Source organism: Hyperolius riggenbachi, chromosome 9 (assembly GCF_040937935.1).
Source record: "Hyperolius riggenbachi isolate aHypRig1 chromosome 9, aHypRig1.pri, whole genome shotgun sequence".
Lineage (NCBI taxonomy): Eukaryota > Metazoa > Chordata > Amphibia > Anura > Hyperoliidae > Hyperolius > Hyperolius riggenbachi.
Genome location: NC_090654.1, coordinates 135,730,155 through 135,874,333, shown reverse-complemented (window position 1 = coordinate 135,874,333; position 144,179 = coordinate 135,730,155). Strand labels below are relative to the sequence as shown.

General features: G+C 45.6%; 1 protein-coding gene across 2 annotated transcripts; it reads left to right on the top strand.

The window, feature by feature from the left end:
- Nucleotides 1-27,324: 27,324 nt before the first annotated feature.
- Nucleotides 27,325-136,236, top strand: LOC137531747 (NACHT, LRR and PYD domains-containing protein 12-like). 2 transcript variants are annotated; one of them, XM_068251713.1, is made up of 13 exons: nucleotides 27,340-27,406; nucleotides 52,329-52,447; nucleotides 53,990-54,057; nucleotides 66,607-66,767; nucleotides 75,869-76,046; nucleotides 81,015-81,080; nucleotides 86,208-87,918; nucleotides 96,348-96,434; nucleotides 101,175-101,345; nucleotides 103,536-103,706; nucleotides 105,840-106,010; nucleotides 110,308-110,472; nucleotides 135,982-136,236. In XM_068251713.1, exons 3-13 carry the CDS (start codon nucleotides 54,024-54,026, stop codon nucleotides 136,073-136,075), a joined length of 3,009 nt encoding a protein of 1,002 aa, XP_068107814.1. In that variant the 5' UTR covers nucleotides 27,340-27,406; nucleotides 52,329-52,447; nucleotides 53,990-54,023; the 3' UTR covers nucleotides 136,076-136,236. The 2 variants fall into 2 exon arrangements, with proteins under 2 accessions (XP_068107813.1, XP_068107814.1); XM_068251712.1 differs by lacking the exon at nucleotides 52,329-52,447 and having other exon boundaries at nucleotides 27,325-27,406.
- The last annotated feature ends 7,943 nt before the right edge of the window (nucleotides 136,237-144,179 follow it).

Below are 144,179 nucleotides of genomic sequence, written 5' to 3'. Positions count from 1 at the left end.
GCTTCCCTCATTTGGCTTTCTCATAAAAAGGGAGAAGCCTTCAATCCAAAGAACACCATACCCACTGTCAAACATGGTGGTGGGAACCTAATGCTTTGGCAGTGTTTTTCAGCCAATGGACCAGGGAACCCAATCACAGTAAATGGCATCATGAAAAAAGAGCAATACATGAGGATTGTCAATGACAACATCATGCTGTCTGCAGAGAAACTTGGCCTTGGACACCAGTGGATATTTCAGCATGACAATGAACCAAAATGCAGCAAAAGTGGTGAAGAAATGATTAGCAGACAACATTAACGTTTTGGAGTGGCTCAGCCAGAGTCCTCACTTGAATCTAATTGAGAATCTGTGCAGGGAGCTAAAGATTAGGGTGATGGCAAGAAGACCCTCCAACCTGAAATATTTGGAGCTCATTGCTAAAGATAAATGGGCAACAATACCTGTGAAGACATGCAAAAAGCTGGTCTGCAATTATAGGAAGAGTTTGATTCCTATAATAAACTGAACACACAACACCACGGGATATCAACCTGTATACCTACAATATGTATGTAGTGCTCATCTCACCTTTCTAAAGATATATCAAGCAATTTGGAGGACCAAAGGCTGCTCATAGCAAAAAAATATAAATTTATTAATACACATAGCAATGAATAACAGCAGGTGCAAACCTGCCAACAATATAAAAACACCCTCCCTAAAACCAAAGCCAGATCAATGGGGTAAATAGCATGTGTCCCTGATAGGAGTGCACTTCCTATGTATTAGAGATTCCAGCATGCATAATATCTTCAGGCCCAATTTGAACTGTAAAGTGATGGTGTGCAGCTGATCAGCCTCCTAACAGTGGAAGATCTTCAGATTCCCCCCGTGTGCAAGCAGGCACGCCTCTGTGTTAAACACTTACGCAGCCATTACTGACACAGACAGTGTCAAACCTCCCCAGCGTCAAAGCAGTTTCAAGCCAGCTGTATGCAAAAATGTTGGTCCACTCACGTGTGCAGCCTCGGGGCCCCGGCTGCCGTATAATTCCTCACTTCCCAAACGGGACCCGTGGTGTGGCAGCTCTCTCCTCCGTAAGCTGCGGGGTGCGGCAAGTGTAGCCGTATGCGACCTGACCCTGGACCTTGGAAGCTAACGCTGTTGGGAGGAAGGTTGCGGAGGCACGGGGGGAAGCCACGCCTACCGGCTGAGGAGCGTCACCACCACGTAGCACGTGACGCGTTTCATCCAATCAGGATTTCATCAGACGTGTGACATCAGGGCAAGACGCTTGCTTTTATGCCCGACTTGGGCTTCCCAATTTTGCAATAAATTTAAAACGACAGTTCAGCACATACCATATATGAACCATGCAAGAGGCAGACCAGGCATAGTAAAGCCAAACAAAAAGATATACAAAAAAAGAAAAAGGGAATGTATACCTGTGCAGGTTGTGATATGTGTAGGTTCATAAAGAAAGACACTGGCCTCAATTCACTAAGATTAACTCCTGTCTTTAATAACTCTTCTGAGCTGTTTTACAGTTATCACTATTATATCACCATGGTGATAACTGTAAAACAGCTCAGAAGAGTTATTAAAGACAGGAGTTAAGCTTAGTGAATTGAGGCCATTATGTATTATAATTGGGACCGATCTGAATCGTTTTATGTCAATGATAGAATTGATTGCAATACCGAAAGGGTTATCTACCAGATCCGCTGTCCATGCGATCGTATATACATTGGTAAAACGTACAGAGCCCTCAATGTACGCCTAAGAGAACATGTGGCTAATATAAGGAACCCTAATGTTGATAAAAAGAAATTGAACCCAATGGTGTCACATTTTAAATCCGACCATGACGCAAACCCAAAAGGACTGATGGCCATGGGAATATACAAACTGAACATTAGCCCCAGACGGGGCGATTTTGATTGTGAACTTAGAAAGAAGGAATCGGAGTTAATCTACAGATGTGGAAGCCTTATGCCAACTGGTTTAAATAAAGATCTGAACATTAAGGTGTTCCTATGAATAGAAGTATTACTTGTTTTTGTTTGGCTTTACTATGCCTGGTCTGCCTCTTGCATGGTTCATATATGGTATGTGCTGAACTGTCGTTTTAAATTTATAGCAAAATTGGGAAGCCCAAGTCGGGCATAAAAGCAAGCGTCTTGCCCTGACGTCACACGTCTGATGAAATCCTGATTGGATGAAACGCGTCACGCGCTACGTGGTGGTGACGCTCCTCAGCCGGTAGGCGTGACTTCCCCCCGTGCCTCCGCAACCTTCCTCCCAACAGCGTTAGCTTCCAAGGTCCAGGGTCGGGTCGCATACGGCTACACTTGCCGCACCCCGCAGCTTACGGAGGAGAGAGCTGCCACACCACGGGTCCCATTTGGGAAGTGAGGAATTATACGGCAGCTGGGGCCCCGAGGCTGCACACGTGAGTGGACCAACATTTTTGCATACAGCTGGCTTGAAACTGCTTTGACGCTGGGGAGGTTTGACACTGTCTGTGTCAGTAATGGCTGCGTAAGTGTTTAACACAGAGGCGTGCCTGCTTGCACACGGGGGGAATCTGAAGATCTTCCACTCTTAGGAGGCTGATCAGCTGCACACCATCACTTTACAGTTCAAATTGGGCCTGAAGATATTATGCATGCTGGAATCTCTAATACATAGGAAGTGCACTCCTATCAGGGACACATGCTATTTACCCCATTGATCTGGCTTTGGTTTTAGGGAGGGTGTTTTTATATTGTTGGCAGGTTTGCACCTGCTGTTATTCATTGCTATGTGTATTAATAAATTTATATTTTTTTTGCTATGAGCTCCCTTTGGTCCTCCAAATTGCTTGATTCCTATAATAGCCAATAAAGACTTTTCTCATGATTATTGTGAAGGGTATGGATAATTTTGGACTGGACACTTTTTGCTCAAATGTAAATAAAAGCTGAGAAATGTTTTTTCTCCACAATAATGTCTCTTGTACATAGGCTTATTATCTTTTGAGACACCTATGTAATTTCCCTTCAAAAAATTACTTGCTGGTAGTATAAAAGTAACGTTAAGTAAAAATTTGACAGGGGTATGAATAATTATGGGCAGCACTGTATGTCAGGTGATTGGTCTGAGCACGCATCCCTTTTTCTTCTGTGAGTATGCAGTTTTATGTGTTTTCTTTTCCTGGGGGTTGTGGTGGTGGTGGGGGATGTGGTTCCCTCAGCAGTGGCAGCGCTTGGGAGCTTGTCTGCCCCTCGCCCCACCATTGGTGAGTTCGCTCCAGGACATGCATTTTGCATTTGCCGCTGGGCACAATTCGCAAAGGTAGGGAATCTATCCTTTGGGGGGCAGCATGGATGGTCCCCACTGGATGCCGGCCACGTCTGGTGGGGGGGGGGGGACGCTAACTGTGTTCTCCTGCTACCTTCCTCTGAGGGGCAGTTGCAGTGCTCCAGGGCACTGAGGTGCTCTGTGGGGGTGTCTGTGATGCTCCTCATTTCTTGGGGGTACAAGGAGGCCTACACGCGGCACCCCTGTTGAGATGCAAAGTATTTTGCGTGGACCAGCTCCTGCAGGAACGGCAGGGAGGTAGCTTTAGATCCTGCATATTCTGGTAAACGGATGCAATATGCAAATGCTGTGCCATTTTAATTAGTCAATAGACTAGAGACAGCCAGTATATTTGTCAGGTGATAACTGGTCTGAGCACACATCTCTTTTTCTTCTGTATTATGCAAGTATACTTACCCCGACCATTCTCGTGGTGCTCATTGACTTTAGGGTCCCTCAGTCAGTCCCAGACAGCTTCCCCCCACTGCCTCCCAGCTGTTCACCTGAGTGATGATCAAGTGATTCTGAACTGCATGTGTGCAATCCGATCCACACATGCACACTGAAATCACGCACAGTTAGAACAGTTCTGATGTGCTCTTCCACTGGACTATTTGACTGAGGGAGCCAGTTCAATATGAAAAGAATGGCTGGAGGAACCCTGAAGACAATGATCAGCATGAAGAGGGTTACAAGAATGTAATCTAGTCCACCATGGTCTTAACACAAGCTTTTTTTTCCACTGGAGGGGTACTTTAAAGCTAGATTATTGATATTACGCCACTGGGAAAAAACATGCTAGAAACAAAATCTGTGAAGAATTAATGTTTTTTGCAAACGCTAAAGCTCACAATCTAGTGTACTTTATATAGTCTTATGCCCCTGTAGCACTTTTGTTGGCACAGACAATAAATATATCAGAATGTGGGGGGATGTGGGGGGAAACAGATTGCCTAAAGAAGACCCACACAAACACAGGGAGAACATACGGACTACATGCAGTTAGTGTCCTGTCTGTGTATTGAACTTGGGATTTTAGCACTGCAAGGAAGGAGGTTTAGCCACTTTGCCATGATATTATTTATAAAATCAAAACTTTTCTGTCTCATTTCATACTGTAATGGCTGACCAGTGATTTTGTGATGTGTGCTATTGAGTCCTGTTATGTTATGCAATCTACCTATCTCTGAAGAGAAATTACTCTTTTGAGGATACCAATATGAAGACAAGAAAAAAACAACACACTCTATAATTAAGAGTAGGAAAAACTTTAGCAAATGCCCTAAATAGAAAGGTCTCACCTAAAATACTGCCAACTACTGTGCATGTGTCCCACTCAGGCCACGGCTCTAGGGCGCTGGTGAGGTGGTTTCTGTTGTCCTCTGCAGCCAGTGGTAGGTGTTTCAGTGCTGTTGGAAACTGGTCAGCTCAGGGCACTTGATACTGTATGTGCCAATAAGGGGTGCTCGGCCAGTACAAGCATGTCCAGTTAGCTATGTGTGAGGTAAGTGGGTAATAAGACTAGCGGTGGTAAGTCACAGGAGCTAGTCAGGTAAGTAGATTATCCTTTATGAGGATAGCAAGGTGCACATACTAGACAACAAAGAAAACTTTCTTACATGAGAGATGAAAGAAGCCATCTGTGTCACACTGAAACAACCACCTCTAAAATTAAAGGGGGGGGGGGGGGCGTTAAAACAATATGTCCTCCAACATACAAATCTTTGTTGTTTTTTTTACCATGTGTGTTGAGCTATTTTGGAGTCAGTACATATTTTTCGCTAGACAATTAAGAAACTAAATATCTGCATACAGTGTCAGTTAAAATATTAAAATAGTACATGTCAAAGAAATGAACAGCGTTACTTAAAAACAGATAAGTGCCTACCTGCAAGAGAGTGCAAGCCCCACTTGTGGGATATAATACACACCTAGCACACACATATTCCAAGTAAAATCGAAAATTGCGCAAAAGGTGGATCAGCGTATCACCAGGCAGCTTCCGAATGGCCTACAATCAGAGGTGCGCTGAGCCCCCCCAGAAACTGCAAACGCACCTTGAACCCAAACAGAAGCTCTGCATATACACCAAAAGCAAGGCTGCAAAGTGGGAGCAGCTGACCAAAAATGAATTAAATTAGTACATGGCAAGGAAATTAACAGCGCTACTTAAAACCAGATAAGTGCCTACGTGCAAGAGAGTGCAAGCCCCACTTGTGGGATATAATACACACCGAGCATACACATAACCTGTCTACCACTGGAGGATGTTGGTTTCCTGTAACAGCTTGCATGCAACTTGTTAAGTACTCATAACTCCCACTGCGGAGAAGTCATATTCATATGGGAGGGGACCTAACACTAACTAAATCCTAACCTATGCATATGCATACCCTGGGTGCGCTACCAAGTAAAATTGAAAATTGCGAAAAAGGTGGATCAGCGCATCACCAGGCCACTTCCGAATGGCCTACAATCAGAGGTGCGCTGAGCCCCCCCAGAAACTGCAAACACACCTTGAACCCAAACAGAAGCTCTGCATATACACCAAAAGCAAGGCTGCTAAGTGGGAGCAGCTGACCAAAAATGAATTAAATTAGTACATGGCAAAGAAATGAACAGCGCTCAAAATATTGCTAACTGTGTGCTTTGGAATAAAATCATCCATATTTATGAAAAGAAAACTATCTATGGTGGTAACTTAGTGAGAGGGGAATATGCATAGAAGAAATTGTAGTAAAGCATACTGTTTAATCCTGACCAGACAAGTAATTGAAATAGGGGTTGCTCTACAGCACATATACATGTGTGATCATTCTCTACACAAACAGCTGGAGAGCAAGTAAAATCTGCCATATTTATTGCAGTCTTATGTCCATTGTGTATCATTAGTAGAAATGAGTGCATAAAAGCAATTATAGTTTCAGTTGTAAAGCCAAAGTGCCATAAACAAGATCTCGATCTCAGCTCCTATTGTTTGCCCAGTGACCCCGCCTTAAAAGTTTTGGCTTCGTGAAAGAGTTGTGTTTGCTGCAAAAAGGAGCCTTCCGGTTACATATTTAGGTTGAAAAAAGACATTCGGCCATAGAGTTCAATCAGGAGGTATGGTACAAACATAACACTAGCCTGCACCCTTACATATCCCATTTGATCCAGAAAAAGGCAAAAAAAAAACCATTGCAGAGATGTCGCGAACAACAGATTTTGGGTTCACGAACATCGAATCCAAACATCTCGGAAAAGGTTGGATTCGTGTGAACCGGGCGAACTTCCATAGACTTCAATGGGCAAGCAAATTTCACAAACTACAAAGACTGTTTCTAGCCACAAAAGTGATGGAAAACTAGTTTCAAAGGCTCTAACACCTGGACAGGGGCATTTGAGGAAAAGGGCTGCTTTAACCACTTCAGGATTCTGCGTACGCTTAAGTACGCCCCTGAATCCTGAAGTGGATACCATGGAAACGTTCCATGTCAGTTCACGGAGGGTGTCTCCGTGAACACCCTGCTAGCCGCCGATCGCGGCTCGCAGGGTAAATGTAAACACACGGGAAGATCTTCCCCGCTGTTTACATGTATACGGCGCTGCTGCGCAGCAGCGCCGTAGCAGAGATCGGCGATCCCCGGCCTCTGATTGGCCGGGGATCGCCGGCACCTGATAGGCTGAAGTCTGTCCTATCCGGCGCAGGACGGAATTCCGTCCTGCGCCCCTCACAGGGGGAGGGTGGGAAGGGGAAGGAGGCTAGGAAGCGCTGCGGAGGGGGGCTTTGAAGAGCCCCCGCAAGCGCAAACAGCCGGCAGCGATCAGACCCCCCCCCCAGCAGGACATCCCCCTAGTGGGGAAAAAAGGGGGGTAGTCTGATCGCCCTGGCTGCTATCTGATCGGTGCTGCGGGCTGGAGAGTCCACGCAGCACCGATCAGGCAAACCACCCCCTGGCACAGAAGTGGTTAAAATATCCAGAGTGGTAATGTAAGGGTTATGCCCGCTTCACAGTGACAGACCAAACTCTGACAGACCAAACTCTGCGTTTAACGCACCGCAAAGAGTTGTTTATAGTTGAGACTCTCAGGACTTAAACGTTAGTCCTCTTGGCCGCAATCTTTGTGTAGTGGTCGCTGTGCTAATGTGCACACGTTGGCGAGCGTGCAGGCCATGGCGGTTTTCCAGCCCCTTGGTCGGGCTGAGGTAGCTCAATGACAGTAAAGGGACCCAGAAAACAATGGCTCTGCAGTGTGGGCCCAGTGTTGGCCTAGTAGGCTTTATTGAATGATGACCTAAGGTGACCAAAGGTTTTTCAAAAACATATGCATCTGATCGATCAAATTTGGTCTGTCCACAATGGAGCAACGACCTTCTCCTCTTGTGCGCCCAACACACTCATATAGGTCATTGCTTCATTGTAACACGCAAGCCCCCTCACCACGACAAGGTAACGATCACAAAGGGGAATTGACATCATGCACATGCCTTTTTTCTTTTGTTTTTTTTGCAGCCACAGTTCAGCACCATTTTCTAGTGACCGCTGCTATAGCAGCGGCCTTAAAAATTAAGGATCCACCTGTGTAGTGGAGTCCTGGAGTCCCGTCAGACACTGTTGGTGGTGGCGGTTGTCAGAGAAGTCAGTCAGACAGTCTGTCATGCGGCATGCAAAGATGCCTGGTGGGGTCTGACTTAGAAGTCTTCAGGCAGGCAGTAGCCTTCCAGGATCCATGCCTCATTCATTTTTATAAAGGTGAGGTAATTTACACTTTTCTGACCTAATCCACTGCGCTTCTCAGTGACAATCCCTACTGCTGCGCTGAAGGTCCTCTCTGACAGGACACTTGAGGCGGGGAAAGAGAGAAGTTCGATGGCAAATTGTGAGCTCAGGCCACTGGTCAAGCCTACGCACCCAATAAGCCAGGGGTTCATCACTCCTCAGAGTGTCGATATCGGTAGTTAAGGCAAGGTAGTCTGCTACCTGTCGGTCGAGGCATTCTCGAAGGGTGGATCCCAAAGGGCTGTGGCCATGCGTTGGATAAAAAAAAAATTGCATGTCCAACATCACCATAACATCCAAATACTGTGCTATCCTTGCCGGCGTGGCCGTGGGAGGAGGATTCTGTGCACCTCTTTGCCGTCGTGCTGTGACATCACGCTTGAACGCAGTGTACAGCATACTTCGAAACCTGTTGTGGAAACTGTGCATCCTATCCTACTGAGTTGAATTTGGTAAACGTTCCGCAACTTTGTGCTTATACTGAGGGTCCAGTAGCGTTGCCACCCAGTACAAGTCCTTCTCCTTCAGCTTTTTTTATACGGGGGTACTTTAACAAGCAGGACAGCATAAAAGACCCCATGTTGACAAGGTTGGATGCCGAGCTAGCCAGCCCCTCTTCCTCTTCATCATTGAGGTCACACAAGGTCTCCTCCTACCCCAGCCACGAACAAGACCACGGGTACCCGAAGGGTGACCGAAAGCCCCCTGGGATGCCTGCTGCGGTTGGTCTTCCACCTCCTCCTCAAAGCCTCCTTCCTCCTCTGACTCCTCTTCCTCAGACGACTCCTTCCTCTGTGTTGCCGAAGGTACAGCAGGTATCGACGAAAAGCCTGGTTGTGGTGGTGTTGATGCTCCCCACAGCTCTTCCTCTTCCTGGTCACGCTGTTCTACGGCCTGATCCAGCACTCTTCGCAGGGCACGCTCCAGGAAGAACACGTATGGGTCGCTGATGGTGCCTTCACTGCGACTCACCAGTATTGTCACCTCCTCAAACGGATGCATGAGCCTGCAGGCATTGCACATGAGGCTCCAATGGCATGGCAAAATAAATCCCCAGATCCCCACAGCCTGTCCTACCACCGTACTTGGTAATCTATATTGTGGGTACTGTCCTTTAAAACTTAGGCAAAAAAGTACAGTCCATGTAGCGGGTGTTCCACTATACCCATATAATCTATGTTGCAATAAGTACTGGACTTTATGTGATATATCAAAAAAAATGCGCAAAGATGCAGTGTCTCAAAGATAGTACAAAAACTTTATTGATAGAAAACACACAACTTGACATGAAAAAAATCAGTGTAACTTGAATAAAGAGGCTCAATAAAGGCTTATTCAAATTGATTGGCTGGCAGAAAAAAAGCACCATATTAGTAAAAATGGCATAACGGTTAAATTGGCAATGACACTAGTCCGTTACGGGCTGAATATGCCCTTTGTCAGGCCAAATAAGCGAATTTACAATTTCTGCGAGGCATCAGCCAGCGTAAGGAGCCAAGAGAGCAAAGCACGGAGAAAGGCACCTGAGCCTAGCAGGCACACAATGTGCAAATCCACTGGCACTACATAGAGGAGGCAGCTAGGTTTGGAGCACTTACTTGTACAGATAATGGTTGACGGCTTTTTCTTGTTGGAGCAGGAGGTCAAACGTAAGGAGCGTTGAATTCCAGCGAATCGGGCTGTCGCAAATCAAGCACCTCATTGGCAGGTTGTTTTCCCGCTGAATTTCTGAAAAGCACGCCATGGCCGTGTAGGAACGCCTGGAATGGCCGCATGCCTTCCTGGACTGCTGGAGGACGTCCTGTAAGCCTGGGTACTTACACACAAATCTATGTATAATGAGATTCAACACGTGCCATGCAGGGCACATGTGTTAACTTTCCCAACCTAAACGCCACCAACAGATCCGTTGTCACACACAACTTTTCCGATCTCCGGTTGGTGCGGTGACCGGAGCGGTCGCTCAGGGTGCCAGCTTCCAGGGTGGCGCACACGTACATTCAACTGGTCCTAGCCGCATATCTACCTGGCTGCGGGCTCCTGCCGGATCCTTCTATTGCTGCTTTGTGTGGTAGCTCCGCCACCTGGTGCCGCTGGGGGTGATGGGGGACCTGCAAAAAAGTAAGGGAGGTGGTATAGGCTGTGGGGACCTGGGGAGGTGCAGTAGTAGTTGTAGACTCAGCCGAGGAGGATAGCAAAGAGGATGGAGGAGGAGAAGAGAATGTGGCAGCAAGTCGTGGTGGTGTCACCAACTCCGCCGCACAACCACGTATTCCATGCTTGGCAGGCGTCAACAGTTTGACCCAATGCGCAGTGTAAGTAATATACCTACACACTAAGAGGTTTGGCGCTTCACAGTGTAAAAAAAGACTGAACGAGTTTTTCCCAAAAAAGCATAAATACATATATATGCTTCACTGTCGATGCTTCACTCTTTATAAAACTGAACAAATGTCCACTAAAAACATATGACAGGAACACACATGCTTCACTGATATTACTTCACTCTTGCTAGTCTCAGGAAAACAATTTTTTTGCCAAAAAAAACCCTTTTAAATACGTGATCACCCCCTCTCGTTATCAATTCACATACACACTGAGAGGTTTGGCGCTTCACAGTGTAAAAAAGACTGAACTGAAGTTTTTCCCAAAAAAGCATGAATACATATATATGCTTCACATTTAATTCACACTTAACCTCCCTGCCGGTTATCCCGAGCTCGGGGTAACCTGCCGCGGAGGATTCCTCAGGCCCTACTGGGTCGATTTGCATAATTTTTTTTTTGTTACACGCAGCTAGCACTTTGCTAGCTGCGTGTAACTTACGATCGCCGCCGCTCCGCGCCGATTCGCCGTAACCCGCCGCATCAGAGGGTGCCCCCCCCCCCCCGAGACCCGTGCGCTGCCTGGCCAATCAGTGCCAGGCAGCGTCGAGGGGTGATTCGGGACTCCCTCTGACGTCACGACGTCGATGACGTCATCGCGCCCGTCGCCATGGCGACGGGGGAAGCCCTCCTGGAAATCCCGTTCAGAACGGGATTTCCGGATGGGTAAATGCGCCGGCGGCGATCGGCACATTCGGGGGGGCGCCGCAGGGAGGGGGGAAGCATGTAGCTAGCGCTAGGCTAGCTACATGCTAAAAAAAAAAAAAAAAATGCCAAAAAACACCCTCCCTGCCGTGCGCAGCAATTTTTTATAACGGCAGGGAGGTTAATAAAACTAAACAAATGTCCACTAAAAACATATAACGAGAATGCATGTGCCTCACTGATATTGCTTCACTCTTGCTAGTCTCAGGGACCTCCACCACACCCTCTGTGTGCGACTCACCAGATAAAAGCGCCTTGGCACCGTTATGCAGGTCGTGCCTCACCTCTCTGGCATCCACAACCTCCACAATCTCCTTAATACAGCGGGAGAACTTCCAATAAAAAGATCTTGTCCCAAGAACCCCAGATAAAAAGGCTCCCCATAGCGTAATACTGTTTAAAATTTATTACAAATAAAAATGTATTGCATTGTCGTGATTCGGCTGCTTACCATAGCCAACTCCCTTGGCCTGGTACAACACCAACACCCCCACCCACACTGCAGGTCACACTCTCGACCTTATATTCACTAAATCCACCCCCATTACAGACCTTGACATCGCACCCTTCCCACCCTCAGACCATCACCTTCTCACCTTCAACCTCCTCACAGAAGGCACCTCCAAACTACTCGCCCACCCACCTGGTTGATGGCAGCAAGACCTACGCAAGCTCAACCCTAGTGTCCTTGCTGACTCCCTCCATGCCTTTTCCTCCACTCTCCCCACCCTAACCTGTCCTAATCTTGCTGCAGCTCAGTATTGCCAAACTCTCTCTTCAGCCCTAGCGGAAGCTGCTCCCCAATATTCCGCTGCAACTGCCCGCCTAACTCCCAGCCTTGGCGCACTACCCATACTCGCAACCTCCAGAGGGTAACTCTCCACTGAATGGAAATGGAGGAAAACTCGACTTAACTAGGATTTCCTACAGTACAAGACTGCGTACGAGAGGAATTGGTGCAGGAGACTTGGGCGCAGGATACAGCCTGTATGGCTTATCCTGCTCCTGCACAAATTCCCGTTGATTTTAAATACTATTCCCCCTCCAGGCCGCCATGGATGGTGGGGGATGAAATAATTTGGCTTCCAGCAATTGCTGGAGGACAAATTATAGTGTTTTATAAGTAACTTCAGCTCCGTCTTCTGACGGTGCTGAAGTTACTCGCTGCTGCGCCCAAGTCTCCTGCGCTGGAATGGCAGTGTTCGACAAGACTAACCTGCTGCAGTTCCACACTGCCCTTGCTCATGCGAAGCAGGAATACTTTAACAAGCTCATCGGAGCACAAGCTTTCAAACCCCGGCGTCTTTTTGCCACTTTCAACCCCCTGCTTAAATCCTCCCCCCCCCCCCTTACTCCCTCTCTGTTTCCTCCCTCTCTGCCATGGATTTAGCCACCCACTTCACCAACAAAATTGTCGCCATCTGTCAGGAAATATCCAATCTTCAATCTTCACCTCCCACCCCCTCCCATTCTCCTCCTCCTTGACCTTTCAGCAGCTTTTGACACAGTAAACTATCCCCTACTCCCAGGGCTGGGCCAAGGCAGAGGCGAGAGAGGCTCCAGCCTCAGGGCGCAGTGTAGGAAGGGGCGCACAACTCACTCAGCTATCATTCCCCTATTGTGTTTGAAGCAGAGATAAATAAGAAAAGGCGATACAGGGCAGTGATTGAAAGCCAGATAACTAGAGATTAAGGTGTTAGGGGCCTTGGGGTGCCTCTTAGTCTAATAGCAATCAGTGTGTGTTGGCTGGGGTGGGAGGGATGGGCTGGCACTTTGGTGTCTCAGCCTTGGGTGCTGGAAAACCTTGTCCCGGCTCTGCCTACTCCTCCAGTCTATGGGCATTCACGACCTCGCCCTGACCTGGCTTTCATCCTACCTCTCCAACCGCTTCTTCTCGACCTCCTTCAATGAGTCCTCATCCACCTTTAACCACCTCTCGGTGGGAGTCCCTCAAGGCTCGGTCCTTGGCCCCCTATTGTTCTCCCTATACACATCCTCCATTGACAAGGGTATCTCCTCCATGGGTTTTAACTATCATCTGTATGCAGATGACACCCAGATCTACCTCCACACCCCTGACATAACCACCACTACAAGGTCTCCTCCTGCCTATCAGCCATGTATAGTATCTCTTAGTAACCCCTCAAATAGTCAACCTTTCTTTTTTTAGAGTTGAGGTACTTGTAAAACTTTTTTTTGGGTTGGATTTGATGTCCCTAGCGATTTAATTTTCAGCTTCAATCTTTGCCAGCCTAATATCTTTTTTGCAATTTTTATTGCACTCCTTATATATATTCCTTTATATATTCCTTTTTTTTGTATATCGCCTTTCTCCTGTAGGACTCAAAGCGCTTGCGAGGCAGCCACTAGAGCGCACTCAGTAGGCAGTAGCAGTGTTAGGGAGTCTTGCCCAATAAACTCCTTACTGAATAGGTGCTGGCTTACTGAGTAGAAAGAGCCAGGATTTGAACCCAGGACGCCTACATCAGAGGCAGAGCCCTTAACCATTACACTTTCCAGCCACTGCTTATAAATTTCAATAAAGAATGCTGCGCCACCACAATAAAAAGTTGCTATATCGTTAAAACAACTGTATGATTATCACCAAACACAATGAACATAAATGTCCTTGAGTCCAAAGCAATAGTTGGAGTGCGCTGTGTTGAATCCTCGAGAAGTTTCTTTAACCTCCTTAGCGGTAACCCCGTGTGTGACACGGGGTAAGCCGCCGGAGTGTGCCGCTCAGGCCCTGCTGGGCCGATTTAAATAATTTTTTTTTGCTGGACGCAGCCTGCACTTTGCTAGCTGCGCTAGCACCCCGATCGCCGCCGCCGCGCGCCCGATCGCTGCTATCCGGTGCGGCGCGCCCCCCCCCCCCCCCAGACCCCGTGCGCTGCCTGGCCAATCAGTGCCAGGCAGCGCCGAGGGGTGGATCGGGTCTCCCAATGACGTCCCGACGTCGCTGACGTCGGTGACGTCATCCCGCCCCGTCGCCATGGCGACGGGGGAAGCCCTCCAGGAAATCCCGTTGTTTGAACGGGATTTCCTGATCAGAGAAGCGGGTGGGGGGATGCCGCTGAGCAGCGGCTATCATGTAGCGAGCCCTGGGCTCGCTACATGATTTTAAAAAAAAAAAAAACCTGCTGCGCTTCCCCCTGGCGGTATTTTTCATACCGCCAAGGGGGTTAAGTCAGTTACATCCACTGCGCGCTACCATATCTGTAAAACAATCTGACATAGCATAACCTGCTTTCTTTGCAAAAACACTGCACCCACATCAAACGTGTCAGCGGTGAAACGAGTGCCCATGCATGACTCCCTCCACCTCTAATAACAGAGCAGCTCACCAGATGATGACCACCAATCTACAGGTGGGATTCAGGCTCAATATGTGGTACTCAAGGGCTCATCAGTAATCCACATCCATGATGTCATAAAAAAGGTCTTTATTCCTCAATAAAAAACATAAAAACTTCATTGCGTAGCATACTATCTCCATATAAAACACACTGCGCCTCTCGCGCCCTCTATGCACTTACAAGCTACAGAAGAAATATAGACATATCACAACGGCAGGGCTGTCCGGCTTCCACTGTGTTACTGCAAGGTCCGTTCGCGGCGTCCCGCTCGTTTCCCCACAACCAGCACCTCTCCCGGACTTCGGTGTTGTGCGTCAGGCGACACTGCTTATAAATGTTTAACGCCGCCTCGGTCCCCTCCTGTTTTAGGACCTTATAGGCATTCTTTTTCTTCTTCACTTTATCTCTAACCTTTCTATTCATCCATAGAGGCCTTTTTTTATTCCTAGATAATTTGTTTCCATATGGGATATACATACTATCTCCTCCTGAATGTCCACTAGGTTCCTGAAACTAAATCTAGACAAAACAGAAATTATAATCTTCACACCCTGACCATGTCTAAACCTCCCAGATGTGCATGTCACTTAACTACACTACCATTCGCCCTACCTCACAAGCCCGGTGTCTGGGTGTCACCCTGGACTCTGCACTCTCCTTCACTCCCCACATCCAAAACCTCACAAAGTACCGCAACTTCCACCTCTGTAACATCTGCAAGATCCGCCCTTTACTGACCTCTGCCACCACCAAACTCCTCATCCATGCCCTCATAATTTCCCGCCTTGACTACTGCAATGCCCTTCTGTCTGGTCTCCCTATGACCCGAACTGCCCTGCTGCAGTCCATCATGAATGCAGCAGCCAGAATTATCCACTCCTCCCATTGCTACACCACGGCGGCCCCCCTCTGTGAATCCCTCCACTGGCTTCCTATCCAATCCAGAATCAGATTCAAGATGTTGTGTCTGATTTACAAATCTGTCCACAAAACCTGTCCAACCTACATCTCTATATATATGCGAGTTCGACCCGCCCCCTATACTACATCATTAGGGTCAAGTTTGACCCTCTACATCACAGTCAGCAGACACAGGGTAGCCAATCAGGCTACACTCCCTCTTGGAGCCCCCCCCCCCCTTATAAAAGGTAGGCAGCGCCAGCCTTTTCATTCACTCGTGTGGCTGCAGTAATTAGAGAAGGGAGAGAACCTGCTGTATAGACATAGGGAAAGCTTAGTTAGGCTTGTTAACTTGCTCCTTGCTGATACTTATTGCTAAAAAGCACTCCTCATCCTCAACCGCTCTTTTGAGAGCTAATGTTGTTCTTGTGATCTATTTTTTTTGTGTGTTTGCGTGTGTGGGTCCCACTGACACTTGTGTTGCATATACAGTCCTGTCAGTCAGTCGCAGCTGCTGGACCTTGGCCCCTTGGTAATTCCTACTGTGTCACTGCTAGGCCCAGCACATTCAGTGACTACCTGTGTGTGTGACAGCTGCACATTTGTACCACCAATCCCTACATACCTACCTGTTCAGTGCACCTACCTACGTGAGCGCATGCAGTGTTATATACCACCAGTCACTGCACTTGTTCATGGTACCTGTGTGTGACAGCTGCACATTTGTAATACCAATCACTGCATACCTACCTGTTCAGTGCACCTACCTACGTGACCGCACGCAGTGTTACATTATAACCAGTCAGTCGCTGCACCTGTTCATGGTACCTGTGTGTGGGACAGCTGCACATTTGTAATACCAATCACTGCACACCTACCTGTTCAGTGCACCTACCTATGTGAGCGCATGCAGTGTTATATACCACCAGTCACTGCACCTGTTCATGGTACTTGTGTGTGTGACAGCTGCACATTTGTAATACCAATCACTGCATACCTACCTTTTCAGTGCGGTGTGGACATTTTTTTGTGTGTCTGCCTCAGATGAGACCAATGCCATCTGTACTCTCTGCCACCAAAAATTGAGCCATGGAAAGATCAAGACCCGCGTAGGGACAACTTCCCTACGAAGGCACGTGATGACAAAGCACAAACTGCAATGGGATGACCACCTGAGGAAAAGCAGCACACAAAAGCAAAGCCACACACCGCAGTGGAAGATACCAGGCCGCAATTATTTCTCAAAAAAAGGTGATACCCAAACTGTACCGTGATGTTGAAAGGCAAGTGGTGTCATCTCTGGCACACAGCGTTGGGTCAAGGGTCCATCTGACCACGTGGTCTGCAAAGCACGGTCAGGCCTGCCCGAAGACTAAGTCAGTCCTCACACACAGCATCTCTGCCTGCACGCCGTGTGACTGCCTGCTCCAAGACTACAGGGAGTGCAGAATTATTCGGCAAGTTGTATTTTTGAGGAATAATTTTATTATTGAACAACAACCATTCTCAATGAACCCAAAAAACTCATTAATATCAAAGCTGAATATTTTTGAAAGTAGTTTTTAGTTTATTTTTAGTTTTAGCTATTTTAGGGGGATATCTGTGTGTGCAGGTGACTATTACTGTGCATAATTATTAGGCAACTTAACAAAAAACAAATATATACCCATTTCAATTATTTATTTTTACCAGTGAAACCAATATAACATCTCAACATTCACAAATATACATTTCTGACATTCAAAAACAAAACAAAAACAAATCCGTGACCAATATAGCCACCTTTCTTTGCAAGGACACTCAAAAGCCTGCCATCCATGGATTCTGTCAGTGTTTTGATCTGTTCACCATCAACATTGAGTGCAGCAGCAACCACAGCCTCCCAGACACTGTTCAGAGAGGTGTACTGTTTTCCCTCCTTGTAAATCTCACATTTTATGATGGACCACAGGTTCTCAATGGGGTTCAGATCAGATGAACAAGGAGGCCATGTCATTAGTTTTTCTTCTTTTATACCCTTTCTTGTCAGCCACGCTGCGGAGTAGAGATGGGCCGAACCTCCGATTTTAGGTTCGCGAACTTCCGCGAAAGGTTCGGTTCGCGAAAAAGTTCGCGAACCGCAATAGACTTCAATGGGGAGGCGAATTTTCAAAGTTTTAAAAAATTCTATCAACTGGAAAAATGATAGAAAACATGTTTCAAAAGCTCTAATACCTGGAGCCCCACCTAATTGAGTGAAATACACATCACTGCTGGAGGACCCACCCACCCTCCTCCAAGCAAGGTCCTTTATACCATTTGCCTACCTACACTAATTAGTTATGGGACAGCTGCTACACACTCTGCTAGAGAAATTTTAATTTCCCCCCTCCCTCCTCCTCCCCCCCTCCTCCTCCTCCCCCCCCCTCCTCCTCCCTCCTCCCCCCCCCCTCCTCCCTCCTCCCCCCCTCCTCCCCCCCTCCCTCCCCCCCCCTGCCTCCCCCCCCCTCCCTCCCTCCCTCCCCCCCCTCCTCCCCCCCCTCCTCCCCCCCCTCCTCCTCCCCCCCCTCCTCCTCCTTCCCCCCCTCCTCCTCCCCCCCCTCCTCCTCCCTCCTCCCCCCTCCTCCGCCCCCCCTCCCGAATTGCCTGCTGATCCTGTGTCTCTAATACTTTTAGCCACAGCCCTTGAACAAGCATGCAGATCAGGTGCTCTGACTGAAGTCAGACTGGATTAGCTGCATGCTTGTTTCAGGGTGTGATTCAGCCACTATTGCAGTCACAAAGATCAGCTGGACTGCCAGGCAACTGGTATTGTTTACAGGAAACATCCATATCATTCTCAGTTAAGGTTCCCTTTAAAGGAGAACTGTAGTGAAAGGTATATGGAGGCTACCATATTGATTTCCTTTTAAGCAATACCAGTTACCTGGCTATCCTGCAGATCCTCTGCCTCCAATACTTTTAGCCCTAGACCCTGAACAAGCATGCAGCAGATCTGGTGTTTGACATTTTTGTAAGATCTGACAAGATTAGCTGCATGCTTGTTTCTGGTGTGATTCACACTACAGTGGCTGGATAGTGTACTGGTTAAGGGCTCTGCCTTTGACATGGGAGACCAGGGTTTGAATCCTGGCTAGGTCAAGTACCTATTCAGTAAGGAGTTCAAGGCAAGACTCCCTAACACTGCAGGGTGGCCTCTTGAGCGCGTCCCTGTGGCTTGCAGCTCTTGAGCGCTTTGAGTCCGACAGGAGAAAAGCACTATACAAATGTTTTGATTATTATTATTACTGCAGCCAAATAGATCAGCAGGGCTGCCAGGCAACTGGTATAGCTTAAAAGGAAATCAATATGGCAGCCTCCATATACCTCTCACTACAGTTCTCCTTTAAGCAACCTAATGGTTCTATTGCATTGAGCATAAATGTTAAATTTTAGGCTAGCTTCACTTACCGTATATACTCGCATACAAGCCGAATTTTTGACCCCCAAAAAGGGGGCCAAAAGTTGGGGGTTCGGCTTGTATGCGAGTCATGGTGGTCCGCGGGTCCCCCCCTCCGCTTGTCCGCGGGTCCCCCGCTCCCCCCATGGCCGCCGCCGCCGCTATTACCTGGCTGCATCTTCTATTTCAATCTCCGTTCTTGTAAACATTCAGAGCAGCGCGCCCGGCGCTGCTACTGTGACGAGGCAGGAAAGAGCGTCCTGTTACTATGGGAACCGCTCTTTCCTGGCTCGCCGCTCGTCACAGTAGCAGCGCCGGGCGCGCTGCTCTGAATGTTTACAAGAACGGAGATTGAAATAGAAGATGCAGCCAGGTAATAGCGGCGGCGGCCATGGGGAGCGGGGACTGTACTGGCTAAACTGGGGCACGTAACTAGCTTTACTGAGCGCTATACTAGCTAAACTGGGGCGCTATACTAGCTATACTGAGCGCTAAACTGGGGCACTATACTAGCTAAACTGGGGCACTATACTAGCTATACTGAGCACTATACTAGCTAAACTGGGGCACTATACTAGCTATACTGAGCACTATACTAGCTAAACTGGGGCGCTATACTGAGCACTATACTAGCTATACTGAGCACTATACTAGCTATACTGAGCACTATACTAGCTATACTGAGCACTATACTAGCTATACTGGGGCACTATACTAGCTATACTGAGCACTATACTAGCTATACGGGGCACTATACTAGCTATACTGAGCACTATACTAGCTATACTGAGCACTATACTAGCTAAACTGGGGCACTATACTAGCTATACTGAGCACTATACTAGCTATACTGAGCACTATACTGAGCACTATACTAGCTAAACTGGGGCACTTTACTAGCTATACTGAGCACTATACTAGCTATACTGAGCACTATACTAGCTAAACTGGGGCACTTTACTAGCTATACTGAGCACTATACTAGCTGTACTGGGCAGTATACTAGCTAAACTGGGGCACTTTACTAGCTATACTGAGCACTATACTAGCTATACTGAGCACTATACTAGCTATACTGGGCACTATACTAGCTATACTGGGGCACTACCTACCCATACTGGACACTTTACTAGCTATACTAAGACACACTCGGGGAATAAGGCGGCCAGCATTTCCTACCCCCGGCTTATATGGGGGTCAATCATTTTCCCCTGGTTTTTCAGGGAAAAGTTGGGGGGTCGGCTTATATGCGGGTCGGCTTATATGCGAGTATATACGGTACTTCTGTAGTGGTACAGTGCTTAGGGTGACGTGCCCACCACACAGTGAGATCTGGGTTTGATTCCCAGCTATGGTATGATGTATACTCATGTATGTATCCCCAGCTATGGTATGATGTATACTCATGTATGTATTCCCAGCTATGGTATGATGTACCAGCTATGGTATGATGTATACTGGTTTTTAAAATAGTATAATTCCCTGGCAGAAGAGACCCTCCTCCCTCTGGGAGGAGGGAGGAGGGAATAGGTAGAAGAGTAGAAGGGGAGGAGGGAGGCCAATTAAAATCTCCCTAGCAGAGTGTGTAGCAGCTGTCCCATAACTAATTAGTGTAGGCAGACAACTGAGTCAAATGGTATAAAGGACCTAGCTTGAAGGGAGGGTGGGTTCTCTAGCACTGAAAGCAGTGTGTTTGACAATAACATGTCTGCTGACAGTGAAATGGAGGGTAAAAATTTTGCTCAATACAGCATTATGGGGCGAATCGAACTTCCGCAAAAGTTCGCCTGATGCAGGCGAACGCGAACCCCCAAAGTTCGCCTGGAACCCTTTCGCAGGCGAACCGTTCGGCCCATCTCTACTGCGGAGTACTTGTACGCGTGTGATGGAGCATTGTCCTGCATGAAAATCATGTTTTTCTTGAAGGATGCAGACTTCTTCCTGTACCACTGCTTGAAGAAGGTGTCTTCCAGAAACTGGCAATAGGACTGGGAGTTGAGCTTGACTCCATCCTCAACCCGAAAAGGCCCCACAAGCTCATCTTTGATGATACCAGCCCAAACCAGTACTCCACCTCCACCTTGCTGGCGTCTGAGTCATACTGGAGCTCTCTGCCCTTTACCAATCCAGCCGCAGGCCCATCCATCTGGCCCATCAAGACTCACTCTCATTTCATCAGTCCATAAAACCTTAGAAAAATCAGTCTTGAGATATTTCTTGGCCCAGTCTTGACGTTTCAACTTGTGTGTCTTGTTCAGTGGTGGTCGTCTTTCAGCCTTTCTTACCTTGGCCATGTCTCTGAGTATTGCACACCTTGTGCTTTTGGGCACTCCAGTGATGTTGCAGCTCTGAAATATGGCCAAACGGTTGGCAAGTGGCATCTTGGCAGCTGCACGCTTGACTTTTCTCAGTTCATGGGCAGTAATTTTGCGCCTTGGTTTTTCCACACGCTTCTTGCAACCCTGTTGACTATTTTGAATGAAACGCTTGATTGTTCGATGATCACGCTTCAGCAGCTTTGCAATTTTAAGAGTGCTGCATCCCTCTGCAAGATATCTCACTATTTTTGACTTTTCTGAGCCTGTCAAGTCCTTCTTTTGACCCATTTTGCCAAAGGAAAGGAAGTTGCCTAATAATTATGCACACCTGATATAGGGTGTTGATGTCATTAGACCACACCTCTTCTCATTACAGAGATGCACATCACCTAATATGCTTAATTGGTAGTAGGCTTTCGAGCCTATACAGCTTGGAGTAAGACAACATGCATAAAGAGGATGATGTGGTCAAAATACTCATTTGCCTAATAATTCTGCACTCCCTGTAAGTCGCTCCCCACACAGCATCTCTGCCTGCAGGCCGCTTGACTGCCTTCTCTGCCACCACCAACAGGGTCCAGGACTCCAGGCAGATTCTTGAATTTTTAAGTTATAATAATTTTTGTGGTGCGTGTACATGCCGGCCTAATTTTTCTGGCTGGATGATATCAAATTATATTGCACTCTAAGCACTTTTACTAAGAACATTTTTCAGATAAGATTTTTGATTTGGTTTATTTGATTCAATTGTATACTGATAATGGTACATACAATGATAGATGTTCAAGAGTAAATATAGAACACACAGGATGTATTCTATGTGTTTTTATATATACTTTTCTTATATATATGCTAGTTTTTATATATACTATTTTTATATATACTATAGTTTATACAATCTATTTCTCCTGCACATTGATTATTCTATCCATTATTTATTTTAATTAATTATCTATATATAAACAGCTGTAACAAAAATCAAACTCATTATACTAGGGTACTTAGCTTTTATCGTTTCTTCTGTCCCACAGTTTGAGATACTCCTGTTTTATAGCCTGAAGAAGTGGGGTGTGGCCACGAAACGCGTTGCATGTATTTGGAGTATGTGAATAAATTCTTTTTTGTTTAAAAAAACCAATGGTGTCTTGTGTTAACATCGGGGAGGTAAGTCCACCACTAACCTCCCTCATTTTTAAACTTTTTATCAATATTTTATACTACTGGCGCCTCTGTCTGTGGATTATCAGACAGACACTGAGAATATGTGAGGTCAAACACCATACAGTGATAATAACATATGCCCTGGAGCACAATAGTGGAAAAAATGTTCTTGATCTTTTATGTGGCACACAATTCAATCAATATCACTGTAAGTGGGTATGTATGTGGCTCTATGCCAGTGTGCTCTGTCTGTGCTGTGCACTATCACACAGACAATGAGAAATGCACCAAGGCCCATATGCAATTCACTTTTTCTCCTGAGTTTTCTCCTAGGTGATAATTTTAAACTTGTCAATAAAATGACTTTTAAGCCACCAGAAAGCAAGAAAATACTCAAAATAATTTTGATAGTACTTTTTCATCTACTTTTTGGTTCTTTTGTAGTTGAAAAGTGCTGGAACGTTATTTTAAATCGAAGGTGAAAAATTATCTCCTAGGAGAAAACTCAGGTGAAAAAGTGAATTGCATATGGGCCCAAGACTCAGTGGCGTAGCTAAGGAGCTGTGGGCCCCGATGCAAGTTTTACATGGGGCCCCCCAAGCACTCTATACATAACAATTGATACGGCATGCCAAAACCTGCCAATGGCAACTACAGTGTTAGAGGTGCAAGAAGAGGCTGGGAAACAGTTTGTTAGTGATTACTACTATTCACAGCATCTATAGAAATGATTATTATGAGCACAGGACCAATAGAGAGGTAATAATGTAGATGAGGGAGAGCCCTTCGGGGCCCCTCTGGCCCAAGGGCCCCGATGCGGTCGCTACCTCTGCACCCCCTATTGCTACGCCCCTGCCAAGACTTCAAACACAATTTAGTGATAATAACAGGGGCCCGGCAGCAGTTATGGAAAAAAGGTGCTTTTATATGGCACACAATTCGATATCACTGTAAGTGGGCACGTGTGGCTCTGTGCCATTATGAAGATCAAAATAAACAAGCCTAGCTAACACTTTCCCTATCTCCAGCAAGCTCTGTCCCTTCCTCTCACTACAGCAGCCGAGCAATATGATCAACATGGCCGGCGCTGCTGCTTTTTATAGAGGGCAGGGGGGTCTGTGAGGGAGTGCAGGCTGATTGGCCAGGCTGATTACCATGTGCCTGCTGACTGTGATGTAAGTTGTCAAAGTTTAGCCCAATGATGATGTATGGGCGCAAGTCGAATAGCACCATGTGCTCGCAGCGAGGACGAATACCTGATCTTCACTGAATAGTGCTCGCCAGTAAACTATTCGCGCCATCTCTACTTACAAAGCTTGGAACAATTAACCCTAAAAGGGAAAGAAATTCCTTCCCGACGCCAGATGGTAATCAGATAAAATCACTGGATCAACAATGCCAGGAATTAAAAAAGGGGAAAGATTTTGCGCTACTCTGTTACTTTTCAAAAAAACTAATTCCACAGATACAGTCTCAGATATCGGTTCGCAACACCAAAAGTCACCTCAGGTTGTCAATTCACATAGTTGTCTGCGTGTATTCCAGGTTACTGTTCACATAACAAGTTCCACAGATACACCAATAGGAATTATTCACAATGTTCTGCAGGGGATCGGTTGAAAAGGGCGCCCGAGCTGCCTGTATGAAAAGGGCGCCGCCATAGACATCAATGTTATTTCTGGAAATATGGGCTACAAGGTGTAGAAAAGGGCGCCCGAGTTTTGATATAGGCTACAAGTGGGCTCCCCTTTGTAGCCCATATTTTTTCGGCTACAAGGTTTTCAGCTACAAGCGGGCTCCCCTTTGTAGCCCATATTTTTTTCGGCTACAGTAAGGTGCCCCTCTGTAGCCCATATTATTGACTTTTTTTTTTGTAGCCGAAGTTTTTATATGGGCTACAAGCGCTGGAAGCCGAATTATTTCATTCCCCCACTCAGAGCTGGGACAAGGTACTCCAGCACCCAAGGCTGAGACCCCAAAGTGCGCCCCTCCACCCCCCCCCCCCCCCCCCCGCCATCACACACTGATTGCTATTAGAGTAAGAGGCACCCCAGGACCCCCAAAGCCTTAATCTCTAGTTATATGGCTTGCAGTTACTGCCATGTATCCCCTTTTCTTATTTCTCTCTGCTTCAAACACAATAGGTGAATGATAGCTGAGTGAGTTGTGCGCCCCCATCTACACTGCGCCCAGAGGCTGGAGCCTCTCTCGCCTCTGCCTCGGCCCGGCCCTGCCCCCACTATCCATGGCGGCCTGGAGGGGGAATAGTAATTAACACATCCCGGAGTTTTTTTCTAGCCGAAGTTTGTATATGGGCTACAAGCGCTGGAAGCCGAATAATTTCATTCCCCCACTATCCATGGCGGCCTGGAGGGGGAATAGTAATTAGCACATCCCGGAGTTTTTTTGTAGCCGAAGTTTTTATATGGGCTACACCAAGCGTCTTTTTTGTAGCCGAAGTTTATATGGGCTACACCAGGCGCCTTTTTTGTAGCCGAAGTTGGTATATATATGGGCTCCACCAGGCGCCCTTTTTTACCGGCGCCCTTTTCATGTAGACCCGTTCTGCAGTCATATGCCCTCAGATGAGATGTATATAGGAGAAAAAAAAAACATATAGTAGTGTAATCTTTCTTAATAGCTTTTGCACCTCAACTTCACCGTGGTACCAACTCCTACAGTGAAGCACACTCAAACGTATATACAAATGTGCTCACCAGATATAATGGCTGTTGAATCACAGACAGCAATAAAAGCGTCTAGTGGTCCTCTGGACAATCAATTAATAGTCCAAAGGTGCTCCTCTCCACTGCGTCACTGCATGACACTTTAACTCAAAACAACGGGGTGGAATAACAGACCATAGTGTGATATTGTATACACCAGCATCAGGTAAACATTAGTGATTTCTAACCACCATTTGACCACCACCGATGTCAAACATGTACTCTCTCACGATTTTAATGCCGTTCAATCAACAGCTTCAGTGCTTTACACTCTGTGTCCACAATGACTTCCTCTCACTCCATAGCATTGCATAAGTTTAACCCTTTAAAAAATTTCCATCAGTATAAAAAGTGTTTATATAAAAGTCCAGTGTCCTGGATCATCTGTGCCTGCCGTCTCCATCTGCCGCCCTGAAGCTCCGCCCTGTGCGTTTCATCACAAGGACTTATCAGGGTCACATGATGAGTCCTTGTGACGAAACGCGTGGTAACTGAGACCATTCATCCCTTTGATCAATTTTGTTGCTGGTCTCTGCACCTGCTCCAAAACTGCAATGTCCATCCTATAATGCAGTGCCCAGAACTGTATTCCAGATGCGGCCTCACGAGAGCAAAACAAAGGCAGTATTATGCCAATATCCCAAGTTTTTATTTTCCTTTTAATATATCCCCAAATGTTGTTTGCTTTAGCTGCAGCTGCTTGGCATTGACTACAATTATTTAACTTGTTGTCAACAAGTACTCTTAAATCCCTCTCTCAAGTTTGATGCCCTCATCTCTATCCCGTTTGTTTAGTATGGTGCTACACCACCAAGATGCATGACTTTACACTATTCGAAATTGAATTTAATTTGCCATTTACTTGCCCAAAAAGCCATCCTATCCAGAACCTCCTACAACATGTCACTAGCTTCCTGTGTATTAACTTCCTTGGCGGTATGATTGTTTTCTGAATTTAGGGTCTAAAAGTGGTACAAATTTTTCCATGTGCTTTTAGTCCTTAAAAGCCGAAAAAAAATCAATACGCAGATAGATCAGCAGCCCCCCTGCACTTTACTCACCTCCCGGGATCCAACGAACGCTGCAATTCTCCATCCTATCCTCCAGATAGCGCTCTATCCCTATGATGAGATCATCACCTGTCATCATGTGACAAACAGCGATCCCACCTGAGGGATCAAGAGCCTCTGAGGACTGGAAGAAAACTGGCTCCAGCATTTGGATTCTAGAGTTTACTGGTACATATATTGTGGTAAGGAAGTCAGGAGAATCTGTGTACATGGCGGGGCTGTGAGAGTCGTGAGTGACCCGTCTGAGACATTTGTGTTTTTATTAAAGAGACTCTGTAACAAATTTTTCAGCCTTAGTTCTTCTATCCTATAAGTTCCTATGCCTGTTCTAATGTGCTCTGGCTTACTGCAGCCTTTCTAATTGCACTGTCTCTGTAATAAATCTTATCTCCTTTCCTCTGTCGTGTCTGTCGGGCTAAGGCTTGAATGTGTGGAATGTGCAGGGCTGCTTGTGATTGGATAGAAGCGATACACACCCTCTGCAGGCCCCCTGCACACTCTGTATGACTCACACACTCTGTTTATGTGAGCCTATCACAAGCTGGTTAGTTTGTTTGTAAACACTGCCTAAAACTGTTAATTACAAGCCAGAATTGCAGCAGAGAGTGGCAGAAACAGCACAGAGGGGCACAGGAGAAAATAAGAAATAGAATGGTATGCTTTTTAGTGTAAGAATATTAGAGTACAGATTCTCTTTAAGTAATATTTCCTCTCAGTGCTGCAATCAATCAAGGTCTGTATGCTGAGTATGTCATATCACTTACTGATTAAAGTGGAATTTCCCTGTAGCAGAACACAAGATGCACAGAAGTCATTCACAGTCAGGTATTGTGACTTCATGGAAAGTTTGAAAGATGGCTGACCGTAAGGATGGGACTTTCCTAAAATAGAACCAGATGCAACAGGTACATTTACCTTTTAGGCAGAGCACATATGAACTTATTTACTCCTGACCAAAGCAAAGTAATACTTGTTAATATTGCACCATAGAGAGTTATGTAACACCTTGGTGTGTTGATATAAAATATTGTATCATGTAGCAAAAACCAAAATACTTCCTTGGATAGGTGAAACCAGAAGATGAAACAGCTAAGAGGAAACTCAAGAGAAGGGAGGAGACCAGTCAAACACAAACAGGAAAGATCACATTTTAACATGAAAGTAAATATGTAAAGTGCTGTACAGGAGCCAGAGTGCTCAGATCACTTCCGACTCAATAATTCTGGAGTTTACTGAAGACATGCATTATTCAGCTTGCCTTTCTTGAGAGCCCACTAAAAGGTAAATACAATTTTTTTTTTCAACTTTGTGTAGTATTGTGAAGAATCTGGAAATTCTTGTTTCTCTTGTATTAACGGACACCTGAACCAAGAGGAATATTTAGGAATTTGTTGCTTACTGACATATTTTCTGCAAATGACACTTGGGGGCTGTTATGTTAATCTTCTGCCTTAACAAAAATATATATGTATATTAAATGCGACAGCAGCAGTGGCATAGGCACACATTCACAGTGCCTCAGGGCATGCTTTGGATCTGTCCCCACACAATTACATGCTGATCTTTTGTCCCTTAACACAGGGCTTCCCAACCCTGTCCTCAAGTACCATCAACAGTGCATGTGGCAATCCACAGAGGTAGTTAATGAGCTCTTCTAGGACACTATTTACGCCACCTGTGAATGGCTGTGGTTTTCTGCAAGACTTGCCTGTAATGTTCAGTGCATGAGAGAAGCTGGGGACAGAAGGTAAACACACACAAGTGATCTCTTGAGATTCAGAAGTAAGGCTGTATACAGCCTGCTTGTGTATGGATGTATTTTCTATGTGTGGACATACTGTACATCAACCTACTTCCTGTTTTGGTGGCCATTTTGTTTGTTTATAAACAAACTTTTTAAAACTTTTGACTACTACTGAGTTTTTGACTACTTTTAATGCGGCGAGGAGCGGTGAAATTGTGACAGAGGTTAATAGGAGATGTCCCCTAACGCACTGGTATGTTTACTTTTGTGCGATTTTAACAGTACAGATTCTCTTTAAGGACAGGGTTGGGAAGCCCTGCTTAAGATACACACTAAAACTGTCCATATTTGTGTGGCATTCATCATCTGGTAAATATGATGCAAAACAAATGGAGCTACCAAACTACTGAATGCACTGTTGCTGTCTGTCCCATTGATGTTCTTTTACTGGAAAATCACTGGGAAACAAACACCAATACACTCTTTCATTCTTGACTGAAATTCCCTGCTTGCAGAGAACTGTCAGAGCAATACTCACACTTTCTGCTGTCACTGCCTGCAGGTGAATGGCACTGTGTTGGCACTTTGTTTACTGTTAAAATAGAGCTCTCCATTACTGCCTTTGTTATTATAGTGCCCTATGTTATTTCCCCCATTACAATAGTGCTCTCTTATTGCCCCTGTTAGTTCATTTGTTATTTCCTCCACAATAATGTGTCCCAGTTGTGCCTTTTGGTTATAACAGTGTGTGGTACTCTACATTATCTCCTGTTAGTGCCCTCAATTGCTGTGTAGTACCCTCTGTTGTCAACTGTAGTTCCATCTGTTGCTGCTTGCTGTAGTAGTGCCATTTGCTGCTCCATATACAGACCTCCATTGCCCCCTGATGTCACTTAGCCCACCAGGTACAGTCCAGAGAACCCTCCAATTCCAATGCAGGTCAATAGCAATGAATGGATGTGTCACAATGTTTGGTTTTCTCTCCTGTCCTGCTGGTTAGCCTCCTTGTATCCAATCAAGTGGCCAGACCTTCATGTGGCTTCTCGCCACATTATGTCACTCACTGGTCCCGCTAATAAATTACACTGTTCTTACATCACTGGACAGCAGACTGACTACACACAAGCACATATTCACAACTGTTCAGGTTCTGTACAAAACAAATAGTTATGTATTTTGATGGTTACTTGCTATTAACAGAAATCCGCAAGACAGATTTATAAGTTCCAGTTTTGTTGAAAAAAAGCTGCATTCTATACATTTCATATCAGTTGAGTTCTTTACATATCAAGGATTAACCTTCCTGGAGCTATATTTCCCCAGGATTACTGTGCAAGAAATGGTTCAATTAATGTCAAATAATTGTCAAGCAATAACCTGAATTGAATTTAATAGTGAATTAAATACAGGTTATTGTATTGAATTCGATACAAAACAAAAATAGTTTGGCGCCAGAGGTTGATGACGCTGTGTGACCCTGGCATTATCAACACCAATCGCCGGGAAACCTTTCATTGCCGAGGGAGCAAATCCACCGAGGGACATGAAAGAAGACACTGGGGAAGCTATCAGAGATACACAACGAGGGATCAGCACACCAATGGTGAGTATAAACCCGCCACGAAGTCTTCCCCATGTGCATGATGCAGGGTGTGCATTGAAGGCTAAGCTTAAAGTTAGGGCAGTTTCTAGGCTAAATTTCTCCCAGGGGAGGGTGTAAAATTGCACCCTCAAACCTGTGGGCTTGAGAACATTATTTGCAATCCAGTATAGATAGTCAGGTATAGGTGCCCCCCAGTATTGGTTAGCCAGGCATAGTTACCCCAGTATAGTTTAGCCAGGTATAGTTGCTTGCCGCAGTATAGGTAGCCAGGTATAGGTGTCGCAGTATAGGTTAGCCAGGCATAGTTGCCGCAGTATAGGTTAGCCAGCTATAGTTGCCGCAGTATAGGTAGCCAGGTATAGGTGTCGCAGTATAGGTTAGCCAAGCAGAGTTGCCCCAGTATAGGTTAGCCAGCTATTGTTGCTCCAGTGTAGGTTAGCCAGCTATTGTTGCCCTAGTGTAGGTTAGCCAGGTATAGGTGCTGCAGTACAAGTAGCCAGGTATAGGTGTCACAGTATAGGTTAGCCAGCTATAGTTGCCCCAGTATAGGTTAGCCAGGTATAGGTGCTGCAGAATGGGTTAGCCAGCTATAGTTGCCCCAGTATAGTTTATCCAGGTATAGGTGCTGCAGTATAGGTAGCCAGGTATAGGTGCCGCAGTATGTTACCCAGGTATAGGTAGCCAGGTATAGGTACCACAGTATAGGTTACTCAGGTATAGGTGCCGCAGTATAGCTAGGTATAGGTGCCACAGATTAGATAGCCAGGTATAGGTGCCACAGTATAGGCTACCAAGGTATAGGTGCCGCAGTATAGGTTAGCCAGCTATAGTTGCCCCAGTACAGGTTCGCCAGGTATAGGTGCCGCAGAATAGGTTAGCCAGGCATAGTTGCCCCAGTATAGGTAGCCAGGTATAGGTTTTGCAGTATAGGTTAGCCAGGCATCGTTGCCCCAGTATAGGTTAGCCAGGTATAGTTGCCCCAGGTATAGGTGTTGCAGTATAGGTTAGCCAAGTATAGATGCCACAGTATAGTTGCCACAGCATAGGTGCTTCCCCCCCCCCCCTCCCCAGTGATCCCCCATTCTGTGCAGTAAGTGAGGATTACTCATCGTAGCCCCTGTCCGGGGCAATCGCACAACCTCCTCCGTCACACAGCTCCATTAACTGTCCACAGTACCAGGGTGCAACTTGATGATGACTGCTGCTGGATAGAGGCACAGTGAGTGATCCAAACTTTCAGCAAGCACCGGGGATCTAAGTGGGGAGGAGAGGGGGATCACATCGCGCGGGGAGAAGGTTGTTGCGGGCAGGGGGGATTGCTGCAGAGAAGCTGCAGTAACATCTCTGCTCTGCCAGGTCCGTTTGTGGGCTTACCTAGGATGGCTGTATGCAGTGGCGTAGCTAAAGAGCTGTGGGCCCCGGTGCAAGTTTTACATGGGCCCCCCCCCCCAAGCACTCTATACATAACAATTGATACGGTGCACCAAAACCTGCCAAGGACAACCCCAGTGTCAGAGGTGCAAGTAGGGGTTGGGGAACAGTGTGTTAAGGATTACTACGATTCAAAGCATCTATAGAAGTGATTTTTACCAGCACAGGACCAATAAAGAGCTAATACTGTGATAGAGGGTGGACCCTTCTGGGCCCCTCTGGCCCAAGGGCCCCGATGCGGTTGCTACCTCTGCACCCCCTATTGCTACGCCCCTGGCTGTATGTATGTTTGCACACAGTGGGTAGCACAGATCGCTATCCACAGTGTAGTGACAGGCATCCAGCCATCATAGGGAAGGCCTTTGAAGTGAAAACGGAGTTGGCGGAGCAGAGAAGTTTTAAATCTCCCTCGCAGCATGAACAAACCTGACTTGTCCTTACCGCTTTCTGCATCTTTTAGCTGCACAAGTCATGCTTGTCCTTACCACTAAGGAGGTTAATAGCACACATTATTCTACCTTGCTTACTTTTGTTTTTAAGTGCATACAAAAATTAGGGTGACCAGACACCTGTCCATCTGCCACCAGGTCAACCATCAGGTAGATCCCTGTAGATAGATCTAATCTGATCAGAGAGAAATCTATTTCCTACCCACACACATTTCAAACAGATTTCCAATAGATTTCAGCATGAAATCTATTGGAAATCATCTTAGCGTTGCCCAGCCCCTGTGCCCAGTGACCACTGTCACATGGTTGAGGTGCTCGCGGGGACTATTCAGAAAATAACCAGACACCAAAGGAGGTGACTGGGGAAGAAGATTCATGAGGCCAGAGTGATAGGTGTCCATGCAACACTAACTATGGGCCCAGGGGGAGGGGGGGGGGGCATTCACTTGGGGGCACACAAGCCAAGGGTCCATCGGTTGAGCCCTTGTGACTAAGATTTTCCAGCATGCCTAATCAACCCTATCGGAAATCAATCGGCATGATCGATAATGTGACCATGTTGTGGCATTGATATCTGACAAATCTGATCATTATGATTGAATCAGCCAAGCCAAGTATCGATGTCAAAAATCGAATCATGTATGGGCACTCTTAATGTTTGAGGGACCACAGACAGATGCACACACACATTTTTATTTTCTTTATCATTATTCCTAGATTTTCCTACATTTAACAAACACAAGTTCTTGCTGTGAGTACATGCATGCATTTTCAATAGAACAAGCCCTAATTTGTTAACTTCTGCTAACCGTGCTATCTTCTAAAATAACCAAGGGGAGTGTTGAAAACATTTGCCATCCGATAATGGCACACCTTTATATAATACAGAACAGGTCTTCTAATCATTATAAGATCTTCATTGTTCTCATACAGTTGAAAAAGGCTGTTCCTTGGCAGAATGTGTAGGGTGTGTGTGTGTGTGTTAACCCTACGTGGACTGATAGGCACTGGTCAAGTAAAATGAAATAGTGCAGGGTGATCGATAGCACCCTATAATGAAAACATACAGAGACAACAGGAGCTCAAATGGTACAGTAGGTCACAAAGAAGTGGTAGGAATAAATAAAATGTGGTACTCACAAAGGAAGGTTGCAGAAGGGCAACCAACCACTGTAGGTGGGTGGAGATCTATGAACCCTACTCCACTTGGTGTCCAGGCAAGCTGGATATGGTCTCGCTCTTGTTAAAAAAACAACCAAATGGTCCTGAAAGTGGCTAGGCCACTAGGAGCCAGAAGTATAGCCCTCCCAAAAGAGGGTAGAAAGCACAAAAGGAGAAAAAGACGCACCCAGTAGTGTAAAAAAACTGTGTTAAAAAATATAATAGAAAAATATGAGGTGGCTTACCTTTAGTGTTGGGCGAACAGTGTTCGCCACTGTTCGGGTTCTGCAGAACATCACCCTGTTCGGGTGATGTTCGAGTTCGGCCGAACACCTGATGGTGCTCGGCCAAACCGTTCGGCCGCATGGCCGAACTAAGAGCGCATGGCCGAACGTTCCCCGAACGTTCGGCTAGCGCTGTGATTGGCCGAACGAGTCACGTGGTTCGGACCCGAACGCGCTCTGATTGGCCGAACGGTCACGTGGTTCGGGTAAATAAATACCCGAACCACGTCATATCTCCGCCATTTCTCTGTGGCTTTAGCTTTGGGTAGGCAGGCAGGGTAGTTCGCTCTCCAGCCACGCTAGCCAGGGTCCCCCCCAGTCATTGTGTGTCGCTGCTGGGAACAGTAGTACACCGCTTGCTCAGTCACACTATATATAGCATTGTTTACTGCCACTGTGTACCTCGCTCAGCCACACTATATATAGCATTGTTTACTGCCACTCTGTGTACACCGCTCAGCCAGACTATATAGCATTGTGTGTACTGCCACTGTGTACCTCGCTCAGCCACGCTATATATAGCATTGTGTGTACTGCCACTCTGTGTACACCGCTCAGCCAGACTATATAGCATTGTGTTTACTGCCACTCTGTGTACACCGCTCAGCCACACTATATATAGCATTGTGTGTACTGCCACTCTGTGTACACCGCTCAGCCAGACTATATAGCATTGTGTGTACTGCCACTCTGTGTACACGGCTCAGCCAGACTATATAGCATTGTTTGTACTGCCACTCTGTGTACACCGCTCAGCCAGACTATATAGCATTGTGTGTACTGCCACTCTGTGTACACCGCTCAGCCAGACTATATAGCATTGTGTGTACTGCCACTCTGTGTACACCGCTCAGCCAGACTATATAGCATTGTGTTTACTGCCACTCTGTGTACACCGCTCAGCCAGACTATATAGCATTGTTTACTGCCACTCTGTGTACACCGCTCAGCCACACTCTATAGCATTGTTTACTGCCACTCTGTGTACACCGCTCAGCCACACTATATAGCATTGTGTGTACTGCCACTCTGTGTACACGGCTCAGCCAGACTATATAGCATTGTTTACTGCCACTCTGTGTACACGGCTCAGCCAGACTATATAGCATTGTTTGTACTGCCACTCTGTGTACACCGCTCAGCCAGACTATATAGCATTGTGTTTACTGCCACTCTGTGTACACCGCTCAGCCAGACTATATAGCATTGTTTACTGCCACTCTGTGTACACCGCTCAGCCACACTCTATAGCATTGTTTACTGCCACTCTGTGTACACCGCTCAGCCACACTATATAGCATTGTGTGTACTGCCACTCTGTGTACACGGCTCAGCCAGACTATATAGCATTGTTTACTGCCACTCTGTGTACCTCGCTCAGCCACACTATATAGCATTGTTTACTGCCACTCTGTGTACACCGCTCAGCCACACTCTATAGCATTGTTTACTGCCACTCTGTGTACACCGCTCAGCCACACTATATAGCATTGTGTGTACTGCCACTCTGTGTACACGGCTCAGCCAGACTATATAGCATTGTTTACTGCTACTCTGTGTACACGGCTCAGCCACACTATATAGCATTGTTTACTGCCACTCTGTGTACACCGCTCAGCCAGACTATATAGCATTGTGTGTACTGCCACTCTGTGTACACCGCTCAGCCAGACTATATAGCATTGTTTACTGCCACTCTGTGTACACGGCTCAGCCAGACTATATAGCATTGTTTATTGCCACTCTGTGTACACCGCTCAGCCAGACTATATAGCATTGTTTACTGCCACTCTGTGTACACGGCTCAGCCAGACTATATAGCATTGTTTACTGCCACTCTGTGTACACCGCTCAGCCAGACTATATAGCATTGTGTGTACTGCCACTCTGTGTACACCGCTCAGCCAGACTATATAGCATTGTGTTTACTGCCACTCTGTGTACACCGCTCAGCCACACTATATAGCATTGTTTACTGCCACTCTGTGTACACCGCTCAGCCAGACTATATAGCATTTTTACCGGCCGCGCTCCTTCTTGCCCCAGACCTATCTTAAAACCACATATAAGCTTATTAGATGGAGACAAATTACCTGGAAAATTCTTTTCCCTGTCCCCTGTGCTCACTCTCACTTCAGTTTGCAACCTATTCCTTTGTTTATAAATCAACTTATCTCCATGATCTCCCCCCCCTCCCCTCAGTCCCTTTCACTTACTGTTAGGGACGACCTGTAGTGCAGCTCTGTGGTGGGACGCTATGAGGAGGCGCACTTGCACTATATCGTGTTAATGCACTTTTGTCTGCTCGTGCCCAGGTTCTAAGTTCAATATTTCTGTTGTGCAAATGTAACATTAATCGGCACTACAATCTGTGCTCTGCATGATTCCTGCCAAGCCCAACCCATTCAATGGGCAGGACAGGAACGTTTAGAATATAAGTGCGACATACCGTCATGCTATAGCCACACCCTGAGGAAGCGCACATGCGCGAAACCGGTCGGTGGGAGGAGCTAGAGGACCCGATACCAGCGTGTGATTTTCTTCACAAGCCGGCGCGCTGGAGTGTCCGCGCGGAAGGATCCCTGGATCTAGATCCCTGACTCTGTGCTGAGGCTTTGCCAGTCTTCAGCGGGCCGGCGTTCTGCAGTTAGCCATCACGACTGCACTTCACCAGCCGTCACTGCCACGGACATTGGGCACAACATGGGAGCACAACCGACCAAGAGAGATTAAGGATGCTAAAGCAATATCTGATCGAGCTGCGGAACTGACACGGCAGGTATTTTGTGTCCATGCGGACTGTCATTGACATTTCATGGAATAGATGCAGCCCCAGCTTTGCTTGCTCCTTGCTTCTTGCTCTTTGTGAACTGCTGGCTCTCTTCTCTGCTCTAAACATGCCTGCTATTCTTTGAGTCTGCGAGTGGGACTCTCTTCATGCTTGGATTGCATTTTTGAACTGTTTGCAGAGAAAACTCATGTGATTTGATCCGTGGTGTGTACACGTGCTGCTTAGGAGATGGACTGCACATGGTAGCCTGCATAGCAGGTACCCGTACACACGCTGGTACTCATTTTCATCCAAAGGGTCCTCGCTCCTAGGTTTTGGGTTTTATTAGGTGGGTGGGAGGGTGTTGTATTTTGTGTATCTTGTTTGACATCCAATTACATGTTTTTATTCCAGACTGATCAAGCAATAAAGTGAAGATTATTTTGTACCCACTTAATACTTGTCCAGTCGTGGTCAAATCTCACTTCATAAGCACTACCTTTTATTTTCTACACTATATAGCATTGCGTACTCTGCCAGTCAGTGTGTATATTGCTGGGATCAGTAATACTCCACTCACCGCCAACCACTATATGAGCTCACCATGAGTTCCTCAGAGACCTCCGCTGTGAGCAGCACTCCCAACAACAGCAACAGCCAACGCCCCACGCAAGCTATAACATCCACCCCAGCAGCCAGTGGTCAGCAGCAGCCCTCCCCGGAGGAGAACGTTGTGTCCATCGGTCCGTCGCCAGAGCGATTAATGAGGGCTGCCATTGAGGAGATGATGGGGCCTGATGTGGAGGAGGAGGTCTGGCTCAGGCCAGCATCCCAAGTTAATGTTGAGGACGATGAGGGGTCTGTGTCTGGGGATGTTGGGGTGGCACGCAGCGTGACCAAGCGTCCTGTTGGACGCGAAACGGCCGTCGCCGATCCCTTCACACCCTAGGCACCCACCAGACCACTGCCACCAGCACCAGTATGTATATGCAACTATACTAATGTATGCACTGATGTTTACCCCGTTTGTATGGAACTAATCTGGAGGATTAAAAGGCGAAATTTATTAGAGGACATTGGTGCACGCTTCTGCTTCTTTCTACACATTGTTGTCATACTCTTCCTTCTACGAATATTGGCGGAGCACATGTCTCAGCATCCCCCGGATTCTTTTAAAGGGGTATTGGTGGCTACGAGTGGTCAATAGTTTCATTTGATCTCTCCTGCATACTGGTCATTTCATTCAGGGAGTGCCACACTGGCCTGCTTCTTTGATTCAAAGAGGTGGTGGGTGGGTCAGACTCAGGAGAAGAGTTGTATGATGAGGATGATGATCGGGACCATCTGTATGTGCCTCAGAGTCCGACCCCGGAAAACATGTTGTATCGTGTGTTTAGGTACTAAAATCTGCGTTCCCAGCAGTGTTGGGCGAACAGTGTTCGCCACTGTTCGGGTTCTGCAGAACATCACCCCGTTCCGGGTGACTATATAGCAGACTATATAGCATTGTGTTTACTGCCACTCTGTGTACACGGCTCAGCCACACTATATAGCATTGTGTTTACTGCCACTCTGTGTCTGCTGGGAACAGTAGTACACCGCTCACCCGCCACTGTATAGCATTGTGCTCTGTGTCGCTGCTGGCAATAGTGGTACACCGCTCACCCACCACTGTATAGCATTTCTGTACTGCCACTGTACTGCTGCCAGTCAGCGTGTACTTTAAGGATAAGTGAAATGAGGAAGAAATCCGGTGAAAGAGGGAGGGGCAAGGGAAGAGGTGTTTCCCCTGACGGTTCACGTACAGGCCACAGGGGAGCACCCAAGAAAACCCACTCAATACCGCCCATGTTGTCCAGGACAACCACCCTCACAGATCCAAAAGAACAGGACCAGATAATTACTTGGATGACCTCTCAAGCGTCCAGCAGTGGGTTAAGCAGCACCAGACCCTTTGGTGAGGCCTAGAGTCCACTGGCAGCATGTGGTGCGTAAACTGCTGACCACATCCGGATAATAGTCCGTAGGCTTTTTCTGCCAGGACCTGAACTTTTTACGATAGGCCTCTGGCATCAGCTAATATTTGGCAATAATAGCGTCTTTTATAGCGGTATAGTCGTTATCCATTTCCAGAGGTAACTCCGCAAAAGCATCAAGCGCTTTGCAGCGCAGCAAGGGTGTCAGATATCTGTCCCACTGGTCTTGAGACAGATGATACTGACGGCATGCTTTTTCAAAAGATTGCAAAAACAAGTCAGGTGATGCGGCTCCTTCAGCAGGGAGGCTGGGCGATGAACTCCGGCTGGCCTGTTGTACTTTGGCCAGGTTCAGTTCATGCTGACGCTGGCGCTTCCGCTCGGTGGCATCCCTCTCCGCTTGTCGTTCTGCAGCAGCGGCTTTGCCCTTCTCACGCGCTTCTGCAGCTTGGAGCTCTGTAGCTTATCGCTCCTCTCGCGCTTCCAAGTACTGCAGGTACTTCTCTGGGTCAGTGTCCATTAGTTTTTGTAATGCCTGCTGCATTAGAGGATCAGCACAAATGGACAGTCCAGTACTGGCCGGTTCCAGGCGAGTACTCGGAGAAGCTCTGAGATCGGGGTCCATACTGACAGTCTCCTGCATAGCCGTTGCAGCAGGGCCCTCAGGATGCTCAACCTCTGTATGCATAGGATCTTCAGTCTCTTATTCCCCTCGACTTCAGATGTCAGATGGGCTCAGTCAGAGTCAGATGGGCTCAGTGGACACGTCCCGCTCCCGCAGTTGCTGGGTATCCCATTGAAACAAGTCTCTTATCATTTCCTGTTTTGGCTTGCGGAGGATGTCAATGCCCCTCGCTTCACAAAGATTTTCCAGATCTGATTGGCACATGTTCTTGTAGTTCTCGGACATTTTCATGCCAAATAAAAAACAATTTTGGGGAGGGGTACTGGGCTACACAGTCTCTCTGTATATATAACAATATATTGCATTCAGCTACAACACTAACAAATTAGTTCGTTTCTTGACAGACTATCTGAGATACGTTCAGCACAACACAGATCCCAAACGCTGCCAAACACTGTCACACGCCCCCTAGTGGCCGGACCGCACAATGGATTCCAATCGGTTTCAGCACACGGACCATGCAATCTGTGGTCGCAATCGGTGTGCAGAAACCGCTGGAATTTTGGCAGCAGACAGACTAGAAGGGAGATTGTGAGTTACAGTAATACAAATTACACACTATTTCAGGGTATAACTGCCACCACTCCTACAGATAGGTAGGAGACCTCACTACACTGATACTAATACCTGCAAATAAAACGGTTAAACACACTCTATTTTATCTAGCTATCAACAGTAGTAGCTACTTCAGACGCTAGAATTCGGTTTGTGCGGCTGGATAGCAGGGGTAGCTGAACAAATAAATGACTTTTTAGAAGTCTTTTATTATAAATGAAATATAAATAATTAATCTATACAGAAAATCATTAAAATCAACAATTATAGAGGCAATAATAGCGCAGTATGAAAATAAAAATAACGGAAGGAATAAACGGGTACTTAAAGAGAACCAGAGACGTTGGAAAAAAGCTTTTATACATACCTGGGGCTTCCTCCAGCCCCATAAGCCTGGATCGCTCCCACGCCGCAGTCCTCCGCTGCCTCTATCCGCCGGTACCGGGTCCCGCACTTTTGGCCAGTCGACGCAAGCGCAGTGCGTCCCTTGTGACGGACGCGGCCAATTGTACGCAAGAGCAGGGACTCGACTCCTCCATATCCTTACGCATGTGCCTCCATACTATGCAGGCGTATGCGTAAGGATATGGAGGGAGTCCCTGCTCTTGCATACAATTGGCCGCGTCCGCCGGAAGTGACGGGACCCAGTAGTAGCGATAGAGGCAGCGGAGGACGGCGGCATGGGAGCAATTCAGGCTTATGGGGCTGGAGGAAGCCCTAGGTATGTGCGCTCCTCACGGCTATTCCATGACACTACCTATCTAACCTACGCTGAGGTTATCTACCTATCTATCCTATACTGGAGGCACCTACATATCAAACCTATACTTGAGGCACCTACCTATCTAACCTGTACTGGAGGCACCTACCTATCTAACCTATACTGGGGGAACATACCAATCTAACCTATACTGTAGGCACCTACCTATCTACAGCCAAGCAAAGTCCCAGGGCCCCAGCCCAGTAAAGCAGAGTCCTCAGCAAAGCAAACCCCCCCAGCCTAGCAAAGCCTCCTGGTCCCAGCCCAGCAAAGCATACAGCCAAGCAAAGCCTAGTAAAACCTCCAGCCCAGCAAAGCCCCCCAAAATGCCCCCAGCAAATTGTCCAGCCCAGCAAAGCCCCCAGCAAGTCACCTAGCAAAGCCAGGCCGGCTCAACATCACCGCTAGCCAAGCTGGCACAGCATCACCGTCAACCAGGCCAGCACAGCATCACCACCAGCCAGGCCAGCACAGCACAGCATAACCACTAGCCGAGTACAGCGCACAGGCCAGCCAGCCGAAGACAAGACAGAAGCCAGGTGAGGGGCTTATATATGTGAAATACTGCCTATTGAATATATTTAAGTTATGTCACTGCTATGTTCATCTACATTTGGCCTCGCCTATGACCACACCCACTTTACGCAGCATGACCACTCCCAATTTTCGCCCACTCATTCCCTCTTGGTGCCCCGGATCTCCCAGGAACCTAGAAACTCCCCTGTTTACCGATAAGTTTAAGATCTGCCTATACCTGGTGGTAAAGTCAATTTGTGTGCATTTTGCAGTTTTTAGGGGAGTTCCTATTCAGGCTGTGCAATAGAAAATAGTAGAAGTAAAATTCAAAATTTTTACTGTATTTTATTTATAGGGGTTGTCTATAAATATAGTTTTCATAGGTTTCTACATAATCAAATACACCTTACAGCCTCAAAAAAAAAAAAATCTTCTAAAGACTATTCTAACTTATGGAAGACAATTAAAGACTACTATTATTTTTATTTACCGCATGCTTAACACTGAAATACCACACTTTTTACTGGACTTTATGCACTTACCGCATGTTTTTTACTACAAATCTACCACGTTGGTGAAAAGCCAGTTTAGGCGTGATAAGTTTAGGCGTGATAAGTTTAGATAAGTTTAGATCGCGTGCAAAGTCCCGCACGCAAAGCAGCACCATTAAACTCTATGCAAAGTGCACCAGACTTTGCTAGCGCAAAACTTTTGATCAGCTGTGCTCTGCGGTGCTGACCCAGTTGGTGCTTAAACTTATCACGCCAAAACTTATCACGCCTAAACTTATCATGCCTAAACTTATCATGCCTAAACTTATCACGCCTAAACTCAGTTTAGGCGTGATAAGGGGCTTTTCACCAGGGTGCTAACTGTTAGCACCGCTTTGTGAATCAAGCCTATGGTGTCCAAATAATAAATCTGTCCAAAGAGCATTATTCCAGAAGTCCTGGTCTTTGTCTATGTTCTCTCTAGCAAACCCCAGTATGGCCTTGATATTTCTCTTAGGCTACACTCACAGTGGTGTCTTGTTATGAGGCATCAGTGATGCTCATCAGAGCTAGGATATCCGAGATACTCGGATATCCTAGCTCTTTTTTCACTATTCGAGCTCGAATACCGAGCTCGAATAGTATTAGCTATCCGGGCTGTGCTATCCGAGCGCATTCAGATAGCAATCAGCTATCCGGAGATATCCGAGCTATCCGAGCTCGAATACGGAGCTCGGATAGCGTCATCAGCGGGTGACGTCACCTCGAGTCCTCCCACGCGAATCAGAGGGCTCCCAGCCCTCTGACTGCAGCCAATCACAGAGGGGGAGCCTGGCCAAGCCCCCCTCTATAAATAGCGGGCGCCATGTTGCCTCACTCGTCCTGCTTGTGACTTACTGACTGACTGTACTGAGAGACTGCTCCAGTGCTTTTTGTCTGTGCAAGTAGTGCATTTATTGTTCAATACACCAAGCGTTTTTACACTCCAACACTTGATATTCACCTGTATTGCTTTGTATTGTAGATAGATTGTATTTTAGGCAGTTTAGTTTGTGTGATTAGGGACTAGGGAGGGAGACTGTCACTGGTGCTGCTGCAGCTGCAGCAGCTAGGCCCTGTGCCTAGGCAAGGCAGCCTGCCCTGCTCTGTGCTCTAGTCTCTAGTTACCTGTGCTCTCACCTGTCCTACTCTACTGTACTACTTCTGTGTTAGATAGATTATTGTACTATTTTGTAGTTAGCAAGGCCCAGCTTTACTGCTATACCTGTCCTGTATCTGCTCTCTGTAATCTAGTCACACCTGTTCTATTGTTTAGCTAGATTCTTCTATTGTTTAGTTAGTACTGTAGTGTACTCTAGTCTGTGTATAGGGACCGTCCGTCACCGCGTTACCTAGGGTCTTTGTGTGCGCAGTGCACGTCTGCGCTGTCCGCACCCTCTTGTTAGTGCTACACCCGTCCTATTGTTTATATTACTTGTATTGTGTATTCGCTGAATTGTACTGTACTCTAGTCTGTGTATAGGGACACCGTCAGTCAGCGTCAGCTAGGGTCTTTGTGTGCGCACTGCGCACTCTCTCGTTAGCGCTGCACCGATCTCTGCTGTAGAGTTCACCTGTCCGTCACCTCACACACCCACCACCACCAGTCCCACCCCATTAAAGTACCTCACTTGTCTCACCCGCCTTTACATACATAACTTTTTTTTTTCATTTGTATAATCTTAAGAATATACGATGTCTGGCACTGGCAGCCGCGGTTTGGGCAGGGGCAGCAAGGGCAGCAAGGGCATCAGCAAGAGAGGAGGTCGTGGCAGCTGCGCCACCACCACCATGCGCAGTTCTGCGTCTGCACCAGTGGCTATTACGCCATTAACCACTGGCCGTGGACGCCTTGGCCGCCCAACAGCTGGGAGTCACGCTGTAGAGACGCAGCAGCGTGTGGCACAGATGTTCCTCCCACCACCAGGTCGTAGCCGTCCTATTGAGGAGAAGTACACAGACTCTGTGGTGGAACTGATGGTGGATGAGCAGGCTACCATTAGCTCTGGAACCGAGTCCTCCACCCCCGCCACCACTCCTGTTCGCAAGAGCAGCAGCAGCCACCCAGCACTGCCTGGGAAGGAGCAGGAGGAGTGCAGTTCTCCAGCCCCAGCGGGCAACACCAGCACCCTGTCACTCAGCACCTTCTTATCCCCAAGCACAGCGAGGCTATGGAGTGCTGTTGCGGCAGAATTGGAGGAGGAAGAAATGCTGATGGGCTCTTTGGGGGATGATGTTTTGGACAGTCAGACAGTGGTGAGTGTCCATCAGCCCATGTATGCAGAAGGGGAGTTTGTGGGGTCATCCCAACAGGACATGTTTGTGGAGGGGGAGGATGATGATGACAGGGTGAAGGACAGAGACTGGGTGGCAGATCCTGGGGATGTCATCAGCTCTGAGGAGGAGGATGTTGCGGGCCTTGCTAGAAGGATCAGCATCGCAGACATAGGCAGGATCAGAAGTGGGCGTGGTATGCAGGCCACACAGCGTGCTAATCCGGAGAGTTCTGCCAGTGCCACCAGCCGCACCAAGAACCCCCCCCCAACCACCACAGGGAGACCAGCGGCAGCAGCACCTTTAAGCCGAAGGGGCAACTTCACCTCCCCAATTTGTAATTTTTTCACCCTGCCATATGTGGATTGCAAGTATTCCACCTGAAACCAGTGCCGCCAGCAGCTCAGCAGAGGGAAGGAGCCCTCTGCGTACGGCACCACCTCTCTGGTGAACCATCTGGCAGGGAAACACTTTCATGAGCATGAGGAGTTCATGAAGTTGAAGGAAGCTGGTAGTGGCAGACCCACCACCACTGCGAAGCCGTCGGCAGCAGCCACCCGCCCTCCTCCACCTCCTCCAGCAGCACCAGCAGGAGTGCGTCAGAAACGCACTGCTCCTCCTCCCTCTGCAACTCCTGCCGCCGACACTGAGGCCTGTTCTGGCAGCCAGTCCTCAGTGGCCTCCTCTGCTCCCTCTAGTGATTTCCGTGCCAGCAAAAGGCGTCGCCAGACCCTGCTCAGCGACACCTTCCAGGGGGTGGTCAGGGTTCTGCCTCCCAGCAGCCGTTGCGTGCGTCAGCTGAACGGCTTGCTAGCATGGGCCATGTGCTCCCAACTCCTGCCTTATTCCCTTGTGCAGGAGGGGAGCGACATGCGTGCGCTTCTGATGTGTGCAGCCCCCGATTGGCCAATCCCCAGCCGACATTTTTTTGCACGCACGGCCATCCCTGCACTTCACCGCTCTGTGATGGACAATGTCGGGAAAGGGCTGGATCACGCAGTGGGTCAACGGGTCCACTTCACCATGGACTCGTGGAGCAGCCGGTTTGGGACAGGCCGCTATCTGTCCTTCACCGTGCATTGGGTCAGCTTGGTGGAAGGGGATGAGGAGGGGGGAGCAGCATCGGGCACTGTCAGAGCAGCAGCAGCAACAACGCAGTGGGTGGTGCCACCATGCAGGGTCAGCGGAATTGCAGCAGGTTCCTCTGATCCGCTTCCATCCTCCGGCACACCAGCCCAAACCCCCCACCTCAGCAGCAGCGTGAAGCCCCGCCACTGCCAAGCGCTGCTGGAATTGGTCAGCCTGGGGAAGACCAAACTGATGGCGAACCATGTCCTGGCCAAACTCCGAGAGCAGGAGAGAAATTGGCTGACCCCCAGAGGCCTCAGAGTCGGAGAGGTGGTGTCCGACAATGGGGCAAACCTGGTTGCTGCAATCAGCAGGGGAGACCTGACCCACATCCCCTGCCTGGCGCACGTCCTGAACCTGGTAGTCCAAAAGTTCCTGCGGACCTACCAGGGGATGGACCGACTCCTTGAGGAAGGTTGTGCGTCATTTCCGGCACTCGGCTGCAGCCGTAGCGAGCCTGGAAGAGGTGCAGAAGGAGCTGCACCTGCCACAGCACCGGCTCATGATCGATGTTCCAACTCGCTGGAACTCCACCCTGGCGATGTTGGAGCGTCTGGTTGAACAGAGGCAGGCTGTCAGCCAGTACGTTGCACGAGCAACAGTTGCCGCCATAACTGCAACTGGGCGTGCCGCCACCAACCTCCCGTCCATCATCTCCACGGAGGACTGGGGGCACATGCAGCAGGTGTGCTCAGTGCTGGCACCCTTCCTGCAGGCCACCAACATGGTAAGCAGGGACCATGCAATGGTGTGCGAGTGGGTCCCCATGGTGTGTGTGCTGGACAGGGCCCTGTATGCACTGCTGGAAGAGGGAGCGGCAGCCTTGGACCAGCAGGAGCTGCAGGCAGCTTCACAGGCCACCTCTGAGGAGGAGGGCTTGGAGTTGGTGGAGGTCCCTGACCTTGCTGCTGATGAGGGGGAGCAGCAGAGCGCAGCTGGAGTGGTGCGGGGGTGGAGAGAGGATGAGGTGGAGGAGGCAGAGGATGAGGAGGACAGCACTGTCGGCTCTGGGGCTGCCGATTATGTGCCAGCAGACATGGCCAGACTCTTCCCAATGGCAGCGCACGTGCTGAGGTGCCTGTGCAAGCACCCAAGGGTCATCCAGATGAAGCAGAGGGAGGACATCTGGATCTGCATGATGCTGGACCCACGTCTGAAGGGGAAGCTCAGCCAGTTCCTGCCTGAAGGATTTGCAGCTGTCCCTTGTTGAGCGCTTGGAGGAAGCCTTCCCTCAGCCATCCACCCCCACTGCCCAGCCAGCACAGAGGCAGCAGCAGGTGCCTGCATCCACCAGCAGCAAGCGCACGCGCACCACAGACCTGCTGTCTCTGACCAACGAGCTCTACATGAGTGTAGAGCTGCCAGGGACTAGAGAGGAGGTGCCTGCACAGGGGAGGACTGGGACCTTTTGGCCTGGGGGGACAACACAAACTAGAGGCCCGTTTCACGGCATCCCCAGCCCAAAGCCATATCTTTCTTGTGTGCAAATCTTCAAATTGTGATGACTAACAGCCCTAGCCCCAGCCACACACACAAACAGACACACAGACACACACACAGACACACACACAGACACACACACACAGACACACAGACACACACACACACACGCACGCACGCACACACACACACACACACACTATGTACCTGATGCCTAACCCCATTTCTCCGCACAATCTACCTGTCTGTGTCTGATGCCTAACCTTAAAGGAGTTATCAGGCTTTTTTTCTTTTATGAAAATAAGTGCTACTTACCCAGGGCTCGTCCAGCACCTGTGCGAGTGGCGCTGTCAATCACCGCCACATGGACCAGAGCGTACTGTGCAGACGCAGAACTACTGTACCTGCGCAGTACACTCTGGTCCACGTGGCGGTGATTGACAGTGCCTCTCGCACAGGCGCAGTACAGGCTGACATCCAGGTCGGACTGGTGCCATCGCCGGGGACTACGAGGCAACAGCAGCGAATGGCCATGCTGGGAGCTGGGGCCAAGGGACATGCTGGGAGCGTAGGGCTGGAGGAAGCACCGGGTAAGTAGCACTTTATTTCGTTAAAAATGCCTGATAACTCCTTTAAACAACCCCCCCCCCCCCCCCCCCCCCACACACACACACACACACACACAAACCTACCTACCTGGTGATGCCTAACCCCACTCCTGCCCACCCACCATACAAACTACTTGTCTGACACCTACACCCCCCCCCCCTCCAACTACCTGTTTGACAGTGCCACAGTGCCTAACTGCCTCCCTCCCCTCTCCCCTGCCGCCAATCACACCACAAGAAGAAAAAACGTTCCCCCTCAGGCCAGGGTCAGAATGGGGATGATTATCACACAAGAAAAAACTCAGAGGGCACTGGCCTGGGCAGAGAATTGAATTTGACAGCAGTAGCAGGCAGGCAGCAAAGCAGTGGCGTAGCTAAGGAGCTGTGGGCCCCGATGCAAGTTTTACAATGGGGCCCCCCAGGCACTCTATACATAACAATTGATACGGCGCACCAAAATCTGACAATGGCAACTACAGTGAAGAAACAATCGATTGAGGTCCGCACAATCCTGAAGTCGTTTTCAAGTCTTTATTTAAACAAGGTTAAAACATGATGCTATAAGCAGCAACAGTCAGCTGTTTCGGGCTCCTGCCCTTTGTCAAGCCGCCCAGCATTAACCACACATAGCAAAACAAGCACTATATATACAAGTTGTCAGCCAATCATTATACAGATAGTCAGAAACGGACCTGATGGGGAACTTCTCATTATCATGCACAAAGCCCATCACATGACCAATATCAAACACTCCATTGGTTATCACATATTTAGCAAGCTTGCAATTGTAAATAAGCAGAAAATAAGCGGATCAAAGTTCCGCATTAACTCACAACACAGTTCCTTCAATAGGTGTGTTTATCTGCATGGTACCACCTCGGTCCGTTCACCCGTAGCCAACACCGATGTTGGCTACGGGTGAACGGACCGAGGTGGTACCATGTGGTGGTAGGCTTTGTGCATGATAATGAGAAGTTCCCCATCAGGTCCGTTTCTGACTATCTGTATAATGATTGGCTGACAACTTGTATATATAGTGCTTGTTTTGCTATGTGTGGTTAATGCTGGGCGGCTTGACAAAGGGCAGGAGCCCGAAACAGCTGACTGTTGCTGCTTATAGCATCATGTTTTAACCTTGTTTAAATAAAGACTTGAAAACGACTTCAGGATTGTGCGGACCTCAATCGATTGTTTCTTGGCATGTACTCTGGTGGTACCCAGAGGGAAGGTCCAGCACATCTAGTTCCTGGTTTAAAGGACGTGGTCTTATGAGTGCGGTTCCACTACAAACAAAATGGCAACTACAGTGTCAGAGGTGCAAGAAGGGGATGGGGAAGAGCTTGTTAATGTTTACCACTACTCAATGTATATATAGAAGTGATTATTATGAGCACAGGACCAATAGAGAGCTAATACTGTAGTTGAGGGAGGGCCCTTCGGGGCCCCTCTGGCCCAAGGGCCCCGATGCGGTCGCTACCGCTGCACCCCCTATTGCTACGCCCCTGCAGCAAAGTGTGAGTAACTCAGTGACAAGAAGGGAGAAGAAGTACAGAAACAAAATTTATAAAAACCACCTTCTCCTCTGGCGACCTGGACCCGACCTCCTCTATCCTCCTGTCTCCTCAGTCCTACACCTCCTCCTCCTCCACAGCAGCAAGCAGCTATAGGTGGCATCTCCGACTCCCAACCCCCCCCCCCCCCCCCCGAGCGTCCGACTCCTCCAGCCAGGACAGCCAGCCAGCCACTCGTAGCCGCAGCTCCAGGCCCCCAGCCCCCCAGCACAGAAAGCTAAAGAGTGATACAGCTCACTCCGACGACACCTTAGGCACAGCAGCACAGGGGAGGACTGTGTCCGACTCCTCCAGCCAGGCCAGCCACACGTAGCCGCAGCTCCAGGCCCCCAGCCCCCCCAGCACAGAAAGCTGAAGAGTGAGACACCTCACTCCGATGACACCGCAGGCACAGCAGCACGTTGCGGGCGGCAATGGCTCCAGGCGGGGGGCAGAGTCAAGCAGGGTCAACCCACCGTGCCGGAGAGGACCTAAGCTATTTGTGTCCTTGTGCCGCTCATATACACCGCAGGCGCAGCCACGCACAAGGGCACACCACGGCCGGCCGCCTCAGCCCCTTCTCTGATTGGATACTTCAACTTTCCGGGAAATATCGCGTGAGGTTGCAATCCCCACTGCGAACCTGTCACCTGTGGTATGTCTGCGGCCGTTGCGTATAGTAGCGGCTGGCCCCAATTACTTAAGATGCAGGCGGCCCGGGGGGGCAATTGCCCCCCCTCCCCCTGGGCCAGTCCTCCCCTGTGCCTGCAGCAGCATCCTTCTCCAGTCACAGACAGCGCTGGACCCGCATGGTGGCTGACTACATGGGGTCCTTCAGCGGGCTTGACAGCGTTGCCCCTGTTGATCCCATGTTGTATTGGGTCAAGCACCTGCCGATCTGGAGCGAGCTTGCGCAGTACGCCCTGGAAGTGCTCTCCTGCCCCCCTTCCAGCGTACTGTCAGAGCGTTGCTTCAGTGCAGCCGGTGGAGTCGTCACTGAGAAGCGATCTCGTCTGTCTCACAAGCCTGTGGACAGACTGACGTTTCTCAAAATGAACCAGGCTTGGGTGGAAGGCGAATTCCTGGCCCCTGTTGTCGGCGAGAGGGGGACATGAAGTGGCACACACACATTACACCTGCTGCTGCTGTATTTCTTCCAGCTGTCTGTGTCTCCACTGCCAGGGAACACATTAAAAGGTGCTGCTGCCCATGCGCCACCAGCTATTTACACTCAAAAATAGCTGCATTATTTTGAAAAAAAAATGTTTAAATTATTTTAGAGGTGTCCGGGTTGAAAACTGTGCTGTCCCAATTGTGTATTGGACACAATGTGGGCTTCACGACCGCTGTCTGGAACCGCATGGTGTTCATTTACGGCCCTCGTACCACCGCTAGGAACCAGGGCCTATTATGTCTCGCTGCCTGCCCTCCTGCTGCCTGCTGCCAGTCTGCCCCACACTCATCCTCCTCACGCTGCCTGCTGTTGCATTTCCTCCTGCTGTCTGTGTCTCCACTGCCAGGGAACACATTACAAGGTGCTGCTGCCCATGCACCACCAGCTATTTACGCTCACAAATAGCTGCATTATTTTGAAAAAAAAATTAAATTATTTTAGAGGTGTCCGGATTAAAAACTGTGCTGTCCCAATTGTGTATTGGACACAATGTGGGCTTCACGACCGCTGTCTGGAACCTCATGGTGTTTATGTACGACCCTGGAACCACCGCTAGGACCCAGGGCCTATTATGTCTCGCTGCCTGCCCTCCTGCCTGCTGCCTGCTGCCAGTCTGCCACACACTCAACCTCCTCACGCTGCCTGCTGCTGTATTTCCTCCTGCTGTCTGTATGTTTCCACTGCCAGGGAACACACTACAAGGTGCTGCTGCCCATGCGCCACCAGCTATTTACGCTCACAAATAGCTGCATTATTTAAAAAAAAAAATTAAATTATTTTAGAGGTGTCCGGATTAAAAACTGTGCTGTCCCAATTGTGTATTGGACACAATGTGGGCTTCACGACCGCTGTCTGGAACCTCATGATGTTCATTTACGGCCCTGGTACCACCGCTAGGAACCAGGGCCTATTATGTCAGTCACATCACACTGCCTGACACACACTACTCCTCCTCCTGTAGCTGCATTGAGCTTCTGCTGTCTGTGTGCTGCTACCACTGCCAGGGAGAACAGAAGAAGAACTATTTTCTGCTGCCACCCACTCTCCTACCAGCTATTACCACACTACAATAGCTGCAACTACTTCCTCCTCCTGCTGATGTCTGTGTTTTACCACCGCCAGGGTACACAGAAAAAGGCGCTGTGGCTTGCAATGTGCCACTAGTACCTATTATGCCATCAACACAAGTATAACTATGGTGTTATTAAAATAAAATCTTTCCACAAATGAAGTAAAAAAAAATATTACAAAAGAAAGGAAAACCAAGACACATAATATAATGATAGAGAAGAAGAGGAAGAAGAAGAAGAAGCTATAGAAGAAGAAGAAGGTATAGAAGAAGAAGAAGAAGATATAGAAGAAGAAGAAGAAGATATAGAAGAAGAAGACGAAGAAGAAGAAGATATAGAAGAAGAAGAAGAAGAAGATATAGAAGAAGAAGAAGAAGAAGATATAGAAGAAGAAGATATAGAAGAAGAAGAAGAAGAAGATATAGAAGAAGAAGAAGAAGATACAGAAGAAGAAGATATAGAAGAAGAAGAAGAAATAGAAGAAGAAGATATAGAAGAAGAAGAAGAAATAGAAGAAGATATAGAAGAAGTAGAAGAAGATATAGAAGAAGAAGACGAAAAAGAAGAAGAAGATATTGAAGAAGAAGAAGATATAGAAGAAGAAGAAGAAGATATAGAAGAAGAAAAAGATAATTGAAGAAGATACAAGAAGTAGAAGGTGAAGAAGATTCGAGAATAAGAAGATATAGAAGAAGAAGATGAAGACGACGTAAATGAAGACTTCCAACTTACAACCATTTTGGACACACCTTCTCATGCAAACACTTTTCATGAAGTTAATTTACTATTTTTGATACCTTTTTTATAACTACTACATCACCACATAATCACTTGATGTTTTTCTTCATAAAAAAGGTGGTTTCATGCATCATTGACCTCCAATACAAGTTTTAAAAGCTATTTAAAGCCAGCTCGAATATTTTACTCGAATACAGACTCGGATAGTGACGTCGGATATCCGAGTTCGAATCGGATATTTGATTAACTCGAATATCGAACTTCGAGTGAATTCGGATAGTTTACTATCCGAATTCGACCAAACTCGAATAGGATAATGGAGGTATCCGAACAACACTGTGAGGCATAACGGCAGCTTTATAACAGCTTACCACACAGCAATGCACCACTTATAGCAGTGTTCACAGTGTGCATTGCGGAATAACGGTGTGTGGCATCATAACGCACTGCGCAAACATGCACATTAACAGTAAAAGTAAAGCATACTTTTCACTGACTGTATGGTTCACTGCATCTGAAACAACGCACAAGTGACGTGCCACACCATTTCCCGCATTGCTGCATTTACAAGGAATGGAATGCAACGCAATGGCCACTGTGAACCTAGCTTTAGAAAGTTAAGATTTCTTCCTTGCACAACTCCTATGCAAATTAAAGTTGTGAACTCTCTTTCTGATATTTCTTTCATATTTCTTTCATATCAACTGTAGTCTCATGATGATATTTTACAGTTTTTGGAGACCTCTTTTAGCATCTTGCGGACTGCTCTCTGTGTGAACTTGTTTGGAACTGCCACACCTGGGCATGTTTGACGTTGTTTTGAAAGTGCTCCAATTGGATAGTGGAATGGCTGATTTCAAATTCTTTTCAGATAATTTTAAATCCATTACCAGACTTGTAAGCAGCTACAATTTTCTTTGTGAAGGCAGTTCTTTTGATTAGTAGTACGCAGGCAGTGGCCCGTATCCTTGAGTGCTCTGCGCAAGTCGTAAAGTCAACACGTAAAGTCATGCCCAGAGTGCCTATGAACTACTGACAGTCCTCGCTGACACGTAAGTAGTTAAAAGAAGCCAAAGCCGTGGAAGCAAGTAGGTATTAACTTCTGGTGGACAAACTGAATCCAGTGCTTGTTGCAGCAAATATCAGCATGGACTATATATGAGAGACCCCCAGCAGCAGGTCTAATAAGTTATAACAATCACAGTTTGCATCATCGTGTAGCAATAGCAATTGAAGTCATGCAGCACATAAAGAAACAAGCCATGCAGATTCTAGCAGATAGTATCGCAAGGAAAGAATACGTCAGTAAGCAGAGTGAAATCCCAGGATCAATTCTGCATCCTGTTTGATTAGTTGGAGTGCAGATGCACAGTCCTGCTGAGTCCTGTATTACGATCCAGGCTCAGCAATAGCTTAGATGCAAGGAGTGCACAATAAGTGTGTTGAGCCAGGGACACGGGGAAAATGCAGTGGCAGCCCCAGGTGAGAACCATGGGCGGCATTCAGGCAGGTGGATAGAGCCCTCTTACATCTGTGTGCCACATTGGTATAGCAGAGCAGTGTGGCATCCCATAAGAGAGCAGCTTCCAACAGTTTGCAGGCATCCGGCTTCTTTAGGTATAAACTGGACTACTATCAGGTGCCCAGTGATAGTGGTTTAGTTAAAAGAAAATTTAATGAGAAAAATGAATGATGTGGCTAACCTCAATGAAGACAAATTTATATAACAAATGAATTTTATTATGCACTTGCAACAGGTTTCGTGGGTCTGTATCCACTTCCTCAGGATGAATAAAGTGCTGAAGGGTGCTTTAAGCCTAGAAATGAGCACCACTTAAATGTAGGAGCATCACTAATGAAGAGGATCCCAGTGGTGGTGAGACTTATGTGGGGCGTTAACCCATATAAAAATGTCCTGACAAATATAAAACATTTTATTTTTATTAATATTATTTCATTAAAAGAAATCCTCAAATCATTACTACTTCGCTCTACTACTTAGCTCTAAAAGATTCCTTACAGCTTTAAAGCTACTATCGCAGAAAAAATTCTAGCAGAACATCACTGAAATGGTTAAACAAAGCACTTTGTCCTGCTATTCAGCTTCAAATCCGCATCCAAACCGGAGTTAACAGTATCTTTTTTAGTTGTTGCACACAAATGTATCAACACTGGAATGTAAACAAACACTCTCTGAGAAACTGTCTCTGCTTCAGGCACACATGCAGTTCAGAATAGCTCATTAGAAGATTTTAATACAGTATATAATAAAAAGCAGTTTAATAGAAAAATAATAAAATGCAATGGCAGCTTTCAGGGCAAGATAAACTACACTTTGGAAACTTGTAATTTGTACACAGACAATATCACTTAATATGCACAAAAGCAAATATGATAACTGTATGAGTAATAAAAAGTAGGAAAACACATTTTTATTGAATGTTATGTCAGAGTTTCAGACCACTTTAAGGGCTTGATTCACAAAAGCGTGATAACTGATAGCACGGTCGTGCTATGCAGTTACCACGCGGTGTGACGCGCGCAAAGGTTTGTGCGCATAAAGGCTTACGCCCGCGTGCTAAACGAAGGTTCACTCGCAAAGGCGTGCGTGATCACGTGCAAACCTTTGTTAGCATGCAGGCTTAAAGGGGTTCTTTTGCGAAAAAAGTAGGCAGTTAAAAAATGTGACAGATTACAGGTTTTGGGCCAGTCCATCTTTTTAAGGGGGATTCTCAGGGCTTTCTTTGTTTTCAACAGCATTTCCTGAACAGCAGTTAAACTACCAACATAGTAAGATACCAGCCGGCCTCCCTACTCACTTGCACACTATTTTGTCAGTTAGACTTTGCAACTGCTGTTCAGGAAATGCTTTTGAAAACAAAGAAAACCCTGAGAATCCCCCTTAAAAAGATGGACTGGCCCAAAACCTGTCATCTGTCACATTTTTTAACTGCCTACTTTTTTCGCGAAAGAACCCCTTTAAGCCATTATGCGTGCAAACCTTTGCACGCGTCACATTGTGTGGTAACTGCATAGCACGGCTGTGCTATCAGTTATCCCGCTTTTGTGAATCAAGCCCTAAGTGAGGTATTCCTCAATACATTTAATGAAAAAAGTGCATAATCCTGTTTTAACTTGGAAATATTTGCATTGGATTGACTATCTCTAGTCCCTAAAAGTACAAAACTAACTATATCATACTAATTATAACATAATTTACACTACTTATTACAACTGCTTTAAGACTTAGTCCTGTTGCGTGTTTATATGCAGTGACATCGGGGGTCTTTACTGTAGCTTGATGAGAAGAGAACAGAGGTGTGTGTACAGTATGACTGGCATGTATTGTGTTGTGTTGGGAAATGTTCATTATCTACACTGTCCTACATCCATTAATTTTGATCTTTTTGCTTTAAAGGTTATGTTAGATTTTCCTCCTGAATGAAGGTACAATGGATCACTCACGAGAAGGAATTAGGGATGAAGGTATGTGTTCTGACACACATTGTCCAGTAGCAGCCTTGTTCACTAGCTGTAAACAAATCAATAAATGTTCACATGATTAGAATTAATCACATTCATTCTAACATACCTGGATTTAGATGGATACAGAAGCCACTTTGAAGCATATCAACTTGGGCCTGAACATTTGGGGAGAAATATTGAGACCGTTCATCCGATTAAACACTTACTGCTAGTATCAGGGTTTGACAATATCTTGGAGGGTTTAACATCAGGGTCAGAAAAGGGATGAGGCTGTGACATACTGATCATTTTGATCTAATACACCTAGAAAAAAATTACTAACTTTTGATCAGTTTTCAGGATAAACTATACCAAAAATATGACTTTTAGATGTAAATGATGAATGAATTACTAGAAATTGGCAGTATATTCTGGAGCAGGACCAAATATTGCAAAACAAAAGGTTTCCATGCTGGTCCTAAATAGAAATTGTATACACTTTGTAGAGATGGCACGAACCTCCGATTTTAGGTTCGTAAACCTCGAACGCGAACTTCCGCAAAAGTTTGGTTCATGCAAACTTTTGCGAACCGCTATAGACGTCAATGGGAAAGCGAACTTTAACCACTTCCCGACCGCCCACTACACAGGGGCGGCGGGGAAGTGGAGCCCTGCAGGACGGCCTCACCCACAGAGGCGGCGGTCCATTTAAGGGCATGGGCGGAGCGATCGCGTCATCCGTGACGCGATCCTCCGCCGGCGCCTGTCACCGCTCGCTCGCCGCAACATCCCGCCGGCTATACGGAAGCGCCGGCGGGATGTTAACCCCGCGATCGCCGCATACAAAGTGTATAATACACTTTGTAATGTTTACAAAGTGTATTATACAGGCTGCCTCCTGCCCTTGTGGTCCCAGTGTCCGAGGGACCACCAGGGCAGGCTGCAGCCACCCTAGTCTGCACCCAAGCACACTGATTTCTCCCCCCCCTGCCCCAGATCGCCCACAGCACCCATCAGACCCCCCCCCTGCCCACCCCCCAGACCCCTGTTTGCACCCAATCACCCCCCTAATCACCCATCAATCACTCCCTGTCACTATCTGTCAACGCTATTTTTTTTTTATCCCCCCCCCTGCTCCCTGCCCCCTCCTGATCACCCCCCACCCCTCAGATTCTCCCCAGACCCCCCCCCCAGACCACCACCCCCTGTTTACTGTATGCATCTATCCCCCTGATCACCTGTCAATCACCTGTCAATCACCCGTCAATCACCCATCAATCACCCATCAATCACCCCCTGTCACTGCCACCCATCAATCAGCCCCTAACCTGCCCCTTGCGGGCAATCTGATCACCCCCCCACACCAATAGATCGCCCACAGATCCGACATCAGATCACCTCCCAAATCCATTGTTTACATCTATTCTCTCCTCTAAACACCCACTAATTACCCATCAATCACCCATCAATCACCCCCTATCACCACTTGTCACTTTTACCTATCAGATCAGACCCTAATCTGCCCCTTGCGGGCACCCAATCACCCGCCCACACGCTCAGATTGCCCTCTGACCCCCCCTTATCAATTCACCAGTGCATTAATTACATCTGTTCTTCCCTGTAATAACCCACTGATCACCTGTCAATCACCTGCCAATCACCTATCACCCATCAATCACCCCCTGTCACTGCCACCCATCAATCAGCCCCTAACCTGCCCCTTGCGGGCAATCTGATCACCCACCCACACCATTAGATCGCCCGCAAACCCGCCGTCAGATTACCTCCCAAATGTATCGTTTACATCTTTTATCTTCTCTAAACACCCACTAATTACCCATCAATCACCCCCTATCACCACCTGTCACTGTTACCTATCAGATCAGACCCTAATCTGCCCCTTGCGGGCACCCAATCACCCGCCCACACGCTCAGATTGCCCTCTGACCCCCCCTTATCAATTCACCAGTGCATTAATTACATCTGTTCTTCCCTGTAATAACCCACTGATCACCTGTCAATCACCTGCCAATCACCTATCACCCATCAATCACCCCCTGTCACCCCCTGTCACTGCCACCCATCAATCAGCCCCTAACCTGCCCCTTGCGGGCAATCTGATCACCCACCCACACCATTAGATCGCCCGCAAACCCGCCGTCAGATTACCTCCCAAATGTATCGTTTACATCTGTTATCTTCTCTAAACACCCACTAATTACCCATCAATCACCCCCTATCACCACCTGTCACTGTTACCTATCAGATCAGACCCTAATCTGCCCCTTGCGGGCACCCAATCACCCGCCCACACGCTCAGATTGCCCTCAGACCCCCCCCCCCCCTTATCAATTCGCCAGTGCATTAATTACATCTGTCCTTCCCTGTAATAACCCACTGATCACCTGTCAATCACCTGCCAATCACCTATCACCCATCAATCACCCCCTGTCACTGCCACCCAACAATCAGCCCCTAACCTGCCCCTTGCGGGCAATCTGATCACCCACCCACACCAATAGATCGCCCGCAGATCCGACTTCAGATCACCACCCAAGCGCAGTGTTTCCATCTATTCTCTCCTCTAAACACCCACTAATTACCCATCAATCACCCATCAATCACTCCCTATCACCACCTGTCACTGTTACCTATCAGATCAGACCCTAATCTGCCCCTTGCGGGCACCCAATCGACCGCCTACACGCTCAGATTGCCCTCAGACCCCCCCTTATCAATTCGCCAGTGCAATATTTACATCTGTTCTCCCCTGTAATAACCCACTGATTACCTGTCAATCACCTATCAATCACCCATCAATCACCCCCTGTCACTGCCACCCATCAATCACCCCCTGTCACTGCCACCCATCAATCACCCGCTGTCACTGCCACCCATCAATCAGCCCCTAACCTGCCCCTTGCGGGCAAACTGATCACCCACCCACACCAATAGATCGCCCGCAGATCCGACATCAGATCACCACCCAAGCGCAGGGTTTCCATCTATTCTCTACCCTAAACACCCACTAATTACCCATCAATCACCCCCTGTCACTGCTACCTATCAGATTAGACCCCTATCTGCCCCTAGGGCACTCAATCACCCGCCCACACCCTCAGAATGCCCTCAGACCCCAGCCCTGATCACCTCGCCAGTGCATTGCTTGCATCCATTCCCCCCTCTAATCACACCTTGAGACACCCATCAATCACCTCCTGTCACCCCCTAGCACACCTACCCATCAGATCAGGCCCCAATTTGCCCCGTGTGGGCTCCTGATCACTCGGCCAAACCCTCAGACCCCCTTCCGATCACCTCCCCAGTGCATGGATTGCATCTATTTTCCCCTCTAACCACCCCCTGAGACACCCATCAATCACCTCCTGTCACCCCCCTAGCACTCCTATCCATCAGATCAGGCCCAATACAACCTGTCATCTAAAAGGCCACCCTGCTTATGACCGGTTCCACAAAATTCGCCCCCTCATAGACCACCTGTCATCAAAATTTGCAGATGCTTATTCCCCTGAACAGTCATTTTGAGACATTTGGTTTCCAGACTACTCACGGTTTTGGGCCTGTAAAATGCCAGGGCGGTATAGGAACCCCACAAGTGACCCCATTTTAGAAAAAAAAGACACCCCAAGGTATTATGTTAGGTGTATGACGAGTTCATAGAAGATTTAATTTTTTGTCAAAAGTTAGCGGAAATTAATTTTTATTGGTTTTTTTTCACAAAGTGTCATTTTTCACTAACTTGTGACAAAAAATAAAATCTTCTATGAACTCGCCATACACCTAACGGAATACCTTGGGGTGTCTTCTTTCTAAAATGGGGTCACTTGTGGGGTTCCTATACTGCCCTGGCATTTTAGGGGCCCTAAACCGCGAAGAGTAGTCTAGAAAACAAATGCTTCAAAATGACCTGTGAATAGGACGTTGGGCCCCTTAGCGCACCTAGGCTGCAAAAAAGTGTCACACATGTGGTACCGCCGTACTCAGGAAAAGTAGTATAATGTGTTTTGGGGTGTATTTTTACACATACCCATGCTGGGTGGGAGAAATTTCTATGTAAATGGACAATTGTGTGTAAAAAAATCAAACAATTGTCATTTACAGAGATATTTCTCCCACTTAGCATGGGTATGTGTAAAAATACACCCCAAAACGCATTATACTACTTCTCCTGAGTACAGCGGTACCACATGTGTGGCACTTTTTTACACCCTAAGTACGCTAAGGGGCCCAAAGTCCAATGAGTACCTTTAGGATTTCACAGGTCATTTTGCGACATTTGGTTTCAAGACTACTCCTCACGGTTTAGGGCCCCTAAAATGCCAGGGCAGTATAGGAACCCCACAAATGACCCCATTCTAGAAAGAAGACACCCAAAGGTATTCCGTACGGAGTATGGTGAGTTCATAGAAGATTTTATTTTTTGTCACAAGTTAGCGGAAAATGACACTTTGTGAAAAAAAACTATTAAAATCAATTTCCGCTAACTTGTGACAAAAAAATAAAAACTTCTATGAACTCACCATACTCCTAACGGAATACCTTGGGGTGTCTTCTTTCTAAAATGGGGTCATTAGTGGGGTTCCTATACTGCCCTGGCATTTTAGGGGCCCTAAACCGTGAGGAGTAGTCTTGAAACAAAAATGACCTGTGAAATCCTAAAGGTACTCATTGGACTTTGGGCCCCTTAGTGCAGTTAGGGTGCAAAAAAGTGCCACACATGTGGTATCGCCGTACTCGGGAGAAGTAGTACAATGTGTTTTGGGGTGTATTTTTACACATACCCATGCTGGGTGGGAGAAATACCTCTGTAAATGACAATCTTTTGATTTTTTTTACACACAATTGTCCATTTACAGAGGTATTTCTCCCACCCAGCATGGGTATGTGTAAAAATACACCCCAAAACACATTGTACTACTTCTCCCGAGTATGGCGATACCACATGTGTGGCACTTTTTTGCACCCTAACTGCGCTAAAGGGCCCAAAGTCCAATGAGTACCTTTAGGATTTCACAGGTCATTTTGAGAAATTTCGTTTCAAGACTACTCCTCACGGTTTAGGGCCCCTAAAATGCCAGGGCAGTATAGGAACCCCACAAATGACCCCATTTTAGAAAGAAGACACCCCAAGGTATTCCGTTAGGAGTATGGTGAGTTCATAGAAGATTTTATTTTTTGTCAAAAGTTAGCGGAAATTGATTTTAATTGTGTTTTTTCACAAAGTGTCATTTTCCGCTAACTTGTGACAAAAAATAAAATCTTCTATGAACTCGCCATACTACTAACGGAATACCTTGGGGTGTCTTCTTTCTAAAATGGGGTCATTTGTGGGGTTCCTATACTGCCCTGGCATTTTAGGGGCCCTAAACCGTGAGGAGTAGTCTTGAAACGAAATTTCTCAAAATGACCTGTGAAATCCTAAAGGTACTCATTGGACTTTGGGCCCTTTAGCGCAGTTAGGGTGCAAAAAAGTGCCACACATGTGGTATCGCCGTACTCAGGAGAAGTAGTATAATGTGTTTTGTGGTGTATTTTTACACATACCCATGCTGAGTGGGAGAAATATCTCTGTAAATGGACAATTGTGTGTAAAAAAAATTAACAAATTGTCATTTACAGAGATATTTCTCCCACCCAGCATGGGTATGTGTAAAAATACACCCCAAAACACATTATACTACTTCTCCTGAGTACGGCAATACCACATGTGTGGCACTTTTTTGCAGCCTAACTGCGCTAAGGGGTCCAAAGTCCAATGAGCACCTTTAGGCTTTACAGGGGTGCTTACAATTTAGCACCCCCCAAAATGTCAGGACAGTAAACACACCCCACAAATGATCCCATTTTGGAAAGTAGACCCTTCAAGGTATTCAGAGAGGGGCATGGTGAGTCCGTGGCAGATTTCATTTTTTTTTGTCGCAATTTAGGAGAAATGGAAACTTTTTTTTTTTTTTCTCACAAAGTGTCATTTTCCGCTTACTTGTGACAAAAAATAATATCTTCTATGAACTCACTATGCCTCTCAGTGAATACTTTGGGATGTCTTCTTTCCAAAATGGGGTCATTTGGGGGGTATTTATACTATCCTGGAATTCTAGCCCCTCATGAAACATGACAGGGGGTCAGAAAAGTCAGAGATGCTTGAAAATGGGAAAATTCACTTTTGGCACCATAGTTTGTAAACGCTATAACTTTTACCCAAACCAATAAATATACACTGAATGGGGGTTTTTTTATCAAAAACATGTTTGTCCACATTTTTCGCGCTGCATGTATACAGAAATTTTACTTTATTTGAAAAATGTCAGCACAGAAAGTTAAAAAAATCATTTTTTTGCCAAAATTCATGTCTTTTTTGATGAATATAATAAAAAGTAAAAATCGCAGGAGCAATCAAATAGCATCAAAAGAAAGCTTTATTAGTGACAAGAAAAGGAGCCAAAATTCATTTAGGTGGTAGGTTGTATGAGCGAGCAATAAACCGTGAAAGCTGCAGTGGTCTGAATGGAAAAAAAGTGGCCGGTCCTTAAGGGGTAGAAAGCCCTAGGTCCTCAAGTGGTTAAAAACTAGAAACATTTATGCTGGCCACAAAAGTGATGAGAAAGATGTTTCAAGGGGTCTAACACCTGGCATGGCGGAGTGGGATACACGCCAAAAGTCCCGGGGAAAAATCAGGATTTGACGCACAGCAGCGTTTTAAGGGCAGAAATCACATTGCATGCTAAATTGGAGGCCTAAAATGCTTTAAAACATCTTGCATGTGTAAACATCAATCAGGTAGTGTAATTAGTGTACTGCTTCACACTGACAAACCAAAATCACTGTGTAATGCAACACAAACAGCTGTTTGTGTAGTGATGGCCATGCTGGACTGGTGCGCACCATGGCCAGAGTGCAGGCGTTAGCGGTTTTCCAGCCCATGTGGTCGCCGGGCTGAGGTAGCTCAATGACAGAACAACAGTGACTGTCCAGCTAATCGAATTTGTCTGTCCACAATGAAGCAACGACCTTATTATCTTGGGTGTGCCCCCCCCTTCCCCCAAGACACTCACATAGCCGGCGGTCATTGCTTCATTGTGATACGCAAGCCCCTTCACTGCAGCAAGGTAACGATCATGAAGGGGAATTGACACGTGTATATGCCTTTTGTTTTGTTGTTGCAGCTGCAGTACAGCCAGAAAAATTAGGCAGGCCGCTGCTAGCCTTAAAAATTCAGGAATCCGCCTGGAGTCCTGGACCCTGTTGGTGGTGGCGTAGAAGGCAGTCAAGCAGGCAGAGATGCTGTGTGGGGAGCGACTTAGTCTTGGGGCAGGCAGTCACACGGCATGCAGGCAGAGATGCTGTGTGTGGTGATTGACTTAGTCTTCGGGCGGGCAGTAGCCCTCCGGGATCCATGCCTCAATCATTTTGATAAAGGTGTGGTACCGAACACTTTTGTGACCTAGGTGACGTCTCTTCTCAGTGACCATGCCTCCAGCTGCGCTGAAGGTCCTTTCTGACAGGACGCTTGAGGCAGGGCAAGACAGAAGTTGGACGGCAAATTGGGACAGCTCTGGCCACAGGTCAAGCCTGCACACCCAGTAGTCCAGGGTTTCATCGCTGCTCATACTGTCTACATCCAGACTTAAGGCCAGGTAGTCGGCTACCTGACGGTCGAGGCGTTGGTGGAGGCTAGATCCGGAAGGGCTAAGGTGAGGCATTGGACTAAAGAATGTCCGCATGTCCGACATCACCATGAGATCGCTGGAGCGTCACGTCCTTGCCTGCATGGGAGAAGGATTACTGGTAGTGGCACCTTTATTCCGCTGTGCTGTGACATCACCCTTAAACGCACTGTAAAGCATAGTTGCCAGCGTGGTCTGCAAGTGCTGCATCCTTTCTGCCTTCAGGTGAGTTGGTAACATCTCCGCCACTTTGTGCTTATACCGAGGGTCTAGTAGCGTGGCCACCCAGTACAGGTCATTCCCCTTGAGTCTTTTTATACAGGGGTCCCTCAACAGGCTGGACAACATTAAAGACGCCATCTGCACAAAATTTGGATGCAGACGTACTATCCATCTCCTCTTGCTCTTCCTTAGTGATGTCAGGTAAGTTCTCCTCCTCCCCCCAGCCACGAAGAATACCACGGGAACGTTGAGCAGCACAAGCCCCCTGCGACGCCTGCTGCGGTTGTTCTTCCTCCTCCTCCACAAAAAAAACACCTTCCTCATCATCTGACTCCTCTTCCCCACACGACTCTTCCTTCTCTCTCCCCCCCCCCTCCCCCGTGCTGCCGCAGGTGTTGAGGAAACATCTGGTTCTGCTGAGAATTGATCCCATGACTCTTCCTCCTGTACCTGTAACTGTTCCTGTTTACGCTCCTCCACAGCTTGATCCGCCACTCTACGCACGGCACGCTCCAGGAAGAAAGCATATGGGAACAAGTCGCTGATGGCGCCTTCACTGCAACTCACCATGTTTGTCACCTCCTCAAACGGCCGCATGAGCCTGCAGGCATTTCCCATGAGTGTCCAGTACTTCAGCCAGAACATCCCCATCTCCTCAGAGCATGTCCTTTCACTGTAGTTGCAAAGACACTGGTTGACGGCTTTCTCCTGTTGTAGCAGGCGGTTACACATCAGGAGTGTTGAATTCCAGCGAGTCCGGCTATCGCAAATCAAGCGCCTCACCGGAAAGTTTTTTCTCCGCTGAATATCGGCCAAGCGTGCCATGGCCGTGTAAGACCGCCTGAAATGCCCACACATCTTCCTAGACTGCTTCAAGGACATCCTGTAAGCCTGGGTACTTACACACAAATCTCTGAATTATTACATTCAGCACATGTGTCATGCAGGGTACATGTGTCAACTTTCCCAAATTCAAAGTCGAAATGAGATTGCTGCCATTGCCACACACCACGTTGCCGATCTCCAGTTGGCGCGGGGTCAGCCACTGATCCACCTGTTTGTTAAGAGCAGCCAGGAGAACTGCTCCAGTGTGACTCTCTGCTTTAAGGCAAGACATGTCTAAGATGGCGTGACACCGTCGTACCTGGCATGCAGCATAGGCCCTGGGGAGCTGTGTAGCTGGAGAGGAGATCGCAACACCAGTAGAGTTGTACTGCCACTCAGCCAAAGAGGAGGACGAAAGCAAAGAGGATGTAGCAGGAGGAGAAGGAGAGGAGGTGGCAGGAGGCCTGCCTGCAAGCCGTGGAGGTGTAACAACTAGGTCCGCTGCACAGCCACGTACTCCCTGCTTGCCAGCGGTCACCAGGTTCACCCAATGGGCTGTGTAAGTAATGTACCTGCCCTGACTGTGCTTGGCAGACCAGGCATTCGTGGTCAGATGGACCCTTGACCCAATGCTGTGTGCCAGAGATGACACCACTTGCCTTTCAACTTCACGGTACAGTTTGGGTATCACTTTTTGTGAGAAATAATTGCGGCCTGGTATCTTCTACTGCGGTGTCCCAATAGCCACAAATTTCTGGAAGGCAAGACATTGGCTTCTTCCGCTCAAAGATTTCCCTCACAGACACCTGGCTGCTGCTGTGGGCAGAGGAGCAGGAACCGCTCAAGGTGAGAGGTGGAGTGGAGGAGGGTGGCTGTGATTGTGAAGGTGCAAGGGAGAAAGTGGCTGAAGAGGATGCACCTGAAGGAGAAAGAGGAGAAGGAGGGTGGCTTTTCTTTTGTGTGCTGCTTTTCCTCAGGTGGTCTTCCTATTGCAGTTTGTGCCTTTTCTCCATGTGCCTTCGTAAGGCAGTTGTCCCTAAGCTGGTGTTGGCCTTTCCGCGGCTCAGTTTTTGGTGGCAGAGACAACAGATGGCATTGCTCTCATCTGAGGCAGACACACACAAAAATGTTCACACCACTGAGCCCTGGGGAGATGGCACTATGGTAGCGTCAGCAGCTGACATTGAAGGCCAACATGTTGGCTGGCTGTCCATGGGTGGTGATACATGGCGCTAGACACTGCCACCAGCTGTTTCTGACAATGAGCTCCCCCTGCTTCTTTCAGAAACTCGTCTCCTCCTACTCCTCTCTGACTTCCCCTCTGAACTATCCCCCTGTTCATCTCCTCTATTGGGAACCCATGTGACATCAGTATCATCATAATCATCATAATCATCCTCCCCAGCTTTGCTTGTATCAGACACCTCCAAAACTGCACCAACAGCAGGTACTTCATCATCCTCCTCCTCACACCTTACGTCCATAGTGTTGCCTAACTCAGACATATGAGGTGGTGTAACTTGCTTAGCACCTTCATCTTGTAACAATAATGGCTGTGAATCAGTGAATTCCCCACCAAATAACTCCTGCGAAGTGTCAAATGTAGCGGATGTGGTGCTTGGAGTAGCGCTGGTGGCTGCGGAAGATGAGGTGTTCTGTGTTAAATAGTCAACCACGTCCTGACAATCATGGGAGTTGATGGGACGTGCCTTCTTCTGAGCACTATACTTTGGTCCAGACCCGCACGAAATCACGTCAGAACGACCTCGAACAGACCTGCCGGGTGGCCTGCCTCTGGGTCTGCCTCTGGCTCTGCCTGTTGTTTTGTCCATATCGGGGGGGGGGGGGGGGGGGGGGGATGAAGGTGAAAGGTATGCACTGACTTGACTAATACAAGGTGCAGTCACACAGGTGCAGTGAAAGGTATGCAGTGACTGGTATTACAATACAATGGGCAGCTGTCACACAGGTGCAGTTAACAGGTATGCACAGACTGGTATATAAAACAGAGTGCGGTCACACAGGTGCAGTGAAAAGTTATGCACGGACTGGTATTACAAATGTGCAGCTATCACACACACACAGGTACCCTGAACAGGGATGCAGTGACTAGTATTACAAATGTGCAGCTGTCACAGGTACCGTGAACAGGTATGCAGTGACTGGTATATAATATAACACTGCATGCGATCACATAGGTGCACTGAACAGGTATGCAGTGACTGGTATCAATACAATGTGCAGCTGTCACACACACAGGTACCGTGAACAGGTGCAGTGACTGGTATATAACACTGCATGCTTCTGTCACGCAGGTGCAGTAAACATGAACAGGTATGCAGTGATTGGTATTACAAATGTGCAGCTGTCACACATGCAGGTACCGTGAACAGGTGCAGTGACTGGTATATAATATAACACTGCGTGCGGTCACGTAGTTGCACTGAACAGGTATGCAGTGACTGGTATCAATACAATGTGCAGTTGTCACACACACAGGTACCGTGAACAGGTGCGGTGACTGGTATTTATCACTGTGTGCTTCTGTCACGCAGGTGCAGAAAAAATGAACAGGTATGCAGTGATTGGTATTACAAATGTGCAGCTGTCACACGCACAGGTACCGTGAACAGGTGCAGTGACTGGTATATAACACTACGGCCTTCTGTCACGCAGGTGCAGTAAACATGAACAGGTATGCAGTGATTGGTATTACAAATGTGCAGCTGCCTGTCACACACGTGCAGTGAAAAAGGTAGGCACTGAATGTGCTGGGCCTGGCAGTGGCACAGTAGGAATTAACAAGGGGCCAAGGGCCAGCTGTGACTGACTGACAGGGCTGTATATGTAAGTGTCAGTGGGACACAAAAAAATAAAATAAAATTGATCACAAGAACAACATTAGCTCTCAAAAGAGCTGTTGAGGGGTGCTTTTTAGCAATAAGTATCAGCAGGAGCAAGCTAACAAGAGCCTAACTAAGCTTTCCCTATGTCTCTGCAGCAACTCTCCCTTCTCTAATTACTGCAGCCACATGAGTGAGGGAAATGGCCGAAGCGAAGCTGCCTTTTATAAGGGGGAGGGGTGCTCCAGGAGGGAGTGTAGCCTGATTGGCTACCATGTGTCTTCTGACTGTAATGTAGAGGGTCAAAGTTGAGCCTAATGGTGTAGTATAGCGGACGGGTCGAACTCGCATATAGTTCGCGGTTCACCGCGAATGCGAACCTCAAAGTTTGCGCAAATCGGTTCACCGGCGAACCGTTCGGGCCAACTCTATTTGTGGTATCATTCTGACCTCAAATGATTGACTAAATTATCATTTCTATTTATCACTGTAAATCACTAAGGGTTTTAAAAGTATATAGACAGCTTTTTCCTGGGGTTAATGATCAGAGTTAGGTGAATACTTATGTTCAAATTGTATCTGAAGCTGAAAAAAATGAATTGAATACTTACCTAAGTAGTGGGAAGCCTCAGGATAGTCCAGAGGCTTCCCAGATGCTCCTGGTGCCCACCAATCCAGCACCAGGACCTTCTGAAAATATTCAATAATGACTTTTCGAATTTGTTCTCACTGCCACACTCCTGTCCGTGTACAAGCCCAGCCTCACTGCACAGGCACAAGTATGGCCCACAGTTGCGCATCTCCATGGACATCAGGATTTACATTGAATGCTTGATATCAAACATCACCTCACATACTGCAAATATATACAGAATTTAATAAATTATGAAGAAGAAAGTATGTGAAGTACATTTTTATCAGATTGATTCTCCATTTCTGGGAACTCATCCACAGTATCATGAAACACATTCTGAATCTTCTCTTCTGTTGTACAGGTGACTTTCAGAAGTTGCATCAGTTGCTGTCCAATTATAAAGACTGTGAGATCTCGCTTATATTCAACTATATCAAAGATGACTTGATCTACATTGTAGAATCACTGAACACGCAGAGCCTACTGAGTGAACTGAAGTCCTGTAATATTCCTAATGTGGAGGTAATGAGATTGCAGTGCTACTAGTTATTTCTTCAAAGCCCAGTTCCAGGCATGAATGTTTCCCTAGTCTGTACAGCACGCAGTGGCAGACCTTGTTTTTATAGGTGTAAACGTTTCTTGCTTAGGTGATCTTAAATGTCTTTAAAGTACCTGGCTTGGAAACCTTTCACCAGACATTTTCTACAGCACAGTCTTCCAGAGCTTTAAGGTGTGTACACACCTTCAGTAAGTATCATCATAGTTACATAGTTATTTTGGTTGAAAAAAGACATACGTCCATCGAGTTCAACCAGTATAAAGTACAACACCAGCCTGTTCCCTCACATATCCCTGTTGATCCAGAGGAAGACGAAAAAACCCTTACAAGGCATGGTCCAATTAGCCCCTAAAGGGAAAAATTCCTTCCCGACTCCAGATGGCAATCAGATAAAATCCCTGGATCAACATCAATAGGCATTACCTAGTAATTGTAGCCATGGATGTCTTTCAACGCAAGGAAAGCATCTAAGCCCCCTTTAAATGCAGGTATAGAGTTTGCCATAACAACTTCCTGTGGCAATGCATTCCACATCTTAATCACTCTAACTGTAAAGAACCCTTTCCTAAATAAATGGCTAAAACGTTTTTCCTCCATGCGCAGATCATGTCCTCTAGTCCTTTGAGAAGGCCTAGGGACAAAAAGCTCATCCGCCAAGCTATTATATTGCCCTCTGATGTATTTATGCATGTTAATTAGATCCCTTTTCTCTAGACTAAATAAACCCAGTTTATCTAACCTTTCTTGGTAAGCGAGACCTTCCATCCCACGTATCAATTTTGTTGCTCGTCTCTGCACCTGCTCTAAAACTGCAATATCTTTTTTGTAATGTGGTGCCCAGAACTGAATTCCATATTCCAGATGTGGCCTTACTAGAGAGTTAAACAGGGGCAATATTATGCTAGCATCTCGAGTTTTTATTTCCCTTTTAATGCATCCCAAAATTTTGTTAGCTGCAGCTGCTTGGCATTGAGTACGATTATTTAACTTGTTGTCAATGAGTACTCCTAAGTCCTTCTCCAAGTTTGATGTCCCCAACTGTATCCCATTTATCCCATCAATCCATCAAGCTCCACTCCACTGCTGCAGAAGGGGATGTGTGGACACTGATACATCTCTGCTGGGGGCCTGAAACAATATAGCGACACCCCTGCTTACCTGCTTATACAGGTATCTTTAGTAACAGCTCTTGACTGACAAAACTGGTAAAACTCACCTCACGCTAATGTACGTTCATATTATACAGTATTCAGATTCACTTACTGGGTAGAAAGGAGAATTGAGGAGAACTATATTATAAAAATTCTTCCTTTTCTTTTCTCCTTGGTAAGCTAGTTTGTATGCAGAAGCATAATTATGGATCACAGGGCTCCCCTGCAAAACTTTCATGGTACACAACTCCTATATTGCCCTCAGCAACGAAAAGCAACCCCCCCCCCCCCCCCCCCGCCCCCCTGCAACAGTTAATCACTGGATCCTTAAAACGGATCCAAGATGAAAAACTAACTATATCAAGTAACTTGTATATTTTATCTAAAGTTTCGATAGTTTACACAGCAAATCTAGCTGCAATCAGCTTCAACAGTTTATTATTATTTATTCATGTCATACAATGATAGTGGCCATGCTCTGTTTGTCACATTACACAAAGGCAAGCTGATCTGTATCTCCAGCCCTCAGCCTGTGAAATCTTCACTCCCTCTGCCTCTGAAATCTCTGGCTAGTAACCTCCTCCTCCTGCCCAGACTGAGCTCCCATAAGCCCTTGCTACTAAGGCTGAGAGTGCCAAGGCTCTCTGCAGAAGCTGTGGGTGAGGCTTGTTTAGTTTATAGGGAATTGGAGTATTAAAACAAAAAAAAATATTTGGCTTGAGGAATGCCCTATAAACTAAGTTTATCTCAAATCCACTTTTACTAGGTGGGGCTGGACTCCTTTCTTCCCTCCACAAGAATGGCCCACTTCCTGTGCTCATTTGGCTATCACCATTCATCCTCCTTCTAACAGACCCACAGATCAGCACAAAACTAAAGCTTGGGTTTACTTCCTCCAACATTGGGTCCCCACTGCACTCCACTGGTTCTTCATTTGATCTGAAAAGAAGGCACAGGAGAACTAGTGACTGAAGTGGGAGTCTAAAGGTACTAAAATAAAAGTAGGTAAGAAAAGTAGCATCACATTTTCCTCTAAAATTGTTGAGTGCTTTATTCAGTTTCAGGGTGAACTACCACTTCACCCCACTCAAGTGCACAACTTACCATATTCTCTATTTGCATTCAGATCCCTGCACTCCAATTGAATATAGATAGAAAAATGTCAGGGGATCGCAGTAATATGAGGGCCACTTCACCCTGAAACCAGAAGATAGCAGAGAACCACTGCGCTTCTTTACTCCACTCTAAGCACAAACAGTGGATACCCTGAAAAGCAAATTAAAAAGTGCACATAGTGCTGAGGGTAGTGCCACCACCCACGGAAGGCAGTGGCGTAGCTAAGGTGCTGTGGGCCCTGATGCAAGTTTTACAATGGGGCCCCCCAAGCACTCTATACATAACAATTGCCACTGCGCACCAAAACCTGCCAATGGCAACTACAGTGTCAGAGGTGCAAGAAGGGGATGGGGAGCAGTTTGTTAGTGATTACCACTATTCAAAGTATCTATAGAAGTAATAATTATTTATGAGCACAGGACCAATAGAGAGCTAATACTGTAGTTGAGGGAGGGCCCAAGGGCCCCGATGCGGTCGCTACCTCTGCACCCCCTATTGCTACGCCCCTGACGGAAGGGATATTCAAGTACTCCCCTTTTTGTGAATACACTCACCGAAGGTGCCTCTTGTGTCACTGCATCTCACAAGCTTGGTCAGCCAAGGATCAGCTTACTCTGGCAATGCAGCCTTTAAACGTTCATTGTAAACCATACAGGGAGCGGTTTATGTACGTATACACTCTGGCCATGGACCACAGAGCAGCACGTAACCATCGATTCACCCTGCTTCCTTGTCTGACGTCAATGTGCTCTGACTCTTCCCTATGCATTTCTTCATGTTTGTGACTCATTTAGGGGCTATATGCAGCTTAAAAGATGTGCACGAACAGCAAAGGTGCTATTATTTCCAGGTCCCACTCCTTGCAGTCTGAAGAGCATAATGACGTTGAGCATAAGCCCCAATAATATAATTTCTATCTGAGCTGAGGTTCCATGAACAAATGTTTAAAATGCTGTATATGTTTCAGAGAGAAAAGAGGAGTAATGTACCCTTCCTGTGAGATCAATTTACAAAATTAAATCTGTTTTAAAGAATTGATACAGCGGGGAACACCGCCTTGCTGGATTTATCCAGGTGATTCAGATTAATTGTTAATCTGTTTCTATGCATATGCATTTAGAAACCTTGAATCAGAGAGACACGGAGACCATATCTATAAGATTCATAACTAACAATTGTGTTTATTGGGTCGCAGTCCTTAATTTTATAGATTACATGACGTAACAATTAACCACTTAAGGACCGGGGCTGCTTTTCTAAGTCTGTGCTGCGTGGGCTCTCCAGCCCGCAGCACAGATCGTCATTGCTGCAGGGCGATCAGACTTCCCCCCCATTTTTTCCCCACTAGGGGGATGTCCTGCTGGGGGGGTCTGATCGCCGCCGCTCCTCAAAGCCCCCCACCGCAGTGCGATTCCTCCCTCCCTCTCCTTCAGTCCTCTTCGCTCCATGGGCGGCACAGGACGGCGATGCGTCCTGCGCCGCCTCTGATAGGCTTCAGCCGATCACACGGCAGCGATCCCCGGCCAATCAGAGGCCGGGGATCGCCGATCTCCTTTACGGCGCTGCTGCGCCGTATAGATGTAAACACAGGGGATTTCTTCCCGGCGTGTTTACATTTAGCCTGCGAGCCACGATCGGAGGCTCGCAGGCTGTTCACGGAGACACCCTCCGTGAACTGACATGGAACGTTTCCATGTAAAACCACAAACGACCAGCCGCCGCCTATCGTTTGAGGGACGGTTTATGGTTAGTAGAGGGTGTACATAATTATTAAGAGGTGTGTTAGGGGTGTACATAATTAAATATGATGCAATCTGATGAGCTCAGTGTCCTGTGATGTCTAGGTCAGGCCAGCATTGCTAACTTCCTTGGCATTTTACAGCGTCTTGCAATTGACCTTCAATGCTGATGTTGTTTTGCCTTTTGTCTCAGAGCTGGGACAGAGCTGACATAAGCTAAATTAATTGCAGCACATTACAAGAGAGCATAAGCAGTATAAAACAATATATAAATTGAGAGATAGGAGCAGTGACTGTTTGGGGTGTCTAATTAATCAATTCCGGATTTAATTAATAACCTATGAGGTAAAGAATGTTATTCAATACCTAGTCAATAATATGTCCATGACACCAGAACCCAAAGGCTCTGGTAAAATGAAACCTACAATGGGTAGGGAGAGAAAATTAAATACTTTCCCCACAGTCAGCCGTCGGTCTTTTCCTATTCCTCCCGGTGTCCTGGTGACTCGGCTGACCTTTAACCTGGATAATCTTCGCTTCTGCCCTGCGCATATTGACGGGCAGAAGTACGCACATTCCCCCGCCTCCTCCGTCCTAGCATCTGCGCTCCACTGAAAAGCAATGGTCAGATGCTAATCACTTAGCGTCTGACCCTTGCTCTTCAGTGGAGCGCAGACGCTAAGACGGAGGAGGCAGAAGAGTGTGCGTACTTCTGCCCGTCATTATGCGCCGGGCAGAAGCGAAGATTATCCAAGTTAAAGATCAGCCAAGTCGCCAGGACAACACAAGGAATAGTAGAAGACCGACGGCTGACTGCGTGGAACCACAGAAGCGGTAAGTATCTAATTTTCTCTCCCTACCCATTTTAGGTTTCATTTTACCAGAGCCTTTGGGTTCTGGTATCCTTTAATATTAAGTTCTGTGTCAGAACAGCAGCTGTTGTGTGAGTCTGAAAAATGATGTTGGTCATGATTAGGCTACCTTCTTAGATTATTTTTAATTGGTTAGATGTTTTATTTGATGAAGACATACAATCCAACATCTTAAAAAATTAGAGCTTTCCATGTTGATTGTTTTATTGATCAAACATTGTTCAAGAAAGATTTTTCTTGTCTGAATGGAGCATGGAAGGGGCATGGGCGTAAGCAGCGGGTACATTGTTGTGTACTGTATAAGGCAATACAAAGCTAGCAGCAGCAGTGTTCCAACCAATGTTTGATCAGATTTCCATTTAAATCCAATCAAATATCTAGTGATGCAAGTTAGTAAACCAGGTGAATTATCAATTTCAGGGAGACTGCAATCCTAGTTACATAGTTATTTGGGTTGAAAAAAAGACATATGTCCATTGAGTTCAAACAGAAAATAAGGTACAACACCAGCCTGCACCCTCACGTATCCCTGTTGATCCAGAGGAAGGCAAAAAAAACCTTACAAGGCATGGTTCAATTAACCCAAAAAGGGAAAAAAATATTTCCCCAGTCCAGATGGCAATCATATAAAATCCCTGGGTCAACACCACTGGGCATTACCTAGTAATTGTAGCCATGGATGTCTTTTAACGCAAGGAAAACATCTAAACCCCCCTTAAAATGCAGAATTTGCCATAACTACTTCCTATGGTAATACATTCCACATTTTAATCACTCTTTCTGTAAAGAACCCCTTCCTAACCATTTCATAAATAAATGGCTAAAACTTTTTTTCCTCCAAGCACAGAACATGTCACAGGACAACACAGGATGTTAACAATATGTTTGCTTCCATGAATGCAGGAAGTAGACACAATGCAGATTTATTGCAGGATTTGTATCAGCTGTAACAAATGGATGTATTTTTTAAAGGTTATTATGCCATTGCTTATCTATTTGAGCTTTGAGTTCAGGTCCGCTTTAACTTGTCGATTAATACTCCTTTTTTGTATGGTGCTAGACCATTGGTATAACTACACTGCATGACTTTACTTTTTTTTTTTTTAAGATTGAATTTCTTCTGCCATTTTTGTGCCCATATAGCCATTCCATGCAGATCCTTCTACAATATGTCACTATCTTCCTGAGAGTTGATAGTTACATAGTTACATAGTTACTTTGGTTGAAAAAAGACATACGTCCATCGAGTTCAACCAGTACAAAGTACAACTCCAGCCTGCTCCCTCACATATCCCTGTTGATCATAAAATCCCTGGATTAACATCATTGGCATTACCTAGTAATTGTAGCCATGGATGTCATTCAACGCAAGGAAAGCATCTAAGCCCCCTTTAAATGCAGGTATAGAGTTTGCCATAACGACTTCCTGTGGCAATGCATTCCACATCTTAATCACTCTTACTGTAAAGAACCCTTTCCTAAATAAATGGCTAAAACGTTTTTCCTCCATGCGCAGATCATGTCCTCTAGTCCTTTGAGAAGGCCTAGGGACAAAAAGCTCATCCGCCAAGCTATTATATTGCCCTCTGATGTATTTATACATGTTAATTAGATCTCCTCTAAGGCGTCTTTTCTCTAGACTAAATAAACCCAGTTTATCTAACCTTTCTTGGTAAGTGAGACCTTCCATCCCACGTATCAATTTTGTTGCTCGTCTCTGCACCTGCTCTAAAACTGCAATATCTTTTTTGTAATGTGGTGCCCAGAACTGAATTCCATATTCCAGATGTGGCCTTACTAGAGAGTTAAACAGGGGCAATATTATGCTAGCATCTCGAGTTTTTATTTCCCTTTTAATGCATCCCAAAATTTTGTTAGCTTTAGCTGCAGCGGCTTGGCATTGAGTACGATTATTTAACTTGTTGTCGATGAGTACTCCTAAGTCCTTCTCCAAGTTTGATGTCCCCAACTGTATACCATTTATTTTGTATGGTGTTAGACCATTGGTACGACCAAAATGCATGACTTTACATTTGTCAACATTGAATTTCATCTGCCATGTATGTGCCCATATAGCCATCCTATCCAGATCCTGTTGCAATATAACACTATCTTCCTTAGAGTTGATGATTCTGCACAATTTTGTATCATCTGCAAAAATAGCAACATTGCTCACTACTGTATCCACTAGGTCATTAATAAATAAATTGAAGAGCACTGGACCCAGTACAGACCCCTGTGGGACCCCACTGCTAACAGTCTCCCATTTTGAGTATGATCCATTGACCACAACTCTTTGTTTTCTGTCCATTAGCCAGTTCCCTATCCAAGCACACAGACTCTTCCCCAGTCCTTGCATCCTCATCTTTTGCACCAGACTTTTGTGGGGAACAGTGTCGAATGCCTTAGCAAAGTCTAAGTATATCACATCTACAGCATTCCCAATATCCATATTAGCATTCACTACCTCATAAAAGCTGAGCATGTTAGTCAAACAGGACCTGTCTTTAGTAAACCCATGTTGATGCTGAGAAATAAGATTATTTTCTACTATGAAATCATGTATAGTATCTCTTAGTAACCCCTCAAATAGTTTGCATACAACTGGTGTTAAGCTTACAGGTCTATAATTTCCTGGATCTGATTTTTTGCCCTTCTTAAATAATGGGAAAACGTGGGCTGTACGCCAATCCACTGGGACTCTGCCAGTTGCAAGAGAGTCACAAAAGATAAGATAAAGGGGTTTATCTATAACTGAACTTAATTCCCTTAGGACCCGAGGATGCATGCCATCCGGGCCAGGTGCCTTGTCTATTTTTAATTTATTTAGTCTTGCCTTTACTTCTTCCTGCGTTAAGTATTTAATATTACAGTTAGAAGATTGAGACTCTTCCGCCTCTGTAATTTGCAACAGTGCTGTTTCCTTTGTAAAGACAGAATTCTGCACAATTTTGTATCATCTGCAAAACAGCACAATTACTTTCTACTTCATCTTCTAGATCTTTAATATACGAACTGGACTCATTACTGACCCCTGTGGAACAGTCACCTATTTTGTATATGATCCATTGACCACAACTCTTTGCTATAGTATCTTAGGCCTTTGCAAAGTCTAAGTATAGTCAAATAAGACCTGCCATTAGTAAACCCATGATGTTGCTGAGAAATAATATACTAAACATGGTCTGTCCATGGTGTAGGGGCATCTTGTGGATCTTCTCCCCCCAATTATTATGCCCCCTTGTACCTCATGTCCCCCTAGCACCTTTTGTGTCCCCCCTGTGTCTACCTAGATCCCCATGTTTCCTCCTTTGTCCCCCTCCTGTGTCGTCTTCTGTTCCCGAGTGTTCTTCTCTGTTCCCCTGTGTCCTCCTCTGTCCCGGTGTCCTCTTCTGTCCCTCTGTGTCCTCTTCTGTCGCTTGGTGCCCTCTTCTGTCCCTTTGTGTCCTCCATCCTTTTGTGATCTGCTCTGTCCCTTTGTGTTCTCCACCTGTGTCCCCAGACAGAAGCGCATATCGGCAGAGGTCTGCTGACACCAGTCACTGCTATTGTGACTTGGCAGCTGATCAGGCTGAAGGAGGCATCGGGCAGGCTGCGGATTGGCAAGAGCAGATCCCACAGAGAGACTGAGGAGAGAGGCTCCCGGCATAGCTGCGTGGTATGTAACCCTGTAAATCACGGTTGCCTGCTTAGTTACTGGCGTCAATGGTCTCGCAGGTGGGACCTTGGCACCATCACTGGGCCAATCACTGAACTCGCTGATGCCGCGCACCTCTTCTGCTGCCAAGTCACAATAGCAGTGACTGGTGGCAGCAGACTTCTGCAGGAATGTGCTTCTACATGTCTGGGGACACAGGAGGAGCAGGTATGTGCAGTTTGCAATTGCAGTATGTGCATTCGAGATGTGGGGGACAGTGGTCTGAATTGTTGTATTTGGACCATAAGATGCACTAACCTTTAGCCCCCACTTTTGGGGGAGAAAAAGTGCATCTTATGGTCCAAAAAAAATATTAATTCCCTTAGCACCCAATGATGTATGCCATGCGGCATGGTGTCTTATCCGCTTTGATTTTATTTAGTCTTGCCTTCACTCTTTCCTGTGTTAAGTATTTAATATTAATATTTTAAAAATGTTTCTACACTAAAACACCACATTAGTAATAATAACATCTTTTCAATATTTCAGAAGTATCAATCAATGAGAAAAAATTGTGGCACTTCCATCTTTGCACAGAATTTGGTAGCAGACATTTTGGCAGCAGGAAGAGAAGCTTTTACAGGATTCTTGGAAGGTCTCTATGTCCTAGGGCGATGCCACCGCCATCCTAACTTAGTAGCTGTTATGAATGAAATCATTAACACAGGTATCACTGACTATTCTAATGTCATTTCCTATCAATAGAGAACTTTATTGCTACTATCTTTTGTTAGAGAACTGACATTGATAACAATATGATATGCTGTATTTAATAAGGGGACATGCTGCAAATGAAACCAATGGGCTTGTGTTGTATGAAGGCCGAGCTCTACCACCAACCCCTCACTATTCTACCACTTAAACTGCTGTCAGCTCTAATAGCTGTGTTGATAACAAGCATTTCTTATTCTGATTCAGTATTTTAAGTGAATTACACTATTTACTGATCCCTATGTTTTCATTGTTGAGAAAAGGATTTTCTAGTGCTAGGGAACTAAGCATGCAATTAATCAATGGAAACGCTGGGTACGTACATTTAGAAGTCCCGTAGCAGTGATTGTTCAGCACTTAGTGACTGCATTATAGGCTGAGCCTCAGGGAGGTAACACCTTCTAAAGGGTGGCCATGATGCATACAGTATATGAGTGCTCCTTAAATGCTGAACTTGCTACTAAAACACATACATGTGGAAAAAAAATGAATGTGGCAATTAACTATACAATCCCATGGACTACTGATAATTTCTGAGCAGTGTTATGATCGATTGTAAATGATTAGTCGTGATCACTAAGTCGGCTAAAAAACCAGCTGACCAACTTGTTCAAATTAATGGTATCCTTCCGTTTTTCAAATCTATCCCATCAATCTAATCGGATTGGTTTGCGCATATGACCGATTGTCTCTGATTGATCATATCAATGATGGGAAATAATCCAATGTCCATGGGATTGTATCATTAATGGCCACCTGTAGGGCTAGTTCACCATCCTCAGTTTAATGACAATAGGTCTGCTGAAAATGAATGCAGCAGCATATTGTGTACTACTACAGATGCATTACCACTCATTAATTGTCTTGGCACCACATCTGGAAGGAAACCGATGGCCTTAATAACAGGGACAGAAGTTCAAACCATCCAGATGAAGAGTGAAAGGGATTTTTTGCAAACCTTTTACTTATTCACACAATGAGATACACACCAAAACACACGGAGGCACACACATGAAGTGTGGCTCCAAGTTGCATCAAGTTATATGGTCATCTGGCAATGAAACGGGCAATTTGGATGCATAACACACCTGGAAACGTTGGCACCGCCATAGCCAGCAATGTAAATTGTGGCAATGGCGGTGCATAGTGGACAATTAATGTGCTGGAGCTCAACTATAATATAGCCAACCTCTCTAGCTATCATTGAAGGGGAGCTGGTAGCGGTGCACAGAGTTCAGGTACAATGCGTCCAAACTCCAAATAGCGGCAGTGGTTTTAAATAGCGGTGGAAGACACACAGATTTTGTCTACAGGTAGGAGAGGTTGAGCGTAGCCAAGGAAGGTTAGTGTTAGGTGTACATAGCGGTAAGCTATTGTGAGAGTAAAGGTTATGGGAGGCGATAGTAGAATATCGGTAAAATTATCAATATTCTACTATCCGTAATATTACCGATATTCTACAACTGGTATTACCCCTAGCCTAAATATCAGTGTGCCCCTTTTGTATGTTTGCGTCTGGCAAAATGGTTGAATTTATGTGACCCAGAAGTTAAAGGGGCACTATGGCTAAAAATTGTAAAATGTAAAATATGTGCAAACATATACAAATAAGAAGTTTGTTTTTTCCAGAGTAAAATGAGCCATAAATTACTTTTGTCTTATGTTGCTGTCACTTACAGTAGATAGCAGAAATCTGACAGAAGTGACAGGTTTTGGATTAGTCCATCTCTTCATAGGGGATTCTCAGGGATTTATTTATTTTCAAAAGCACTTAGTGAATGGCAGTTGCTCTGTCCAACTACCAAAAAAAATGTGTAGTGAGCAGAGAAGCTGGCCAGCATCACTGTTTAAATCCTTTTTAGGGAATATCTTTATAAAGAATAAAAGCCTTGCTGAGAATCCCCTATGAAGAGATGGACTAGTCCAAAACCTGTCGTTTCTGTCAGATTTCTACTACCTACTGTAAGTGACAGCAACATAGGAGAAAAGTAATTTATGGCTCACTTTACTCTGGGAAAAAATGTACTTCTTATTTGTCTATGTTTGCACATATTTTAAATTTTACAATTTTTCGCCATAGTGCCCCTTTAAGGACGTAGGTGAGTATAAAGGAAAACAAGACCTAGGATAAAGAATTTGCACTCTCCTGTGGCAACAAATGATGAATTATTACTGCATATGCATCTACTTTCTCCCACATAACATTGCAGGGTTTGCTTTTTAAAGGAAAGCTTAGCATGGCATAAAATAGGCTTTGCAGCCTTGATGTAGATAAAAGTATTGCTTGAAAAAAGATGCAATGTAGCACCTTTGATGTGCTAAATTGTATCTTTTTTGAAAGGATGACACATTTTTTGTATTCTCACTTTTCATGCACTTTTATGAAGAGGCCTCATACGGTACAGTCCTTCCTTTTCTCATCGATAGCTATTGAGCTGCCATTCCAAGCAAGCTTCGGAGCAACATTCAAATATGTACCCAGATCCCTCTGTTCTCTGACTCTCACCATCCAAGGCTACTCAGTCTCTGCCACCACACTGGTTGGGCCATATTCCTGCAGAGGAGTGCTGCTGCCAAACATCCTGATTTATTAAAGAGAACCAGAGATGAAGCACCCTCTTGTATTTTACCTTATAAATCAGTGGGAACATGACAGTAAACACCTAATCTGCCCTTTGTTTCATTGTTCTCTGTGTAATCTGACTGTTACCACCTCTGATAAGAACCCCCGACTGAGAAGTCAGGCTGCTCCGTCTAGCTTTGCTACAGAAAGATTATAGCTAAGTCTGTCTTCTGTGGTGTTATTTCAAGCCCAAGCCTGCCCCCTTGTGGCTTTGCTATAATGACTCAGCAATAATCATTCCCAGCAAAGCCAGATTTAATTGCTCAGTCTGGGATTCTTGTGACTGCTGATAACAGACACTTTTAGCAGTGAGGACGAAACAGACAGCATGGTAAGTGTTTTCTCTAATGTTCTTACTGATATACATGGTAAAATACACAAGGGTGCTTCCTCTCTGGTTCCCTTTAAGGTCCCTCTGGACAGAAGTACATTAAAAACCTGAGGTGTCCTTTCAAACATTTCTTGTTCTCAGCGGAGGTGTGTTTTTACAAACAATCTTTGCGTTCCCTGTTGTAGTCTTTCATAACCTAGGCAAGGGTTGTAAATATTATTCACCTAAAAGCCTACAATCCGGATCCAGACTTGTGGGATCATATATTATTTAATTTCCTCTGAAGCCAGGAGAATTCTAGTAAACCAAGTCCACTGCAAAAAAAACAGTACTGGCATAGTACGTTGACTGCAAGTACTTATGGAGACAGGGTGGGGGTGGTAAAAAAGAATATCAGGGTCAGCAGAAGGGCTTAGGCCCATCAGATGATGACCAAGCTGAAGATGGTGGCAACTTTTGCTTTCATGTTGGTTTATCAGCACTGCCAAGCCAGATTTGCTTAGTCAAGTGGCTGGCCACCAATTGGACAGCGCTGATATAAAATATTGTATTAATTTAGTATTTAAATAGGTACATCTACTTAAAATACTACTTAAAGAGACACTGAAGCGAAAAAAAAATGATGATGATATGATTTGTATGTGTAGCACAGCTAAGAAATAAAACATTAAGATCAGATACATCAGTGTAATTGTTTCCAGTACAGGAAGAGTTGAGAAACTCCAGTTGTTATCTCTATGCAAACAAGCCATTAAGCTCTCTGACTAAGTTAGTGGTGGAGAGGGCTGTTATCTGACTTTTATTATCTCAACTGTTCCTGGACTATTTACTTTTCCTCTGCCAGAGGAGATGTCATTACTTCACAGACTGCTCTGAAATACTCATTTTGAATGCTGAGTGTTGTGTAATGTGCACATATTATAGAATGATGCAATGTTAGAAAAAACACTATATACCTGAAAATAAAAGTATGAGAATATTTTCTTTGCTGCTAATCTTCTAGTAATTATTCATAGTACACAACCAATTCACTATATCATATTTTTTTTTCGCTTCAGTGTCTCTTTAAAGTGCACTTGTGATTGATCCACAAGAGCAGTCATTGCTAATATCCTAAAAATGGTGGTTGCTCTGCAGAGATACAATAGATCATAGACCACCTCTATTCATTAAGATTTATCCAATATGTTGCAAGTGACAGATAATAACCACATCAGCAAAACTTTAATTACCATAGTATAGACCAGGTTTGAAGGAAACTGGTGTTTTCCATCCACCTCTAACCTGGCAAAGGTTTAGAATAACAAGTCCTTTTTTCACCCTTATCAATCGACCTGAATCCCAGCATTTGCTGAACCAATCGGAGTCTCACATTTGGCTTTGTTATGATTGTTGCCTGATTCCAGAATAAAATGTGTTTGGCTTGTGGTGAAGCACATGACCACACACCAGGAGACCAATCCAGTCATAGGTGAAAATAATCACATCAGTAGAGTCAGAAATGAGTAGACAATTTTAGCTGAGCATTTAAAGAGAAACTCCAACCTAGAATTGAACTTTATCCCAATCAGTAGCTGATACCCCCTTTTGCATGAGAAATATAATGCTTTTCACAAACAGACCATCAGGGGGCGCTGTATGACTTTGTGCTGAAACCCCTCCCACAAGAAGCTCTGAGTACCGCAGTACTCTGGGCAAACTGCCACAATGTAACAATGTTCACAGACAGGAAATAGCTGCTTACAGCTGTCTCTAACTGCCAAAACAGCTAGGAGCAGCTATATAACCTGCCCACAGTAAGAATGTCACCATGTAATAAATGTCAGAATGTAAATCGGGGAGAGGAAAGATTTTACAATGAGCAAACACTGACTAAATCATTTATACATAATTATGGTAAAAATTAAGCACTTTTTTTACTACATTATTTTCACTGGAGTTCCTCTTTAAAAGGTAACTTTTGTTTTCAGGTGAAACTCTTGTGAACAGTATTCTACTGGATGAACATGGACATTCATTAATTCCAGACCTTAAAAGTAAGTTAATAATGTATTTTATTATTAGATAATGTACCTCCCACTTTTTTTGTAAGGGTATTAAGATATGTTGGGGAGTTCCATAACTGCAAAAGTTAGTGAGAACACTGGATAATTGCACTTGTAAAGCTAAATACACTAACCATCCACTGGGAAGAGAAAAGGAATACAGTAAACATCTTAAAGGACAACTGAAGTAAGAGGTATATGGAGGCTGCCATATTTATTTCCTTTTAATAAATGGCAGTTGCCTGGCTATCCTACTGATCCTCTGCCTCTAATACTTTTAGCTATAGACCCCGAACAAGCATGCAGCATATAAGGTGTTTCTGACATTATTGTCAGATCTAACAAGATTAGCTGCATGCTTGTTTCTGGTGGTGTTCAGACACTACTGCAGCCAAATAGAACAGAAGGGCTGCCAGGTAACTTGTATTGTTTAAGAGGAAATAAATATGGCAGCCTCCATATTCTTCACACTACAGTTGTCCTTTAAGATTTTTTCAGTCATATTGTATAGATTGAATCATCTACAAACAAATGAATGTAAATTATAAAGCAATCAGAAAAAATGCTTAGTGTGGTTTGCCTTCTTAAATCAGAAAGTACTTGTGATGATTCAGCTTTAAGCAAACATCTGTGGTTACCCAGAATGCACCGCTAGTGAATGTGCAAATTATCTCTTTATGCCCCTGAAGCCAGGCTTACATCCAGCCTGTTTCATAGGCGGTCTGCATGTGGGGTTGGTGTGGCTCTCTAAAAAGTAAAGCTATGTGCTTGCTAGACACCAGTGGTTCTGGATGTAAGCCTGGCTTCAGGGGCATAAAGAGTTAATTTGCATATTCAGCAGCAGTGCATTGTGGGTGACCACAGATGTTCACTTAAAGCTGAATTATCGCAAATACCTTCTGTTTTAAGAAGGCCAACCATAGTAAGCATTGCTTTTCAGTAGGAGGGCTTTTCGGTCTCTTTTAGTCCCCTATGCTTTCCTTGTGGTTTTTGGGTCACCCCGAGCTGCTTGATTACTCAGAAAAAAAACTATAGAGATAGCAATGTAGCTGCTATGAGGCCCATTACGAACTTCCATTGGTGGAGCATTGTATGCAAATATATGCAGCAAAACAACTTGATCAATTTCAGCCCTGAACTTTCAAAAACACCTTGCAGAAGTGACATCGGACATCACAAGACAGATGACACAGGTAACTGGGTTCCAGTACTAGGTGAGGCTGTGGAGCTGATATGTTACACAGCAGTGTATGGGCTAGGTCATGGTATGTAAACCTGCTATCATTGTCTTTTAGTCTGAGTAACAGGGCCCTGTAGTTCATCTGCATAACATAGTACTTTTGCCACTCATTCTGTGCAATGTGGGCAAAAGTCAATCAGTTTATTTAACATTAACAATAAACTGTGTTAGGTACATGTTTCTAAATCACAATGAGAGGGTTTGACCTTGCTGAAAATTATCTCATTAACTTTCCTATAATTGTGTTTGTTATAGTTATATTTTCGCCCCAGTCAAACAACAAACTTTTATTTAAAAAAACAAAAGCTAGACCTCATGTGTAGGGGGATGCTATCTACATTATACTTTACCTTTAATTCTAACCCAACCCAAACCAAATTATAATTTCAAATTGCATGGGAAAGGGATTGCAGAGCTGGATTGGATGAGGAGCAATGGTCTCAATGTTTGGACACACTGTCCAAACGTAGCTTGCAAGCAGGTTCGGACTGGGACACTAAGGGCCCACCGAGGAAGTTTCTGCCTGAGTAACACCCCACGCCCCCCCCCCCCCCCCCCCCATTTTGGGCTCACATACACATGTACTCCCGAAACTTTGCACGATTTTATGGTAGGGAATAGATTGTAAGCACTTCTGAGGACAGTCTCCAATAGGGATATGTCCACATGCGGCGTCACCACGCACTGGAACATCGGCGTGGTCATGATTAGTCATGGGCAGACTTTAAAAAAAAAAAACACAAAATAAGTAGCTGTGTTATTCACAGAGATTAGGTCTGACCAGATACATTTTAGATACAATAATTAAGTAGTTACATGCCTCATGATAACTTATCAAGTAGTCAAATGCCACAGATTTTCCGACAAAATGCAATCAGATTGGTGGCAGATTTCCCACGAAATGCAATCAAATTGGCAGCAGATATCCCCACAAAATGCAAATAGATTGGCAGCAGATATCCCCACAAAATGCAAATAGATTGGTGGCAGATATCCCCACAAAATGCAATCAAATTGGCGGCAGATTTCCCAACAAAATACAATCAGATTGGTGGCAGATATCCCCACAACGCAATTAGATTGGCGGCAGATATCCCCACAAAATGCAATTAGATTGTCGGCAGATATCCCCACAAAATGCAATCAAATTGGCGGCAGATTTCTCAACAAAATACAATCAGATTGGTGGCAGGTATCCCCACAAAATGCAATTAGATTGGCGGCAGATATCCCCACAAAATGCAATTAGATTGGCAGCAGATATCCCCACAAAATGCAAATAGATTGGCGGCAGATATTCCCACAAAATGCAATCAAATTGGCGGCATTTTTCCAAACAAAATACAATCAGATTGGTGGCAGATATCCCCACAAAATGCAGTTAGATTGGTAGCAGATATCCCCACAAAATACAATCTGTTCGGCAGCAGATATCCCCACAAAATACAATTAGATTGGCGGCAGATATCCCCACAAAGGCAGGTCCCCAGTTAGTGGGGGCCCCCATGCTGAAAGGGGGTGCAGTGGGCACAGAGGGACCCCCCTCCCTCACCTGGAGCCCCTCCACCCCCCCCCCCCCGTTTAGGTAGGCTGGTCACAGGTGTCCCCAGTTAGGTAGGCAGCAGCCAGGTCTAAGTCCCCCCCCCCCAGCTTGGACGGGGGGGGCAGTGGGCACAGAGCGGCGGGGAGGGGGGAAGATTCCCCCCTCCCTCACCTAGGGGCCCCCCTTCCGCGCTCCCCCTTCCGCACTCCCCCTCCCTCCAAAATTGCAGCCAGCGGCAGCAAGCAGGGAATAGCTTTCCCGGCATGATGAAATGAGAAGATCCATCGCTCTGCGTGCCGCTGGCTGGTCTGGTCTCCTGCAATGCACTGTGTCCAATCACGCTCTCACAGGAAGTACTGCGAGAGCGTGATTGGACACAGTGCATTGCAGGAGACCAGACCAGCCAGCGGCACGCAGAGCGATGGATCTCATCTCATCATGCCGATAAAGCTATTCCTCGCTCGCTGCCGCTGGCTGCAATTTTGGAGGGAGGGGGGGTGCGGAAGGGGGAGCGCCGAAGGGGGGGCCCCCAGGTGAGGGGGGGAAGCTTCCCCCATCTCCACCGCTCTGTGTGCCCAATTTCCCCCCTTCCTACTCTGTGCCCACTGTGGGCCCACCGATCTTTTCATCGGCAGTTCGGTGGGTCAGTACGAGCCTGCTTGCAAGTCTGAAATAAGAAGGTCTCCCTCAGGGTTCTCCACAGAAGCTATCTGGTTCCAGCAAGGCTTTACACAATTTCCCTGGACAATCCTACTGTCTGTTTCCAGGGATACCAGTGCACAAGAACTATGTACCATATTTGGTGGACCTGTCCCAGAGTAGCTTGAATATGGTCCAAAGTGGCTAAAACCCTTAATAACTTTTACTATTCACATACGCACTTTTTATTAGGTCTGAACCCTGAAGATATACCTCATGCCAAACATAAATTAGTACAATTCTTAGCCAATACAACAAAAACCTATATTGCCTCCCAATGGCGGCATGCTAACCTTTTGTTTGGCTGCGTTATGGAAAAGATGCATGAAACCATGCTTAAAGAAAAAATAAAAGCTAACTTAGCGGACAGAGCCCACCATTTTGAGAAGGTCTGGCAACCCTGGCTTCAGAATGTCTAGGAATATACCTCAGCTTTTGTTTTTTAGTTTCCAAAATACTTTATTGTTTTTTTCCAAGTACAAACAAAAGCTTTGGCAAGTTGGCAAATCATCTTACAGCGCTCATCAAAATTTTAAATGCAATCAAAACATCTAAAATGAATAACAGAACATAAACTAAGAAAACATTCAAATAGTATCAGCAGGAACAGGCTTGTGTGGTACAAGAGCTAAGAACATTATGGTTGAGTAAAACAAGAAAGGCATAGTGATACAGCATATATCAAAGTATCACACATTAAATCAAACAATGGCTTAGAAGCGGTCCAAGGCCCGCCTAATATTCTGTGAAGTAGCATTCCACTCACCTGCTTTCCATCCACTTGGCTGAGAGATGGGATGTAACATAATTGACTAGATTTTATTCCTCCTCTCTGTTCTCCTCCTCCTCCTTTACTCTGCCATTGTTGCATCTGATGAACTTGAAATATTCTTTATTTTCATAAGTTTGTTAACATATTCCTGTTTTCACCTGCCATATATCACCTCTTCAATGTAATCCTGTTCTAAGCATAGGAAGGGTTAATGTTTAAGATCACATAGTTAGGAGTGTAGGAGGGTTCTAACTTGTATTTATGGGATTTTATCCATGTGTAACTTAACTACGACTTTGGACCCATGGAGTCCAAAACATGTTACCTGTATGTGACCCTGCTTGTATTTGTTCAGTAAAGAGGATTTTTTTAGCGCCAGTTGTGGAGCAGGCCTTGCAATTTGTGGTTCTGTGTCCTGGAGTAGCATCCTGTCCAGCTCCAACAGGTGCTCTGCTTGTCTGGAATACAGATTGTGGGGTTGAGCTGCATTTGTCAATGGTGGGCAGAGTTGCTTGTCTCTTGTATTCATTACCCCATGCAGATTAGCTCCAGAAGCAGAGACAATCTGCAGGGGAACTAATATTTAGTTCAGAAGAATACTTTTTAGTGGTATAAGTCTGCAGTAAAATAATGGTCAAAGCCAGGGTTTCCATAGGGTCAAACTGGGAAATTGCCCAGGGCTTTAAGCTTCTTAGGTGTTCAACAAGTCAGGGATTGTAGAGGTTAAACGTTTACTATCAGTACAGTATGAAAATGTAAGGGGCCCCACATTAATTTTTGACCATGCCTCACTGTACCTAAAACTGTCCCTGATGATGATGCAAATCTCTTTTTAATTCACTTTATTCTAATGTTTCTTTTTAGAGATCCAAAAACATCATAAACAGTATCTGCTGAAGAAAACTCAGACTCTAGTCGAGAACAAACCACCAGCTTCTACACTGGAGCAAAAACATTTCTATATTTCTGAACGCTATGTGAATTTGGTTGTTGTCTGCACACAATATTTTAGACAGCGTTCTCAGGATGAGATAACCCAGGCTGGAGAAAAGCTTGACAGTTGTTTGCAAAAAACAAAGAGGTGTCTTCAAAATATTGTCCCTAAGCGTTTGTTCCATTGGTGCCATCAGTTGAAATGCGTGCCACGAATAGTGATGGTGAGCGGAGTGCCAGGAGTAGGGAAATCTACACTGCTGCAAAAGTTTACCAATGAATGGGTTAATGGAAATCTTTATCAGAGGTTTTCCTTTGTCTTTTTCTTTAAATTTCGGGAACTCAACAGGCTTATTAAAGAGAGCTCTTTAGAGGACATGATCCTCAACCAATATCCATATTTGCAGAGTCAGATAGAAAACATTTTACAACATCCAGAAAAGCTACTCTTTATATTTGATGGATTAGATGAAAGTACTCACCAACTGAATTTTATCACTAGCAAATTGTGCACAGATACTAAACAAAAGGAACGTGTTAATATAATTGTAGTTAATTTGCTCCAGCAGTTGCTTCTTACTGGTTGTTCTGTGCTGATGACCAGCCGTCCAACCAGATTGTCATTATTGCCTACAGACATTTTCCAGCGGATGGTCGAGATCATGGGGTTTTTCCCTAAGGAAAGACAGATGTACTTTGAACACTTCTACAGTGATAAGAATTTGTCTGAAAGGGCTTTCCGGTTTGTGAAGGAGAATGACACTCTGTATACGTTCTGTTATATCCCATCATACTGCTGGATCATCTGTACAGTGTTATCAATGTGCTTCAAAGTCACACCAACAAACAATGTGCAACTGCCAACATTACCTAAAACAGTGACACAACTATTTGTGATCTATGTGGCCAACATCCTGAAAAATCACTCCCAGAACCTAGAAAATGCTCGGGAAGTGCTGAAATCTCTTGGCCGGATGGCAGAGTATGGAATCCTTAATCGCATACTTGTGTTTGATAAGCATGATATGGCATCATTTGATGAGAAAATATGTTCCTCATGTCTCCTATCAAGTTTTATGACTGAATCAGATTCAGCATCCAATGTGACTTTTTCTTTTTTACACTTAATTATGCAGGAGTTTTTTGCTGCTTTAATTAATTATATTCAGTTTTCTCCTGATAGCCTAGCTAAATCCTTGTCTGAAGCACAGTCCTACCAAGATGGTCGTGGTATTGTTTTTCTTAAATTCATTTGTGGTCTGTCGGACAAATCGACAAGATCTCTTTTAACACCGTATTTAGGGGAACTGTCCACTGAAGCCTCAAAACATGTTATCCAATGGCTTAAGTCCATTCTTGCTGACGAGAAGCTACAAGGGAACATTAGAGACAATAGAAAGCTTATGAATATCTTCTTTTACCTCTTTGAGACTAGAAATAATGAACTAGTGTCTGCATCCCTTAAATCGTTCAAGACTCTTGACTTCTTTCGGATCCATCTCATGCCTTTGAGTTGTGATGTGTTGGCATTTATTATTAGGTGTTGTAATGAAATAGAAAAACTTCACCTAAATGAATGTTATATCCGGAGCGAAGGACTGAACAGACTTAAGCCAGCTATACATAACATTAAAGACTTAAGGTAATGTACCTAAATTTTGATTTCATTCATTGATCATTAAAAGCTTCCCTCGAGGCTCAGGTGATTTTCTACTTCTGCAGGTGAAAGAGCTTGTTTTTATATGTTAACTGATGTTATACATGTTTTTGCCATCCATTAGAAAAGGATTCTTCACAGTAAGAGTGGTTGACATGTGGAATACCGTATCTTATTTTCAATACATTTTATTAAAGTGCAAAATAGTCAAACATAGCATGCACAGCCAGGGGCGCCTCTAGCCATTTTGTCACTCCAGGCAAGAAAACCTGTGGCACCCCCCCCCTCCCGTGGTGGCCCCCCCATGACAATCTTAAAGTACCCCTGACCCAGACCTTGGTCCTGATATTTTTACTATCGATTACGTTATTGGTGCGGTGCGACTAGCACACAGCACCATCCGCCCCCTGTAGACCCAATTCTTCTCAGTCGTAATCTTCGACTGAGCAGAACGTCGAATATGGACGGGGAGGAAGTGGCAGTTCCTCGTCCCCTCTGCCCATCCATAATGCAGCCCCTCCACCTGACTCTCTAGTTCCGCTCATGAACCACTGCAAACAGCGGGCCACAGAGCTGCGCTGTGTGCGGACTTGTGATTATTGAGGTCGGATATCCTTCCAACCTCAATCACCACAAGACCGCACACAGCACAGCTCCCCTGCGCGCTGTGTACAGCAGTTCATAACAGGAATTGAAGCGGCAGGTGGAAGGGGCTGAGTTAAGGACGGGCACAGGGAGGAAGAACTGCCACTTCCTCCCTGCCCATATGTGATGTCAGAACGGGGGCCGCAGGGAGTGCTGGAGGTGGGAGGATGACGCTGTTTTAGTCACACAGCACCAGGGAGGAAAACATTAAAAATACTGGCGTCAGGGGTACATTAATGCAGCAAAGTTTCACCATAAAATAATCATAATGCTGCAATGTTTCATCAGAAAATAATCTTAATGCAGCAATCTTTCACCAGAAAATAATCGTAACGTGCAGTATACGTTACCTGTCTGTGTCCGCCAATGGCTTCGTCTCCGCACTGCCTCACATACACATGCCCCGCGTGGTTACCAGCGTATATGTGCGTGCCTGTGTGATGTCACATACACACCCACATATACACCGGCAACCACGTAGGGCACATGTATGTGAGGCAGAGCAGAGATGGACACTGCCAGGTAACCTCTACTGCACAGGGAACCTGGGGACACAATTTACATTAGGGTATAGCGTCGGGCGGTCAGATGCGGCGTCACAAGACCAATTCATGATCAGTTTCAGCATGAAATTGATCGGGAATCAGCCTGTAGTGTATGAGCAGCTGACAGATCTCTCTCTGATCAGATTCGTTCAGAGAGAAATCTGTCTCTTGGTTGATCTACCTATCATGGCTAGATGTATGTGCACCCGGAGCAAAGTCCTAGATAGTTGCTCTAAGGGGCATAGCAATAGGGGGTGCAGAGGTAGCGACCGCATCGGGGCCCTGAAGGGTCCACTCGCTATCACAGTATTAGCTCGCTGTTGGTCCTGTGCTGGTAATAATCACTTCTATAGATACTATGAATAGTGATAATCATTAACAAACTGCTCCCCATTTCCTTCTTGCACCTCTGACACTGTAGTTGCCATTGGCAGGTTTGGTGCGCCATATCAATTGTTATGTATAGAGTGCTTGGGGGGGCCCATGTAAAACTTGCACCTAGGCCCACAGCTCCTTAGCTACTTCACTGCTCTAATGTTGTGTGATGTTTAACTTCCCCACTGTTAGCATGTATGCTGCTTTTTATTGCTTCCCCCCCCCCCCCCCCAGCAGGTGACGGTCAGTGAGGGTTTTTATCAGGAGTGACGATCTCCTGACAGCACACTGATTAGAGCAGGGGATGTGTGAGTCTACGGACAGGCAGCTGTGCACTGTGAGCTGCTCAGAGCTGTGTATATCAGCATCGGACAGCTCACATGCTACATGCCGATATACAGGGCCGGATTTCTGGCAAGGCCACATAGGCCATGGCCTAGGGCACCCGAAATTTAGGGGCGGCTCAGTGAGGGGCAGTAAAGCTGTTCTATGCAGCCATCCCTATCTACAAGGACAGATTTACCCTTTGAACCCTCTGTCCTTTACTTGTGTCGTCCCTGCAAGACCTGTTAGCTCTATCCTGCAGGTATACATCAGTCTAACTCTCATGGTGACACAATGGGTCCATAATTAACGAGATAGCAAACATAACATAAAAGTTCTTAAGGAAAACATAACATAGTCTATACGCATATTACTAAAATAGTTATTGTCTGTGACATCCAATGATGAAAAGTAAGTAGAATTCTCATTGGGGCACACAGATATAAAAAACAAATAGACAGTATAGTTGGCCTTGGGCGGCAAAAAGTACAAATCCGGCCCTGCCGATATACACAGCTCTGGGCTCACACAGTGCACAGCTGCCTTGACCTCCTGTCTCTTCTGCACTGATCAGCATTGCTGCGCTGATCCCAGTCTCCCCCCTGCAGCTCACCTGACCTCTGCCTGCTCGTCACACAGGGGGCACAGGAGAAGCATAGTGGATTGGTCAGATAGCGGCAAGCCTAGGGGACCCGAACTTCTGGCTGGTGGGGGGCGGAGTTGGAGGCAGCGCCGCACGCAGCAGTAAACAAATCGTGCGGCTGCTGCTAGGGAGAGGGGCGGGACAGGGGATTAGGAGGAGGTGGAGTGCGTGGGACTCTAGTGAGAGGATCCTGGCAAAAAGTCTATTGGCTGGGCCTGGGCGGGGGGCGTGCATACAGGCGGCAGAGTCATGATCGGACACAAGCGCAGCTGCAGCTGATTGCAAAAGCGGCGATTAGCCGCAGTTTCCCCCCGCAGCAGCGCACCCCCCCTCCCTCATGCCGCTCCAAGCAGCTTCCCTTAGTGCCAGTGGCTTTAGGCGCCCCTGTGCACAGCCAACACATTGATAGTTCCAACACCGTGCATCTCAACTTCAATAATAATAAGCTCCTTAAAATTTCTGGCATTGAAATATGTCAATCTAAACCAACTTTGACTGATATGCATCATAAATCAGCATTTAGTAATTGTTTTGTTCAAACAAAGAAAAAATACTACTGTCTTATGTTACCTAAATGTCAACTATATCCATTGGAGAAGTTACTGTTAGAGAAGTGTAGCTAAGCTATGTAATAATGCACAACCACCTGCCAGATTTAGAGTGATGTTTCCTACAACCAGTACCTCAAGCCATTATGCCCCTGTACTCCTCAGTGCTCTGGAACTCGTACCATGTAACATGTCCAAGTTTTGGACATCCTGTCTATATGATCATGTGCTATAAGAACCAGCTCCTCCAAATCATTGGCCTTGTTAGTATGATTTTCTTATAAGCTACAGCAGAGATAGTGGAGTTGTGCAATTAGAACGTATACAGGGAATACACCCATGAAAGTCCTGATACCTGTTCCTTTATCCTTTGTACCTCCTTCCAAAAGGTCTGTATCAAGGGACATCCCCAAGCTATATGCAATAAGTCCCCAGGCTCCCCCTGACATCAACAGCATTCAGGAATAGCAGGGCAAAACTTATGTAGGCGATCTGGTGTTCTAGAACACCGTGTCTAATATGTGAAGTTTTGCTGTTTAGAGCTTGTGCATCAGACATTTATGGGTATTAGTGAACACATGTTCCATTGCTCCTCAGAAAGTGGTGATAGCAAGAGCTTATTCAAATGTTGCTGGTATGGAGGGAGGGGGGAGGGGGCTGCATTCAGAAGGAATGAGTAAATCCAAGACAGCATATGATACCTTTGGGACTTTTCCTCACATTTTTGATCAAACATCGTCTGTGGCTTCATGGCTCCTTACCTAACTTGGGGAGCCACCCAAGTGTCTAATTTGAAAATAAAGCCATCTTGGTATTTCGTTACTACCATATAGATGATTGATATCTGATAGGTCCCATATCCTTCCATTACCCACAAAATACATTATTCTTGGTGTTTCCAATTTAGCCCAACTAGCAAAATAAATGGGCAGAGTCCCCAGGCACAAAATCCGGGTTGCCCACCAGGAGAGACAGTGACCGGTACGTTGCAGATTTGGTCTTTAGATCGACCATTTTGAAATGCTTTGTGCGTAGCCAATATTAATGGGTGAGGCTGGTATTCAATCAATCTATGCAAAGTCTCTCTGACTTCTTCTTAGTTTCTTAAAACCAGTCTATGTAGTGCACAATACATCCCGCTTTCAGGGTATCACTCACCAGATCTTCTGGTCTAACCAAACAAATCATGCCTCCAGGGTGTATGGCCCCCTGTCACCTCTCTGGCAAGTTGGCTCCTTCTTCCATCTTCTCTGGGACCACTGGCTCCTATGCCTTGGTTCACACTCATACGTTATTCCACATGTCAGGGGGAAAAAAATCTAGAAAAGCGCTTCGAATTGTGCAGCGTTTTATTTAAAAGATAAAAAAGTAAAAAAAAACTTACCCAGTGGTCCCAGGGAAGATGGAAGGAGGAGCCAACTTGCCAGAGAGGCGATGGGGGGCCATACACTCCAAAGGCACGATTTGGTCAGTTAGACCAGAAGATCTGGTGAGTGATATCCCTGAAAGGGGGATGTATTGTGCACTACATAGACTGGTTTTAAGAAGCTAATAAGAAGTCAAAGAGCGCAGACTTTGCATAGATTGATTAAATACCAGCCTCTCCCTGGATTTTGTCTGCTGAACTCGGACTGCTCTACTAATAGTATATATACATATAACAACTTGTTTGGACTCTCGTTGGGGGCAACCAAATAGTTGTTTGAGACTTGTTTTGACAGTCACTGGTTGTGATAATTGGCGAGCGCTTTTATTTTCATATTGAATATTAATGGGTGTTCTGTGAAAAAAAGGAGTAAGATGAAATAGGGACCTAGGCAAGATAACAGTTTTTGCAAAAAGCTGATAGTCACCTGGCTTTTTTTTAGTAAGATGTGGTGGAGGCTAGCATCCACCAGGCCCCTAGATTCTCTCCAAGCCCTAGGCAACTGCCTGGGATTGCCTTGTGGATGATCTGGCCCCGGTTCTATGTTCAATACTGTAAGAGACTTGCTTGTCACCCAGGCCAGACCTTGGAGACATAAGGCACTTAGAGCCTGTTCTATGTTGGTCCTTACGTGGAGGGAAGGCTGTCCAGTCTGTGATTCTGAGAAACTGTGTAGCTAAATAGTACAATTCAAGGTTTGAAAATCTGTGCTCCCATCTTCTCACTGGGGGACACCTGGCTGCCTATTCTGGGGACTACTATACTCCTGGCTACACATACTGGGGACTGTGAGGGATCAGCTGCAAATGGTGAGTACTCAGCGGGAGATAGCAGCACAGACAAGTGTAGTTTCCAAAACAAATAATAGTTTATTGGACAGCAGGCTTCTTAAACAGCAGTCTCTTGGCAGTTTGTAAAGTACAGTTCAAATGAAAAACAAAAGGCCAGTCCAGGCCAGCAGCTTACATTCAGCTTTCACTTTTAGGAACACACCAAACTCCAAGTGCAGCCTGCACTTTCTCTCCAGAGCAAAACCAACCTCCTGAAATCAAATGTGAAGTCTTTTTACTCAGCAGACTATCAGACCTTGCTGGTCACACCCACTCTCTCTCCTTCTACTCCAGCCTTTCAAAGCTGCTCTGTTAACCCTGTGTGAGCCTGACTCCAGCAGAAGCCCACATACACAGAGCAATAGATCCACCCAGGATCTGGCGACCAGATGCGCCCGCCCACTCTGCATCTGGTCAGCTCCGGACCCAAGTAAGGTTTTTAACCTCTGTCCATGTGACAGATAGCCAAAACCTTTTATTCCGGAGCTGCTACTGGATGTAGCGTCTGATCCCAGGTGGAATGTACCTCTCATCCAACACAACCTGGGACAAATCGATTACCTCCTGGGTATCGACTTTGTCACAGGACATATACCCCTGGCTACATATACTGGGGAGGGACAGCTACACACCTGGCTACATATACTGGGGACATATACCCCTGGCTACATATACAGGGGACATATACCCATGGATACATATACTGGGGACAGCTATACACCTGGCTACATATACTGGGGACATATACACCTGGCTACATATACTGGGGACACCTATACACCTGGCTACATATACTGGGGACAGCCATACACCTGGCTACATATACTGGGGACTTATATACACCTGGCTACTTATACTGGGGACACATATACACCTGGCTACTTATACTGGGGACACATATACATCTGGCTACTTATACTGGGGACACATATAAACCTGGCTACTTATACTGGGGACACATATACACCTGGCTATTTATACTGGGGACACATATACACCTGGCTACTTATACTGGGGACACATATACACCTGGCTACTTATAATGGGGACACATATACACCTGGCTACATATACTGGGGACAGCTATACCCCTGGCTACATATACTAGGGACAGCTATATACACCTGGCTACATATTCTGTGGACACCTACACCCTGGCTACATATACTGGGGACAACTATACACCTGGCTAAATATACTGGGCACATATTCCCATGGCTACATATACTGGGCACATATTCCCCTGGCTACATATACTGGGGACCTCTGCCAAATTACGTATATTTTTGATAAAGTGCTGTCAGGTTACGTGTATTTTGGGGGAAAATACTATGGCAGAGCTCAAACTTCCCTGGCAGACCTTTTACACCACTGCTAAGGTCATGTATATTTGGCCCCACCTATTACCACGCCCACATTCTGTTGCCCCTTTTTTGGCACACACGCGCCGCAGCTCCTTCCTTATAGGGCGCATTAATAGTCTTTGTCCCTGGGCGCTGAAAGCCCTAGCTACGCCTCTGCCCTGCGGGTTCGTAGCGCTCGCTGTGCTACTCTGATAAAGCGTGTTAACTTTGATAAGGTGTACTACCTCTTATAAGGCATGCTATTTGTCTTAGTGAATCAAGCCCTTAGAGTTGCAGGCTGTGATCTTCTCAAGAAATGTCACGTTTGCCTTACGTTTGAACTGCAAGGTGATGCAGGGATGCCATCCATAGGATCCTCTATGGGCAGCTTCAGGACACATATAACCAAATAGGATTTTTATCTTAACGATTCTAAACTCTCAGATGATATATTAAGATCTCTTTATTTAGCCCTGATTTTACTTTTTGGGCAACATGGAAAAGGATTATACACTCCCTCAGGTTTAAATTGCTTTCTCTTTGTCAGATAGAAATAATATTTCCCATTCTCACTATCCGTGAGTCAGAAATTGAAGGAATGGAAAACAAACTTATGCAAGAAACAAAACCCGTATCAGGTTTTAATTGCTGTCCGTTACTTTTTGGCCCCTCAAGTAAGAGTATTGCCATAGTTTCTGGTGTCAACATGTCAGGAAATGGCAGAAGAAATCCTTCCAAATGGGACACACAGGTGGCAATTATAGCACCGCAGAGAATCTGGCCCTTCTTCACTATGGGGTAGAAGCACAAAATCGTTGGTAGTATTGCAGTACACAGACTGCGCACAGAAATATTACACTTATTTCCGCCAGCAGTACCACGGGTTACATTATTAGCACTTGAGTGGCACAGCAGACGTTACTAACAAGTATTACCGCTGGTAGTGCACGTTCCCGTAGCAAAAGGTCACACTACTCGAGTACTGCAGGTCACGCTAATAGCGTAACTCATGGCACTGCTAACAGGTAATATTGCCTTTCGCTGTCTTGCACGGCAATATTACCAAAATTTTGTGCATTAAACTTATATATGTACAACTAAAAACGGCACATTTGGAAGGGCTTAAAATAAAAAATAAATTACAGTACTGAATATGGTGAATAATGAATGCAAGTCAGCAAAGGATCATTCTGCATGTTTGCCTTTTTTTCTACCCTCCACAGGCCTAATTCAATTTACTACTTCTCATAAGCTTTCTCCTAGGAAATAATTTTTCATCTTCTATTTAAAATAACTTTTTCATCCCTCCACAATTGAAAAAGTACCAATAAGTATGTGAGAAGGTACTGCCAAAATTATTCTAAGTATTTTCTTGCTTGCTGGTGACTTAAAATGCATTCATTGATGAGTTGTAAAAATATCATCTATTGAGAAAAAGTGCGTTTAATAAGGACCTACATGTCAACCATTCTTTATGTGTCCTTGCATTTACATCCAGACATAATTTTAGTGGAACCATGTCTTAGCTATAAACATGTAATTTGTGCATTAGTAAAGGTAGCTTAGAATGGACATGAACAAGTTGGGTTTTAGACTAGAAGATGACTGTGTAGAGTTTAGATCTTACATGTATTTTTTTTTTGGGGGGGGGGGGGGGTGAGTGATTTGTCAAAAAGTAGAGAAACTGACTTTGTAGCATGTTATTAAAAGTTATATTGTTTTCTGTTCTTTTCAGTCTTTTTACCAATGACTTGAAAGATAGTGCTATGACAACCATTTGTTCTGCATTAGCTGATCCTCTGTGCAAAATCCAGAAATTAAAGTAAGTATTGTTTAAACCCTACACTTCTTAAAATACCAGATAGCAATATAAAAAGAATGAGGGAGGAGGGGGGATAAACAACAGTCGAGTCTGGCTGGTTATGCAGATGAGCTGTACAGTACGAGGTATAAGAGTGCCACATGATTAGTCATGCATTATACAGTATATGCTTTGGGGAAAGGAAAACATGATGACCCTGTGTCTCCCAGGGGTTATGTACAACACCATTCAGAATAAGTAGGCAGATGAAACAAAATAGCTTAAATAAATATATTATTGAACGGAGGTGACTTACCTCCTACTGAAAAGCATTGGAATGCGACAAGCATACTGTATAAGTTATTAACCATGGTGTGTGTTTTATCTGGTCAAACCCACTTCATCAAGTGAGAAAGTCTGTTGTTGCACTAATACCTTTTCCTATGTCAATAAAATCCTTTATCACCTATGCAGTGACAATAACCCAATGAAATTTCTAAACATTTATCAAAATTTATACTTGCCCCATACCACTGTTTTCCATTAGGCTTTCTTTCAATTTGTTTAAATAATTTTTTTTCTTGTCACACCTCTTCTAAGTTGTATATTGGAATCAAACTTTCTCATAGTTAACTCAACCCTCCACTATCACTGCCTTCTGCAATGGAGCATGTTGTAATCAATTATTTATTTAGGAGATGACCCTAAGCGTACCTGAAGCGAAGGGGAAAAAAAGTAGTCCAGAAGCATTTCCAATCTTCCTATGCTTCGCCATTCCTGTGCTGGAACTGTTTCCCTAAAGATTTTTTTTCGATTAGATAATTTAGTTTGATTATTCCGTTAGATCGAATATAAAGATTTTTGCAGCATGTCTGATCAGATTTTTCTCGAAAAAACGGGCTAATCGTTCGAATTTCGATTATCGTTCGATATTTAGATCGAATAAATGGGAAAATCGAACATTTTTGTGGGCACCATAACCCTAAAACTCCTTTTGTGACGCTTAACTCTAAATCCCCCTTCCTGATGACTAACCCTAAAACCCCCTTTCTCTGATGCAAATAACATAAATACAAAAAGCAACAAATGTCTAAGACAATACATTTCAAAACAATAATTTATGAACTGGTAATTCTCAAAAGGAATTTCAGTGATGAAAAAAATTAAAGTGATTATTTAAAAAAATGATAATTGTCAAAATGAATTTTAAAATGATATTTTTCAAAACACTAATTCTCAAAATGAAAAATTTTGCCTGGACATGCCCGGCGCCCAAAAGCCAATATTTTGCATTAGCGCCTATCGGGCGCCAAAATGATCCCTTAGCTGCAGGCACCCAAATTTCCTGATTCCGGTCACAAGACCAGATGCAGCTCTGCATGTGTGCACATCCAGGAAGGAATAAGGAACAGTACACTTGTCAAATATGTTACATCTTGCTTATAGTACACATTGGATAATTTAGTTTCTGTTGAGTTGGAGATCTGTCATGACTGAGTGCCAACAAGATAATGTCACCAAGGACGCTATGATGTAGGACCCCATACCTACCTACCTATACTGAGGACCCCATACCTACCTACCTATACCGAGGCCCCGTACCTACCTACCTATACTGAAAGCCCCATACCTATCTACCTATACTGAGGACCCCATACCTACCTACCTATATTGAGGACCCCATACCTACCTACCTATATTGAAGGTCCCATACCTACCTACCTACCTATACTGAGGACCCCATACCTACCTACTTATACTGAAAGCCGCATACCTAACTACCTATACTGAAAGCCCCATACCTACCGACCTATACTGAAAGCCCAAAGCCCAGCCTAGCAAAGCCCCTAGAAACACAAAGCCCCTGGGCCTCAGCCCAGCAAAGCAAAGCCTCCAGCCCAGAAAAGCAAAGCCCCAGGGCCCTAGCCCAGCAAAACAAAGCCCCCAGACCAGCAAAGTAAAGCCCAGGGGCCCTAGCCCAGCAAAGCACAGCCCCCAGCAAAGCAAACCCTTCAGTCTAGCAAAGCCCCCAGCAAAGCAAAGCCTCCGGGCTCCAGCCCAGCAAAGCGTACTGCCAAGCAAAGCTCCCAGCTCTGCAAAGCCTAATAAAGCCCACAGCCCAGCAAAGCACCCAAAAATGCCCTCACCCCAGTAAAGCCCCCAACAAATTGCCCAGCCCAGCAAATCACCCAGCATCCAGCAAAGCCAGGCCAGCACAGCATCATCACCACCAGCCAGGCAGCCCAGCATCACCACCAGCAAGCCCAGCATAACCGTCAGCCGAGTACAGCACACAGGCCAGCCAGCCGAAAACAAGACAGAAGCCAGGTGAGGGGCTTATTTATGTGAAATATTACCGGACGAATGTATTTAAGTTACACCACTGCTATGTTCATGTACATTTGGCCCCAGCTATGACCATGCCCACTTTCTGCGGAATGACCATGCCCATTTTTTTGCCACACCGCACAATCATTCCCACTAGGTGCCCTGGATCTCCCAGGACCCTAGAAATGCCCCTGGTGGTTTAACTGAAGAATGAGCTAAAATTCCTTTGGATACAATTCACAATTTGTATGAATCAATAGCTCGGAAAATTGAGGCTGTAATTGCCGCAAAAGGTGGACCTACTCCATATTAAAATATATTTTGTTGATTTTAAAGGTGTTTCCATTATTTTGTCCAACCCCTGTAGATGGAGTTGGCAAACAGAGCCACTTGAAGCAGGATTAATACTGACAGGGTTAATGTAAGTGTAATGTAAATATACTGAAAATACCAGCCATAAATAGTTCAGTGTAGTCTAGTAGCTGAGCCTTTCATAGAGGCAGAAAGTAATTCAGCAGACAGAAAATTCCATGTCAACTCCAATATCAGTTCATAGGACAGGAGTGCTGAAATGAATGATCTCACATTCATTGTCAGGGGGAACTACAGCAGAGACAGTTCTGGATTCAGATGAGGTGGTGGGAGACCATGTAAAGGAACTAAGCAAAGGAGTGTAGAAAACTGGCAGTATCAATGGCAACAGATCATAAGTAATCTGTAACAAGATCTTTAGAAAACATAATGTGCATATGATCCTGAAACCCTTTCTTAGATTTAATACATTTTGTCTACTATAAGGTGACATAAGTTGCAGCTCTTACCTGGTCATTTTGGATAATATATTGCTAAAAGGTAAGTACCTTTCCCAGGCAGTCAGAAAGTGAAAGGACATAATCAAAAAACAAAAGAAAAGCAAGCAGACATAATAAGGCAACAGTGTTGCTATCAAAATAGTGAGGTATATATAGAAGGGGGAAGTAGGTTGTGAGACCTAGTAATAGACTAGAACAATCAAAAAAGAAAAGACAGCCCCTATATATACTAATTCTATATCAACAACCAAGGAGCAAGAATCAATGCAAGAAGCAAGATGAGGGGTCTGTACAAAAAGTTTATTGAAACCAACTACACATAGATTAAAAACATTTAAAAACCGGGCCAGCCGTCAAATAAGCAGGGATGGTCGTAGTCAGCAAACTTCGCTACGCTGGAACTACGCGTAGTTTTATGCAATTACGCTTCGCCAAACTACGGCTTCGAAATCAAATATCGGCTTCGTATGCATTTCGTAGAATACGCGTTAAAATACGCAATTACGCATAGTGCGAAGCGTAGTGTATGCGGATGCTTATGCCTGTATGCAGAAAATTTTACGCATTAATTCCTCTTTAGATGCTTATCCCGGGAACTCTTCTATGCGTACATTACCCTTTCCAATGTGTAAATTTGTATGCATACAATCGTACGCGGAAAAATAGACGCGAGTAATGCATACGTAGTTCACTACGCAATACACATGTTAACTACGCATAGTAAGCGTAAGCTACGCGTAGCAGTACTTCGCTACGCGTAAATTCGTAAGCGTAGTTCTGCAACTTCACCTACGAACTAGGATGCGTAGATGCAAACTACGATGCGTAAATTCGCACTGGCATAGTTTCTGCTCATCCCTGCAAATAAGCCACAAAGGGCCCCAAATATATGGCAGTAACAAAGTAGCACCGTTCATAAGATAAAAATAACAATGGTTCTGATGTATAATTCACCAGTACTATCACAAGCCTGCGGATCTCACGAGAAACTGCAAAAGGTATGTCACCAGTGTCACTGCAAGGTTATGCAAAAAAATTTTTGTAATAAAGAATGTTTCTCCCTTTTTCTCCCCTCCCATTCATATTTACCTCATATTGAGGCTAAGTTCACGCTCTTTATTGCATAGATCTGTATAATGCACTAGCACTTTGCAGGGATCCTCTGGTTTGGAGTAGGCTATATTGTCTCCAGGCGGCCTGTATATCTCTAGAATTAACTGCAACACAGTGTCCTTTCCTTTTTATTAAAACATTTTTTTCCCATAACCTTGCAGTGACACTGGTGACATACCTTTTGCAGTTTCTCGGGAGATCCGCAGGCTTGTGATAGTACTGGTGAATTATACATCAGAACCATTGTTATTTTTATCGTATGAACTTCTTACTTTGTTACTGCCATATATTTGGGACCCTTTGTGGCTTATTTGACGGCTGGCCCGGTTTTTAAATGTTTTTAATCTATGTGTAGTTGGATTCAATAAACTTTTTGTACAGACCCCTCATCTTGCTTCTTGCAAAGTGAAAGGACAGACATGGTCAGGCCTCCAATGTCTCCACTTTTTACTGAACTTATTGTATAAATGTCTATATCGTTTAAAATATGTTTCTTTAATTTTTGCAGCTTGAGTGATAATGGCCTGACAAGTAGCTCTTGTATCGAGCTGGCCAATGGAATAAAAAATAACCAGAGTCTGAAAGTACTTGACTTGTCATGTAACTGCTTGGCTGGTCCTGAGTTCAATAATTTGATAGATGTCATGGCTGATCCATGTTGCAAAATAGAGGAACTGAGGTGGGTATTCAAACCTTTACATGCTAATAGGTTTCCGTAATGTGGTACTAACACAAAGCCTTTTCCTTCTGTTTCTTGGGCAAGCCATGTGTTTTACTACCGCCGACTAACCGCCTTATGGAATGGGGTATTTTCATGCTTTGAGGATATGACAGTTTGTTCATCAGTTGGTCGTATATTTTTAGATAAACCTGGACATTTTCAACAGGATACCCAGGGCTTTCTTTTGGAGCCATGCCTTTAAATGTATCTACAGTTACAGGAATAGGATAGTAATGCTTTGCATGTGTTTATGTTATCAGAAATTATTTTCAGTCTGTCCTGAAATTCTGATCTTCAAATTGCTGTATTAGGTTCTGTACACACACTAGATGAAACTTACCAAGAATCCAGCAAGTGTACAACTGACCCCTCCTAAATCCTTGGCCAGTGATCCAACCTGGTGGATTATTTCAGTCGAATTATGGCCGAGAGCATTGTTCTCCCAACTTACCCAGCTCCCGCATGATGTCACACGTGCTCTACTCCGTTGGTCCTCCACATAGAAACAGAACACATTGCTAGCTTACAGGCTAATGATACATCTGTCAGCCTTGGCGTGCAATGTTGCCACCTCTGGCGACTTTTCTCATACGTGCCCATTATCAGTTGTTGCCTTTGTTGTTTTAGAAAAGTTCAGGTCTGAGATATAGATTGCTAGCCATCATTCCTGTGTTTTATCATGTCTGCAACTAACTTTCTCCCTCACTTACTCACTGTGTCTGTAATAAGTAACAACACAAATAGGAAAGGTAATTGGACTGTCTGTATTCCCAATGAAGTACTGTGATAAGTACTTTGAGCAGGAGTAGATGGGAGGAGATGATGGCGAGGGTAAAATACCAGAAACACTATAAATGACAGACCGTTTTTTGTAAGAAAAACAATTACAAAGTGGTGGAAACAATATATTGGTTTCTACCAGAAAAGAAGGGTGTTAATGAATTTGGATACTTTAGTTATTTCAAAGACTGGTTTTGACACTACACTGCTACAAATAGCCTGCTACTTTAGCTAGGTAAGTCATATATGCATATACGCACAAAGCTGCAGGCTAGAGGTCCCCAGTTTATCCTAATTGCTGCACAGAGAAAGATAATAACAATTGGATATGGAAAGAGGATTTTCATTTGCCTGGGCTTTCAACCTTCAGGGACTCCATCTGAAATATTGCAGTAAGGTTTGGCACCAAACAACAATAAACAATTTTGTTATTTATGGTTCATTAAAGAGATCAAGGCAGAGTAAAATAATTTCAGCTGGATAAAAAAAAGCAACAGCCCACTGTTTGGGTTAATCTTTTTCTCTAGCTGTTAAACTTAAGTGAGTATCACTATTAGCCTCCTGATGTCATTTAAAAGGAACCTTGACTGAGGGGGAGAGTTACACTTAACCGGGGCTTCTACTGCCCCCCCCCCCCCCCCGACATTCTGTGCCCGCTCCGGGACAAACCGATCCTTTGGTCCCCTGCAGCGAGCCAGTAACGTTTCCCACAACTAGCCAGTCGGTAGGCCACTGGGCCTGCATGGCCCTTGCTGAGCGTGTTCTCGTTCACGCTCCCATCGCTGTCCTGCACATGCGCAGTAATAGATTTCCCATACTGTGCATGCGCAGGACGGCGATGGGAGCGTGAACGAGAACACGCACAGCCTGGGCCGCACGGGCACAGTGGACCGCCTACTGGCCAGTCGCCAAAGATGAAACTAGCTCGCTACGGAGGATGGGTGTGTCCCAGCGTGGGCACAGGACGTCTGCAGGGGCCGGGTAAAAGCCGCAGGCAAGTGAAACTTTTTCCACTCTCAGTTAAGGTTCTCTTTAAGCCATGCTCCAGTACAGTCCAAGCCAGTATTAGGAAACAGCACTGCTTTTTCATTTTTCAAGAAACTGCAGGAAACTTAGGAAACCTCTAAAAATGTTCTGAACATTCATTAAAGTATGACTGATTCTTTCTTGGATTTTTACTGGTGAGGTTAAACAACCTGTAAATCTGTCAAGTCATCTGGCTCTTTTAATATGATAACAACTATATATGTTATAGGACATTATGTATTGAAATTGGGGTGCTTCTTTTAAGTTTTGCTTGTGTTTGACTTGCCTGATCCCATTACATGTCATCATATTTCCTTATATGTTTTTTTCTTTCTTTTGTAGTCTGAGAGGTAATGGCTTAACAAGCATCTCCTGTGCTCAGGTGGCATTCATGGTAACAAGGAACCAGTCTATAAAGAAGCTTGACCTGTCCTACAACAATTTAGAGGGCCCTGAATTTACTGAGTTCATAGCAGCTCTGTCCTGCCCTAAATGCAGGATAGAGGAATTACTGTAAGTAGAACTGACATCACAAACAGGGTCTTTTTACGCACAAACTGTGTAAGGAATTACACCTCTTGAAGCTTAAATTTTAAAATCTAACTTGTAGAAGAGAATAGACAGTTAGACACCTCCGCAGAGAAGTTTTTTCTGCTTTTCTTCTTTATACTGTAGGTCCTTTGTCCTCAGGTCCAAGGAAAAGCATCAATGGGGAGCCCGGACTGCACCAGGTGTCACAAGCAGAGGAAGTGACACCTGCTAGGGTTGATATACCAGTGGGCTTGCTTTCATTGCTCCTTGACTGGGATTGGGTGCCACACACACTCACATATCCCTGTAATGCTGCCACTTCAATCACACTCAATTGTACGCACAGGAATAGTCTATCTTTAATAAAGTATATACAAAATTTGTACTTATGAAAACACCATGTAGGGATTAAAAACACTAAAACTATAATAAACAACCTGGTAAACAGACAAGAGTGGTCATACTGGAGCAGTATTAGGCAAGATTCACACTCTTACATTTTGTGTGCATTGTTTTGTTTTTCCAAAATCACAATCAATGCACATTTAATATATTTTAAGGGTATCTCAGTTCTTCGTGTGTACATATGCGATTTGGGTTTTGCCCATCTTCTGATTTTAAAATTCGGATGGCAGGTTTGCTTTTTTATCCTGTGTGATGTGTTTTCGTGTTTTAATGCAAGGTGAATGGCAATGCAGAAAAAAATGCATAAAAATTTTAAATTTTGCGCAGAAAAATGTGTGTGATTTTAAAGTTGTTTAGATGCATTTTCATGTAAACCAACTTGATTGGTACTCATGGAAAACTCACAAAATCAAAATTCACTATGACAAGTGTGTATTGCCTCTTACAGAAGACAGTATGGAGGAAAGCACACCCAATAACTAAAAAATGTACATAGTAGCCCCTGTGAATAATAAGTATTATGAACAATAATGTTTTATCACACAAAAATAGTTTTGTTACATGATGATTGATAATAAAGTACAAGTGCCAAAATTGCGCTTCACAAAAAATAAAATCCAGCATTGCATATAAATGTGATTAGTAGAAAAAGTACATCTATCTCTATATAAAGCTGCTGCAAAGAAGTACAACAATAAATATAGTATTACGTTGAATCACACTGATCAAAAACAAAATCCGGCACAGAGATAGGCCATAAAAATAGCCCACAATCAATATATAGTATATTAGAGTAATATCACCCTCGTGTCTAATGGACTGACCATGAATTCTATGTGGTGCTGCCGGTGACCGAGTGCTCTGCCCCACATGTATTTTTAACAAGACAGACTATTTTAATATTATTGCTATTGGACCAAGTCTAGCACAAGTTATTTAGGAACCTAGTGTGACTCCATCCATGAGGTTTAAATGGGGACACAATGCCTCCGAGATGCCACCATGTGTTGGCATCACAAGGCAAGCATGGATTTGGTGTTGCTGTTGTGGGCTGTCTTGGCCAGTAAATATTAAACTACTCTGCTGCGCTTTCTCTGGGAGAAGGAGTGGGCCCCCATAGCCCCCCCCCCAACAGTTGCGGGGGATGTGAGGGCTACTGTTATGCCACTGATTGTGATGCTGAGAAGCCTGCAATGACCACCACATCACCCCATCCTCATATCTGTATGTTAGGGCCTGCTCAGACTATGTCTGTTGGTGGGCAAGAGCAAAAATTTCATACAGACTTTTTACAACATACTGCATGCACAGCACGTTGCGTTAAAACGTGAATGTCAATGGCCACAGTACAATACAAAATTCCAAGATTTGAACTGTGAAACATACAGAGACTCTGTGTAGTGCTTCCTGGAGTAATATAAGATAATTTTTCTGTGATTAGGAAGAACACACCTTATTACCTATAATAATACTATTCAGACCAAAAGGAAATTGTGTGTCGTCCACTAAAATATTACATAGCAATACATGGAAACGCACCCTGTACAGTGAGAGGTAACATGAAAGTCGATTGACTTTCATATTACTGTGTAGATTGCACGCTAGTGTGCTGCATTATCGGAGACATTTACAACACTTTTGAAAATGTTATGTCTTACAAATCTAAGATATTGCATTGTAACTTGTTATTACTTGTTTCTTCTTTTGCAGTTTGAGATATATCAAACTAACAGAACACTGGTTTACCCAGCTGGCTTCTGGAATCAGTAAAAACAAATCACTGAGGAAGCTTGACCTGTCTGAAAACAATGTGGCTGGTCCTCACTTCAGTCATCTAATGGAAACTCTGTCTAATCCAAGCTGCAGGATAGAAGAACTAAAGTAAGTGTTTCCTATTCAAAAACTAGGAATCTGGAGTAAAAGCAAGCAACACCAAAAATTACCTACATCAGTAGTAATTAACTAGTATATCTCCAGCTTTTAAGGCACTAGAAGTCCAGCAGGCCCTGATACCTCCTCAAAGCACCTGAAATTGTAAAAACAGACAAATGATTTAATTTTCATTTTAGATAGAATATATAAAAGTTAGAACCTCTTACTGACTGATAAATTTTCCATTTCTTCCTCTATGTAAAACTTCCCCTTGGGCAGGGAGTGAGGGAACTGTAAAGGTCGGTACAAACATTAGACTAAAGTCACTAAAAACTGCCTCTGCTGAGAATCTAGTGTGTGTACTGTGGCCCTAACACATCGCCTAGAGATCCGGCATGCTGGGTTATCTCACCCGAACACTGCCCGTCTACATTGTTTTCTCCCGTGCTCCGCCCCCTCAGTCATGTTCCACACATGGCTGCCTGACATAGTAACAGAACACGTCGTACAGCCTCATCCACAAAATGTTGCCCGAGATATTGTGCCCCGATCTCCGTGGGGAGACATTACTCTGAAGTGGGCATGAGGCTTTAGTGAGGTCCAGTGGTGTAGCAACAGGCATACTTCCCAACTTTTTGAGATAAGAAAGAGAGACACTTAAACCACACCCCTGCAACACCCTTAACCACGCAATAGGTACACCCCTAGTCATGCATACTATAAAGATTTCATAAGAAAGATATGTTGTTTTATAATTCAAACCACACTGGTCCTTTTTATCCTAGTTCATTTTCCTTCATATTAACATTTGAAAATAAGAATATATCAATTTAAAGGAGGGACAAATGAGGAAGAAAGAGGGTCAGGGTTCCCAAAGAGGGACAGTTAGGAGCTATGCAACAGGGGAAGCAGAGGGAGCAACCGCACCAGGGCTGCTGGACTAGAGGGGCCCCATGCGTAGCCCTCTTTTACCTAGGTTTTTCTCATTACAGGCCATACACTGAAAGATTTGCAGCAGATTCGACCATCAGATAGATTTCTATCAGGCGTACACTTAAAAATGGCCCTCAGTGAAAAAATGATGCACCATTCCGCCAATAAATGTATCTTAAAACGCTATTTACCGTTTTAATGTAAATACATTAAAACGTTAAATGGCATTTTAAGATACATTTATTAGCGGAACGGCAGGCCATTAAAAATGCAGGGGGCTAGTGTTAGGCAGCGGGGGTTGGGAGAGAGAGGCAGCGGGACACTGGTGTTAGACAGCGGGGTGGAGGGAGTAGGATTAGGTGGAAGGAGGATTGGATGTGTGCATAGGCGGCATACATTACCTGTATGCCAGATGGCGATCGCTCTTTCACTTCTTCAGTTAGTTTGCAGGACTCCTGCAGCCAGCCAATCACCATGCGGGGACATGGTGATTGGCTGGATGCAGGACTACAGCAAACTAACTGAAGAAGTGAAGGAGAGAACGCCGTCCGGGACTAGGTAATGTTTGTTGCCTAGGCACACATCCCATCCTCCCTCCACCTAATCCTACTCCCTCCACCCCGCTGTCTAACACCAGTGTCCCGCTGCCCCCCAACACCAACAATGCTAAATAGTGTTTTATAATTTAACTTAATGCAATACATTTTCAACATTTAAAATGCTATTTAGCGTCTTACAGTGTATCTTTATGCAACACCATTATTAAAGTGGTATAGTGGTGACGCTGTGCACCATTTTTGTCTGCTCCTTTCTGTCAGATGCATGTCAGGTCGAATCTAAAAAGGAATCTATCTGATGTGTGCCACACACTAGGAACAGATTTCCAATAGATTTCAGAATGAAATCTATTGGAAATATATTGAAAATCGATCTAAAGGCATTACTGCACCATTAGATCCAATGCAACTCTATGGGCCATCGATCTGCTGCCGATTTTCCATCCTGTCAGATAGATCAAATCGATCGAAATCGGCCGCAAATCGATCAATCGCCTGTTCGATCGTGCACCGTTTTGCATTCGATCGCTGAAATCGACCAGTGTATGGGCCCCTTTAGCTCCACCACTGGTGAGGTCATTGACATCAGTAAAAGCCTTACAGATGTTCTGATTTTCCACAATACAATTGTATTCTTTTCTTTAGCAGAAATCTTGCCAACCAGACCCTGGATATCTGTAATAATCTGCAAAGGTTTTACACATCACCTGCTGTGTGCAAAACTTAGGCCAGTTCAGGCTGTTCTCAGTGTATCCTGAGCGGATACACTGTGGTCTGTTGCAGTGTCTGTACACTATTTCACATATGCACCCAGGGCCTCCCTAGTCCCACTGTCAGGAGCCGCCCCTGTCCAGCAGCATCTCCACCAACCCCCCCCCCCCCCCCCCTTTGGTATAGGTAGCAAGATGCCGTCCCTCCCCCTTTAGTATTGGTAGCCAGGTGCCGTTCCCCTTCTCACCCCTTTAGTATAGGTAGGCAGGTGCCATTTTCCACCTCCCCCGTTAGTATAGGTAGCCAGGTGCTGCCCTCTCCCCTTTTAATATCGGTAGCCAGGTGTCTTTCCCTTTCCCTAGCTGGGTGCAGTTCCTACACTCTTACAGGACAACTGAAGGGAGAGGGATATGGAGGCTGCCATATTTATTTCCTTCTAAACAATACCAGTTGCTTGACAGCCCTGATGATCTATTTGGCTGCAGTAGTGTCTGAATAACACCAGAAACAAGCATGCAGCTAATCAGGTCTGACAATAATGTCAGAAATATCTGATCTGCTCTGCTGCATGCTTGTTCAGGGTCTATGGCTAAAAGTATTTAAGTCAAAGGATCAGCAGGGCTGCCAGGCAACTGGTATTGCTTAAAACGAAATAAATATGGCAGCCTCCATATCCCTCTCATTAAAGTTGTTATTTATCTATAGGTAACCAGGAGTGTCCCCCCCCCTTTTGTATGGCTAGCCAGGTGTGCCCCTCCCTTTCCAGTGTAATCAGCCAGGTGTGCCGTTCCCTTCTATCCTCCAGTGTAGATAGCCAGGTTCCCTTTAGCATAGGTAGCCAAGTGTCACCCCCCTCCCCCTCTAGTATAGATAACCAGGTGCTGCCCCCTCCCCCTTTAGTATAGGTAACCAAGTGCCATTTCCCCCCCACCTCCCTTATCCTCCAGTGTAGTTAGCCAGGTGAGCCGTCGCCCTCCAGCATAGCCAGGTGTGCGCCCCCCCCCCCCCGTGTAGTTAGCCAGGTGTGCTGTCCCCCTCTGCTTCCAGTATAGCCAGGTGTGCCTCCACCCCTCCTCCTCCAGTGTAGTTAGCCAGGTGTGCCTTACCCCCATCCAGTGTAGTTAGCCAGATGTGCCTTCCCCCTCCAGTGTAGTTAGCCAGATGTGCCTTCCCCCTCCAGTGTAGTTAGCTAGGTGTGCCCCCTCTTCCCCTCCAATGTAGTTAATTAGGTGTGCCTCCCCCTCCTTCCCCTCCAGTGTAGTTAGCCAGGTTTGCCTTGCCCCTCTCCATTGTAGTTAGCCAGGTGTGCCTTGACCCCTCCCCCTCCAATCTAGTTAGCCAGGTGTGCCTTCCCCTCCCCTCCAGTGTAGTTAGCCAGGTGAAGGGGGTACGTGTAGCAGTTCAGGGTCATTGGGTTAGTGTTAGACATATACAATGGAGGATTAGTGTTAGGAGTAGGTTAGGGGGGGTTAGTTCAGCTACAGCAGGTTATTGGTTAGTGTTAGGCATATACATGGGGAAATAGGTAGGGGAGGGGGGTAAAATAGTGGCTTCAGTTTACCAGGTTAGTGTTAGGCATTAATAGGGGGAGGTTAGTGTTAAGCATAGGGAGGATGGGTTAGTGTTAGGCATATGTAGCAGGTGGGTTAGTGTTAGTAGGTAGGTAGAAGTAGTTGGGGGAGGTCGGTGTAAGAATTAGGTTGCAGAGAAGGATAGCAGAATATCAGTATAATTACCCATGTTCTGTTATCAGCAGTAACTCGCCTCATTTCAATGTGAGCCTTCAATAAATGTGTGCCTTGTCCATCTATAAAGCCTACAAGTAGTATAAGTGAGCCCACATATGTAGAGGACATTCACACGCCCACAAAAAAAAGAGTTGATGTGAACACTGATGACAAGTTTTTCCAGCACTATACAACTGTACTAGGATGCGGAAGACAACAGTGATCATGGAAATAAGGTTGTTGTTCTATAATACGGAGGACAGAGGAAAGACAACATAATATAAGAGCCTGCAATTTAAATTTAATCATTTCATGTTCATCTCTGGGGGAAAAAAAACCTCAGTGCACATACAGAATAATCTGTTTTTCTTCTTGTAGGCTGTGTGGCATTATCCTGACTGATGACCAAGTTCCATTAATGGTGCAACTAAAAAATAACAAGAATCTCAAGCAGCTAGAGATGAGTAACAATACCATTTCAGACAGAAGTGCCTGTTACATCAGACAACTAATATTGCAGTCCTCCAGCCTTCAGGAAGTCATGTATGTATAATGCAGCAACATGCCATTTATGGTAACAAGGTGTTCATCAAGGGCATAGCAATAGCCATAACAGCCATAGCAATTGCTATGGGCCCAGGAGCACATTGCGCCACAGTAGTTATTGATTAGAGATGGCCCGAACCTCTGATTTTCGGTTCGCGAACTGGGTTTGCGAACTTCCGCAAAAAGTTTGGTTCGAGCGAACTTCCGCGAACCGCAATAGACTACAATGGGGAGGCGAACTTTGAAAACTAGAAAAAATTATGCTGGCCACAAAAGTGATGGAAAAGATGTTTGAAGGGGTCTAACACCTGGAGGGCGGCATGGCAGAGTAGGATACATGCCAAAAGTCCCGGGGAATAATCTGGATTTGATGCAAAGCAGCGTTTAAGGGCAGAAATCACATTGAATGCTAAATTGCAGGCCTAAAGTGCTTTAAAACATATTATTTATTTATTATTTATTTATTGTATTTATAAAGCGCCAACATATTACGCAGCGCATATTACGCATTTTGCATGTGTATACATCACTCAGGGAGCGTAATTAGAGTACTGCTTCATAATGACACACCAAACTCACCGTGTAACGCACCGCAAACAGCTGTTTGCATAGTGACGGCCGTGCTTGACTGGTGCACAGCATGGCGAGAGTGCAGGCCATAGCGGTTTTCAAGCCCATATGGTCGCCGGGCTGTGGTAGCTCAATGATAGAACAACAGTGACTGTCCAGCTGATCAAATTTGGTCTGTCCACAATGAAGCAACAACCTTATTATCTTTGGTGTGCCACCCCCCGAGACACTCATATAGCCGGCGGTCATTGTTTCATTGTGATACGCAAGCCCCTTAACCGTGGCAAGGTAGTGATCACTAAGGGGAATGGGCACATGAACATGCCTTTTGTTTTGTTGTTGCAGCTGCACTGCAGCCAGAAAAAGTAGGCAGGCATGTACACACACCAGAAAAATTATTATAGCGGCTAAAATTCAGGAATCCGCCTGGAGTCCTGGACCCTGTTGGTGGTGGCGGAGAAGGCAGTCAAGCGGCCTGCGGGCAGAGGTGCTGTGTGGGGAATGACTTAGTCTTGGGGCAGGCAACCAGTCACACGGTGTGCAGGCAGAGATGCTGTGTGTGAGGACTGACAGTCTTCGGGCGGGCAGTAGCCCTCCGGGGTCAGGTAATGAACACTTTTGTGACTTATGCGACTTCTCTTCTCAGTGACCATGCCTCCAGCTGCGCTGAAGGTCCTTTCTGACAGGACGCTTGAGGCAGGGCAAGACAGAAGTTGGATGGCAAATTGGGACAGCTCTGGCCACAGGTCAAGCCTGCGCACCCAGTAGTCCAAGGGTTCATTGCTGTTCACAGTGTCTACATCCACACTTAAGGCCAGGTAGTCGGCTACCTGCCGGTTCAGGCGTTGGTGGAGGGTGGATCTGGAAGAGCTAAGGCGAGGCATTGGACTAAAGAATGTCCGCATGTCCGACATCACCATGAGATCGCTGGAGAGTCCTGTCCTTGCCTGCGTGGACATGAGAGAAGGATTACTGGCAGTGGTACCTTTATTGCGTTGTGCTGTGACATCACCCTTATACGCATTGTAAAGCATAGTTGCCAGCTTGTTCTGCATGTGCTGCATGATCCTTTCTGCCTTCAGGTGAGTTGGTAACATGTCCGCCACTTTGTGCCTATACCGAGGGTCTAGTAGCGTGACCACCCAGTACAGGTCATTCCCCTTGAGTTTTTTTATACGGTGGTCCCTCAACAGGCTGGACAGCATGAAAGACGCCATCTGCACAAAGTTGGATCCATCTCCTCTTGCTCTTCCTCAGTGATATCAGGTAAGTCTTCCTCCTCCCCCAGCCACGAACAATACCACAGGAACGTTGAACAGCACAAGCCCCCTGTGACGCCTGCTGCGGTTGTTCTTCTGCCGCCTCCTCCTCCAAAGAAACACCTTCCTCATCATCCGAGTCTGACTCCTCTTCCCCACACGACTCTTCCTCCTCCTCCCCTTTTAGTGCTGCTGCAGGTGTTGAGGAAACATCTGGTTGTGATGAAAATTGCTCCTAGAACTGTTCCTGCCGTAACTGTTCCTCTTCATGCTCCTTCACAGCCACCACTCTACGCACGACACGCTCCAGAAAGTAAGCGTACGGGATCAAGTCGCTGATGGTGCCTTCACTGCGACTTACCAGGTTGGTCACATCCTCAAACGGCCGCATGAGCCTGCATACATTTCGTATCAGTGTCCAGTTGTTGGGCCACAACATCCCCATCTCCCCAGATTGTGTCCTTTTACTGTAATTTTACAGGTACTGGATGACGGGTTTCTCCTGTTCTAGCAGGCGAGAGAACATGACCAGGGTGGAATTTCAGCGAGTCGGGCTATCACACATCAAGGGTCTCACCGGAAAGTTGTTTCTCCGCTGAATGTCTGCAAAGCTTGCCATGGCCGTGTAAGACCGCCTGAAATGCCCACACAACTTCCTGGCCTGCTTCAGGACGTCCTCTAAGCCTGGGTACCTTGACACAAATCTTTGAATAACTAGATTCAGCACATGTGCCATGCAGGGTACATGTCAGCTTTCCCAAATTCAAAGCGGAAAGGAGATTGCTGCCGTTGTCACACACCACGTTGTCAATCTCCAGCTGGTGCGGGGTCAGCCACTGATCCACCAGTTTGTTAAGAGCAGCCAGGAGAGCTGCTCCAGTGTGACTCTCCGCTTTGAGGCAAGACTTGTCTAAGATGGCGTGACACCGTCGTACCTCGCATGCAGCATAGGCCCTGGGGAGATGGGGCTGTGTAGCTGGAGAGGAGATCACGGCAGCAGACAAGGAGGAGGAGGATGACGACAGCGAAGAGGATGTAGCAGGCGGAGAGGAGGTGGCAGGAGGCCTGTCTGCAAGCCGTGGAGGTGTCACAAGTTGGTCCGCTGCACAGCCACATACTCCCTGCTTGTCAGCGGTCATCAGGTTGACCCAATGGGCTGTGTAAGTAATGTAGTGGCCCTGACCGTGCTTGGCAGACCAGGCATCCGTGGTCAGGTGGACCCTTGACCCAACGCTGTGTGCCAGAGATGACACCACTTGCCTCTCCACTTCACGGTGCAGTTTGGGTATCGCCTTTTTAGAGAAATAATTGCAGCCTGGCTTCTTCCGCTCAAAGATTTCCTTCACGGACACCTGGCTGCTGTGGGCAGAGGAGCAGGAACCGCTCAAGGGCAGAGGCGGAGTGGAGGAGGGTGGCTGTGAAGGTGCAAGGGAGAAAGCGGCTGAAGATGCTGCACCTGAAGGAGGAAGAGGAGAAGGAGGGTGGCTTTTCTTTTGTGTGCTGCTTTTGCTCAGGTGCTCTTTCCATTGCAGTTTGTGCCTTTTCTCCATGTGCCTTCGTAAGACACTTGTCCATACGTGAGTGTTGGCCTTTCCACAGCTCAATTTTTTGAGACAGAGACAACAGATGGCATTGCTCCGATCTGAGGCAGACACATGAAAAAATTTCCAAACCGCTGAGCTCCCCTGGGGTGATGATACTATGGTGGCACCAGCAGCTGATGTTGAAGGGCATGTTGGCTGGCTGTACATAGGTGGCGATACATGGTGCCGGACACTACCACCAGCTGTTTCTGATGACGAGCTCCCCCTTCTTCTTTCAGAAACTCGCCTCCTCCTACTCCTCTCTGACTCCCCCTCTGAACTGTCCCCTTGGTCATCTTGTCTCTTAGGAACCCATGTGGGATCCGTAGCATCATAATCATCCTGCCCAGCTTCGCTTGCCTCAGACACCTCCAAAACTGCAACAACAGCAGGTACTTCATCCTCCTCACACATTACGTCCATAGTGTCGCATAACTCAGACATATGAGGTGGTGTAACTAGCTTAGCGCCTTCATCTTGTTGTTGCAGTAGTGGCTGTGAATCAGTGATTTCACCACCAAATAACTCCTGCGAAGTGTCAAATGCAGCGGATGTGGTGCTTGTAGTAGCGCTGGAGGCTGCGGAAGATGAGGTGTTCTGTGTTAAATAGTCAACCATGTCCTGACAATCTTGGGAGTTGATGGGACTTGCCTTCTTCTGAGCATTGTACTTTGGGCCAGGGCCGCACGAAATCACATCAACACGACCTCGCACAGACCTCCAGGGTGGCCTTCCTCTGGGTCTGCCTCTACCTCATCCTCTACCTGTCTTGTCCGTTTTGTCCATATCGGGGGGGGGGGATGTATGAAGTGAAAGGTATGCACTGACTTGACTAATACAATGTGTAATCACACAGGTGCAGTTAACAGGTATGCACGGAGTGGTATATCACACTGCGTGCACTCACGTAGGTAGGTGGGTGCACTGAACACAACAGGTAGGTATATGCAGTGATGAGGTGGGTTCACTGAACACAGCAGGTAGGTATATGCAGTGATGAGGTGGGTTCACTGAACACAGCAGGTAGGTATATGCAGTGATGTGGTGAGTTCACTGAACACAGCAGGTAGGTATATGCAGTGATGTGGTGAGTTCACTGAACACAACAGGTAGGTATGGTATATGCAGTGCTGAGGTGGGTTCACTGAACACAACAGGTAGGTATATGCAGTACTGGGTATTACAATGTGCACCTGTCACACACACAGGTAGTCACTGAATGTGCTGGGCCTGGCTGGCAGTGGCACACACACAGTATGAATTAGCAAGGCTGTCTATGCAACACAAGTGTCAGTGGGACACACAGAAAAAAAAATAGATCACAAGAACAAGATCAGCTCTCAAAAGAGCTGTTGTGGGGTGCTATTTTAGCAATAAGAAATCAGCAAGGAGCAAGCTAACAAGCCTACAATAGCCTAACTAATCATTCCCTATGAGAGAGTCTACTACAGCAGCTGTCCCTTCTCTAATAAGTGCAGGCACACGAGTGAGTGTAATGGCCTGCCTTTTATAAGGGAGGGAGTGGCTCCACGAGGGAGTGTAGCCTGATTGGCTACAATATGCCTGCTGGCTGTGATGTAGAGGGTCAAAGTTGACCCTAATGGTGCATTATGGGGGCGAACCGAACTTACGGAAAAGTTTGCCTTAGATGGCGAATGCGAACCACCGAAAGTTCGCCAGGAACTGTTTGCCGACAAACCGTTCGGGCCATCTCTATTATTGATGTGTTAACTATCAATTTCTCTGTGTTTCTTCACCCTCTGACTTTATCTCGGTTCCCATAGACTATTTGCAGTGTAACTTGCATAGGAATGCATATTGCCCAGTCAACTCATATCCTATTGGGTAGGAACAGGTGGCATTGCCCAAGAGTGCCTAAGACTGAGGGCCCCATCAAAATTCCCCATGGAGGCACATCTGAGTGCGGCTGCAGCATTGTTGATGTTTTCTGCTGTGCAGTAACACCACAACATATCAAGCGCTGAGACACTTGTTATGAACGCTGCCATTCAGCTGCATTTAAATTACAACGAATGGCTCTAATGAGCTCCACCAGTGCACAGTTCAGCCATTGTGAATTGGCACTTCAGGGTTATGATGGTTGGTGATCCAAGCATTAAGAGTCTTTTAGTTAATACAGCTGGTGAAAAGTAAAACCTTTTGGGCAGTAGGCTTGTAAGCCAACCCACGAATTTACCTTAGACTCTTTTAAGGTGGGTCCTAAACTGCACTAATTGGAGCTAGTCACCCACTACAGTTGAATATATGTGTGCGGTATGTGTGTCCTACTCTAAACCTACATCTCCTGCTCTGATTGGTGGTGACCATCAATGTGCCCTGTTCTAAAGTTGTATGTGAGTCAGCACGCGGATAGGCCAAATCTAATCCTAGGGATCAGTTGAAAAGGGCGTCTGAGCTGCCTGTATGAAAAGGGCGCCTCCATAGACATCAATGTTATTTGTGCAAATATGGGCTACAAGGTGGTGAAAAGGGCGCCTGAAGTGGGCAGTCCTTTGTAGCCCATATTTTTTCGGCGACAAGGTTTTCGGCTACAGTAGGGCGCCCTTTGTAGCCCATATTTTTGGGGGCTACAAGGTTTTTGTCTACAGTAGGGCGCCCCTTTATAGCCCATATTTTTGGGGGCTACAAGGTTTTCGGCTACAGTAGGGCACCTCTTTGTAGCCCATATTTTTTGGGGCTACAAGGTTTTCGACTACAGTAGGGCACCCCTTTGTAGCCCATATTTTTTTTCGGCTACAAGGTTTTCAGCTACAAGGTTTTTGATTCTGCTACAAAATGGCGCCCCTTTGTAGCCCATATTTTTCATTCAGCTACAAGGTTTTCGACTACAAGGTTTTTGATTCTGCTCCAAAAGGGCACCCTTTTATAGCTGAGATTTTTGGTTCGGGGGTCTTAGGGTTAGGCACCACCAGGGGAGTCTTGGTGTTAGGCACCACCTGGGGGGTGTAACGATTGGTGTCAGCACACAGAGTGTTTCTGATTATTGGTGATCTGCAGTATCACCAATAATACAGATGCTATAGCCGATTATGTGTGATCTGCAGAATCACCAATAATACCAGTATAGCTTGACACAGGACACCCAATGTGCTAAGTGTTTGGTGCAACAGTAAGAAAGGTTATCTCCCGAGGAGCAGGAGATACAGACTCTACTGCAGCCAGTGGACCCCTGAGGTGCAGGTGGCCACTGGCTGTACTCAAGCTGACCTCCTCAAGCGGAGGAGAGACAGACTGTACTGCAGCCAAGGATTCCCTGATAGATTGGGAATCAGACTGTACTGCAGCCAAGGATTCCCTGATGGACTGGGAATCAGACTATACTGCAGCCAGTGGACTCCTATGGGGTAGAGCCCCCTGACTGAACTGCCAGAAGGACTTCCTGAGGAGCAGGCAGCCCTTGCAGCTAATTGACACCTGGAGGGTTAGTGTCACGAGTAGTACAATAAGACTGATCACTCAAGGAATGAGTGACAGCCAGAAGGGTCAGACAGGCCAGGTCGGCAACACATGAGTAGATAAGGTACAGAGACAGAAGGCTGATTCGGTAACCGGGTACAGGCAAGGTTGGCAACTGGTAGACAGATAGACGGAGGTACCGAATCAGAAAGCAAGAGAGAAGTCAACAGAGCCAGAGGTCATAACAAATATCAATACGCACAATCCTAGTCTGAGGTGTGAGGTCCTTGGTCTCGACACCCGGGAACTAGTCTAAAGAATAACACAGTATCCTATACTAGGGTGTGAGGTCCTTGGTCTCAACACCCGGGAACTGGTCTAAAGTATAACACAGAAATGACACAGTAATCCTATACTTGAGTGTGAGGTCCTTGGTCTCAACACCCTGGAACTGGTCTAAAATATAACACAGTAATGACACAGTAATCCTATACTTGGGTGTGAGGTCCTTGGTCTCAACACCCGGGAACTGATCTAAAGTATAACACAGTAAACTTCAAGAGCGGAATCTGGCTAAGTGTGAATTCCCAGTTCCAACTGGTTCTAACACACTGTAGGATCTGACTGAGGTCTGAGTGCTCACGCGTTAGTATTTGCAACTGCAGACAACCAGCAACTGCCAAACAAGTACTATATATACTTACGGCGCTCCGCAGCGCCGCCCCAGCCACTCAGCCAATCAGAAGTCCAGGTGGGATCAGCTGATCGGCCTGATCAGCTGATACCCCTCCTGCTGGCATAAAGGTCCCGTCTTCTGGCGCACGCGCGCGTAGCTCTCCATCTGTGTGCACTAGAAGCCCCAGGCAAACTAGACACGTGTTGCAGCGCGGAAACCGCCGGCCTGAACGCGGAGACAGCCGCCATGCCGCTTAACCGCGCGGTGGCATCTCCGCTATTCATTACAGTACCCCCCATCCCCCACCTCCCCCCCCCCTGAGGAGTGGACTCCAGACACTTCCCGTCCCGGCTTCCCAGGATGTGAGTCATGAAATTCTTTCTTCAATTCCTCCGCATGCATGCGACAAACCGGTACCCAAGTTCTTTCCTCCACACCATATACTTTCCAGTGGACCAGATACTGCACAGAATTTTTCACTAAGCGAGAGTCCAGAATCTTTTCGATCTCATATTCAGGTTGGTCATCAACCATCACAGGGGGAAGGAGAGGAATCCACGTGCACTGGCGGCTTCAACAGAGACACATGGAATGATCTCACACCTCTCATACTGGCTGGGAGATCAATCGCATAAGTGACATTATTAATCTTTCTGGTCACTGGGAATGGTCCTATGAATCTAGGTCCCAGTTTGGGTGACGGTTGCTTCAAGGCCAAATGCTGAGTGGATACCCATACCATGTCCCCTGGGGAAAACTTCCACTCTACAGACCTTCTCTTATTTGTCTGTTTTTTCTGAGTCCAGGGTTTATTTGGCACTGGTAGGCAGGGCCGGCCCGCCCATAAGGCGGAGTGAGGCAGGTTCCTCAGGCGGCAGATGTAGGGGGACGGCACCAGGCAGAAAGAGGAAGTGAGTGCGCCTGGCATTTGCCGCCTCCCGTTTTACTGCCTGGACTGGACCCCTGGGACCCTCTAGGCTGTGCACGCCAGCCCACCACCCTAGATGCGGCCTCTGAGGGAGTCCTTGCATGGCTAAGCTGCCATCATGATAATGGTGTGCGCCGGGTGCGGGCGGAGGCAGAATCCGGAAGTGACTGGAGTCACGCTGCCTGCCGCCCGTCTTGAAGAGCACTGCCAGTATAATGACCTGCCGCTGCCCCCGCTCGCCAGAGTGAGATGGTTGCTCGCTGCCCCTTGCCTGCCATCACCACCGCTGACTAACTTTGCTGTCTTGCTGCTGCTGGAGCCTCAGTCACTGTTTCAGCCGCTGTAGCTCCGCCCCCCAGCAGTGTTTGAATGGAGCGCGGGACTGATGGGGAGAGAAGTGAGTGAGAAGTGAGCTGCGTGGGACAAGGAGGGAATGAGGCCAGAGCCAGCAGGAAGCCATCTCGGAAGATCAAAGGATGCAGCTAAGCCAGCAGACTGCAGAGAGTCCGGGCAAGTGTCGGAGGAGGAGGTGTGTGTGTGATGTGATTTGTGATGTCTCCCTTAGTTGTTCTTTCACTGTGTCTGCCTTAGTGTATGTGTTTGCCCCGTGTGTGTGCATGAGAGTGTGTGTGTGTGTTTTCTCCCTTAGTCGTTCTTTCTTTCTATCCCCCCCTCTCTTTCCCCCTTTCTGTCTCTCTCTCCCCCTCTCTCTATCCCCCCTCTCCCCCTTTCTGTCTCTCCCTATCCCCCCTTTCTCTCTCTCTCTCTCTCTCTCTCTCTCTCTCTCTCTCTATCACCCCCTCTGTCTCTCTCTATCCCCCCCTCTGTCTCTCTCTATCCCCCCCTCTGTCTCTCTCTATCCGCCCCTCTGTCTCTCTCTATCCCCCCCCCTCTGTCTCTCTCTCTATCCCCCCTGCCTCTCTCTCTATCCCCCTCTCTGTCTCTCTCTCTATCCCCCCCCCTGTCTCTCTCTCTATCCCCCCCTCTGTCTCTCTCTCTCTATCCCCCCCTCTGTCTCTCTCTCTATCCCCCCCTCTGTCTCTCGCTATCCCCCCCCCCTGTCTCATTATACCCCCTTTGTCTCTCTACCCCCCCCCCCTCTGTCTCTCCCTCTCTCTCTCTCTCTCTGTGTATCTCTCTCTCTATCCCACCTTTGTCTCTCTACCCTCCTCTGTCTCTCCCTCCCTCTCTTTGTATCTCTGTCTCTATCTGTGCCCCCTCTCTCCCTCTCTCTTCATCTCTGTATTTCTCCCCCCCCTCTCCCTCTCTCTTCATCTCTGTCTCTCTCTCCCTCTCTTACCCTTTCTCTGTCTCTCTCTCTCCTCCTCTCTCTGTCGCAGGACATCATGGCCACAACCAGCTCCGACCACTCTCAGCCGCACTAACATTGCGACCACTGTCAGCTCTGCCACCAACGACTCATGGCAGCCAGGCCGCCATCCCTGGCCCTGCTCCAGGGCAGTCACCCTCCACCTGGTCAGCCACTATTTAAATATCACTCCAGGCCCCCCAGACTAGCACCTACTTGACACTATACCTGGCTACCCTATACAGGGGGCACCTATACCTGGCTACCCTAACTACCTCCTAACTACCTATACTAAGGGTGAAAATTGTGCTGTGTGCTCATTCCAAATGGGGGGGGGGCGCATGCTCACAAGTTTGCCTCAGGCAGCAGAAAGTCTAGGACCGGCCCTGCTGGTAGGGGTTGCAATGTACCCACAGGCACCTGACGAGAGGGCTTGCCTTCTAGAATATCTCGTTGGTAAGGGCCCAGAGTAGCCACCCAGTCCTCCCAGGTCTCAGTAGCTGCCAAGACTACCTTTTGAGGTAGACTGGTCTCAGGATCAAAACACCTAGATAGAGCGTCTGCTTTGACATTTTTACTACCTGTTATATGCGTAACAGGTGACCAGGAAGGACAGAACCCGTCAGCAAACTCCGCACACTGCACTGCCACTCCTCCGACCTGTATCCTGGTAGCACAAACGGCAACTCTCTCCAAACAATGCTGATGACAATGGGCTGACCATCTCTGTAGCGGAGAGTCATCTACTGCAGTGACCAGAATCTGCCGGTCTAGTGGGAGCAAGAGAATCCCCAATTTTTTTACAAAATCATAATCTATGAAGTTAGCTGCAGAACCGGAGTCTACAAAGGCTTCTGCGGAACTAGTCTGACCCTCCCATGTAATAAAGCAGGGAAGGAGCAGACGGTCATTGTTCAGAGATAAAGACCGCTCGCCTATGGTATGACCTCTGACTACCCCTAGGCGGCAGCATTCTCCTGACTCTTTAGGACCATTCTGGACAACATGACCCTCCTCAGTACTATATAGACCAAGTTTTCCTGACCTTCTGTGACTCTTTTTCACTTGCCTCAGCCTCGAGTATCCGATTTGCATCGGCTCGTCTGGAGGTGACGCGGGTAGAGAAGAGTCGTATGGGATAGACCTCATAGCATTCCTACCACGAATCTGTTTCTGGTAGCGCAAGCGGCGATCTATCTGCACGGCCAAAGAAATTGCTTCGTCGACAGATTTGGGTTCAGGATGTCCTATCATCACATCATGGATTGCATCAGACAATCCTGCCAGGAAACAATCTAATAATGCATATGCTCCCCATCTAGCTGAAACAGCCCACTTCCTGAACTCAGCGGCGTAAACCTCAACCGATTTACGACCCTGCCTGAGCATCCTTAGTTTCTTTTCAGCAGTGAAAGCAATATCCGGATCATCATATATAATGGCCATGGCCTTAAAAAATTCCTGAACTGACGATAACGCCTCATGCTCTGCATGAAGGCTATAAGCCCAGGTTTGGGAATCTCCTGACAACAGGGTCTTTATGAATGTTACCCATTGAGACTCAATTCCTGACAAGGTAGGCCTCAACTCAAAATAAGATAGTACCCGATTTCTGAAATTCCGAAAGTCAGATCTATGGCCAGAAAATTTTTCAGGTATGGACATGCGAATGTCCGTGACTAGAGGGGATCGCACTGTATTTATAGTCAATTGAAGTTCCCGAATAGCCCCAGATAGTTGATGGATCTGAGTCTGTTGGTTATTGATCACCACGATAAAATTGTTTACCGCGGTGGTCAGGACTTCAACCTGACTATACAGTGCGTCCATAATGTTGGGTCTGCTGTTCTGTAACAATTGTTGTCAGCACACAGAGTGTTTCTGATTATTGGTGATCTGCAGTATCACCAATAATACAGATGCTATACCCGATTATGTGTGATCTGCAGAATCACCAATAATACCAGTATAGCTTGACACAGGACACCCAATCTGGTAAGTGTTTGGTGCAACAGTAAGAAAGGTTATCTCCCGAGGAGCGGGAGATACAGACTCTACTGCAGCCAGTGGACCCCTGAGGTGCAGGTGGCCACTGGCTGTACTCAAGCTGACCTCCTCAAGCGGAGGAGAGACAGACTGTACTGCAGCCAAGGATTCCCTGATAGATTGGGAATCAGACTGTACTGCAGCCAAGGATTCCCTGATGGACTGGGAATCAGATTGTACTGCAGCCAGTGGACTCCTATGGGGTAGAGCCCCCTGACTGAACTGCCAGAAGGACTTCCTGAGGAGCAGGCAGCCCTTGCAGCTAATTGACACCTGGAGGGTTAGTGTCACGAGTAGTACAGTAAGACTGATCACTCAAGGAATGAGTGACAGCCAGAAGGGTCAGACAGGCCAGGTCGGCAACACACGAGTAGATAAGGTACAGAGACAGAAGGCTGATTCGGTAACCGGGTACAGGCAAGGTTGGCAACTGGTAGACAGATGGGCGGAGGTACCGAATCAGAAAGCAAGAGAGAGGTCAACAGAGCCAGAGGTCATAACAAATATCAATACGCACAATTCTAGTCTGAGGTGTGAGGTCCTTGGTCTCGACACCCGGGAACTAGTCTAAAGAATAACACAGTATCCTATACTAGGGTGTGAGGTCCTTGGTCTCAACACCCGGGAACTGGTCTAAAGTATAACACAGTAATGACACAGTAATCCTATACTTGGGTGTGAGGTCCTTGGTCTCAACACCCAGGAACTGATCTAAAGTATAACACAGTAATGACACAGTAATCCTATACTTGGGTGTGAGGTCCTTGGTCTCAACACCCAGGAACTGATCTAAAGTATAACACAGTAAACTTCAAGAGCGGAATCTGGCTAAGTGTGAATTCCCAGTTCCAACTGGTTCTAACACACTGTAGGATCTGACTGAGGTCTGAGTGCTCACGCGTTAGTATTCGCAATGGCAGACAACCAGAAACTGCCAAACAAGTACTTTATATACTTACGGCGCTCCGCAGCGCCGCCCCAGCCACTCAGCCAATCAGAAGTCCAGGTGGGATCAGCTGATCGGCCTGATCAGCTGATACCCCTCCTGCTGGCATAAAGGTCCCGTCTTCTGGCGCACGCGCGCGTAGCTCTCCATCTGTGTGCACTAGAAGGCCCAGGCAAACTAGACACATGTTGCTGCGCGGAAACCATCGGCCTGAACGCGGAGACCGCCGCCCTTCCGCTTAACCGCGCGGTGGCATTTCCACTATTCATTACAGGGGGTCTTAGGGTTAGGCACAACCTGGGGGGGGGTCTTAGGGTTAGGCACCACCTAGAGAGTCTTATGCTGGGCATACCTTATCAATCGAGCCACTGATGGCTCGATTGATAATATCCAACAGGTCCAATGCCCGCCGGATAGATTCCCATCTCGATCCCCGCGGGTGGACAATAGCGGGGAATCTAGCGGAAGATAAGGAGCGCCCGCGGATATCGATCCAGGCGCCAGCTGCTCGATCCGGCGCATAATCTATGCCGTGTATGCCCAGCATTAGGGTTAGGCACCACCTGGGGAGTCTTAGGGTTAGGCACCACCAGGGGGGTTAGGAGAGGGTTCTATATAAGAGTAGATTCAAGAAGAGTAGGAGGCGCCCGTAGACTTATCTCAGTGATATGTGTTATAGAATTAATAATAGTAAAAAATAATAAAAGATAATAAATAAGAATGGTTCTCTTGTTCCTACCTTATAGTAGTGAAAATCACACGCAAGGTAGTAATAATACTTCTTAGCTTTTATTGAGGCACAAATGACAACGCGTTTCTCGGCAACAGCCGCTTCCTCAGGTCTATAAGTGTGCCTTTGAATACAAACAGCAAAGTTCAAAATAGACACATAACACTCAGCACCAGTAGTCATAAATACATAAACAAATAAATAAAACCTATAGAATAACAAAAAAGTCCAATAAAAAGTGGTCCATTGCTATAGCTGTGCAAACGAAACCATAGAGTATAGTCCATAGATCCCGGTGATAATATATGTATACACCGGTAGCTATCCATAGGAACAGTAGATATAATAAAAACATAAACATAATACTAATAATCATAAGAATACATAAGAATCTCCAATATTTACACATATATATACACACATCCATATACATACGCAATACAGATGAGGATAACATATCTAGCACATTGAGGCCCACAGAATACTGTCCTATGTCTATGTCGGACAGTAGAGCCTCCAGCAGCATGTCCGATAAGAATATGTGGTACAGTATAGCTCACGAGGGGGCCACAGGGAGAGGGGGCCAGAATAGAATGGAAGACCTATGAGGTAGTAAAAACGTGGGATTGGGCGAGGTTCAATAGAACTCCTTAATAAAGTAGCTTAATATTAGATATCAAAGGGATATAAGGGCTAATGATTATTGAAACAGGTGTCAATGGGGGCGGGGGGTCCAGTTTGATACATAATGTATTCCTGAAGGTATTAGGACAGGGCAGGTGTGCGTATATATATGTAATATTTGATATTGAGGCCGGGATATAGGATAAGCACGAGCTACCAGACAGGTCCCCTAGACGAGGGGCTAAACGTACTAAAATGTAGGGGACAAAAGCTTACCTAGTGACGAGTGTCAGTATCCTGGGCGCCAAACATGCCCGTAATGTTGGAGCGCCTATTTGAAACAGACGTGTGCGCCGGAGAGGAGCGGGCCGGCATTATCAGGGGGCGTGGCCAGGCGGCCGGCGTGCGTCTGTGGGTGATGACGCATAACGTCATCTAGTGACCGGCCGGAGCGGCTTCTGTGGTTGCTATGCGTACATAGCAACAAGCTCCCAAGTAGAGCACAATATGTCATTCAGTGGCCATTTTGGCGGAGACCTATGGGGGCGGCCATTTTGGGATGGATCAATCCATTGACGGGCAGTTCTTCAAATTTCTATTAGTCCAGAACGGGGAGAGTTCTTCCACGAACGGCCACATTCTGTGGATCAAAGGAGGGGATAGGGAATATAAAATATCAAAAAGGACTGTTATAGCCCAGAAAGCTGTAACAAATATGTAGACCACGTGCAACCCTCAGTAAATACATAGGGAATGGACACCATACATTGAGTATATACAAAGTAGTATAGAAAAATCATGGGGTACTACACCCCCAATAGAACCACATCACATATATAATAGATAGACAGTGCAATAGTGACGGTATGCGTGTATAGACGGTATATATGTACATTATATAGGTGTTGAAGATATGGCATCCTGTAACATATATTTCAGGTCTGAAGGATCTTATAAGGGGCATACAAAATATAAAGGGGGAGTTCTCGGGGGCGGCCGCATTTCGAGGACCAAAAAGGGATGGGGGATACCAATATTGCAAGAGGCTGTGATGATGTAAAGACCTATAAAAAAATATATACATGCACCCTCAGTAAATACATTCAAGCATTAGGCACCATATATTCAATATTTGCAGAGTGATGTAATGTAGAGAAGTTATGAGGACCCACGAAATCAGTAAAACTGCATTACATATATAGTCAATGGGCAATGTATAAGCCATAATATGCATATATACATAGGTGTTAGAGGTAGAGCATCCTGTAGCAATACTTAATAGGATCCTATAGGGAGCATATAAAATATATGGGAAACACGGCTTCTAAGGATTGTGGATAGGGGAAAAGGCCACCTAACAGCAACAGTGTATTAATGGACATTGCTTGCAGTAGAGTCCCCATTAAGGCTGATTCATAGCCTAATCTATGCTTTTTTATGTAACCAGCCCGTTATCCAGGCTTATATCAATATCCTGAGTCACGGCCCCTCACTCAACTCATGAGTTACATAATCAGGTTAGTGATGGGCAGGGGATCTAAGATCCGAATTTTCACTTAGTATGGATATAGGGATCTGACAGGCCTTATGGGGAACAAGTATACGGAAAAGGATAAAGGGAAATAGTAGGGTCACAAGTTGTGTTCCAGGCACACATTAAGCCCCTCAGGTTGTAGAGTATTCAACTGAAATATCCAATACATCTCTCTTCTTTTCAGACTCCCATGACGATTTTGAGCATCTTCCGGAATGTGTTCTATGGGGCAAATGCTTGTCCCATCTGTACTTTGGTTGTGTTGGATCTTATAATGCCTAGAAAGGCCGTGTTTCATATAGCCTCTTTCAATATTTCGCCTATGTTGGCCCCATCTGGTTCTCAACTGTTGGGTCGTTCGTCCTACATATTGTAATCCGCAAGGGCAGGTTATTTGGTAGATAATAAAATCCGAGGCACAATCCATCTGGTGTTTTAGGGGCATAACTTCTCCTGTAGTGGTGGATTCAATATTCCGTGCCCCGTTTTTTATCTTCTCGCAACACAGACACCTCGGTGATGTATTGGATATTTCAGTTGAATACTCTACAACCTGAGGGGCTTAATGTGTGCCTGGAACACAACTTGTGACCCTACTATTTCCCTTTATCCTTTTCCGTATACTTGTTCCCCATAAGGCCTGTCAGATCCCTATATCCATACTAAGTGAAAATTCGGATCTTAGATCCCCTGCCCATCACTAACCTGATTATGTAACTCATGAGTTGAGTGAGGGGCCGTGACTCAGGATATTGATATAAGCCTGGATAACGGGCTGGTTACATAAAAAAGCATAGATTAGGCTATGAATCAGCCTTAATGGGGACTCTACTGCAAGCAATGTCCATTAATACACTGTTGCTGTTAGGTGGCCTTTTCCCCTATCCACAATCCTTAGAAGCCGTGTTTCCCATATATTTTATATGCTCCCTATAGGATCCTATTAAGTATTGCTACAGGATGCTCTACCTCTAACACCTATGTATATATGCATATTATGGCTTATACATTGCCCATTGACTATATATGTAATGCAGTTTTACTGATTTCGTGGGTCCTCATAACTTCTCTACATTACATCACTCTGCAAATATTGAATATATGGTGCCTAATGCTTGAATGTATTTACTGAGGGTGCATGTATATATTTTTTTATAGGTCTTTACATCATCACAGCCTCTTGCAATATTGGTATCCCCCATCCCTTTTTGGTCCTCGAAATGCGGCCGCCCCCGAGAACTCCCCCTTTATATTTTGTATGCCCCTTATAAGATCCTTCAGACCTGAAATATATGTTACAGGATGCCATATCTTCAACACCTATATAATGTACATATATACCGTCTATACACGCATACCGTCACTATTGCACTGTCTATCTATTATATATGTGATGTGGTTCTATTGGGGGTGTAGTACCCCATGATTTTTCTATACTACTTTGTATATACTCAATGTATGGTGTCCATTCCCTATGTATTTACTGAGGGTTGCACGTGGTCTACATATTTGTTACAGCTTTCTGGGCTATAACAGTCCTTTTTGATATTTTATATTCCCTATCCCCTCCTTTGATCCACAGAATGTGGCCGTTCGTGGAAGAACTCTCCCCGTTCTGGACTAATAGAAATTTGAAGAACTGCCCGTCAATGGATTGATCCATCCCAAAATGGCCGCCCCCATAGGTCTCCGCCAAAATGGCCACTGAATGACATATTGTGCTCTACTTGGGAGCTTGTTGCTATGTACGCATAGCAACCACAGAAGCCGCTCCGGCCGGTCACTAGATGACGTTATGCGTCATCACCCACAGACGCACGCCGGCCGCCTGGCCACGCCCCCTGATAATGCCGGCCCGCTCCTCTCCGGCGCACACGTCTGTTTCAAATAGGCGCTCCAACATTACGGGCATGTTTGGCGCCCAGGATACTGACACTCGTCACTAGGTAAGCTTTTGTCCCCTACATTTTAGTACGTTTAGCCCCTCGTCTAGGGGACCTGTCTGGTAGCTCGTGCTTATCCTATATCCCGGCCTCAATATCAAATATTACATATATATACGCACACCTGCCCTGTCCTAATACCTTCAGGAATACATTATGTATCAAACTGGACCCCCCGCCCCCATTGACACCTGTTTCAATAATCATTAGCCCTTATATCCCTTTGATATCTAATATTAAGCTACTTTATTAAGGAGTTCTATTGAACCTCGCCCAATCCCACGTTTTTACTCCCTCATAGGTCTTCCATTCTATTCTGGCCCCCTCTCCCTGTGGCCCCCTCGTGAGCTATACTGTACCACATATTCTTATCGGACATGCTGCTGGAGGCTCTACTGTCCGACATAGACATAGGACAGTATTCTGTGGGCCTCAATGTGCTAGATATGTTATTCTCATCTGTATTGCGTATGTATATGGATGTGTGTATATATATGTGTAAATATTGGAGATTCTTATGTATTCTTATGATTATTAGTATTATGTTTATGTTTTTATTATATCTACTGTTCCTATGGATAGCTACCGGTGTATACATATATTATCACCGGGATCTATGGACTATACTCTATGGTTTCGTTTGCACAGCTATAGCAATGGACCACTTTTTATTGGACTTTTTTGTTATTCTATAGGTTTTATTTATTTGTTTATGTATTTATGACTACTGGTGCTGAGTGTTATGTGTCTATTTTGAACTTTGCTGTTTGTATTCAAAGGCACACTTATAGACCTGAGGAAGCGGCTGTTGCCGAGAAACGCGTTGTCATTTGTGCCTCAATAAAAGCTAAGAAGTATTATTACTACCTTGCGTGTGATTTTCACTACTATAAGGTAGGAACAAGAGAACCATTCTTATTTATTATCTTTTATTATTTTTTACTATTATTAATTCTATAACACATATCACTGAGATAAGTCTACGGGCGCCTCCTACTCTTCTTGAATCTTTGCTACCCCAGCCTAGGGGAGTGCACACTTGGAATTCATTCCAAGGGGCCAACTTTTTACCAGGAGCTGCGACCTTTACCATCCACAGAAGCAAGGCCGAGTGAGGACGGTACTTCCTCACAGGCGAGAAAGGTGGTTGCTTTCTATAGCAACCCAATTTTGTGAGTATACCACTGTTTCACGCACATATTCTGGTGTCCCATTGATAACACACCAGATCGGGTTCCCGGTCTCTGTGTCTTTTTTTGTTTTTTTCTCACAAGAATCAGCTATATAAGAGTAGGGAGAAGTTAGGTCATAGTAATCACCAGGGGCTGTCTTAGGGTTAGGCACTACCAGGGAGGGGTTAGGGTTAGGCATCACCAGGGGGGTTAGGGTTAGGCACCATCAGGGGAGGGTTCTGTGTGAGAGTAGGGAGAGGTTAGGTCATAGTAATCACTTTCTCAGCTATATATAGAGCCCTTTTATAGCCGAACAAATTTTGCCTATAATAGCATCCTTTTTATAAACTAAAACTATATGGCATATATGGGCTACAACAGACGCCCTTTGTAGCCGAATTTGACATATATATGGGCTAAACCAGGTGCCCTTTGTAGCCGAATTTGGCATGTATGGGCTACACCAGGTGCCCTTTGTAGCCTAATTTGGCATATATGGGCTACACCAGGCGCCCTTTGTAGCCGAATTTGAAATATATGGGCTACACCGGACTCCCTTTGTAGCCGAATTTGGACTATATGGGCTACATCAGGCGCCCTTTGTAGCCAAAGTCGGTATATGGGCTACACCAGGCCCCCTTTGTAGCCGAAGTTGGTATATAGGCTACACCAGGCACCCTTTGTAGCCGAAGTTGGTATATGGGCTACATCAGGTGCCCTTTTTTCCAGGCGCCCTTTTCAAATACAAGGTAGTAAGGAAGGTCCGCAACAATGTCTCTTTCAATGCTCAATCTTTATTCAGGACATATCCTCATGACAGTAAAAAAGCAAAGCTGTGAAATGGATAAGAAGGAGGATGTGCTAGGAGCTGCATGAGAGGGCTGGAGCTGCTGTAGATGGCATGAGCTGGAACACTGCAGATATTCACAGTCAGTAGAGAATATGGTAAGAGCCAGGGCTGGCCATAGGTTTCATGAAGCCCTGAGCAAAACGAGACTTTGTCGCGCTCCCCCCCCCCCCCCCCCCGTTAATCAACTGCCCTTGCCACCAAACGCTCCTGCCGAGAACATGTTAGTAGTGGCTATAAATGGAAATATGGGAGCCAGGGAGGCTGATAAAATAAGCGGGTGTTAGGGCCACCCACTGTATAAATTTGTATAGCGGTTGTGTAATGATCCGCACAGTTGGATGCACTGGCAGACAGCTGTTTGACCATTCCTCTAGTATGTGGGCTGCAAGTCTCTGCAAGAGAGACCTGTCTTTCCATTACAAGTTTCTGGTCTGTTCTGCTGCTGAGGAATTTGCATACACTCGTTATGCAAATCCCCTACCTGCCTCCTTTGATGACTGGCAGTATAAAGAGCTATGTTTCCCAGAGTCCTTTGCTGGTCATAAGGGTTAGTCCTGTGAGACACTGAGTGTCAGCCTTGCTCTTTGTTTGAAGATTAGCTTAGAGTAATTCCTGGGACTGCACTAGGCAGGTTTCCCTAGTGCAGTTAGGATTGCTTATCTGTTTTGTTTGTCTGTTGCGATTGTCCTGTCCCAGCGGTGGTCGACAGGAAATCGTTCTGTGTGTCTGGGTGCTAACCTGAACAGCGGTTGTTACTGGTAGCCCCTTCTGATCTGTCTTCCTGGATCGCACTAGCCTCTTGCGCTAGTGCTGTGGATCCTTCTGTTCTGTCTGCCTGGATCGCACTCGCCTTGCACTAGTGCTGGCGATCCTTATGTTCTGTCTTCCTGGATCGCACTAGCCTCTTTCGCTAGTGCTGTGGATCCGATCTCTCGCTTGTTCATGTTTTCGTGTGTCTGTCTTGTCTGCTATGAACGGTTGCTGGAGGCTCAGTGAGGTAACCGTTAAGCAAGCGCTCGCGTCCTCTGTTTCATGTTTGTCTGTCGGTGGTTAGTTAGGCGTGCTTGTCTCGCTATCTTTGCTACTCTCGTGCTCTGCCTTGCTGTTGCCTTGTGTCACCTCTGGCAATCGCCTCTCTCGCGATTGCGTTCCTACTTCATATCTGCAGTTGTGTATGCCCGGTCGCGGGTTGGCGACTAGGTTGGTGCACACACATACAATCTGTCCCTGTGCTCATTCTCTTTCGCAATCGCTTCTCTTGCGATTGCTTTCTCACTTGGTTTCTTCTGTTGTGTGTCCACCGTCGCAGGTTGGCGGCTAGATTGGTGGACATACATACATTCCTCATCTGTGCTTATTCGGTCTTGTGTCGCTGTTAGCAATCGCCATCTCTGGCGATTGCCTTCTCGCTTTGTCTTCATGGTTGTGTGTTCATCGTCGCAGGGTGGCGACTAGTTTGGTGGACACACATACCCTCTGTTGCTTTGATCTCTCTCTTTCAGGGCTATCTTGCCCTGCATTTCTTCCCTTCGTACAATTCCTGTCTGGCGTCTGTGGCAGGGCAGAGGAACTGTTCCTCTGCACTCCACAGCTCCACCTGTCGACAGGAATTTCCCTCTGCAGGTGTGTTGCACCTTTTGCTGGGTTCCCTCAAATTACACGCTTGTGGAGGATTTCCGCAGTGTCAGCGCACGCCTTGTGCGCTGATCACGGAGAGAATTCCACAATCATTACAGGTTGGCCCCAGAGTGCAATATTTTATTTCTATTAATACCCGGCTTTTTAATATGAGTGCCTACAGTGTGTGGAGAATTTGATCGCCTCTTAGGTCAGATTTGATCGGAAAAAGATTAATCTCATGGTCAAATCTGGTTTCCATCTATTAGTGTATGGCCACCTTTGGGATAATGTAATCCTTTACATCAACATTTACAGCACCATGCAATGCGCAAAGTGTCAACACACCCAACTAGCCACCCCGTCCACTGCTATCAACACAGACACTAAAGAGCTTCACACTGCTTCAGTTCCCTGTCTCTGCTTAGTTAGCACAAGTTCCACAACTCAAAGGGCTTCCTAGAATCCCAGAGTCCTATTTATTGTAAAATATTTACTCAGCTATGGTGTTTTGTTGTATTAGCCCTGTGATGCATGGGCAACAGATGACCAGTGACCAGTAACATACAAAACATTCTTCTGCTATAATCTCCACTCATTTCAGAAATAGAATTACATTTAGTCAATCAAAACACATTAGCTACTGGTTAGTTAACCAGCTGCCAGCTAATTTAATAGATGCTGCTACTAGGTTTGATAGGCTCAGCTATGTACTCTACCTGAATTTTGCATATGAAAAGATTATGTTACTCATCACTATGATCCAGGAGGATCCAGAGGCTTCCCTATTCTTTGTGTGTATTTTTTGCCTTAGATTTGCTTTGGGTACACTTTAAAGAGAAACTCCGACCAAGAATTGAACTTTATCCCAATCAGTGGCTGATACCCCCTTTTACATGAAAAATCTATTCCTTTTCACAAACAGACCATCAGGGGGCGCTGTATGACTGATATTGTGGTGAAACCCCTCCCACAAGAAACTCTGAGTACGTACTCCTGGCAGTTTCCTGTCTGTGAACCTTGTTGCATTGTGGGAAATAGCTGTTTACAGCTGTTTCCAACTGCCAAAAAACCATGTAGCAGCTACATCACTTGCCAACAGTAATAATGTCGCCATGTAATACATGTCAGAATGTAAATCATGGATTTAAAAAAATTTACAATGGGCAAGCACTGACTAAATCATTTATACATAATTATTGTAAAAATGAAGCACTTTTTTTTATGACATTATTTTCACTGGAGTTCCTCTTTAAGTTTGCTATTTGCAGGGCTATAGTGTGACCCAAGCCTAGTTCTGAACTCACTTGTGCCCCTTGAGGCTGGTTTCACACTGTAAATTGGCGTTAACGATGCGGTGCGACACACCCGCCGCATTAGTACACGGTGTTCCCTGTCTGGTATTTGGCCAAGCAGATAGTGACAGGCGCTTGCAGTCATTTCCTGTTTTCGGTATGCGAAAGTGCACGGAAGGAACACCAATGTTTTAAAAAGCGCTGCATTGCCATAGACTAACATGACTTCTGGGACAACGCAGATAGCCGCAGGAGCTGCGCGGTAACGTAGGTATTCTCTAGCGTTAAGCCTCGTTTCCATCTATGCACTTCTGTCCGCTTCTGTCCGCTTTTCAGCAACATGTATCAATCTGTAACATTGACATGCTGAAAAAAAGCGGATAGAAGCGCACAGATAGAAACAAGGCCTAAATTTGGGCACTTTTGGCGCAATGTACCGCAACGTAGGAGGTATGAACTTCCCCAATCCCCATAGACTTTCATTAGGTTGCAGTAGCAGGGCGGTAATTTGCAGCAACGCACTACGCTAGTGTGAAAAGTCCCTGAGCTTCACAAATATTGTGTTCACTAAGATCAATAGATATACTTGAAACACACCGGAAAAAAAACATGATGTGGCCACACCTAATACATAAATTATGCTAAACTGTTTTTACAGATGTATAGCTGAACATTGTTCAAAGTCATGTAATTTGTGAGCCTACTGCATATTTTAGTAAGCAGTGGCAATGTGTATAGTGTCACTGGGAGGGAGAAGGCACCCCAAAAAATAACCATGAATGTAATAAATGTAAAATGGCTTACCTCTAAGAAGAAGGGGCAACTCCGTTAAGAAATAAATTTCAACAAACAGACACAAAACCGATAACGCGTTTCACGGAGCACAGTCCGCTTCCTCAGATCAAATAAAGTAACGTCTGAAAAGATGAACAATATAGACACTCTTAGCACAATACACCAAAATACAATATTAAATATTAAAATGTTAGATCAACATAACATAAAGGTAAAATGAAACGGGTATATGAACCATCATCTGTTTTTTTTCAATCATATATTTCCTCCCCTCCTCTTCCTTCATGTATCTATAATCTCATAAACCATAGCAGTTGGCTATAACAATTCCATAAAGTACAGCATGCTAAACTAGCTGTGGGGTCCCCTCCTACAGTTGTCCCCCATGCATCTACCTAATTTGCCTATGCCTAAAAACGGCCCGGGAGAAAGTATGACACGCACAAGCCAATAAAAAATAACTTTTAAAAACTTTTACTTGAGAAAGTTGTAGTGCCTTTAGGCCTAGTTCACAATATAGATCGCCAGCGCTATCGCAAGTGCTGAGCAATTTATTGAGCGATTTTGAAAGGGCTTTTCTAAGTGCTTTTGCGTAACTTTTTTCACTCACTTCCTGAGTCAGGAAGTGAACTCTTTGCCCCAGAAATGAATAAATACATTGTATTTATTCATTAAAAGCGATCTGGAAATTGCTTTTCAAAGCTCTTTTTGAAGTACTTAGTGATTTCCCTATCCTCTCTTTTGAATTGCAAACGACCTGAAAATGGTGCAGGAGCCGCGTTTGCGATTGGATAGAAAGCTCATCGCTCATGTGAGAACACTCACATAAGCAAACATTACACAAACACTTTTTAGGCGACTTTTAAAATCGGCAGATTGTGAACAAATTTGAACAAGCCTTTAAAGTGTACCAGAGATGGCACACTACAAAGTTTTTTTTACCTACCTGGGGCTTCCTCCAGCCCCATAAGCACGGATGTGTCCCTCTCTGTCCTCCCACGGTACTCCGTTTAGCGGCAAGCAGCCATGGTATCTGGTTTAGTGACGTCAGCCGGGCTCTTCTGCGCATGCGCAGGAAGTCCGTGCATGGGCAGAAGACCCAGACAGAATCCAACTGAGCCAGTTACCGGGGTTGATTGTGGACGAATGGAGGACAACGGAAGGACGGCGAGGGACGCATCTGTGCTTATGGGGCTGGAGGAATCCCCGGGTAAGTAAAAAATCTTTGTACTGCGACATCTCTGGGTTTTTTAACCACTTCGCATCCAGACCTTGTTTTCCCCTTATTGACCAGAGCAGTTCTTACGCTTTAGCGGTGTCCCTGTTTAATCACCAATAACTTCACCTGTACTCGTGCCACTTAAATGATCTATATATCGTTTTTTTCAAGACAAACTAAGCTGTCATTGGGGGGTATTTGGTCCCAAATAAAATGTTCCCCTCTATGCATTTTAATGGGAAAAAGGGGGGAAAATAAAAAAAATTCATTATTTCTCAATTTTGATCAATTTCTGTTTAAAAATAAAAATTGCGATTGACATAAAAACGGTGCCACCAGTTAAAGTCGCCCCAGTATAGATATCCAGATGTGTCCCCAGTATCAACCCCCCCCCCCTGTACAGCCAGATGTGTCCCTAATATCAGCCCCCCCAGCATAGCCAGATGAGTCCCCTGTGTTTGCCACCCCTAGAATAGATTGACAGATGCACCCTCAGGAATAGTGCCCTTCTTTATAGTCATCAAGCCGGGACCCGGGTTTCCGGCAATATGCGGCTGACTTCAGAGCGGTGATCGGAGGATCAGGCTTCAGGAACGTCGCAGGACCGAGGTAGGTGAGTGTGGCTGCTTGCTTGTGCATTTTTATTAACTATTTGTGCGCCGAGAGGGACAGATGAAGGATCGCTGCAGTTCACTACTGCAGGGATCGTTCATGGGAGGGGGGTGGACTAATTGGCCAAAAGGGAACATGTTCCCTTCCACCAATTAGTAATGCAGCTGACAGTGCCGGAGGGTACACTCTGCAGCGCACCCGACCGTGCACAGCAGGGCTGCAAGGAGGTCAGTATATCTACGTCGATGTGGCTTGGAGGGTGCCACAGCTGACGTAGATATACTGTAGCAGTGGGGAAAGTGGTTAAACCTAAAAATGTAATAACTGTGTTTCTTTAATCATCTTTGAATCTACTAATTGCTATTTTGTATTTTCTTCTAGACTCGACATTAAGGGATTTTCTAAAGAAACAAAAGAAATCTTAATGCGAGAGCTGCAGAATTTGCATAATGATGTAAAAATTGATATTCTGTAAAGCCATGGAGCTTATTGTTTGCAATTTTTCTTCAAGGGAATGCTATAATGCAGGGGTCTCAAACTCGCGGCCCGCGGGCCATTTGCGGCCTCGATACAATATTTTGTGGCCCGCGCCGGCAAAAGCTACCTTATAGTTCGCTTCAGTGCTCCCATTACAAGTAATCCGCCGCATCCCCGTCGCTAAACGAGGGCTGCAGAGCCCCCAAATCGCCTCGGGGGCAATCCGCCGGCATTTCCTGGAAGGGGCAGAGCTTTCAGCTTCAGCTCTGCCCTCCTGACATCAATCGCCGCACGGATCGCCGCCTCTTCCCACCCCTCTCTGTGAAGTAAGCGTGAGAGGGGCGGGCAGAAGCGGCGATGCGCCGCGATTGACGTCAGGAGGGGCAGAGCTGAAGCTGAAAGCTCTGCCCCTTCCAGAAAATGTCGGTGGATTGCCCCTTGGGCGATTTGGGGGCTCTGCAGCCCTCGTTTTGCGGCGGGGACACGGCGGATTACTTGTAATGGGAGCACTGAAGCGAACTATAAAGGTAAAATAGGCAAAATATTTAGCTTCAGTGTGAATTTGATTTTGAAATAAAAATCAATGCAAGGGACGGAAAGGGGGGGGGGGGGGGGGGGTTGAGCTGCTGATTGTGAAATCCCTTATGCGGCCCAGCCTCATCCTGACTTTGCCTCCTGCGGCCCCCAGGTAAATTGAGTTTGAGACCCCTGCTATAATGGTTGTAAAAATGGCTAATTCTGGCTTTATCATGTAAGCTTAGAGGGCCACCTAGTTAACAAATTCAGGTAATATAATTACAACATAAATACCACAAGTGTATGATAGCGTGGAAGGGGGAGGGGCAGAAAAAGAGGGTGTGGGGAAAAATAATGGAGGGGGAGGGGACAGAAAGAGGAAAGAAAGAGGGAGAAGGGGGAAGGAATTGAGAGAAAAGAAAGAAGCACAGGAGGTGGAAAGGATGGTTAACGTGAAACTGAAGTGAAAAAATGTATGCTGTAATGATTTTTATGTCTAGTACTGATAATTAATAGAATATTAGTAGCAAAGAAAATAGTCTCATATTTTAATTTTTAGATATATAGCCTTTTTTTTATAACATTGCATAATTCTGACGTACTGGCAATTACAAGCCACACTCTGTATTTTAAACTATAAGGCTTCTTTCACACTAAGACGTTGCGTTAGTTGCTACGTTAAGGTCGCATAACGTGCACCTAACGCAACGCATGGTGGTGGTGGCAGAGGACGTTAGCAAAGAGCCGCGTTAAGCGGCTCTTTGATGTGTCCGTGATGCGTACTACAGTACGCATGCGCTGGTGGAGACCACATGAGCGGAACACTCCGCATCACGTGGTCCCGCCAGTGACGTCAGCACAGTGCAGTGAATATTAATTAGTCATGTGGCTAATCACTGCGCCTGTGCAAGCAGGCTAACGCGGCAAAGCCGCTCTAACGCCGTAGCATGCTGCACTTTAGATTGACGTGCAGCGTTACAATGTAACGCAACGTGGGCACTGTGAACAGCCCATTGCAGTTACATTGCTGTGCGTTGGGGAGCGTTACAGGCTGCACTAACGTGCGCCTGTAACGTCCCACTGTGAAAGCAGCCTAAAGGTAGCCATACATCAGATAACTTGGCGGCCGATCAAGCACCCGATTCTTTTATTATAATCGAATGAAAATCTGTGCCGCCAAGTGCATGCCCAACCGACAATGCAACCAATGTCGATCCTGAAATTGGTTGCATAGTCGATCGCTCATGATGCAAGATGTTGGGCCGATTTGCTCGATCAAGTGCAGCATCACAAGGCTGATTCCCGAGAGATTTTGTGCTGAAATTGATCATGAATCGGCCTGTGGTGTATGGGAAGCTGAAAGATCTCTCTCTTATCAGATTCGATTAGAGAGAGATTTGTCTCTTTGTAGAATCTGCCCATACATCTCTATATGTATGGCTAAATAAGCAGAGCTAATGACCCTTTCAACTTCCCTGCAGTAGAAATCTTACCTAATGTAGTCTCAGAAGCCAATATGCATAACTTTTTCTCCTGAGTTTTCTCCTAGAATTTTTTTGAACTTGTCAATAAAATGCCTTTTGACCCACCAGAAACCAAGAAAGTACTCAGAATAATTTTGATAGTACTTTTTGACCTACTTTTTGGTACTTTTTTAGTTGAAAAGTGCTGGAAAGTTATTTTAAATCGAAGATGAAAAATTATCTCCTAGGAGAAAACTCAGGTAAAAAAATGAATTGCATATGAGCGTCTGACTGTTTCTTTGATGTATAGGTGCTCCAGAAAACAGAGAACTCAGAGAGGCTCTTTTGCATAGATAACAAAGTTTCTTACCTCTTCCTGTACTGGAAACAATACTCATATCTGTGCTACTAATGTTCTATTTCTTAGCTGTACTACACATACAAATCATTATCTCATACGTTTATTTTCGCTTAAGATTACCTTTAACGGGATATTAATAAACTATTGTTGAGGTTTTTTTTTAGTTTTTTTTTTAATAAAGCTGTTTTGGGGGAAAAAATATGTCAGGCAAGAGCAGAGAGAACGCTCACAGCAGGATCAAAATATCGTGATCTAATTAAATCAACCTCTCACAGGAATAGGCTACAGTATTTCATTTTTGGAAAGCAAAACAGTCCTAGGCCCCAGTGGCATATCAGGGATGGTCGTAGTCAGCCAACTTCGCTATGCTGGAACTACGTGTAGTTTTACGCAATTACGCTTCGCCAAACTACGGCGTTGAAATCAAATATTCGCTTCATATGCATTTTGAAGACTACGCGTTAAAATACGCAATTACACATAGTACAAAGCGTAGTGTATGCGGATGCTTAGGCCCGTATGCAGAAAATTTTACGCATTCATTCCTCTTTAATCGCTTATATCGGGAACTCTTCTATGCGTACATTCCCCTTTCCAATGCGTAAATTTGTAAGCATTCAATCGCACGTGGAAAATTAGACTTGAGTAATGCATTCGTAGTTTCACTACGCAATACACATGTTAACTACACATAGTGGGCATAAGCTACGCATAGCGGTACTTTGCTACACGTAAATTCGTAAGCGTAGTTTTGAAACGGCACCTACGAACTACGATGTGTAGATTCGCATCTGCCGTAGTCTGCTCAGCTAAGCAGCTGTGAGCCCCAGAGCAAGTTTTACATTGGGCCCCCCAAGCACTATATACATAATAATTGATATGGCACACCAAAACCAATCAACTAAAACTACAGTGTCAGAGGTGTAAGCAGGGGATGGGAAAATGTGTGTCGATGATCACTACCATTCAAAGCATCTATAGAAGTGATTATTACTAGCACAGGACTAAAGAGAGAAAGAGCTAATACTGAGGTTGTTGGTGGGCCACTAGGGGCCCCTCTGGCCCAAGGGTCCCGATGCATTTGCAACCTCTGCAACCCTATTGCTATGCTACTAGGCCCTCATTTAATTCACTTTTTCTCCTAAGTTTTCTCCTGGAGATAATTTTGCCTCTTTTGTTTAAAATAACTTTTCAGCATTCTGCAATGGAAAAAAATACCAAAATGTAGATGAAAAAGTACTATCAAAATATTATGAGCATTTTCTTGCTTACTAGTGGCTTAAAATACATTTTGTTGATAAGGTCTGGCATTAACAACTAGGTGTAAACTTAGGAAAAATTGAATAAGGGCCCTAGTTCCCTAACTGGGAAAATATGGTACCTTGATTAAGTGAAGGATGATTTTTACCCTGATGGTATAATCTTTACCACTGAGTGGGTGGTCAAAATGTATTATACAGATGGGGTGGTAGGTAAATATCCAGATGAAACTCAGAGAGGTAAATATGCAGATGAAACTCATGAAGATGAAAAATTATCTCCTAGGAGAAAACTCAGGTGAAAAAATGAATTGCATATGGGCGTCTGACTGTTTCTTTGATGTACTACCCACTCAGTGGTTTCATGCACCAGAACCAGTCTCTTACTTTTGTGAGACACAAATTTATCTTACCTCCTTACAACATTAGTTTTTGGGAGAGGCACTATTGGTATAGCATATTTTTTATTATTTGTTTTTATTTATACTATTGAGTTTTTTATTTTAATTGTTGTTTATCTGTTTAAAAGAAAGCTTTTTTAAATAGATATACAGGGTGTGCAGAATTATTAGGCAAGTTGTATTTTTGAGGAATAATTTTATTATTGAACAACAACAATGTTCTCAATGAACCCAAAAAACTCATTAATATCAAAACTGAATATTTTTGAAAGTAGTTTTTAGTTTGTTTTTAGTTTTAGCTATTTTAGGGGGATATCTGTGTGTGCAGGTGACTATTACTGTGCATAATTATTAGGCAACTTAGCAAAAAACAAATATATACCCATTTCAATTATTTATTTTTACCAGTGAAACCAATATAACATCTCAACATTCACAAAAATACATTTCTGACATTCAAACACAAAACAAAAACAAATCAGTGACCAATATAGCCACCTTTCTTTGCAAGGACACTCAAAAGCCTGCCATCCATGGATTCTGTCAGTGTTTTGATCTGTTCACCATCAACATTGCGTGCAGCAGCAACCACAGCCTCCCAGACACTGTTCAGAGAGGTGTACTGTTTTCCCTCCTTGTAAATCTCACATTTTATGATGGACCACAGGTTCTCAATGGGGTTCAGATCAGGTGAACAAGGAGGCCATGTCATTAGTTTTTCTTCTTTTATACCCTTTCTTGCCAGCCACGCTGTGGAGTACTTTGACGCGTGTGATGGAGCATTGTCCTGCATGAAAATCATGTTTTTCTTGAAGGATGCAGACTTCTTCCTGTACCACTGCTTAAAGAAGGTGTCTTCCAGAAACTGGCAGTAGGACTGGGAGTTGAGCTTGACTCCATCCTCAACCCGAAAAGGCCCCACAAGCTCATCTTTGATGATACCAGCCCAAACCAGTACTCCACCTCCACCTTGCTGGCGTCTAAGTCGGACTGGAGCTCTCTGCCCTTTACCAATCCAGCCACGGGCCCATCCATCTGGCCCATCAAGACTCACTCATTTCAAAAGTCCATAAAACCTTAGAAAAGATATTTCTTGGCCCAGTCTTGACGTTTCAGCTTGTGTGTCTTGTTCAGTGGTGGTCGTCTTTCAGCCTTTCTTACCTTGGCCATGTCTCTGAGTATTGCACACCTTGTGCTTTTGGGCACTCCAGTGATGCAGCTCTAAAATATGGCCAAACTGGTGCCAAGTAGCATCTTGGCAGCTGCACGCTTGGGTTTTCTCAGTTCATGGGCAATTATTTTTGCCTTAGCATTTCCACATGCTTCTTGCAACCCTGTTGACTATTTTGAATGAAACGCTTGATTGTTCGATGATCACGCTTCAGAAGCTTTGCAATTTTAAGAGTGCTGCATCCCTTTGCAAGATATCTCACTATTTTTGACTTTTCTGAGCCTGTCAAGTCCTTCTTTTGAACCATTTTGCCAAAGGAAAGGAAGTTGCCTAATAATTATGCACACCTGATATAGGATGTTGATGTCATTAGACCACACCCCTTCTCATTACAGAAATGCACATCACCTAATATGCTTAATTGGTAGTAGGCTTTCGAGCCTATACAGCTTGGAGTAAGACAACATGCATAAGAGGATGATGTGGTCAAAATACTCATTTGCCTAATAATTCTGCACTCCCTGTATATTGTTTTTATACCTTTGTTTCATTATGCCATTAAATTTTGCACAGAAAAGTACATTACATAATAAGGGTGCAGGTTACAATCAACTAGAAACATGGCACACAAGGGAAAGAAGACTCTGCACAAAATAGCTTACAGTTCAAGAAACAAAGAATATGGCAGGCAAGAGAGATGTCAGCAGCTGAAGATGATGAGAGCTGTGAAGGGTTGGGCAAGGGTTGGGGTAGAGTGGAAAATTATGAGAAAATTACTATTACTAGTTACTATTACTAGTACTAGTTACTATATGCACATTACATGAACAAATGCAAGAGTAGAACTAAGTGCACACTTTGCATTTTTCTTTGCCAAGCTTTTCAATACAGATGTTTTTGACAAAAATCTGAACTGTGTGCATATGTCCAGAATCTATACTCTTTATTTCAGAACAACTTGCCCAGTTGTTTATTCTTACTGTATGAGTGATCAGTTGCACAAACATGAGGTCTTGTTAATTATTTTCCATGCCTGCACTAACTGACTGACAGCAACATGCACACTCCCAAACTGTAACACCGTGTTGCTGTAGGATCATAATGGGGGTAGCTACGGAAAGTAGTAATTGTGTGCTCAGTGTCAAATTACAGCATTTGAACTAATGTGCAGCAGTAGTCTGAATGTCATAATTATCAGTTTTGATTATTGTGGTAGTGCAATGGGTAAAGCTAAAAATGTTAAAACAGACGTGTGAACAACCCAAAGTATGGTTTGGGCCTATTCATTATGTAAATTAGTCCACTGCCATCCGCTCAGGAACTAAGCAAGCGTGAACTCCCACAGGAAACACACAATCTCTAGCTTAGCTCCAAGAACTACTTGAAAGTTCCTGTTCAGATAATGGGAAATTTTTACATAAATCAGCATATATATACAGATGGCAAAAGATTTTATTACGGTAAGTACCTTCAGAGATTTGCTCAAAAATTGCTGCTTCTAAAGGTGTTTTATTTGTAGATACTGTTCTATAGTTATTTATATACCATACTTAAAATTGCAATTTTATATATTTATACATAAAATGTTGTGTGTTACTATAGTTTACTTTTGTACTAGGTACTGTTGTATGTTATAAAAGTAATTTTCACTGAAATAGTTATTCCTTGCCTGGTGCATACGGTTACTGTACTGTGTTTTTGTTCTATTGTGTATTATTTTGGTTTGTGTTATTTTTGTTGCAATATTTTTGAGTATAATCTCTCTAATAAAAAGTGTAACTATTCTATATAGTCCATCCATCAATATAAGCTATAAACAGACTTCTGATCAGCCATTTCTGTCTCTGTATCACAGCACTGAATTTCCATACCAACACCTGCTGTTCTCATATAGTGCCTTATAAACTGCACCCACCTGTTGAACTTGCTCCTCCCCAATCACTGGATTGCTTGCTCTTTTTACTTTTTTCTCAAATGCTGGAGCATGAAAGGCATATTGGATGCTAGGCATGTCATTCACTGTGAATGATTCACATAACTGAAGCATGGACAGCTCACTCCAACCTGAATAATCACAAATACCTTCTGTTTTAAGAAGGTACATTTCTGATTAGCATAGTATTTAAAAAAAAAAAGGTTTTTGGTTCTTTTTAGCCCTTTACACACCCCTAAGAGCTCTAATTCACCATGCGCTTGCTGGGTAGTCTATAACTCTGGGTGTCTTAAAGGGATACTGTAGGGGGGTCAGGGGAAAATGAGTTGAACTTACCTGGGGCTTCTAACGGTCCCCCGCAGACATCCTGTGTTGGCGATGCCACTCACCGATGCTCCGGCCCCGCCTCCGGTTCACTTCTGGAATTTCAGACTTTAAAGTCTGAAAACCACTGCGCCTGCATTGCCGTGTCCTCGATCCCGCTGATGTTATCAAGAGTGCACAGCGCAGGCCCAGTATGGTCTGTGCTTGCGCAGTACACTCCTGGTGACATCAGCGGGAGTTAGGACATGGCAACGCAGGCGCAGTGGTTTTCTGACTTTAAAGTCAGAAATTCCAGAAATGAACTGGAGGCGGGTCCGGAGCATCGGTGAGTGGCTGCGCGGGCACAGGATGTCTGCGGGGGACCATTAGAAGCCCCGGGTAAGTTCAGCTCATTTTCCCCCGACCCCCCTACAGTATCCCTTTAAGTCCTACCCCATAGAGCAACATTAATGCATGCCATGCACTGTTAAGGATCAACCAATCAGATACAGTCTGTATGCATGTTGGATTATTGTGTCTCTGTACAATTAACAATCTGACACATCATTGCATTCCAGTGGTTCTGGAGATGTGTGTAGCTTACAGGAACAACAAAGGATGATTTGTGTATTCAGCAGTGATGCATTGTGTGACACATCCCATGCTCACTCCAACCTGAATAATTGCAAATACCT

Coding starts and splice junctions, on each gene's coding strand:
- LOC137531747 (XM_068251712.1), top strand. CDS start 54,024: ATGGATCACTCACGAGAAGGAATTAGGGATGAAG. Junction 66,768..75,868: donor GTAATATTCCTAATGTGGAG/GTAATGAGATTG, acceptor TCAATATTTCAG/AAGTATCAATCAATGAGAAA. Junction 103,707..105,839: donor TGCAGGATAGAGGAATTACT/GTAAGTAGAACT, acceptor CTTCTTTTGCAG/TTTGAGATATATCAAACTAA.